Consider the following 144,179-nt stretch of genomic DNA (forward strand, 5'->3'; position numbering starts at 1 on the left):
CCAAACAGCTCAAGGTGGTCGACTTTCCGTATTTGCTTCCACACATCAGCTGGTAGACATAACCCGAAAAACAAGTCGATGTCAGCCAGGGTCATAATCGTTGAACCTGGGGCTGTACCCAATTCAGTATAGAAGGCAGTGGGGTTTTTACGTAGGTCAGGCAGAGATTTCCGGAATGTCAGAATCTCTTGCCGGTCCCATGGCTGGTAGACCCAGTTGTACACTACCCTTCCTTTTGCATCTTGGTGGTTTGCATCATCGTTAGTCCCTGCACCTCGTGGAGGAACCCAGTAAGGGGCAGCCTCTCGTATCGGCATCATGGTGTTAGATTGCTCAGTTTGTGGTTCGGTCGCTACGGATGTCGTGGGTTTAGTTCCCGATTCTCGTTCAGTGAGGTGGCGGAAAACCTCAAGCGTACGCGTAAGGAGGTCCGTCACATCACACTCGCCCTCATCCCCGATATCGACCTTCCGGTACAGAGTCGTTAGGCTCTCGGGACCTTTGTCTCGATATCGGTCCTCGTATGCGTTCAAGACATGGTAACACAGTCGTACGGTAAAATGTCGTCTGTGACTCCCTGTATACGAGTTAAACATATCCGTGATGTACTCTTCATCTTCCTTCCTTTCTACCAGTGTCCTTGCTATCTTGTCGATCCCTGTTCGCTCATCTTTGATTAGTCTGTTTGTTCTTGCAGAACCAGCCCTTCGGGTCTCAGGGTCGCCTAACGTTGTCGTTTGTGTAGTATTTAATACAAGGGGTTCGGCCGGCACAGAGGCCATGGGGGCCGAAGCTGTGGCGCTACCTTCGTTTGTACCTGGGGGTGGTGAGTGCTGTGCTAAGGGTTGGGAAGGGGCATATGGAGGGGGCATGTAGATGGTCGGAGGACCTAACAGCAGATCATCGTTAGCTCGTTGTTTCGAGGGTAAATCAGGGTAGAGCATGGAGGACGTTCTAACCGGACACTGGCTTGATGTTTCCATTTCTAGTTTCTGTTTGGCTTTCTCTCTTTCCTTTATCTCTCCTTCTAGTTTCTGAGGAGCTAGGTGGGCTGCTTTTCGCAGCTCTTTTCCCAACCTACTCTCAGTTTTCTTTTTACGTTGTTCAGTTTCTTTGCGCCACATGCCGAAACTATCAAGCATAGTGGGCGTTGTCTTGTTTTTACCGAGGGCTGTTTCTAGCGCGTTTATTTTGTCATCATCAAAGGATCCTATCAGTGGCCACTGACTTTCTCGATCCTTTTTCGTATATTTATGCCACAGCTGGTTATAGGCTATAGCGGTCAATCCATGCTTCATGAACATGTCCTTATTAGGGGTGCCTTCCAGTGGAGCCGGATGGTTCATTTCTAATAAGCGGTCCGGGCTAAACAGGCTACCAATCAGTGGGGAGAAGACAGACATGACGGATCACAATGGGGACAAAAGTCAGCACTGCCTATCTTATCACTGCGTGCAAAGACTAGACAGAAAATTCCTATTCTACGTTGTTTGCAGGCAGTGAATACCTCATGAACCAATATCAAATAGTCAACGTTCGGTCAATCAAAACAATTCAGTGGGGAGAGTAAGTAGGCCCGCAAAGGTCTGCGTTACCTACCCTTTCGCTATCTGCAAAAAAAAGGGGGGGGGGGTGGGTGCCTTCCAGTTTGCAGACAGAGAATCTCCAGAAAACAGTCTGGGAACAATAGTTCAGGTTCAAATAATTAATCAGTGGGGGAGAAAGATAGGCACGACGGCTGCGTTACCTATCCTTCACTGCTTGCAAAGAGAGAGCCTGTTGTTTCTCCGTTTGCAGACAGCGAATCTCCAAATAAATCAACAAAGAGTAATACTAGTATTTTCTAAACAATTGGACAATCATTTCGCAATTCGTCGTGTTTACACGACCTTACCCGGACCGCATGGACAGTTTCTTGTCTTCCGAATCCAGCGCCCGATGGTCCTCTTTTCTTCGTAATCCTCGCGGCACTCCTGATGGTTCCCAGTCAGGACCGTAGATCACTCGAGAGAGGTCTGTTCGGAACCAGTGAAGTTCGGATGATCGGCTGTCAGACGAGGGTCTATTGGACAGGTGCACTCCCGATCGTTGCAGTCATTCACTCTGTCGTCAGGACCTCTCCCACTGGATCCACGTGTCGCTGATGGGCCCCACGCTTGGGACGCCAATTGTAAAAAGGTCAGGCTACCAATCAGTATAAAAGATCCTTAAGTATTGCCCGGCGGTGTCGCCTCTTAAACCCACAAGATATTAACCAATGAAGAGGCAGGCGCTGGAGACTGGAAGGCAGGAAACAAGGGTTTATTCTCTCCGGAGGAGAACACATCAGTTCGGACAGCAAGTATCGTCACGAGGTGCTCTAACCGCATCTCTGAGGCCTGGCCTCTTATACACAAGTTTATGAACTTTATTGCAGGTAACACATTCTTGCAATGCTTTGAAGTATGAAAGGACGTCCTCGGAATCTCCCCTTCAGGCCCGTTCCCACACACATTTACAGTTGAAGTCCCCACCCCGGTCACAATAGGTGATGATTATCGCGCAGCTGGACATTCCGCCGATTCACGGAATGTGTGGGGTTGATCGGATATCATAGGGTGGGGGCTTTGATCAATTCGAGGTCCCTTTAATGGGGGGAGCTTCCTACTGTCCTACACGAAGGGATGAGAGACGTAGCCGAATGGATGACGACCAGCCGCCTGAAACTGAACTCAGACAAGACGGAGGTCCTCATCCTGGGCTCCACGCCCTCCGCCTGGGACGACTCCTGGTGGCCCCCCGCCCTGGGCACCGCACCCAAACCGACGGACCACGCACGCAACCTGGGCTTCATCCTGGACTCCTCCCTCTCCATGACCAGACAAGTCAACGCCGTCTCCTCGTCATGCTTCAACATCCTGCGCATGCTACGTAAGATCTTCCGGTGGATCCCCACCGAGACGAGGAAGACGGTCACCCAAGCCCTCGTCACCAGCCGACTGGACTACGGCAACGCCCTCTACGCCGGAACCACTGCCAAACTCCAGAAGAGACTCCAGCGGATCCAGAACGCCTCGGCGAGACTCATCCTCGACGTCCCCCGACGCAGCCACATCTCCGGACACCTGAGAGATCTGCACTGGCTCCCGGTCAACAAGAGAATCACCTTCCGGCTCCTCACCCACGCGCACAAAGCCCTACACGACCAAGGCCCGAGCTACCTCAACAACCGGATCAACTTCTACACTCCCAAGCGCCTCCTCAGATCAACCAACCACGCCCTCGCCGCCGTCCCCCGAATCCGAAGAGCGACAACAGGAGGAAGATCCTTCTCCTACCTGGCCGCCAAGACCTGGAACTCACTTCCGACCAATCTGCGCCTGACCCAAGACCACCTCTCCTTCAGGAAGAAGCTCAAGACCTGGCTGTTCGAGCAGTAGCGGCACCCCCCCCCTCCCAGCGCCTTGAGACCCTACGGGTGAGTAGTGCGCTCTACAAATGACCTGATTGATTGATTGACTGTACGGGGGGGCAATAAACAGTATCCGCAGGGCCAGGTGGCGGCCTGGGAACGAGGAAGACAAACGGGCGCGCAGGAAAGGGGGTTTGTATGAAAGGGCCTGGGACCATGAAATGAGTGAAGGGAGGTGTCGTGCTGGGAACAGGATGGGATTCCGGGACAGAGCTGCGCTGAAGAGGGGTTTACGACTCAAGGCATGTGAGAGCGGGGGGGGTGCCGGCGAGGTTGAGGGAGAGAGAGACGCGCTGGCTATCAGCGAGGGGCAGGGAGGCCATGGTGCTCAAAATGGCTGCCGCTTACGTGCACGAATGGGTTCAAGAAGAGCAAGATGGCGCCGATAATGTTGACGTTTGCACCTAACTTTTAACAGTGTCGCCATGAGAGGTTACAAAATGAGACAAGGTGGTTCTAAGGAGGGACTACTTAGCCTTTAGACCAATGAACAGCCACAGTTTACAGTGGACAATGACACAAGCCAATGAAAAACATGGGTGGAGAGTGGGCAGAGTTTCAAGTCCCTACCTCAATACAGCATGCCTCGCAGAGAAGCGCATGTGATGCCCAGGCTCGACCTAAACAGTGGCTAGTGTCAGCATTCTGACCGGGTGAGCACTTCATTCAGACTGATCATTTAAATGAAGGGGCATATTTCTCAAAGTTTAGTGTTGGCCTTGTGCCACGCTAGGTAGTGCAAAGTAATGCAATACCTACAATAGTATTTAGCAAGCCACACAAGGTGCTCCTTCTCTTGGTAAATCTGCAGTAAAGGTAGCGCAAGTCACTGCCTTGCTTTATTCTGCCCCAGCGATGCATTCCATGGCTAGGGAGGGGTATTCCCATGCACCCACACATTGATTTTGGTGCATTCCAGATTTATCAAGACTGGTGATCCTCCGAATGCATCAAACTGCTACATCTTCACAGGGCGAGGCTTAACAAGGAGAAATATCTTTATTTCTCCTAGATTTTCTCTGTGTCTGGGTGTTTTAGAAACATGTAGAAAGAGGAAAAAGCCTCAGAGGATTGTTTTTTTTGATGGAAGGTGTCTCATCCTGCACAAAAATAATCCTGACTGCAACACAGGCATCCTTGCACCATGGTGGAAGTGTGCATGTATGGGTGCTAGGCAGCAGTTAGTGTCCCAGTGCAAGCAGAGAGCAGGAACATGCCATTTCTTGATAGATACTACGTTCCTGCCCTCTCCCTTCCATACAGCGCAGCAAGATGTCTTACTGCGTTTCGTGAAACAATGATAAATATGGCCCTAAATATATACACATTAGAATATTCTGACTTGATATTGAATCGTAATGAAACTTGTACCAAACATAAACTGGATTTTGAGATCTGTGTGTTTCAAAGCCTGTTTATGGGCGAAGACTGGGCCATAAAAGGAGAGCATGTTTACAATGATCCAACTACATGTCTAGTAAAAACAACATATTTTTGGCATTAACAGATTACCTTTATCAACATATTACTCAAATACTTGCATACATCTGTTTAGTAAGGGGCTTGAGAGACTAATCACAAATCAGCAGCAAATCTCCACTAGGGGGGAGATCTTAATGGGATTTCGTTTTTTGCAAAATACCAGTGTTTGATCACATGTGCAAAACACGTTATCAAACACTGTATTTTGATCACCAAAATGGTGCGCAGGGTCTGCAACGATTGGGTGAAACTTCTGCAAATCGTGAGAGCAATCAGCGTAATTACGGTGTTTGTAGAAGTAGAAATGGAAAATAACATGCACTATTTGTGTGTTTTTTCCCATTCCAACATCATTAGGCACACACTGTGTACCTGCTGATTTGTGAACCCGCGCGACATCACAAATCTGCATGTTCACAAATCAGCAGATGTGTAATAATCACCCACAAAATATGTGACAATTGTGATCGTGCCCTTATTGCGCATAGGTTTAGAAATAATACTTCAATATATTTTTATTCTTGTATTCGCTAATTGAAAACCACTGCAGTACCTGTCCATTCCAAAATCAGATTTTACACTATCCGCTGTCAACATTTCTAAGAATTACTCGGTGATTTAAAAAAAAAAAAAAGCTGCACGTCCTGCTGTGTGGAAGTCAAGCTACGTTCAAACAGTGCCAAGTAAGATATAGTCCGAGAGACAGAAGGAGGAAGCAACATAACCCATAAAAGATACATCACAAGAGGACAAGTAGTGTCTGAATAGCCCAAAGATTCTGTTTTATTCTGTCTGCCCTTAACTTGAGTCTTCTCTTCTTGCCATTCCTTAACTGTATGTTATCTTGTTTATTTTACAAAGATTCTGGTGCCCTCTTGAGACAGGGTTTTAATGCAATCCTGCTGACTATAATGTTCTTTCATGATTTGCGTATTGTATGTTTGAAAATCAAATCATAAAGATATTGCCCAGATTAAAATAGAATTCTTCTACAGCTATACCTGTAGACTACAGGCCAGATGTACAACCATTTCATTTTGCAACAAAAAAATTGCGCTTTTTAGCATCTTGCAATTAGCGAGTCGCAGAATAAAGTGTACTAGTGTGTCTCAGACACATTTAATGATCCCCAATGGGGTCGCAAATGGCCTACCTCATGAATATTTATGAGGTATGTCGCTATTTGAAGGCCATTGGGAATGGCCTGTAATCACAGCAATGGTGGCCTGCTGGAGTCCTTTTCATATTTTTTAGAGTGGGACCACATGTTGTCACCCACATTCACAACCAGGGACCGCTTTCTGTTTTGAATGGGTTACCAACTCCTTCATGAAATTGGTAAAATATGAATGTTTTGTGTCCGCATTCCGGTCACAAAACATTCATGCATACCATTGCGAATCCCTATTAGGAAAGGACACCCTTGAAACATCCCTTCCTAATAGCAACTCTCAAACCCTATTTTGCAATTCGGTAATAGGTTGCCAACTTGTAAAATAGGGTAAGTACATTGCAAAAGCATTTTTTCAGTTGTAAACAGCCCAATTCTCTGTTTACGACTGCTAAAAACAGTTGTACATCTGGCCTTTAGTCCTCCTTGAGGATACAGATTTATTTTGTTTTTTGGGGTAATTCACATGCAGTCCTAGAAACACTTCTGGAAACTGTGTCACTCACAGTTTTCTGGGCTTTCAACAGGATGTTTTACTTACATCATTTAGTTGGTGTCTTCCCAGAAAAGCAGTGTAGGCACACTAAAACTCACATTGGGAATGGGAAATGGTAGCCGGCTGTGCAAATGCACATTTTTAAAATGTTCTTTTATTTCCACAGGGTTTTTCAAAATTCATTGAGCGAAATGGGCTCATTGCAACTCTTTTGATAGTGGATTTTCTTCTAATGTATAAGAAGCCAATTTCGTCACATCACTGTAATATTATTTTTTGTGTAAGTCAAACTTTATTAGAAAATGTAATTTCCTTAGCACGGTGAAATTGACAGCCTCACAATTTAATAAAAAAAAGGTTTGAAGGAAATGCGAAATACACAGATTGAAATACAGAATGGGGTAACGAGAAGAACTTTACAATGCCACAGATGCATGAAGGAGTTTGCATTGGCTCTTCCATAACACATGCATTTCTGATGTATGAAGTCGTTTAAGGAGTCACAGTGTTTATTGGAAATTGCAGGTTGGCAATGTTCTTTTTTATTTAGTGGCAGTGGTTAGCTTCTAAATGTAAGAGCATATCACAAACACATCATTTGGACCATACTTCAGTAATTGGCTGTGGAGAGTAAGCAGAAACTGATTAGATTAAAGAAGTGTGGAGGGCGTGGTCTGCTGGCAACCAAGATGGTAGCATGGTTCTGAAGGTCTGACAAATTCAGCCTTGCATATCGCAGAAATGGGTCAGAATCCACATACTTGAGCATCCTGGGTGTTCGCTCTCATTCGCTCGACATCCGTGGCCCGATTAGCAACAGTTTTGGGATGACTGAACACCTTCCTAATGCCCGATTTGAGCACCTGGTAGCTAAGCCCCAGCCTCTTAGGCCCTGCAGCAATAGAGGCCATGGTGAGCCTGAGGTACAAGGCCATCGGGCCTCGCCAGGCTACCGGGGCCACTCTGACTACCTACATGGGCCGGTGGCACATGATACCATGCCGGCTGGAGTAGGCTCTACACCGCACTGTGGGACCGTACTATCCCTTGGCGCTGGGCATGGAAGTACTGCTGCAACATGCGGGGCTGCCTTGCTCAGCTGAGATGCGCGACCTCGCTCTCCTGCTCACCCGGTTGAAGATCCTAGTGACAAGGTGGACTACGCCCAACAGTTGTTGGCAGGACATCAAGGCTTCTGCTGCTCCTGCTTTGCTCTGGGTGACCGCTGCCATACAATTGTAACCCAGGGCCTGCCCTGATGACCTACTGTCCCTGCCTCACCACCGTGAACTGGGCTTGTGGGACTTACCTTTCTTGGCTCACTTCCTCGTCACAGCAACTGCCGAATGGGCTCCTCATGTCTCATTGGGCCAGTATAAACCCTAACTTGCTCTCTGCTGCTGGCTTGATCTTCATGTCTCTTCCCTACTGTTGTTGACATGCATCTACTCACTGCACAGGGTTTATCAAGCACACAGCACACCAAGAGGAGACTCCTGGGAACCAACAACAAACCCCTCAAGATTTCACCTACCCCTACTGGCTGCTGGGCACTCCCCCTAGATATGGCGCACGGTGACCCCAATCAGTGCAAGTTACCATTCAAGATGTCCAAAGATACTAGCGTGCCTGTGACCGTGCCTGAGATGAAGGCAGGTGTGGTTGTGGGGCTCCGGTGCTAGGCAGTTGTCTTGCACTGACTCCATCATGGCGGAGGCTATGTCTGCTTATGCAACATGGATGCCAGGTTTGACACCCTCACTGCAGCCTTGATCATATAAGGGAACACTTGGACCACCTGAACAGCCAATTAGATGGTGTGGAGGGGAGCATATATGGCCTGGAAGATTGGGCCACGGAGACTTCTGAGCAACTGGAGAAATTGGAATGCCTCATCAAATCGGTGGCTATCAAAAATGAAGATTTGGAGGCATACAGCTGCTTCAACAATGTTCACATACTGGGTGTGGCGGAACTAAGCATGGGCGGATTTTGCGGATCCACGATTCGCGGATTAGAGGATTTGCGGATCGTGGATCCGCAAAATCGGCGGATTTTGCGGATTTGCGGATCCGCGGATTTGGGGCGGGGCTTCCATGCGAGTGCACATGCCTCTTGTGTGTCAAGGATGCAAAGGCCTCTATCCAGCATCACAGCTGATTTTCGACGGTAGATTTGGGAAGAAGGCACACCTGCCCAGCCTCGATGACGAGCACGATTGTTTTTGGGCTGATGAATGAGTCACTGCATTTGAGCTTCAACTAGTTCAAGCGACCATGTGTGTGGTACTATGCAATCGCCCCGAGGGGCGCAGGGGTCCCTTGGGTGAGCTGTCCATCGTAGTGGGTCAATGGCGGGAAGACGGTGCACACCGCGAGTGTGTGGGCGGGGCTTCCATGCGAGTGCACATGCCTCTTGTGTGTCAAGGATGCAAAGGCCTCTATCCAGCATCACAGCTGATTTTCGACGGTAGATTTGGGAAGAAGGCACACCTGCCCAGCCTCGATGACGAGCACGATTGTTTTTGGGCTGATGAATGAGTCACTGCATTTGAGCGATCAGAGCAGTAGATGAAGAGACAGACCCTCCTGGTCACAGGAACAGCAAAGGGATTGCGCTCGTGAAAGTCAAGGATACAAAGACCTCTATCCAGCAGAAAGCACACCAGCTGGCCTGTTGTAACTATTTTACGATGGCGCCGGCAAGCTGCCAGCGCCATCGTAAAATAGTTACTAAATTAGCTTCAACAGGAAGCTCTAATAGATAAAATCGAGCACCTGCTTTATTTTATCTATTAGAGCTTCCTGTTGAAGCTAACTTAGTAACTATTTTAGGATGGCGCTGGCAGCTTGCCGGCGCCATCGTAAAATAGTTACAACAGGCCAGGCTTCAACTTTTGCCCCCGGATCCGCCGCTCGCGGATTTGCGAATTCTCGGTAAATTCGCGGGAGTTCGCGGATCGCGAATTTACCGAAAATTCGCAAAATCCACGACCGGAACGGATTTTGCGCCCATGCTTAGGCGGAACATACTGACACAAGCCGCTTCGACCTATTTGTAGAAAACTTCCTCTCTGAACTCTTCGGCCGCCAGAACTTTACATCCACCTTTGATGTAGAAAGGACCCCTGCCCTCTCTGGCATGCAACCGCGGCCAATACTCACTAAGCTTCTAAACATTCGGTACCGTGATACAGCCCTAAGACAGGCATGTAAACATGGACTGCTCCAGAACCAGGGTTCTGCTATCACCCTATTCCAGATTTCATGATGGTGGTTCAGGAGGCACACCCCAAATTTTCCGACATACAGTCTGTGCTGCAGAAGCTGGGATTGTGCTATGGAATGCTCTATCTGGCCCGCTTTTTTGACACTTGCATTCGGTAAACATCACACCAAGGAATGATCTCCTCCTCGATGCAACACACCTGAGCGCTCCCCTCCAGATATACATACTATGGCAATTTATGACCTGTTCCCTAAAGATTGACGCCACCGACTTGTTATGGATCCTAGACTTTAGTCCCTCTGAGTTGACTCCTCTGCATATCGTACAAGGAACCCTGCTGCTGTTCATGATGCCATATCCCACATTGTACTACTGCCAATGCATCATTTCCTACACCTGGATTGCCGATGCACAGGAATTTTGAAGCATTTAAGGCTCTGCGCCATGCTTGCTGCCAATGCGTCACACATTGACAAAACCATGAATATCACTGCGTGGGAATTGAACTGGACTTTACAGGGTAACACCTACCTTTAATATATTAGTCACTACATGGCGGAGGTGGTTCTGGCACAGGTCATTTCTGATTCAGGCCTATGAAAACTGATGCATTTAGCCACATGTATCTATTTGTAAATATGGAGTACTGCCTGCACTGCCATCTGTAGGAAGCTGGCTCTGTATATACTATACCAACGTAAGGTATTGAGTGCACAGAGTCCTGGGGATCCCCAGAGGTATAGCAGAGGCTAAATTAGATAATCACTATCAGCTCTCTTTGTGGTAGTGTGGGTGAGCAGTTAGGCTTATAAAGAGGGTTTGTTAAGCATTTACTGTATTCCCTCAAACAAGGACTGGTTACACACACTCAGAGACAGAATACAGACCAATTGGGTAAGTATAAAAAAAGCAATACTATGTTTTATTTCTAGAACCAAGCAAGACTTGGAACAGGTAGATAAAATATACTTCAACTGTAAAACCTTGCAAATAAATGCAAGTGGGAATGGATTTCCAATTGTTACAGATTTCTATATGCTTTAAAACTGTTTAAATTATGTAGAAATTACTTTTGATTACTTTTGGATTCCATTGATTACTTGGGTTGGTATGCCTAGGATACTGCATCTTGGATCATACAATACAAAGGTAAGTAATGCTTTTACAGGTTTAAAATACAGTTACATTTCTTCCATACAAAACACAGGTCAACAGACATTTTTAGGAACAAAAACTTGTAGCATCTGTACCTATGGGAAAAAGAGTGTTAACAGTTTACAGGTATGTAAGCGATCTGCAAGTATGGCTTTTGAGGGTTAGGACCAAGGTCCAGTTAGGCACTCTGATTGCACAACCAACGACCCTGGGGCTGCTGTGTGCAGAGTGCAGGGGCCCAATGTTAGCCAGTGGGTGTAAGGGGGCCTTCAGTTGGGGACTACGTATTAGCAGGCCACTCAGTTATGGGAGCAAAGCTTCTGGGGTTAGGATCAGAACTACAGGGGCCAACAATCAGCACTAGAGCTGCACCAAACTGTGGCACGGAGGCGTCCGGGTGCAGAGGGCCAAGGAGACAGAGGAGGCTCTGTGGATTGTAATGGAGATCTCTGGTTTGGAAAAGATGCTGCAGGACCAGTCAGGGAAGCTTCTTAGAGACGATCACTAGCTGGAGAGGTAAGTTGGATTCTTGGGGAGTGCCTGGACACCATCGGTTGGGACACCCAAGTGTGTGGGGTGTCAGATGCAGGGTTGTCTTTTGGCATTGGGTCTTCTTGCCAGCTCTGGTTGCGGTCAGGGGGACCCTTCGGGTTGAGGCTGCAGGTGTAGGCTTCAAGCTTGAGGTAGGTCGGGGATCACCCGATTCCAGGTCAGGATCACTGGGGCAACCTCCTCGTGGTATTGGGCCACTCGAACTCGAGCCATGGGCCTCGGGTGCAGAGTGGTGCAGAACCGTGGAGCCCCCTGGATCCGGGTTCTGTGTTTGAAGTCTTTGCTGAGCAAATCGAGGGAGACAGAGTCTTTAAGGTGACTGCAGGGCAGGTCCTCCTTGCTCGGGAGGGACTGCAGGACATGCTGGGGTTTCCTCTGTAATCAGGTCAGAGTCAGGACAGGCCGGTAGGGCTAAGGCCAAAGCAGTTAGTGTCCTCTTCTTCCTGGGTCAACTCGGCTCTTCAGTCCTCTTTCTTTCTTCCTCGAATCTAAGGAGGCAAAGTTCAGGGTCGCCCGATAAATATCGAATGTAGGGGTGTTTACAGGAGTGTGCAGGCCAGGACCAATGGGTCCCTTCCTTGGGGGGCGGGGGGGGTACACCCCCTATTATGCCACTCTCCAGTTGGAGAGGCATGAGCATCTCCCTAATTGGCTGGATCTCCTCATCTTCAAATGGAGGGGACTGAGATGTGTGCTTTTCCTTGTCCCCCCCCCCCCATTGAGGGGTGGAGTTGGCCAAGGTGGGTACACCTCTCCTCCTAACTCGGCTTTCCCATCACATCTCCCACCCAAAGAGGGTGCCGGAACCGGTGGGAGTGAGTTGCTGGGGGCAGCAAAAGGGAGGGACAGTTCAGTTCAATAAACTTTATTTCGGTAGTCACACCATAAAAGTGCAAAATGCATCTATAAAATTCATTAAAATGTACATATACAAAAATTCATTGTTTTCACTTAAAAGAATTGTAACTAATAAGTTCATATAACTTAATACATAAAAATGCGAGCAATTTCAAAACTATACCAATAAAAAGTTCCCATTTAATTATGAAATAGAACTTCAACCTTCGCTAGGGACCTGACTTTCAGATCTAAAGGGATTGCTCTGTTAACTACTATTCATAAAAGCATACATACGTTTCCCCACTAGTAATGCCTAGTAGAAGGCATACTATTGGCTTGCTGGAAATTATAGTAAATTTGACTTTTGAGCCTTCCTTCTGATTCCCCACATATAGCCCATAAACGTTGCAAGTGCACAATCAAACAGAGGTCTTGTATCTGATATTAAAATGTGCAAAGCTACACCATGGTCTCTGGTTCCAAGCTGTTTGCAGATAGGGAATAACCATCTGGAGAAGCGTGGCTCAGTGGTTAGAGGCGGCAGACCCGGAAGCTGAGATCGGCCGTGGACCAGGGTTCAATTCCCTGCCTCGGCGGGTCTCGGGCTCAAAAATTCCACGGACTCGACAATTCTCGCTCCGGTGCCTACTCAACTCACGGGGTCACACTCTGCGACTCTGGGCAATAGCTTGCTTAATCTCCACTACGGCCCCTCGCGGCGGGATGCCTGGCTTTCACCTTGTGGATACCCTGCCGGGGTATCTCACAGGGGAATACCAGGACGGGTTCCCTAAGCAAGCGCCTTGATACCTTCGGGTGATACGTGCGCTATATAAGTCGCAATACATTTACATACATACATACATACATACATTTTCTTCTAGGCCCAGTGTATGCTTGGCAACCAAAAAGAGTATGGCCAACAGATTAAATTGGAGCAGAACAACAGGGACAGCCCTTGTTCTGAGCAGCATTACATACTCACGAGTTTGTAAATGAGTTCAAAGGTAGTGAGCCGTGCCTAAATTGAATATAAAGCTTTTTATCAGCCGGCAGCTGAATAAGATCGAGGTAGCCTTCCAGGGAACATGACAGTTTAAAGTCCAGAAATTCCTTGGTTAATATGCCCAGCTTACTACCCCTGATTTCATTCTCTGCTACCCAATCCCAGTACATAACCTTTAGTTTCTATTTTGTGTTCAGGTTTGGGCAAATAATGCTGTCCTATTGGCCTTTTACCCAATACTGAGTAAATTTTTTGGGGTTACTAATCCAGCCTACCTTCGTAGATGTATCTAGGGAACAAACTTTGACAAAAGCTAAGGCATATGAAGACTGCTCAGGGGGTGAGACTAATCTCTGCCAGAAGAGAAGCGGATGGAGTTATACTAAGTTTATGACAGATTTTAAACCCATATTCAATTTGAGAGGGTACAGTGGTGTGTTTAAAGGAAGTGATACTAGGTTCCTAAGGAAAGTGTTCTCCATCACAGTTAGATTAATCACTTTTTTGAAACCCCACAACTCAGCCCCATAAGAGATACAAGCCTTTGAAGCTTATATCACAATATATTTAAACAGGGGGTCCTAGGGACAATAGTTTAAAGACCAGACAGAATTCCATCCCCACTCTTAACCATAAATAACACCCTGGGTCTAGAGAAACTGAGCATTAACAGAAACAAAAACAGAACTGATTAAAGAAGTCCTCCTAAAGAGGACGGAATCCCATCACCCACCGAAGTGGCATGCTTCATCATCTGGGATCTCCTCTTAGTTGCAAAACCTAGTGCAACCAAGGGCTGCAACCTTCTCAACAGAGGAAGGGAGCTAACGGATGTTTTTGAGGTAATGTAAGATGGAATCAACTAAGATCCCCAAGGAAGTAGATCATGTATAGTTAATAAAGGGGATAGTTGCAGTGCATACAAAAGTAAGTGGCTAAAGTGTGATTTTAAAATTGGCTACCGGAACACGGAATGATTTTATTAGACTTTGTCCAGGTGTCAAAAGTAAAACAGTGCATATGCAGTTTGAACAAGTAACTGCAGTGGTCCAAATCGATGGCAGGTCTACATATGTCAGCCTTTTGAGCCTAATCTGATCAAGGCTTTCATCAGGACCTAGAAGTTATATCGCTACTGCAAATAGGGAAATGTGTTAAAGCAGGTACTGTCTCAATAAAGTGTTTGGTTTGATACAACTTACATTCACCTGTGATTCCAAGGTTTTTGACCAGATTTCACCGGAGTGTTAGATACAGTCGTGAATAAAAGAAAAATAATTTATATAAATTTTTCTAAAACCATTCAAGAATTGTGACTGTTGTAAATGCTCTATATATGCAACATCATAATTGCCCAAAATACTCATCAAAGTATCATGTACCAAAAAGTGTACGTTGGAACACCATTTTTAAAAAGGATATTCTGCGTTGAGAAGGTTGCAGCCCTTGGTTGCACTAGGTTTTGCAACCAAGAGGTGATCCCAGATGATGAAGCATGCCACTTCGGTGGGTGATGGGATTCCGTCCTCTTTAATAGGACTTCTTTAATCAATTCTGTTTTTGTTTCTGTTAATGCTAAGTTTCTCTAGGCATTTGAAGCTTCTCAGTCCTGGACCCAGCTCATCCTGGGGGAAGAGACATGTCACCTCTGCCCAGGATGTTCTTTGTTTCTGGACCTGGAGAGTGGAGGCCCTCTACCTAGCAGCAGCGGCTCATGGAGGGAGTGCCGTGGGGCGAGGCGGGGGAAGGACAGGGTGGAGGTAGTAAACTCCGACTCACAGCCGACTGGAGTAATGTAAATAAACAAATAAAACACATTTAATTGCGCCCGCTGAAACGCCAAATGTGCTACACCCACTCTGCCACTCCCCCTCCCCACCGCCCCATGGCACTCCCTCCAAGAGCTGCTACTGTTACCGTGGGATCCAGAAACCTGTCTGTTGGTGACAAATAACGGGTAGCTGTTCAGGAACCACACCAGGGATGGTCGTTTTTCATGAGGCATCTCTAAGATGCCCTTTGAGTGCATTGTGCATTAAATCCCACACTGGCATCAGTGTGGGGGTAATGTGCTGAGACGTTTTCTACCAAACTTCCCAGGTTTCAGCAAAGCTATTATAGAGATGTGGAGTTCGTAATATCCAACTCCTGGACCATATACTCTTTATGGCTTCTTCACTTACAATGTCTGAGAATGGACCTTGACATTGTAGGGGTACAATGATCATACAACTGTACCCTCACCTGGGGGCTAGTGCACCCTGCTAGAGGGGTGACTTACCTAGGCCCCAGGCAGTGGGTTGTAAGCATGGCACACAGGGATGTGTCATGAAGCAAAAGTGGCAGAATGAACACCAAATATGAATCCAGTTTGTTGCAAAGCTCCAAGGTTCTTTGGAGCAGCGTGTGACCCTAAATGTGCTCCGTCCGTGCACGTGATAATTCAGTAAAATAATATTTATTATTCTGCCACTTTTGCTTGATGACAAATTTACTTTCCGTCCAAAGGGTCGGTTTGCACCCCTAGATAAACTTGGTAAAAATGAGACATAAACCTAAATTCTACAAAGGAACAATGAAAAAAATAGCAGCACATCGGAGCCTCATCGTTCTTGTTGAACATATGGATTACAACAACAGGCTCGACTCATACATTCATTGATTTACATGGAAAATGTGGGCAGGATCTCGCTATGAAATGTATCTACTCACATTGATAAGTTTTTTAAAAAAAGATGGGAATATGAAGACGCTACTAGGGGTGATTTAATTACACACATATAGTTTCATGTTTCATTTTGTATTCATCATTCAAGATTTATTGTATAAGGTGGGCACACAGAGTGTTTTGTTTAGTTTAGTTTGGGGAGTCACGTGTTGTTCACGTGATAGGTTTAAAATTCACTCGAGGCATGGGTGGGAGGTTACTGAGCACATTCACTTAAGCGTTTTGCAAACAAGCAGAGGTATTTGGACGGAGGTAAATGAGAGTTACGTGAAACTTGTTTTAATTTAGTTTGGCAGGGAAATATTTTCCAGTGAGCACAGTGGTTGAAATTAAGGTTATGCTGGATGGGGGAAAATATGTTTGATTGATTCTGTTCACAATTAGGCACAAATTAATTGTTCACAACTGTCATGTTATTTTAGATTTTCAGCACAGATTAATTTATGGGAATGAGTTTGTTGTGATTTGTGGTTGTAAAGAGGGGAGATATAATTCGTAGATGGGAGGTATGAGAGATAAACACATCAAAGAATTTCAAAAGGGGACCTGCTAATGATATGTAACTATCTGTATCGTAGTTACCCTTGAGGAAGGGCCATCAAAGCCCAAAATGTATTGGCTTTTTAAAATGCGTCATGGAGTGAGGAATGGTGATATTCCAATGTGTATAGTGAAAAAGCCTGGATGGGCACATGTTGAACTTAATTGAAAAGCATATATAATTGAATGACAATGGAATAACTTAGGATTACTGATAAATATCAAAGAATATTAAAAGGAATAACCATGAGAAAATAGTTGGAATAGTTTATTCATACAATGGAAAAGCTGTGCATCTTAAAATAGACCTGATGAGGTTACATTATTTTACACAGGGATGTGTGCCATGTCGACTCTTCACTCTTCTCTGCACCAAAACACGCAGCCTGCAACGGCAGTGTGGCACAATAGGTGCTGCAGAGTGTGGCACAATAGGTGCTGCAGCCCTTCGACGCCTTCCCTGGTCACAGTGCCCTTGGTACCCACGGTACCTTTTACAAGGGGATTACCTGTGGCCAGATATGTGCCAATTGTGGGTACATATGTACAGTTTTGGGAAAGAACACTGGCGCTCCGAACCTGATTGGCAGGACCACAGGGCACATCAAGTCAAAATGCATCAGATGTCAGGCAAAAAGTGGGGGATAATCATGCAAAAATGGGCACTTTCCTACACTGTCTCGTCAAAATTAGAGACACAACAGCAGCGCTGGCATCTCATAAATAAGCCCCTTACTCTCCAGCACTGTTACCTCCATGCATTGTGCCACTACAGAAACCATACATTCAGCGTAGACTGATGCGTACTGGCGCTTTTCTGCCAAATGCCAGGGTCTGTTATTTTGCAAACATACACAGGCAGCACAATCACTCACCATGTGCACACTGCACAGCACTCCACCCTTCATGTATTGTACTTCACACAGGCACACATACACCCAGCACATCCTCCATTGTGCACACAGTGCACAGCACTACATTGCTCAAGTAATGTATTCCCAGCAGCCATACATACATTCAGCACATGCACTAATCCCACATGCAGTACATAGTACTGCTGTTTCTCTGTATTGTACCCTTTTCAGGCACACGTACATCCAGCGCAGAGTCACTACTCCGATGTAGGCCGACAGTGGGTTAAGCACACATCAGTGAAACTTTTGAATAGGTGACACAAGGTAAAAAGGTGAAACAAGATCTGTTAACTTCTACTGTACACTACACAGTATGCTGCCAACACTGTGCTTGTGCTGCTTAACTCATGGTGATGTCAGTAGCCTACCACCACTATGTGGGTAGCTCTTTGGGCACCCCTCCCGGTCCAACAAAACTGAAATCCGTGAGACAGGCCAATGTGATGGAACGCACTGATCCTTGTTTATCTATGACACAAAAATCTGTATTAGAGATCTAGACAACAATACAGTTGGGCACTCAGGGAAGATCAGTATGTATTTTTCATTGCATGTGTCTTTCCATGCCAAGAACCTTTCAACACCTTCATTGGTCTACTTCTCCCCAGGAACAGGCTCCTTATGCCAGATACCCAATGTATAGTTTTATGGCCTCATTTTTAAATCTCAAAACCAGCATGTATTTCTGCCTTCCTTGAACCAGCCATCACCAATAATAAATTCTGTCCCTAAATGTTGGCATGCCCTATTCTGATGATGTAGTCCCAGATTTTGAGCAACCCCTTAACTTCAACCAGTAATAACCTTTAGGCATGTATCAATTTGCATGCCTGCATTTTTCTATTGGTAGCTTCAATGTTAAAAGGAAAACTACTTGACATGGCTTCTTTTAAAGTGTCAAGAAGGGAAACATCACTTACAATGCAACTTTTACCGCGCGATGCTTTTACATCGCAACTTTTACAACGCAAACCATTACAACGCATTGCGCTGGGGGGCGCTCTAGGATAGGGAATAGGTTTAATGTACTATCCAACACCTTCCCTACTATCCACGGGGACTGGAGTTGGAATAGTAAATTAAACTATTCACTATCCAGCGCCCCAAAGCACTATGTGTTGTAATGGTATGCGTTGTAAAACTTGCGATGTAAAAGCATGCGTGGTAAAAGCATGTGTTGTAATGTCGTACATCCGTCAAGAAATATGTTAAATGTAGGCTAAAAGGGTTAAGCTAGTTTACTGATTTTATAGTACACCCTCTGCACATTTGGCTGTAGAATATAGTAAGCAAAAATATCTTGCCATTGAGTATAGATTTTCTATTGTTAACTATAAATGGGCATGGTTTTGTAAACAGCATGGCACAATGCTCCTGTTAGATGATATTTTGGTTTTGATATTGTGGTACTATACCTAACGCTTAGACCACTGTTTCCTTTGAGCAAGACAAATATTGAAAACTGGAGCATAAAGCCGTTCTTAGTGAGATTCCTGAGCTGGTAGTCTTAAACGAACAAAGAAAACAAAAACATATACATAACGTTATCTGCTGCGTCTCACCCAAAAGGAATCAAAACAACACTGCAGAAACGCGCTAAAGCGTGACATCCATAACAAACTACAAATCCGATGAGCCTCGGCGGTTCTGCCGTCAGCACGCCCCTGAGGCGTTCCCTTCAAAGAACTCGCGGGGTATCGGAGAGACCCCGATTACTTTACCGTTGGAGCCACTGTGAAGAAGGAGGCTGGTAAGGGTGCTTCGCGCACCAAAACCTTCTATTTACTCCTAGGTCATAGCTGTGGGCTCCTTTCCTTGTGGTGGCGACTGTGGGGGAATTAAAGCTGCTTTGGTTTGTTGCTCCGTTGGCGGAACCAGATACAAGTTCCTTGCAGAGCAACTTAGCAGTGAGGCCTCTTTTCAGGTGTTGCGCATTACAGAATATACCCGTTTGGACTCTTGAATGGTAGGGACTTTCTGTGTTATACTCTACTAACAGGCTACAAGGGATTTTGGGCAAATGAGTACAAAAACGTTTTCCCGCGTTGGCGAACCAGCATATGTTCATGCGGGGAAAAGGAAGCAAAGAGACCTGCCAGATTTGTCATTGGGTGAAATCACCCTTGTAGTGTGAGGCCTGGCAGCCCAGCCCCTTGAGCCTATTTTCTAAATCGACTGGACTGTATCAACTGAGGTCCTATGGGAAGAGACATTGTCTGACCCCCTTCTGCTTGAGGGTAATGTGTGTATGGATTTTTGTTTATTTCACTGAGTCTTGAAGACACTGCCACCCCAAGCCCACCCCAAGCCCAACCTGATGTGAGGCTAGTGGAGAGTCACTGGGTGGTCAGGACAGTCTTCAGGAACTAATGACTGCATGCAAATCTGTAGCAGTGTTGCAGGGACATAAACATTTGAACCTGCATGCAGCAAGGTCTGTCCTGTCCCAATCTCTATTGTCTCCCTGTGCAGGTAAAGTGGGAATGCTTGTACTGTAAAATTGCAACACTGACTGATGATTTTCAAGACATATTACTGCGAATATTTTTTGTGCCAAGTCCAGTGTTTGGCATCAAAGCATCTATAGCCCCGCTAGCTGCAGGGCTAGTGGACTTCATGGACTGTGTCCACGAACCAGGTAGCAGCCCAGCTTTATGACATTTAGGGTTTGGGTAGTTTTTTTTTGGTCACTTTTGAAAATGTCATTAATATTTCTTTGGGTGTCAGGGATTTCACAGCAGAAGCATTGCAACTTTAAAGAAACATTTCAACTTTGAATGGCAGCACCAACCTCAGCAGAGTAAATTCAGAGTTAGATTTCCATCTGAAGTTCAGCAAACCGACGGGAGGATGAGCTGTATCTAGCAGGAGGCTGAGAGTGTGTGTGTGCCTTGCGGTTTTATCTGAAGGGACCTCATAACCAGTCAGCAGAATGGTCAATAATTTAGTAGAGTAGACGGTGCGCAGAAAGTGAACTTTTTCTATCCTCAGAAAGTCAGGAAAGAATTGCAAACATCTCCATTTGGTAACATTGGCCAGAAATTTCAACGTTAAGGCAAATTGTAATTCTTTGCACGTAAATGTTATAATGACGTTTGTGGTCACGTCCCTGGCTAGGAAGCAACTCGAGAGCTTTTTTTGTGTTCTTGTTTTATGTGTAGTATTTTGTGAAATGTGTATTAAAGTACCTTTATAATGTACAGCAATGTAAAAAATGTAGCCATATGGAGTGACAGCACTATATGATGCCAAATCAGCAGCCATGCAATATTTACACAATATTACACAGGATTAGACCTGCTTGCTTTTACATGGCACCCAGTGCAGCTCTGCTGTGCTATCTGTACGGAGTTCTTGTGTGGTGTATACCATGGCCATAGTATATGTGCCTCACCCAGTCTGTGCCCAAAAGCACTGGTGGACCCTCTGCTTTCCTTGGAAAAACTTTGTCAGCCAAGGTGTTTCTACAATTAGCTCACTCATGAAATTGAATGCCACAGTATTAATGAGTATTGGCCTCTTATGTGGACTTCTGCAGTGCCTTCTGGGCCTTCACAGAACGTTAAAGCAGCTCCTGGTTTCCCACTTGATACTGATGAGTGTTTCAATTTGGTGATTTTCCACTTTGCATATGTATGTTGTGCTTTCCTTCTTAAAGGCAGTCTGTTGCGACATACATCTACCTGCCATAGTGTAATTGGTGAAATTCTGTGTAGACCTGTTCTGTGTGACACTGGTCACCTGGAGTTGAATCAGGACATATGTACCACTGTCATGTTTTGCAGCAGCCATTGCTTGAACTGCTTCTATCCGTCTCCTGTCAGTTCCGTTTTCCAACAAGCTCCAAACACTTGTCAGTTATACAGGTGCATTCTGAATCACGCACCATTCAGTATGTGGCATAAAATCGTTCCACAGGGAGCGTACCATGTAGTGTATTGTGCATTCAGATGTCGGATGGTGCATTAGGAAGTGGTATCCATTTTTCATTTTCCCGTCTGGCACAATGCATTGCAAGTCACTCCTGTCTACATGAAGAATGTCACCGTGATTATCTGTTCAGCTTGCAATTTTGGGATAAGAGAAGCAGGCATAACAGTGATTGATGGTGAGTTCTATGTGATGTGGGAATTGGAGTCCATTGTAGTACCCATATCCTATGGAAATTTAGTCTTTTGTCTGTGATGTGCATGTATTGTGCTAGGGTGATGAATGTTGACTTACATATTTGCTGACAAAAACCTATGTGTCAACTATGATTGCGCTGAAGGGCTGTTGTTTGCACGATCTGTGTACAGTTGTGATTGCACATATTGTGCGACATACCCTGGGATGGTTAGTTTGAACAAGCTTTGCTGCCTTTTCTTTGTGTAGCATGAATGCCAACTTAATTCCAGTCTTTGGTTCTGTATTGCCTTCTAATTTAGTCAGACTGTGGGTATTTCTGAACTAGTGTCTTTCAATGTGCCCTTTAACACTGTTCATTGTCCTTCCCAGCAACTGTACACATGTAGTCACTCATGGTTGGGTTTATGTGTGGAGCATTGGTTTTGTCCTAAATTCATTAAATATCTGCCTTCACTACTGTGGCTTAGTTGGTATTTTGCCAAAATGTGGAATTAAAAAAAGTGTGACACAAAACTATATATAGTTACAGTAATATTATGATGTCAAAATTATTGTCAACTTTAATATCACAAAATAAATATCACAACAAGAAGTAGAAGCACTCAAGAACAAATGTAAGACTAGAAGAATATTTTCATAGTGCCTAGTATCCCAGAGAGAGTCAAAACACAGAGTTACATAGAGTTTCAGTCGTGGAAACCAAGCAACAAGACAAGCATATATTCAGAATGCGCATTCTTTATTTTTTTACTTCCACTTTAAAACAAGGAGAAGGTCACAGACAATGCGTTTCATCCTGAAACCTTGGAACCTCTTCAGGGCACGTAAGTCAGAGGCATGTCGAAAGCCCATAAAATGTTTTTTTTTGTACAGAGTTCTTACCCATAGTTATTCAACGTATATTTTGTAAAGTATGTATTTTCGACCTATAGTCCTCAAGTTTCCAGGAGTAGGGGATCAGTTGTAAACAGTCAAAACATGAGTCCCTGCATCTATTTCTGATTGAAGTCTCGACTTCTCCAAAGTATACCTGATTTTGCGGGGACTGTAAAGAGTGCGGTGATATCGAACCACAACCTCTCTGGTGGTGTTCTTATAAAGCATAAAAGAATATAATTTTTAAATGTTTAGTTATTATTAATGTTAATAAAATTCTTGTTTAAAATTGTGTTCTAATTAATATTGTAGTCTTATGCTATGTCTTTGTGAATAGGTATTGTTCTTCTTTTTTAAATTAGTTTAACAACATTTTTCGGAGTGGGATGTATGTGTGTCACTTATAAGGGGAATAGGGTGGGGAGCAATTTTGTGTTTATAATGTTTTAAACCTGTATGCAGTTTGTTTGAAATGTTTGTTTTAATTTTTTGTAGTTTCAGTTTATGTAGTAATAAAATGTGTATATATTGATGGTATATTTTTTATTTATTAAAATGTATTAGGGAAAGGGTGTAAGGTTCATAGGACAATAGTGTGGGGAGTTTTGAAAATTTGATTTTTTTAATATTTCTATTTCTTAAATATTTTTTTGGGCGGTTTATATATAATTTTTTTCTTAGGTGTTAATTGTTATTTTACTACAAGTATTTAAATGTAATTCATAATTTGATTAAGGTATTGTTCAATTTTGTATAATGCTCAATTTGTTAAACAAATGTATATAAATACCGAATAAAATATTTATTATTCTTTTCATAACTTTTTTAATAAAGAAAAGAAAAGTAAATATATATTTTATTTTCTGTTTTTGTGCATATTTTGCAAGTTAACAAATGTTTTATTTTTATTTGTTTGATTTATTATTTTCTTAAAGTCATAATTTTGTTCCAATTTTGTATTTTAAATAAAGTAGTTTGGTTTTATCAACGGTTTACAATTTAAGTTATGTATTTTTATTTTTTGATCTTAAACATGTATTTTAATTGCTTTGGTTATACTCTGGTATTTGTATTTATAGTGGAGTACATTTATTAACATGGTTTGTATTGGATGGAAACTAATTTATATTTTATGAAATGTTGGTATTTCACAATTAAGGCCTAGACTAAAGTAAATCTATGCCTCTCAAAGTCCAATGCCAATGAGGCTTAGATTGGGGTGGGAATAATTTATCTGCACACCTTAATATTTAGACTTTGGTATACTATTTTAATTTGGAATTACAATATTTAATTTACACCCTAGTAGGATGAACATTTGCTTTACTGTGCTTGACAAGTGTTAGGAAGAAATATTGTTTTGAAAATGTGTTATATTTGTTTGTAGTCTAATAGGAGAAAACAGTACTTATATTTTAAAGCAACATTTGTAATAACATGTTTGCTTTACAATTTAGGTTATTAAGTGAAACTTTATGAATGACACACTGTTTTGGGAAGATAAGTTCTATGCATGACATGTAGTCATTTCAGTGACATATACAATTCTGGATTTCTGCTCTTTTCTTCCAAATTGTAAATTTCTTTGCATGTCAATACTTTTTCATACATTTTTCAACATCATTGCCATGTACACATATTTCTTAATCAACCTGAACATTTTTAAACATATTTTTTGTTTTTGATACATCGTTTTAACATATATAGAATATTTGTCTTTTGGACAAACAATTCATTGTATATTCGGAAGCATTTGTAACACATTAAAAAGTACTATGTATTTTTTTATTTATTGATCTTTTTAAAATATGATTACATGTTTGGTACATTGATATTTTTTTACTTCTTTTCATTTTTTAATGTTATAATATATTTATATAATAAAACATTAAAATAGGAAATATTATGTTTTTGTTTTGCATTGTTCTCTATGGTGTTTGAGTCCTTTTTATGTTTATTTAGCAGCCATTTTTTCAGTTGTATTAAGTTTACAATCTATCTTTGGTATTTTGGGGTGTTCTCTATTACAGATTCCCATGCCTGTTCTCTGGGTCAGGTAAGATTCTTTTTTGTTTCTTTTTTGTGTTTTAGTATTATGTGGATGTGTTTAGGATTAGTTTAGTTAGTGTGATTAAGTGCTGTTTGTATTTTATTTTGTTAGTGTTAGAAGTGTGTTGCAGTTATTTTAGTCAATGGTAGTAGGCCTTGTTAAATTGTAGTGATAGTTTTATTGTGTTTCTTATGTATTGATTGCATGTTTTTTTTTAAAGTGAATATTGCATTGACATTTTTATGGGGTTTATGTGTTGGAGGTTGGGTATCAGTGTTTCTTGTACAAGTTTCTCAATTGGGTCATCTGGGATATGGCTTCTTAGGATGCATTTAATTTGGTTATATTTTACCAAATGTAGTTTTACATTTCCTTCACTTTTCAGTTTTTGGGATGGTTCTTTGTACTGTTATTAACTCTCTGGAATGTTATTTGTGTACTTCATATTTCTGCAATGTTGGGGGGATTTAATTTTATTAATTAATTATTCATATGTTTTGAATTGTTATGCAGTTTTATTTCATTAGCTACAAAATTGTAAGTAATACCTTTTAAAATGTTTAAAGGATGAAATGTGTTATTCTATTGTTTGTGTACTATGTTATTATTGTTAAAAATGCTTTTGTGTCATTCCAAGTATCTTTTTGTTCATGTCTTTCATTGTAACATACTTCTACTAATAGGTTGTAATGTTTTGCTGCTTCAGCTGGAGGAAAATATGCTGTGAAAAAGTGTTTTTAAATTTCATAGGAAAATTCAGCATTTGTGGCCTGAGGACCCTCAGGCTCATGGTGGTGCAGAAGTGGCAGTCCAGCCACCGCCGCACCTGCAGTCTGACTGCCCCATTATGAGTTGAGCGGTCGGACCACCCTGGGACCACCTATGTTATCAGGGAACTGCCATTACCTGTCAGTGGTGCAGCAGGATAGAGGCAGCAATATGCTTGGCAGAACCACCACGGTCACTCTTCCAGGGTTAATATGTCTGCATTGGAGAAACATGTGAACATTTTTTACATGATCCCCAGCAACATATTTGATGAGCAACACAAACGTCATGGTTTGTGACAAATTGTATATGGGTTAATGCATATTTTGAAGCAACATTTGGTTGTTATCCTTTAACCATCACAAATGACATTTATGGCAATGATATGACTCTGAAAAATGAGGGGCATGTTTGCAAAGAAATGGCGTAGGGCAACGGCGCAACACATTTTTCTTTGCTGCCGTATACCAATTCAAAAGGGCAGGAATGTACAGTATTTTCAAGACATCATACATTCCTGTGTTTTCTGCCTGCGTTGGTATACAATTTGCAGCTGAGCACCAAGGCACGTGCCCTTGCACGAGGGTGTCTGTGTTGTTGACAGGATTGTGTTGGTGCAGGAAGGGACACCTTTCTAGAAAAAACCAATCACAAGAGGCATTTTTCTTGTTCCACATGTGCTGCAGAATGTAGCACATGCGGAAAGAGGAAAAAAGTAGGAGAATGTCAACATTGCTCCTCTTTACACATGCTCGCAGGCGATACAAGGTTTTGGCATTCTCCCAGGTTAACAAGATATTGTAAAACTAGGGCAGTATCAAAGTCCATGGTCTTTGCATGGGAACACCCATAGCAAAACCTATAGAGCCCTCTATGATGCAGAGTAAGCCAAGGCAGCGACTTGAGATGCTTTGCCATACTCCATATCTACAATGCCATGAAAAGCCACACATGGTTGTTTCCTGTGGCCTTGTAGATATGTCTAAGCCCTGTGTGCCACTGGAACATTACAAAAGTGACATTCTGGCAGCACACAGTGCTTACAAGCCCCTAAAGTGTACAAATTGATTCCAAATGTAATATTTACACATTTTATTTGTAATTTTTATTTATGCACAACACTGTGTTACTATAGCAATTCTGCACAGTAACACACTACACATAAATGTTTATTAAAAAAAATGTGTCCATCGAAGGTTGATTATTTGAAGAAACTATCCTCCATTTGGATTAGTGGTGATGTGCTTAACAGTCACTAACACAGTAGTTCAAATTCCTAAAATGGTGGGTGCCTGACCTTGCCGATAGGACATTTGGAATCAAGCAGCGGCTGCATCAGTCGACCGCGCAATGGGCGAGAAACTAAACAACAGACACAGCCATAGGCTAACATTGGTGAACATAATGGTAGAACTGTCCTTCTCCTTCAACAATTGCCTACATTGCGTACATGCAAGCGGCATTTGGAAAAAAGTTCACTTGCCTCATAACACTGCTGCTATCAAGACCTCCTCCACTTTTGCTGCTGTTTATGACCTCTGGGAGCAACCATACTAGGTCCAACAGGTGAGCGGGACCCTGCCTTTATGCCAGAGGAGATGGAGTTGCTGGCAAAGGAAGCCCTTTCCTTGTATGGTCAGGTGAGGCGTGCCTCGCACCCGGTGGCTGTATAGCCAATAGGAACATGAGTGTGTGTGTGTGTCGGGAGCTCCTTGCATGAAACCATCCTCAGAGTAACGGCCATATTAAAGTGTATTCGTAGTCATAAGAAATTGGTGGAATTACCTGGATTCAAAAGACCCACAACAATTGCAACACAAAAACACTGCACATACATCATCACTTGCCCATGTGACCTTCACTATGTGGGAATGACCATGAAGACAGCAAAAACAAGAATAATAGAACACCGAAACAGTATCCAACGTGGATATAACAACAGCAAAATGTATAGTCACTTCTTTGACTGTCAACATTCTCTAGGTGATCTCCGGTAGAGCATTCTGGAAGCAAACCCATCATGGAACAGTAATAACATGCTTAAAATGGTGGATTTTTTGCCTCTCCATCCATGATAAAGGTCTGAATGATGATATATTTTGGTGCAAACTGTAAAAAACACCCACCCTCTTTAAACACCACCACACCAGGCTTTACCATTCCCGACAAACCCCCTGAGGTACAAACCTTTGATCTTATATCAAGGTATACTAATGTAGTAGACATTAGCATATTTTTTTCGTGATCCTGACAAATCCCCAATACTGCTTAGATGTATGATCTAGCATCTAGGACAGTACAGGGATCCCCTCTACTGCATAACCTCCCTGATCTCCATGGAAGCCCGTGCAATCATACTGGGTTGATTGGTACACCTATTCACTTTTTCTTAAACGCCGCTGTGGAAAATGTAACACATCTCGACCATTTATATAGTTAATTTTGGCAACACAGCCTTCTCCCTCTCACACATTGAATTCATGAGCGATTTTTGGGGGCCTTTACAACACTTCTTCCTCATTTGACAACCCCCACTGTGATTCCACCAATTTCTTATGACCCAGAATACACTTCAATATGGTTTCCAGTCCGAGGACATTTTCATGCGAGGAGCTCCCAAAATCAACACACACACCCCGTGTTCCCAATGGCTGTATAGCCACCGGGGGTGAGACACGCCACACTTGACTACGGGAACAAGACACCTGGCAGAAATGTCCTGATTTACTACCTTCTTTTTCCCATTATTAATGTCATGAGCATTTTGGGAGTCTTTGACACCACTTCTTCCTCATTTGAAGTCCCCCACTCGGTTATTCTTCTAATTTCTTATGATCCGAAATACACTACAAAATGGCCACAAATGTGAGGCCGTTTTCATATGAGGAGCTCTGTTACCAACACGCACACACCCTTGTGTTTAATTTGGTTGTTCGGTCGCAGGGGGTAAAATTTACTACACCTGACTACTGGAACGCGCACCTGGCAGCAATTTCCCAATTTACTGATCCCTTAAAAACCAGCATCATCCTCTGCTCAGTCTCCTTCGAGGCAAGCAGAGGAGGGTAGGTTTGTTGCGCTTATCGCGGCAACCCCATGTAAGTAAAACTGCTTCCCCGGATCAGGTTTTTTTAACCTTTGGGTTACTTGTTCCCTACCTTATAATTTTTTACATTTAACATCTTGATTTATAGTTAGCAGCTGTGCTCTAACCTCTGCTTCTTTGACCTATAGGGCAATCTTGACCGATTCATTGAGTAAGACCCTTCACCTACACCTATGTATACACTATTATTTATTATGTGCTTTGCTAGATGACATCAACTCCAATTGCATCCATGTTGTGAGTCTCACATGTGTCCCATGTATGTCTATGTACCTGCCATAATCTTATGTTTACCAGCACGTTTTCATCACTTTGTCTCATTCTGTGGCCACTGATTAGCACCACAACGAGCATGAGCATAACTACTTTGGGAAACACCCCTATTGAACATGTCAGACAAGTGATCATGATGACGCTCCAGTCCATGCATCCAAATGAATTTATTTTGCTTATCTTGTATCTTATGTTTATCTTTCAGGTTGGATGGTTAGTTATTTACTCTCCTTGAACCAGGTACCTTCTAGGGGAATGCCTATGCTACACAGCATGTGTTAGGTGTAGAGTATGTCTACACATAGCCTTTCCAAACACATTGTTTTAGACTACTAGGGTATATCATCTGCCTGCAGTAGCCCAAATTGTATCATGTTTTTTTTAACCCTGCCAAGAGAGCCACCATATTAAATCTTTTTTGGTATCTCTTAACAAGTTTTAACCTTCCTTACGCATTATACACACCCACCCCACCTCACATACTCGGCGCCTTATACATTCGATTCATCATATGCCAAACCAATAGAAAATATCTCCACTAAAGCGACCCTTCGTGGGGTCCTCAGGGCATTGCAGTGCTAGCTCTTCAAGGAGCACACCTGATGATGAAGCATGACATCTACGCCCATCCTTTCATTCCTTGCCAGATAAGAAAAGCACCTCCTAGTTTGTTATATCAACGATTTCGGAGCCTGGATGCTAGACCGTCATTGGCTCTTAGTCCCCCCTTCCTTTTGTTTATACAACTCTGTGGCTCACCAGAGGAACAGGTACATGTCTGGCATACATATGTGAATCTGTCTAACTGCCTCTTTTCTATTTTGCAATGTCCCTTTGAGTTCCAGAGTGAAGTGTAGTGATTGATGTTAAGTGTCACATAATATGGTCCTTACATAGGACACTGATGTTAGGGATTTGTATGCACGCTCCAATGCCAAATATACAGTACCATCAATATGTGATGTGTGTTTAAAGCCCTAGATTGAAATCGGTGTGTATGTAGAGATTTATGCATGTATATGCTTGATGTACTTGTGATAACTTGCCAAATAACATCATAGTAAATGGTAAACACATTGTTAGACCTGGCACCATTGGCATGGTCTCCCTTTCAATTTTTGCTGTTGCCTCCTATGTTTTTGCTATGTTTGTGCCGGTCTAGATACTTTGGGCACTTTGCCACTGCGATTCATTGCCAAAGTGCAAGTGCTCCCTATTGTAAATTGTTGCAATGAATTAGTGACTCCATGCTTGGCTTATTTGATTCACTTGTCAGACCCTAGTACAGAACACCATGTGTGCCCAGGGCCTGTAAATCAAATGCTGCTGGTGGGCTTACAGCACTGATTGTGCCATCCATAGAAGCAGCTTGTAAAGTGTGGCTCAAAACTGGTAGCAGAGCCTGTGTGCAGTCTGGAACTGCCATGTCGACTTGGCAAGTGCACCCACTTTCCAGTCCCTAAACCTTCCCTTTTCTACATGGTATTCACCCCTATGCGCAGGGTACATTGTATGTGAAAAGTAGGACATGCCCTGGTGTGTGTGGCATGCCCTGATAGTGAACCACAGCCAATTTTGTTTTTCACTATTGCAAAGGCTATCTGTTCCCATAGGCCAGAATGGGCAGTTTGATTACAACATCTTATAATCCTTACTGACCCAGGGAAAAAGGTAGAAAAACTAGCTTAGTATGCCTGAACTCAGAATGTTAAAATACATCTTTTAGTGTGGATGATTTTTACATTCTGTGTTTGAAAATACCACTTTTAGAAAGTCTGTATTTTCTTGCCTAACCATCCAGTATGCCTCTGCTAGGTTTGTGTATTCCATGTCTGGTTTGTGAGTGACAGGGGGCTGTAGAGGGCTTTGGCTCCAGCAGTCCGATGAGGCAGGGCTGGGCTGAATATGACCTGGGTTGAATAGAGAGTAGGGGAGATTTTCTTTCACTTGCCAGAGCCTACATAGAATAGAGGGTAGGGGGCAGATTTCAGCTACCAGGGCCAGGTCTGCTTTCAACAATGCTGTCTCTACCTCCTGCCAGGAAGCTGCACCAGGGAGGACAGAACTGGTTTTGACTAGGTACAGACACTCTCTGCCTTTAGAGAACAAAGGATTTAGTAGTAAAAATAAAGGGGCCCAGACCCCAGAAATTTAGATCACTTCTGGGAATCAAGACAAACCTTTGACAAGGAGAGAAACCAAGAAAGCTGAAGGGGAGACTGCCCCTGTGCTGCGTGCTGTTTGGGGTTGGGTTGCAGTGGTTACTTATTGCTAAGGAAAGGAGAAAAGGAGCTTTGTGTGTACTTTGTCATCTTGAGGAAGATCTCCAAGGGCTTGAAGCTGAGCTTGCCTCCTGATCTGAAGTCTCAGAGACACAAAGGCTTCACCCCCAGCTCCCCTGAATTTCCTTGCTAGGAATTCTGCCTGCAAAGAGGTGCCTGCTGCTGTTTTTGGGACCTCTAGAGACTGCGTGTCGCTGGGAGCTGGAAGCGTGTTGCAACGAGGAAGAAGAGTGTCGCCGCTGCAGCTGTTGCCGTCACATCACAGAAGAAGCATGCCTCCGCAGCTGTTTTCCGATGCATCGGCGAAGAAGCGTGTCGCATCACCAGAGAAGCGTGTCGCCGGGCCTGTCGTGGCTCAAGGGTCCACCGGTTACTTCCCAAACTCCGCCGAGGCCAGACAATTGTTGAAATGCATAAAAGTGTACTATGTTGCAAATTGTGATTCACATTTCACTGGGGCCCTTTTACAGATTTATAGGGCTAAGTGTATCTCCAAGGTAATTTATGGGAGAGAGGTATGGGGTCACATTACCCAGAATGAGTTCCAAATTGTTGAAAATGCTTTTTTAAGATGGTTCCTGTGGATTCCGCAAGGTACCCACACATTTGTAGTTCATGAAGAAATGGGGCAGACTATTTATCCAATATCACAGCTTTTTGTCCCCTTTCACTTTTGTCGAAAATGTGTTCCAACCCGGATAATCATCTGAGCAAAGTTGGCCCTTGATTATTTCCATGACAGGTCCTGGTTTAAATATATCAGGGATTGCTTTTTGAACCTAGGCAGGAGTGACTTATTTAGTCATCCTGACAAGATTTGTAAGAAGGATCATAACTGGGTAAAAGATCTCTCTTTTAGAAGGTGACTGTTGGATAGGGAAGAAGGTGGTCTGATCAAGCCCAGTGTCCATCTCTAAACCATGTTGAAAACTGTGCTCAACACAGAGCCCTATCTTCTGTGGGTTTAAAAGCAGATACAATTGTTTTCTAATAAATAGGTTTTGCTGGATCAATTTGCCTTTCGTTTAGCCTTTATTAGTGATATGAATAGGGGCCACAACCTCTCGCCCTTTGGCTGCGACAGTAAGTCTTAACAGGACATGTTACATTTTGCAGTGTATTGTAGCTTTTACATGGTGCTCAGTAAGATGTATATGCTCCCCATTTAAAAAAAGTCTAACTTTTCTCAGGTCCGCCAGGCCTTTTTTTTTACAAATGTTCTTGAGAGATATTGTTCTTAATGTTCTTAGTTTTTTTTAAAAAACTGCTGTTAGGCTTAGAAAAAGCTGCAATTGAGAATGCTAGTTTTTGGGCATAGATCAACTGTTTTCTTGTGTAAGATCCCTTTTGAGGAATTATTTTTTGAACTTTGCATTGGTGGCTCTTTTTATAGGTTTTAATCAGTTGTATGTGATTTCCTAATTAATGTGTAAATTATGACTTGTACTTTCATGGTTTTTATTTCAAAAGCCCAATAAAGTCTATATTGATTGATTGAGTGATATTGATTCACATTTCAATCTTTGAAGTAAATATCATATTTGAATCGTTGTCTGTAATGATTAATGTGATGTTCTGCTACGTTTTGACTGTAGTGACAGCCAGCATATTTAGTGAAACCATTTCTCAAAGTTACAACAAGATTCAAATAACTATAGATATTTAGAAGTTAAATGTGAAGATTGTTTTGCTCAGTACTGAAGTACATTAGAAATATTACAAGGGCTATGTATTTCATTATGTTATAGTAGTAATTTGTCAATCCTATCCATGTATTAGTTTCAAATATTCTTTTACAGCATACTTATGTAGATAGTATATATACATTGCTAAGCTACTTCAGTACAGAATTCATGCATGAATGTTGACACTTGACATATGCTTTACTGACTAGAAGTGTGTGTTACCATAGTGAAATGTCCAAATAGTGTTAACCTGATTTTAGTTTATTCCAATATTGGTAACACATTGCAGTATATGGTGACAAACATTGAGTCATATTTGACTCATTGATGATGATAAGTATGCAGATTTTAGGACCTCGTGAACACACAGTACAAAGGTATTGGTGTATATCATTTTAGGTGACATCATTCACTAATCTGTACAACAAAAGCCAACCACTCTGAGGTGTGCAACAGTTCCTGAAATGATAATGGATAAGAGACAACCTCATACATGTTTAGGAGCTATTGTGGGGTATGACATAACTGTGATCAGTGTCTACTGAAAATGTTGCCTACATGCTTGTGCTTAAGGTAATGTTGAACCAAAGTTTGAAGCAGGTGAAATGTGACAACTTGGTAACTGTTTTGTGGTAAAAGTTATTGATTTGTTCAGTTTACACAGATACAATAATACCATTGTTTATGTCAGTCCAGCATCATCCACAGCAAGCAAAGGAGAAGGTGCCAACGTAGGCGGGGAAGCCTCTGGCCACAGTGGTTCTGGTACTGACACCAAGGGACACAATGGCCCGGAGCATGAGGGGAGTGCAACATCTTCTTCTGAGGCCTCCTCCAGTGAGCATTCCCTAGTGGTGGCAGACCCTACTATTAAAGTTACACCTGCATCTTTGTCTGCCACCCAGAGTAACATCTCCACCCTCCCTCTTGTCCCCCCCAGTTAGGCCACCCAGGTCTGCTAAAAGGCCTGGAATCTCTTTGCAGTAGGCACCTATCCCCCTGCCCCTGTCTCCCCGGCTGCATTGAATGAGGAGGCTATTGACCTTCTCTGGAGCATCACTGTAGGCCAGAATGCCCTGCTGAATGCCAACCAGGGGATAAGTTACCATAGGCAACAAATGGTAGCTTACCTGGAAGGCATTGACAGTGGTATGTCTGTCCTACAGCAGTCATTTTAAGCTCTGGTCTCCTCATTCAATACAGCCTCCTAGGCATCCCAAACTTCTGTCCCACCTCCCAACCCTTCTCCACCTTAATTCCCTATTCCCAGCCCTCTCCAAATCACACTCACACCTTTTGATGCACCATCTCAAACAACCACAAGCAGTACACACACAAACAGAAACACCACAAAAAACTATATCACTCATCCAAAACTTGCAGACAGCACACCCACCACACACACACACATGCATCACACCCACAGGTGGCACACCAACAGACAGCACACCCACCACACACCACATGCACCACACCCTCAGGCAGCATACAGACATGCCGCTCACACACCACCACACACACATGTACCACACCTACCACAGGCACACTGACAGACAGCACACCCACCAGCACACACACATGCATCACACCCACAGGCGGCACACCAACAGACAGCACACCCACCACCACACACACATGCACCACACTCACAAACAGCATACAGACAGGCAGCTCACACACCACCACACACACATGTACCACACCTACCACCGGCACACTGACAGACAGCACACCCCAACACACACACACATGCACCGCATGTTCCACAAGCATCCCCACACCCAGCACCTCATAGCACACACATATACAAACACAAGTACTTTAGAATTCACACCCAAATAACACAGATGCTCACAATCAAGGACACCTATAACACAAGACATATCCAAAAAAGCACAACACACACCAGACCCACAGGTACCTGCCCCCTCAACACACACACATGCACATCAGACATTGCCACTTCTCTAACCTCACAAACTCCACTCACTCTGCAACAGCCTCCCATATTTCCCATTGAGGATTTAAGTGTTTGCCTTGTCCTAACCCCTGTCATACCCCAGCCCACCTGTTCCACATCCCAGTCCACCCCTTCCAAAGGATCATCCACCACTTCAAAATCCCAACCTAACACTAAAAACACACAGAGGCACCCCTCCCAAAACCACAACCCCCTCCCAAAGCCAAAGGCACCCCTTCCAAACCCAAGGACACCCCTCCCAAACCCAAGGACACTCCTCCCAAACCCAACCACCCCCAACCCAGATCTCGAAGGTGCCTGCTCTGACCACTAGATGCAGTCAGGAGGTCCCCTTTGGCAGTTATGTAGGAGCCAAGCTGAGTGCCATGACACAATAGTCCCAGGACTGTTGTAACCAGGAATTGACTGCCATTTGGATTGCTTTCTTTTTTTTTAGACTACTTGGTAAGAATAAATACCTAATTTCTGTTTCTTCAAGTTTGTCCTGGCATTATTTTTCCTTAGCAACTGTTTTATTCCTCGCAATGTTTCTGAGTAAGATGTGAAGTACTTATTTATTTTCCCATGACGGCAGGTGATACAACTGATTTGTTTAATGTTTACTTTGTTCTGTACATACACTAGTTAACATTGTATGTGATAGTCATTTGAATTTACATGCAGGCATTCTTCATAGTAAAAGTCACTTGCACTAACTAATTGATATTTAAAGAAAGTTTGTGACGTGTTACTACAGGTGTGTTTGTTTCACCTTGATTACCAATCAGTATGAGCACATATGCATGAAACCTTTAAAATTCAATTATCCCTATGATGTATTTTGCATATGTTTTTAATGTTGGAATTGTCTAAATTGATTTATACACACCTGTATGGTGACTTTTATATTTTTATTTTGATATCCAATTTTTGTGCATGTATCCGTTTTTGGGAAGGCAGTTTGAACCAAATTCATACATACAATCAGTTTATATAGGTGTGTTTCTTTACATTTCTAAGACATCAACATTACAGACACATGCATTGCACATTGGTATGCTATTGCTTCTATGAAGATTTCTAAATGCACGAGTCCTGTGCAAATGCTGACAGACAAGTCAATGTGTAACAGGTAAGAATGTAGCTTACTGTAGATTGTGTCCACAACAGTGTTGGTTTTGTTCCTCATCAAGCAGCAGCAGCAAGTCTTGGCAGAATCAGCTCCATGGTGAAACATGAAGTATGAAAGTGAGAAAAGGTGAGTTTCAGCCTTATAACCCTTCCATTTTGCCAGCTAAGGTGACCACCACGTCAGTGGGAAGGCACATCGTGAATGGCCCGGCAGAGAAACTGGTGGGCCTCCCTCCGACAGCAGCTTCTGCCTATCCTGCTGTCAACGTGGTGGAGATTTCCTGGGAGTGATGGCACGACTGCAGCAGTCTTTTGTCTATGCATTAGCCAACATCTAAATAAGGCAGGGGGACCACCTAGTCAGGGGCCAGGAAGACTGCTGAAAAAACAACAGTTGGGTTGATTCCACAAAGATGAAAATCAGGCCCTTCGTGTTTCTCTATTTTTGGTGCTGGTATTTGGGCTTTTTACATTTTTTATGGTGATATTTTTGGTAATCGATATTATTGCTTTCTATATTTAAGTATAGGCTCACAATGTTGTGGCAATTGTTTTTTTGATGATATTTGTGAAGTTCAATATTGTTTTCCTCAATATTGTGAATACAATCATTAGATACACTGCACAGCATACAATCTGTTCAGTTGGTTGGCATGTATCCAAGCTCGTAGTCAAGAGCTGGGCTGTGAAGGGTATGAGCTACAAGCACTGTTTGTGTCTGTATGGTTCAGCAGCCTGACATCAATTGTGATTTGCTTGTTTGAATACACAGTATCTGGTGTGTGTAGCACTTTAGTTTTTACATTAAAATTTGCTTTTGGGTTCTTTGGTACTGAATGTTGCATAATTGGTGCACTAATGCTCATATTTGGTGTTGTGGTGAATGGTGTGGTTTTCAAAATGTACCCATTGGGTGTATTTGCCGGTATGTTTTTCATCAATAATCAATAGGACTTTCTTGTATGCATGGCGGTTCATTTGCACTCTACATAGACTTCTTCGTCTTTCTATTTGCTCAGTTGGCAAAGCCATATTTAAAACATTTTTGGGGTAAAGGGTGATCCTTTTGAAGATTGTATCTCAGCATTTAACACAGTGACTCCTTGCTCAATCAACTCCAAGACCTCCATGCATACTTTTAAACATAAAATACATTATGATGGCATTTGCAGGCTGAAAAATATTTTTAAAAGTCCCAGAAAAACTGTTTAAAAAGAAAAAAAACATGTATTTCTTTTTATATTTTTCAGCCCACAAAATTCAATTATAAAAACAACCACAAAAGATCCTTGCACTCCAGCTGAAGAGCATAGACAGCTGAGGGATGGTTCAGAAAATTATGGTAAGTTCTCCTGGGGTCATGGATTTAATGACCCAGGAGACTTACTGTTTTTCAAATGTTGCTGGGGTGCTGGTGCACTCCATGCAGTCCCCCACATCATTGAAAAGAAGACATCACAAAGCTAAAAAAAAATGTTAATCGCCCTCACAGGACATTATGGTGCGCTCATCAGTCATTAATGAGAGCAGCACTACTGAAAAATATTGTTGTGGGTATCCTGCTGTGCACCCATGACACCAACGGAATACATTTTGTTTGGGAACCGGGAGGGGAGTGCCAGGGACCCGTGGCCCAAGTCGGCACCTATAGTAGTATATGAGCCAGCATACTATTCTTAAGTGGGTGTCCTGGTGCCCACGTAGGGCACCCATAATTCAACTTTTTGGGGGCTGTAGGGGGGAGCCCCATGGCCCTGGAGGGGGCCATGTGCTCACCCGGGGAACCCACACTGCTGGAACCATTGGAGGAATTGGGAATCCATGCGGCCCTGGCACCCCAGCCATCACCATAGTGGGTGCTGGCAGGGGTCAGCACCTTTCCTTAGCTTCAGTCTGGGTGGAAGTAGCATTCTTTCACTGCTACTACAAAGCTGTGTTCCCTGCCTGGGAGAATGCAGTCAGAGAATCGCCATCGTCCACAGAAACACCCTCAGAATCTCGACCAACACCAAAGACACCCTCAGTTCCGCTGAACTCCTGCAGTTGCAGATCCACATCGATCCCAACACCACCCTCAGAGGAACCCTTATGTACAGACCCCCAGGAACCGGACACCTTTCAGTGACTCCATCACAGACGTCGTCAGCCTGCACAGCTTGGCCTCCACAGACTACATCCTCCTCGGCGACCTGAACTTCTACCTCGAGAATGCCGACAACAGCAATTCCACCACACTGCTGGACAACCTCGCCAACCTCGGTCTCAAATAAATCTTCACGACACCCACCCATTCTGCCGGACACACGCTCGACCCCATTTTCTCCTCCAGCAACCACGTCACCTTCAGCTACACCACCGAACTCCATTGGACCGACCACTGCTGCATCCACTTCTCCTTCGAGAAAACCACCATACACAACCACCAGTTCCCCAACGCAGCTGGAACAAGGTCACCGAAGACCAGCTAATCACCACCCTCGCCCGACACCCACCAACCGACCACACCAACACTGATGCAGCAGCCCGCAAACTCAGGCAATGGATCGACGACTGCGCCAACACCTTCGCCCGATCAAGAAACCCTCAACAGACACACCAATAGAAGGGCCATCTGGTTCACTGCCGACCTCCAGGCATCCAAGCAGACCTGCCGAAGACTAGAGAAGAAATAGCGCCACGAGCAAACACCGGACAACCATGCAGCCCTAAAGATGGCCATCCGCAGACACCACCAACTCATACGAACCGTAAAAAGGAAAGCATAGACAACAATGCACACAACAGCAAAGAGCTCTTCAACATCGTGAAGGAACTGGTCAAGCCCAGCTCCAGCTCCAACGACATCCCGCCATCACAAGACCTCTGCAACTCTCTAGCCACATTCTTCCACCGCAAGATCATAGACATCCACGGCAGCTTCAACATCCAGACCCCATGACAGCCGCCGACACCCTAGACTCACCGCCTCCCCAGCCATACCGGCCTCTTGATCTCCTGGAACCACATCAACGACAAAGACACCATCAGAACCATGAACACCATCCACTCCGGATCACCAGCAGACCCCTGCCCCATCACATCTTCAACAAAGCGAGCTCTATCATCGCACCCCAACTTCGAAAGATCTTCAACAGCTCATTTGAATCCACCACCTTCCTGGAAAGCTGGAAACACGCAGAGATCAACGCCCTACTCAAGAAGCAAAAGCCAGACTAAAAGGCCCCTCTCCCTGCTCCCGTTTCCGGCAAAAGTCATCAAGAAGAACGTCAACAGACAACTGACCTGCTTCCTCAAAGAGGACAACACCCTGGACTCGTCCCAATCTGGATTCCACAGCAACAACAACACCAAAACTGCCCTCATCGCCACCACCAACGACATCAGGTCCCTGCTGGACAATGGCAAAACAGCGGCCCTCATCCTCCTAGACCTCTCAGCTGCCTTTGACATCGTCTGCCACCACACCCTACGCACACACCTCTACAACGCAGGGATCTGTGACAAAGTCCTGGACTGGATAATCTCCTTCCTCACCGACAGAACTCAGAGAGTCCGCTTCCCGCCATTCCGAACCGAAGCCACCAAGACCACCTGCGATGTACCCCAAGGATCATCCCTCAGCCTGACCCTCTCCAACGTCTACATGACACCGCTCGCCAACATTGTCCAACCACACAACCTCAACATCATCTCATACGCCGACGACACCCAGCTGATCCTCTACCTCACCAAAGAACCTGCCACCCCCAAAACCAACTTCCACGATGGGATGAAAGCCGTCGCCGAATGGATGAAGAACAGTCGCCTGAAACTGAACTCGGACAAGACGGAGGTCCTCATCCCCGGCTTCACCCCCTCCACCTGGGATGACTCCTGGTGGCCGGCCTCGCTGGAAGCTGCGCCGACACCCACCACCCACGCACGCAACCTGGGGTTCATCCTGGACTCATCTCTGTCAGTGGCCCAGCAAGTCAATGCCGTCTCCTCCTCCTACTTCAACACCCTCCGCATGCTTCGCAAGATCTACCGATGGATCCCTACCGGAACCAGAAGGACGGTCACCCAGGCCCTTGTCACCAGCAGGCTGGACTACGGCAACGCCCTATACGTGGGAACCATGGCTAAACTCCAGAAGAGACTACAACACATACAGAACGCCTCTGCACGCCTCATCCTCGACATCCCCCGCCACAGCAACATCCCTGTCCACTTGAGGAACCTGCACTGGCTCCCCGTCAACAAGAGGATCACCTTCAAGCACCTCACCCACGCTCACAAAGCACTCCATGACACCTGACCAGCATACCTCAACAAACGACTCACCTTCTACACCCCGAACTGCCAGCTTCGCTCCGCTGACCTCACCCTCGCCACCGTTCCACGCATCCACCGAACGACCCCCAGCAGCAGATCCTTCTCTCACCTCGCTGCCAAGACATGGAACACCCTCCCCATCCACCTGCGACAGACCCAGGACCTGCTGACCTTCAGGAGACTTCTCAAGACCTGGTTGTTCGAACAGTAGCAGCCCCCTCAGCGCCGTGAGACCCTCACAGGTGAGTAGCGTGCTCTACAAATGACTGATTGATTGATTAAGAGAATGCCCACCCTCTCCCAGACACGGACGCACAATGTCCATTGGGTGGGCTTACTGGGACACTGTAATGTATCGGTCCTGGAGGATGGGTCCCCGAGGCTGATTTCAGCATAAGTGTGGAAGGCACAGTTTCCCTCCCCAACTGAAAACATTTCAGCCCCAGAGGATAAGGTCCCTAGGGCATGGGAAGGCTCAGAGAGGAGGGTCGCCCACTCCTTCAGATTTATATCAGTCCCGGAGGGACGGTGTCCACGGATCCTCCTGGGAGCCGTACTCCGCCCTCCTCTAACTTTTAATGGTGCCCCAGAGATGCCTGTGGAAAACCCAGGGGGGGCTGCATGCTCCCTTCCCATTTGCATTACATAGTGGGCCCCAGGATAGGGTCCCGGGACAATAATTGCTTCAGGGATGGGGCACTCATGCATACTCTTCTCCCCAAATGTTTATTGATCCCCTTGGCCATGGTCCACCGTGAGGCTCAAATTCATTTTTAAAAATGGCCTCCACCAATTTTTTTGCAATGCTCCCACAAGAGTACCACATGATCATGGCAAAGCACCCAATTTAAAAAAGAATTGAGGCCCCTGGGACCCTTGCACAAGGGATGGAGGCACCATATCCTTACCCTTCTCCCTTATATCTTTTTATTTAAGCCTTTTCACAACAGGAGACTAAGGGCCTATTTACAACTAAGGGAGTCCATTGGAACGCCACAGTCGTGGTGGCGGTCCGTGGACTGCCAGACTGGCAGTCCACCTGGCGTATTAAGAGTTCAGTGGTTGAACCACCACTGGACCGTTGCAGATACCGGGGATCCTTGATCCCACGGTGGTGGGATCCTAGATCCCAAGGCGGTGCACAGTGGTCTCAGGCAGCACTATGGTGACTGTGCTGCTGCTGCACCGCCAAGCATAGTATAAGTTGCCTCACTGTGACCCTTTCCATTGCGGAAATGGTGGTAGTGAGGCAACTCAGTGGGCCCTTACGCAGCAATGTTGTGCCCCTCTGCATTTCTGCAGTTCCGGCACAGAAAGAAATGCATGTCATGGTACAATTATTCCCTTGCAGGAGCTGATGTATAGCGTTTTAGGACCCTAGTGTAATTTACCGATTCATGCCCTTATATAGGTATAATTCATCTTGCCCTCATATAGGCATATAAATCATAACCATATTTAGACATAACCCATCCAGTCCAAATACAGGCATGGCTACTTCCACTAATTCCAAAAAGCCACAATGATTTCTTGGAAAACTCAGCTTCAGCAGTCAGGGACATCCCCTTCTTGAATATTGATTTGTCCATGAAATCATGGCATTTTTAAAGAACTACCATTCAGTTGGGGTTCTTTGGTGACGTTATTATGTCCGACTTAACATCAAACCAGTCTCCTTCAAGGTATAAATATGCCCACACTTGCCCTAGCCAACACACGGTGGTTTGGAGCAGTTCGACTATCTACTTGCCCGACGCAGCTCGCTACAGCAAGTGCTGAAGGAAGCCGACCCTCCAGCTGATGCACTGACAGAGAGGCTGCCTTTCTCTCACTGAGAATCCAGCTCCAGTGTTTCCAAGCTCCCCTTGCGGGGTGTTGGGAAATCGAATCCCGATACAAAGATACCAGACCTCCTTCATTCTAAAACCAAGGTATGGAGCTGACTAGACCCTAAGAGAAATCATGGATAGATTCTTGGCAAATAAACTAAATCTATGCTACACCTCACTTATTTCTTCCCTCGTACTAGACTTAGGTTAGGTACATCGGGGTAGGCATATTTTAGAAACACTAGTTGAGTACTTTTAGTCTTAGTTATTTATGTATGTATTTTATGGCTTAGAAACCATACCATGCTTTTACAGTATTATTTTATAATACTCTTCTTGCTGTACGCATTATACTTCACAGCCAGTATTACGATTGTAGCAGTTAATTTCTTTTGCATGAGAAAGAAGACTGTTCAATAAATACTTTTATTGAAAATGCCCGTCTCTCTATTTCTCTTCACCTCTGATGAAACAAGGCATGCATGGTTGACTGAGTGAAATATCTATCTATTGTTTCCACGACTCTGAAGATACATTTTATCTTGGGGAAACAAAGTTGTCATGTTTATGCGGTTGTCAGAAACAAATCCCTTCTTGTGTATTCGAGAAAGTTTCTAGTGACCTCTGAACTTGCTGACACTCACAATTAAGTCTAATATATTCGATAGAGACCTAGTCGACCTAAGTCCTATGTCACATCTATAGGATATATTAATCTAATGCGGAGAGCCTATTGGGAATATAGGAACTACAATACATGGCGCCCAACGTTTAGTAAGGCACTAATTTAACGCTAGATAGTAGAGTAACTCAGTTGTGCTTTTCACAGAGACCACTTTTTCCCATAACATATTACAATAGACGTCTGGAATGGGTAAAAGGATAAAATATCCCCCATAACTGAGTAGGACGAAAAATCCTATGTATTAGTTTTTGTTTTTTTCAATGTTGAAGGATACAGTGTTCCAAAATATTGTGCACCTTATCTTTGTTTCCTTGAAACTTGCTCTGAAAACTTTCAGTCAACAAAATGAGTGACCCCGAGAATGGTGGAGATGCAGTAAATGTAAACCAACCAGGTTTAGACGTTACAGGTTTCTAAGAAACCGATGCGGATGCTATAATCATTCCGGAAAACATACAGAAAACCATTACTATGAAGCTTATAGCAAATGGCCTATCACCAAGAGGTGGTAAGGTAATATTTGTCATAGAGGCACATGAATATTGGAAGACAGAGGTATTCATTTCATGGATTGTCTTCCCTGAAGCAATTCCAAGAACACATGTGTTTCACTTCTATAAAGAAGAGGAAACTCCAATGGAATACACTCCTTTAGAGGATATTGAAATTCCATTACATACCAAGAGCATGCGCTCTGGTGTAAAGGCGCCCTACAACATCAAAATCACATTACCAGGCTCGGTCCACTAGGTAGACCAGGAGCAACATGGCTGCTACTAGCCAGCTATACACCACATCCTGCCATTGAAAAAATGTCAGGTCCAGAACTATTAGTTCAACTAAAACAACTAATAAAAATACATAGACAATTGGTTCAATATGTCATGCGGACTCTAACAGTCCAAACTCCTATTAGGATTCCACAGCAAACCCCTTACCAGGGGAACACAAACAAAATTACACCACAGACTATACAGTCAGTTATTGGTAAATTACCTGCAAAAAGGGAACAAATTTCATTCTGGTTAGTTCAAAAGTTTACTCAAATAGAGGCAGTATTTCCAGACAGTACACCTCATGAGAAACACAGAATTTTAACAATCTGTTTACCATTAGGGATCGCACCACAACTGGAGGACTGCGACACTTGGGGTACAGTCCTTGCTGCAATCTACACAAAAACTCATGGTATTCCATCTATGGCGGTAATACCAGATGTCCTGAAATAAATTCAAAATGAATATGGGGCAGAGCTTGCTTTAAATCTGGGTATAAAATTACTTAAATATTTCAAACAGGTCTCAGCTATAATATTAGCTAATATTAAAGGTGAAGCTGCATCTGTGGCGATCCGCCAAAAATTAAAAGAACTTGATGTAACTGAGCAACCATATGAATTGGCCAGCATAATCGAAAAATCCTATGAAGAACTAGGTAGAGATAGTTTGGGTGGGAAACCAGGTAAGCCCCAACTAACAGAAAGTCCTGAAAAGGGTTTTATAAAACACACTCTCACAACTCCTAAAAAGAAGTGGGTAAGTACTAGACAGACACTTCCTAAAGAAAAGTGTTCTCAGTCCAGAGGTAGGTCTCCTCAAAAGGAGCCCTCTGAAAAGAGGTATAACCTCAGGAATAGGGATAATTTGAGAAAACCAGATAGACATCAAGATACTGATAGACGTTCCTCTCATACCTTTCAGACTTCCTCCCAGAAATCGGAAAGAAGAGAATGGTCAGAACACAAGGAAGAACGCATGAAGTCCAAAGACGATCAACACTTTCCAAAAAATAAGAAAACCAAATTCACCAAAGAAGGTAGCAAGTGTAAAAATCAGACATGCAGAGGATCTTGATGACACAACTCAAGAACGGGGAGTGGGCCCAGACAATTCTGGACAGCGCAGAAGAAATTACCATAGCTCACAAGATCCTGAAGGATCATCTGGAGACAGTGGACTTCAATGAGTACATTCAAGTTGAAACTGCTGATACCAGGGTTAGCGTACCCCATAAATTATATGAAGTAACACTCTGGATGGAGGGGGACATAACAAGGAAAATAAGAGCACTCTTTTGGGATAAGCTCTCTAAGGGTTATGACATTCTTCTAGCTGAAAAAGACTGGCCACCAAAATTTTTCAGGGAGTGCCCACATGGTGAAGACATCATTATGCCAGCCTTCTCTAATCATATTCCAATTCACTTCAAATACACCTATGCCAGAAAATGGGCAGTAGTCCAGGCTCCAGCATTATATAAAAATCATGTAGGATGGAATGAGGATTCTCCTCACCATAAAATCCAGTGAAAAAATCAACCAACTGCTCAGAGGCAGTATCCAGTTAAGCAATAAGCTAAAAACAGGTCAGGGAGATCTTAGATCAACTTGAATACCAAGGGGTGATTGAAACATGCACCTCATCAATGAACAATCCTTTGTTTCTTGTCTCCACACCAGACAATACATATCATCTAGTTTTGGACTACAGACATTTAAACTCTTGTTGCAAAACTTTTGCAGTACAAAATGCACACAGTGCAGCACTAATGAATAACATTGTGCGTAAAAAATATAAAACAACAATAGATATTTCAAACTATTTCTTCTGTCAAAATATCGCACCTGAAAGCAGGTACTTGACCGCTTTCTCAATTATGGGGACACAACGTCACTTCTGTCGTCTCCCCCAGGGAATCAAGAATAGTTCAGGGTTATTTTCAGCCAGAGTAACAGAGCTACTAGAAGCGTATGATGATAAGGCATTATCTTATGTCGATGACATCTATCTAACAGACGATAACTTGGACAGGCACTTGAACAGAGTGAACACCATAATACTTGGTTTCGCATCTGAAGGGTATAAATTCAACTTTAAAAAAACAAGAATTGCCCACCTCAACATCCTATTCTTAGGATACGAATTATCAAGTGAAGGCAAAAGCCTGGCAGCCAACTTTTTAGAAAAGTGTGCGCTGCTCCAACCTCCAAAAATGCTGAAAAACTTACAGTCAATTCTAGGTTTCCTGAATTTCGGAAGAACATACATTCTAAATTACGCAGAAAGGGTAAAACCTCTCTACGAATGGGGGGGGGGGGGCGCTAGGTGGCGCTAGGTGGCGCACGAGCGGAATGGCCGCGGACTTCTGAGGCTCCCGCTCGCCGGCTGATAATCCTGCACTTATCCTTGGCTAAATGTCCCCTATGGCGTGTAAAACAAGTTAAACCATCTGCTTAACGACTTGGAGATCGCGCCGGACTGCAGTGCGGTGGCGGAGTCCGCAGCATACGCTACATCTCACCCGCTAGGTAACCGGAGCAGGAGTGGCCTGCAGGGTCCGTGGAACTGGCCTCTGGCAGCTGTGTCAACGCAAGCAAGGGGACTGCACAGGGTTGTGTGGGCCACATCTCTGCGGTGGAATAAAGGAACGGGCAGCATGACCCGTCGACTGGCCGAGATTGCTGCGGGGGCCCCCTGCACCGCAAGACGTCAACCATCCAGTGCTAGAGACCGCCGGTAAGGAGAAGCGTCCCCTTGGCTGATGGGGGGCCGGGATGCCAAGATGGCGGCACTGTCCGGGACCGGGAGGCGGTGGATTACGGGTGGCTGGTGAAGTGCCCCTGTGGACAGATATATTTGGGAATCACCCGCGCCACTTACCTCGGTTGCCCGGAGCGCCTGGGGGGCTTGCCGTGCTGATCCACTGACACCTGAGGTCTGTGACTGTCCTGCCTGGGCTACTGATCTGTCCGTGATTGCCTCCTGAGTGCTGGCGGGGAACACTCTGCTGTGACTGTATTGCCGGAGGACAATATTACCCGGGGGTGGTGGGACCACCGTACCTCCTGCGTGTTCCCTTGATGTGTGTGATGCCGGGTGGCCATTAACACTGAGAGCGATGCAAAATGGCGGCGGAGGCCATTTTGGATGCATAGGATTGGTCACTCTGGGCTCACGAGGGCACGGGTCGCTCACTAGCTGCACCATATATTCTGCTCTCCCTTCGGCCCTGAACTGGTGGTTTGGGCGGCTGGCTGTGTTGGAAACAAGTGGTTTGTGCATACTGCTGAGGCTCCTTGTCCACGATCTACACGACTGGATCTGCATCCCTGAGACATAGGGAGGTGGGATTCTGGCGAGGGAACTGCCTTCAAGGAATATATGAACTTGTAGAACGCCTTACACTTTCACTGGTCGCCCCCCCAGCATACCTGCGGCAGATCTAGCCCCCCCCGTCGGCGCATAAGCAGGCCGCTCTGACATCTGCCTCGCCTTTGCTGGGCACTGAAATCTAGAGGACTCACGGATCAACGTGGGGGCAATATACGCACACATACTAAGCATTGGTGGATGCCAACTGGTTCAAGCGAAATGGGTAAACCAGACTCCAGGCAACCCTGTCTTACATTCGAGGCTAGACGGCCAGCCAAGGAAACACCTGAGTCTGAGGAGGAACGGCCTGCGGAGAGGGGGGGCGCCGCAGCTGCTAGGCCAGCAAACGAACTGCACACCATCCTTACGGAAATGCGACAGGGGTTCGCTACCATAGCGGACAAAGTTGATACGCTTAAGATGCGCATGGACAGCATAGCGCATAAATTGGATACTCATAATGTCCGACTCAAGAAGGCGGAACAGCGCATATCTGATTCGGAAGAAGTCACTGACCAACTAAAAAATGCAGTCACCCAAATGGACAAGTTAATGCGCGCCATTGATGCCAAAAATGAGGATATCGAAGCGGGCAGTCGACGTAATAACGTCCGGATCTTAGGTATTCCTGAAAGTACCAACACGGGACGACTAGAACACTACGTCAAGAAGCTGCTTATGGCGGTAACTGCTGAAGGAGCCCTATCTGCCCAATTCATAGTTGAAAGAGCGCATCGATCTTTGGGGCCGAGACCACCACCAGGGGCCACTCCAAGACCTATTATAGCACGGCTGCTTAACTATCGTGATCTAGAAGTCGTACTTCGAGCGGCACGGGAGGCGAAACAGCTCAAATATGATGGCATCTCATTCACCATTTTCCCAGACTTTACTGCTCGGGTGCAGGAGGAACGCCGCAAATTTAATATCGTAAAGCAGAAGCTACGCCAGGAACAGGTGGACTATGCTCTTTTGTACCCAGCACGCCTGCGTATCACACACCAAGGGACGCAAACCTTCCATACCACGCCGCAGTCGTTGAAAAGTTCCTGAAATCACTGAAGAAATGTAAAAATGTCCCTACTGATTCGGAAGAGGTCGACGAGGCGAATTTGTCAGGAGTGGAATGAGAGAGGGAGAACACGACACCACGAGCCGTCCTTCTGCGCTTCTTGCACCTCACTGCTGCGACGAAAACTGAGAGACTGATAGACACTCCAAGACTGTAAAGTATAATCGCTTTGATACATGATGGTTTATGCCAGTTATATTTTCTTACACATACAAATGGTTTATTAAGGGGTTCAAGGCTAATGCTCTTCTGGTATGCCGGACACCCCTGCTTGTGTTGGGACCCGCTAAGACCTGAGGTTTCCCTCACTATCGGCAGGGTCGACGTGTGCCATCTATATGAATACCCCAATGGGAGTACCCCTTTGGCTCTTTGGTTTGCTCTTGTTGTGGGGGGGGGGAGGGGGAATTGGTGCTTGCATGTTTGGGGTGCAGCAGTGGGAGGGGGGCGGTATGGTTTCAATGGGTGTTTTTTCTTACAGAGGGGGCGGGGACGATGTATGTTCCATCTAAGGGCCTGTTGCTCCGGCAGAGAGATAATTATTATGTTGCCTATCCGTCAATGCACACATACACATTGTATTTTGAGATATGGCAGATAAAGGGTATGAATCGCAATTGAAAATCATGTCCTGGAATATTAGGGGACCTAATGATGCTCGTAAGGGACGGAACGTTATTGCATATCTGGAACGGCATCAGGTTCATATTGCAATGCTGCAAGAAACGCATTTAGCTCCACAACCTCACACACACTTTGCCAGCAAATGGGCACATGCCCGCTTCTTCTCCTCGTACTCCTCTTATGCGAAAGGTACTGCTATCCTGATAAAGCGTTCAGTGCCATTTATAGTTCTGGGGGAAGCCTTGGATCCTGATGGACGTTATGTTATTGTATGGGGGCGGCTTGGTAAGGACACGGTTACACTGGTCAATTGTTACGCGCCCACTGTTGATACACCAATATTCTTTACGACGCTATGAGGTAAAATTGTGGATCTCGGATCACTACATGTCATATGGGGGGGTGATTTTAATGTTGCGCTAATTCCATCACGAGATAGGGCAGATGGGGCGGCGCTATATAAGATTCGATCCAGGGAGACTCTGCTGGGTATAATGGAAGAAGGAGATTTGACAGATGGCTGGCGATATCTCTATCTACATCGTAAGGAGGGCACTCATTTTACATCATCAACAGGTACATGGGCATGACTGGACTACTTTCTGCTAACCAGGGGTTTGCTTGCAGGTGTGGAACGAGCTGTGCATTTGCCCAGAACAATCTCTGACCACAGTCCGGTATTGATTTATTTACATATGCCGGGATGGAATTGCCCTAGGCCGCAATGGCGCTTGCAACCTACTGCTCTGCTGGATGAGGTCTTTAGGTCAGAACTGGGAGAGGAAATAGCTTCTTTTTTCCCTCGAAATAAGGGGTCGGTAGACAGTGTCGAGGTCATATGGGAAGCCTTCAAGGTAACGGTCAGTGGCTACTGTATATCTAAGAGCTTTGGCGTCCTGCGCGATATACAGAGAACAATACGTACTCTCGACCGCGAACTGAAGGAGCTAGAAAATAGGATGGTGGAGGGGGAGGCGACGCAGGCACACGTAGACTTTAGGGTCAAACTGACACAGTATGAAGAAGAAGCGGCGAGAGAAGCTAAATTCAGAGGTAGGCACGGGTCAGCGAGAAAGTACTGTGAGGGGGACAGGCCTGGTACGGCGCTTGCAGTCCTTACGCGCAACCCACACTTTAATAACACTGTGCTGGAAATCATTAACTCGGAGGGAGGGGCCTGTAGGGACACCAAGGGAATATTAAATGCATTTGTCTCACATTATACCACATTATACACCACAAAAAGCTCAAGGGACGTACGATTCGATAATTTCCTTGGGGATGTCGCCCTATGTTGGCTCAGCGACGTACATAGAGCCTTATTAAGTGCACCCTTCGAATTAGACGAGGTCAAGGAGGCAATAATGTTTCTGAAGAATGGTAAGGCCCCAGGGATGGATGGACTCCCTGCTGAGTTCTATAAGAATTACATAGATATAATGGCCCCCGTCCTTCGTGAAGTCTTCGAAGAGTCCTTGGGGGAGGGGATTTTGCCCCGTTCGATGCGGGAGGTAATGATCACGTCTTTATTAAAGCCAGATAAAAACCCCGCGTTCTGTGATTCATATCGCCCGCTATCCCTAATAAATTGCGATGCGAAAATTCTTGCCAAGGTATTGGCCACTCGCTTGTCCCTCTTGATGACCCCTATTATACTACCGGATCAATCGGGGTTTGTCCCTGGACGCTCCACCACCCATAATTTGCGGACCCTGTTCTCCCTGATCCAGACAATTGCCCCAGACTTCCCGGTAGCTGCCATAATTCTCGACGCTTCAATGGCGTTCGATTCGGTTGAGTGGAATTACCTCTTCGCCGTGCTGCACAATATGGGTTTCCCTAAGCTTTTTATATCCTGGGTGCAGCTGTTATATACTCACCCTTCTGCGAGAATTCCTATTAATGGTTATCTTTCCCCCTCGATTGCTATTACACGTGGCACTAGGCAGGTATGTCCACTCTCGCCCCTCCTTTTTACCATAGCCATAGAACCTCTTGCTTGTCGTCTCGGTCAGTTACATCCTGTCGGCGCGTTTCGATGTTTCCAGCGTCGGATCGCTGTTTCATTGTATGCAGACGACATGACGCTGTTTGTCACTGAGCCGCTTCACAACTTAAATCCCCTATTGAGAGAGTTTGTCACTTTTGGGGGATTATCTGGGGTGCAGATAAACTGGAGTAAATCGCAATTCTACCCCCTTACTGACGCTGTGTCAGAATTCCCATTAGACTTCCCGCTAGAATGGTGACACTCAGATCTCCGATATTTGGGCATACAGGTTTCAAGAGATAGGAATGAGACGCTTCGGCTCAACTATGGCGTCGCTATCACCAAACTGACCACTTCTGTTGATCATTGGATCTCATTGCCTTTATCCATGGCGGGGAGAGCTTCCCTCATGAAAATGGTGGTACCATCCCGGTTTTTATATCTTTTTTTGAATATTCCTTACTATCCGGGAGCTTTCTTTTTCAAAACATTAAGAACCGAACTGAGTCAGCTGTGCTGGGGGGTAAACTACCGAGGCTTAAGTGGACGGTACTGACACAACCGTATGACAAGGGGGGCTTTGACCTTCCTGATTTTGAAGTTTACTATTTGAGCGCCCAAGCACATTACGCCTACCATTGGATGGTACCCAAACCCTTTATGCCTCAAATGGTAGTTGAGGATTGGGTGGGGAATCCTCTTCCCTTGAGTGGCCTTATACAAGAGGATTCCCCACCCAATCCTCAACTACCAGCTGAGGCATAAAGGGTTTGGAGTATAGGAAGGTACAACATAAAAATTTAGCTATGCGTTGCCACGCGTCTATCGTGCATGTGACAGTCCATTTACGACTGTCACATGCACGATAGACGCGTGGCAACGCATAGCTAAATTTTTATGTTGTACCTTGCTATACTCGAAACAAATGCCCTTGACTTATCATCCCAAGCTGATTTATTAGAAAACACTTTTGGAAATGTATCCAAAATTTGTTTAATATCAGACTTGTGATCATTGATAACTAGACATTCAGATACAAAAGGTGGAGCAGGAGAATAATCCTGAGGAGGTTCACCTGCTCTTATCGGGTTATCAGAACGAGGCATCAAATATAGACCCATTTTCGCAAGATCTTGCCAGTCAATTATATTGCGACCTTTGACAGCAACATAGATTTTTGTAACAATAGACCTTCCCAAGCACTCTAATCTGTAGTTAAAATACCCAAGCACGTCAATGTCAAATTCTCCAAATGCCTTGGGATTGACATCAGACTTAAATAAAGAAATGGAGTTGTTCCATTTTTCATGAAATACCACATCTGACAATATAGTTATTGGAGATCCAGAATCTGCCATTATGGGAATTTCAATGTCACCAAAAAGTGCAGTGCCCAATGGACCTTTAACTAATTTCGGAGTGTGAATATAATTGCATTGGATAGAAACAACCATGTCTTGGAACTCATCCACGCAATCATCAATTTCAGCGCATGTAATGCTGCTAACAGATGGTCTAAAGGGTTTTTTAACGATCTACAAAAACCTTAGAAATGCCCTATTTTTTACACAAAAATCATCTTTTGCCAAGTGCCGGACAAGCTGGACTGTGACCAAGATGGGACTTTGAACCACACCTGTAACAAAAGGGGTTAGACTTCCTGGGCATTTGTTTAAAAGACCTGTTAACATTTACTACATTTACGGAATTAGAATTATCATGTGAGACAGACTGAAAAGGAGTGCGAGGTTGATCCTTTTAAAGAGCATTAGATGTAGTGATAGACCTCTCAATCCTCTTTGCAATGTCAATGGTCTCCTGAAGTGTTGGTTTTTTACAACTCAATAAGCGTTGCTGAATTTTCTTTGAATAGCAAGAAAAAACAAATTGATCCCGGATATAGATATCAGGATTTGACTCAAATTCACATGTTGATGCCAAAATTCTCAATTGTGCAATATATTCTTCAACAGTTTCGTCTTCACGTTGTTTCCTTTTAAAGAAATTATGCCTTTCAAGCATCTCATTTGGTTCCTCACCATAATACCTTGCTAGGTGAGATAAAGCTTCTTTATAATCATCCCAATGATCACCTGCTTCACCTGTAGGAGCAAGAGACCTTGGAAGATTTTCAAATACATTCTGTGCAGCAACACCCAAACAGCCATATAAGATAGCAACTTTTCTCTCAGGGCTAAATTTTACAGCATCAATAGCAACAATATGGTTAGCAAATGCTCTAACCCATTGACGTCATGGTATAGTTGGTTTGCCAGGAAGTTGAAGAAAGGGTGGAGGCTGAGCAAACTGCTGTGAAGAAGCCATTTAAAATCAAGTATGAAGTTAAACTGTTTTTCTCTAGCTTCAAAATATTAAATGGTGGGTGTCTTGATGAGGTTCTGGACCCGCTCTTCACCAAATGGTATAAAGGAATGATGGTAGAAGAAGTTCTTATTCTTGAAAATCTTCTTTATTTAGTTTCTGAAGAGACACCCACAGGTGAAGGCTTCCGCTCAACTCCAGGACTCCAGGCAACTGACTTTCGTTGTCTAGAGTACTGGAACAGAACGGAGCGACAAGAACGTAGAACACCATTGAAAGAAATACAACATGAAATGTACCCTCGCACTGTGTGCAGCACGAGGATACAATTGCAGTATACCACAATGATCATCGACCCACTCCACTCGATCTTTTTTATTACATACGATTGCGTCAAGGAATGAAGGAGATTCTGCCAGACTACCCCCGAGAACCCGACAACCTAGCCCCACTACATTTTATGCTAGGCTCGCAAGATGGCTCGCACATTGTGTCGGGCATTTATGGGTATCTTAGGGCACAGCGACAGGGATTTGAGAGCTCTGCCCGGTCTCACTGGGGAGACGATTTAGCCCTCGAGATCACTGACGAGCAATGGTCTTACTGTTGTAACATTACAACCCGAATCTCTGCTAGCTGCAGGCTCAAGATAATTCATTACAGATTTTTGCAGCGATTGTACTATACTCCGGCAAAGAAATTTAGATTCCAATTGTCCGATAACAATAGATGCGAGCGCTGCCATGGGTAAGGTGCTGGATTTCTCCATTTGTCTTGGTAGTGCCCTACTGTCAGGGATTATTGGACGCAAGTACACGGTGCCCTGGAGGCCATGGTGGGAGAGCCTTTGGATGCCAGTCCCCTGTTCATGTTGGTGGGGTATACATTGCCGGTGCCTAAGTCTTACAGAAAATTCCTTGATATTAGTCTTTTACTAGCTAAGAGTAGAGTGGCCTGTCGCTGAGGACGGGGACGGGCTCCGAAATTTAAGGAATGGCTCAATGATGTAATTTATTGTCAGGAACAAACTGCCATTTTTGCTGAAACATTGCCTGTATCGAGTAGACCTAAAGACATATGGGGGCCATTGACCACCTATCTTATTTCGCAAGGTGCGACAGATGGGGATTCAACGTGCGATGTGATACCTGGCACTAGCGGTGAGGTTTTAGACAATTGAATACTCTGCTAAAATGTGCTATCTGCTATTTGACACCCTTTTACAGTTCGATTTTTGACTAGCATGCTTCAATGTTTCCTTCCCTGAAGCATATCTCTCTATGATACTTGACCATTTCAAATTTTCTCTGGATGTAACTGTATGTTTTTCTGCACTGACCTACGTTTTTTGTAATCAGAACTGCCTTGATGTGACTTACTGCTATTATACCCTTTTTCTCTCTGGTGTATGTTACCCGATGTGCCTCTTGCTATTGAACTGCATTATGTTATGCTTACTCATGCTCTTGATGAAACATAAGCCGCAATGTCCCTGTACGCTTGTTTTTCTTACTGAAATACTGAAAAATAAAGTTAAAAAAAAAAAAATCTCTACGAATTAATCAAACCTGATTTTAAAACAACAAATTGCACTCAAAAACACACAGGAATTTTGCGTTCAGTGCAAACAGACCTGTTAGCAACATCACATTTACAGACACGCATAAACGTACGCAACCTTGTAATCCAAATATCCCAGTGAGATGCGGATTTATGTACTTAACATTTAATAAAGGTGAAAAAGTACCAATTGCTTACAAATCACACTTGTGCACACAAGCTGAAATGAAATTCATTTCAACAGAAAAAAATCTGAGAGCGGTTCAAATTGCAGTAGCAAAAGAGAGAGCTTTTGCACAGGGAAAACCCATAATGGTTGTTACTCCTGTACCTGCCTTAGAGGCAGTGACAAAAGCTAGCATTCCTAATGCAAAGGCTTTTAGCCAAGATGGATACAATGGGTTAACTCTCTTGCTGCAACAGTTGTTGAATATGTTTTTGACCTCTACTTGAAAACTCAATAATTTTTACAATACAAACAAAAATGTCCTCTGCTGACTGAAATTCTGCCTCTAGAACAGTACAAATGTATAATTTATACGGATGGATCAGCACAGCCCGCAATTGGGGGTAAACAAGCTTATAGTGCTGTGTGCGCGATTGTTAAAGGTCGCTGGCACGATGGTAAATTCAGACCCATGGTCACAAAAACTCAATCTCTAGGAGATTGTACAGTTCAGCGAGCTGAACTACAGCCTTTCAAGATGGCGCTTGGAAATACAGATCGCAAATTCTCCACACTCATACTGTGCGATTTGTGTTACTGCGTCCAATCTTACAATGAATACTTACAGAACTGGGTTCAAAACGGTTTCAAAGATGCAAAAGGTGGCACAATTAAGCATAAGTTGCTTTGGGAACAAGTAGCTCAATTACAGAAAGAACTACAAAAGACTCACGTGATTCATACACTGAGTCATCAACGTGATGGCGTTCACGTTGAAGGGAATTCATTGGCTGATCAAGCCGCGAAGGCAGCTGTGCAAACGGCTTCCGTAGCTGCAATCACTCGTTCAAAAACAAAAATAGACGGTGAAACAATGTTAGTTGTCAATGCCACAAGCAAAGGCAGCGGTGCAGCCTTACCTCTAAACTATCCCCTCGAATATGCATACATAATTGATGCCAACTCAATCCCTTTTGCTCGAATCCCTGGAGTGGGGGATAGAGTAATACCAAACAGGAGACGTAGCTTTGATACAACAAGCACATATGGGAGAGGGTCTGATACATCAAGGGATCTCTAAATACATTATGGAATTAAAAGAGATGTACTGGTGGCCAGGGATGAATGCCCACATTCACGAGTTTGCAATTAATTGCCATGACTGCAATAGAGATCGCAGCAAGGAACGCCACCAGATACCTGACTACAGTTTAGCCAGCCCAGTACAGACACAATTGTTAGACAGCATTAGGCTTTCTACACGCAGATGTTGCTATGGACGAAAGCGGTCCAACAACTATTAGGACGGATTCATTTGGATGTGGCCTCAGCGCTCGGCTGACGCCCGAACTGTTATAAAAAATTTGCGAGTCTTTATCGGCAGATACGCAATCGGCACGCTACATTCTGACCAGGGTCCTGCGTTTAGCTCTCGAGCTTACAAAGAGGCCATGGCCAATCTGGGCGTTGCATTGCGGTACTCAAGTCCATTCCATCCTGAGGTAAATTTTGTAGTGGAAAGAAAACAATGGGACATAAAGCAATCTATACCAGCTAGGGTATTAGGCTCGGGTGATGGGTGGGTGAAACATCTAATAAGTGTCCAACATAGTTTAAACATTCTGCCAAGAAATTTTCTGGGTGGAATCACTCCATATGATGTTCTTTTTGGTACTAGAATGATTGTCGAAGACCTCGATCATCATACTTCAGTGCTAGAACAAAAACCGCTTGGCTGTTTTACAGGACTTAAATGAAACAAGAAGAAGTCTAAGCAACACATTACAGAAACCAATGACCACTGAAGAAAAACCACCTGTCCCAGCAAGGCCTGTCTGGATTCCAAAGATTGGGGATCTAGTCAGAGAAAAGATTGCGGATAAGAAGGAATTTGGGCCTTCATACAGAAAACCAGTGTCTGTGCTAGAAATCCACAGATCAAGAACAGTGTTACTGCCGCCCCTTGCTGGAAGAAAGGAGAACCGGTTCGTATCAATCGACCTGGTAAAACCACATCATGTGGCCGATAATAAGTAGTAGGTCCAGTGTACTCCAAAGATGTAGTAGACGACCAAATCTTGCTACTATCCAAGAGGTTCAAACTGAGAGACTCATCACCTTTGAAGAATCTGCAGTAAGAAAAGATGGACTATGCAACAAAGCAATGGAAATTGTGCCTCTTGAAAACCAAATAACAGTTCATCAAGACACTCCTGTCTATAATGATATAGCCTCGGACTATACTAATATGACAAGGGACCAAGCAGCTTCAGCGATTTCGGGTAATCCGGATGCAATACCAACAATTGACAGAACTGCCTCTGGCTATTTCATCAACTTTGATATGTTTTTTGAGGATCCCAGTAAACCCGAAACAACGCTAGCAAATACAACTTTCTAAGACCAAGTAACAGAACTTTTTCAGCAACTAGAAAAGACTTATCTGGTTTCACCATGGGTTGAATTTTGGATTGTGTTAGGCGCACTTTTTCAGCAAATAAAACTTTCTAAGACCAAGTAACAGAACTTTTTCAACAACTAGAAAAGACTTATCTGGTTTCACCATGGGTTGAATTTTGGATTGTGTTAGGTATACTTTTTCTCCTATTTTGGCTCATTCTTGTATTAAGTTTGGGAAAGCTGATAGATGGAAAATACAGTAAAATGGACACAGCATGTAAGAACATCAACTTGCTCCTAAAACCACACAAATCATCTCATCGTGAACAAAGAGACCTGTCATCAGAGAACATCACAGCCGTTCCTATACCTGGTATTTTCCTTGAGCGACTTCGTTTCACCCAGCACATTTTCTGATGATTGAGACTTTGAGACTGTTAATAATATGATGTAGGATTTAGCGATGTCTGCAAAATTTACAAACCATGAATATTTAGAAGATTCATCAGATTATGAACAAATGTATTGTTACAATCAATATGGTCATCAATACTTGCACAAATCTGCAAACCCTAGAAATGTTTATACTTATAATCAATGGGAACATTGTCTAACGCCACCACAGGGTAGCTCAAAAACATTTTATGAAAAATTTCAATACTTCCCAGGTTTTAATACCACAAATCCGGAAACATTTTAATTTAAAAATGTTAATAAGACAGGAATTAAAAGTATGTTATGAAATACAAAGCAAATTTATTCAGCAGCCTTTTATGCCCAGCTGTCCTCGTTAGGTTTCGACTTCTGGAGTGACAACATAGAAACAAAAACTGTCTGGGGCTCAAAAGACTGGCAAGTACAGGGAATAGAAGCTTTATTTCGAGCCTCTATTATTCCTGAACAAATAATGTTTTGAATGAATGACATTGTTCAACACACATCCTGTCTTGGCCTAGCCAAGATAAAAGATTTAAACAAACCGTCCATACCTGCACCTATAGCTGATAGTAAAAACACTTCAGAGGGAGGGGTCGACGTAACATCAATTTTACTCAAAAACAGAACTGTCCTGATTGGCAAAAATGGTTAATCTGACCCACGGACACGAATAACTGTCAAGATAGATTCCTGAACATGACACAAGGGTTTACAGCAACTAGGCCAGACCCAAGATGTGTCCAGAGATAACATCCAGGGATAGTAACAACATACAGTGTAGGAAAACTATGCCTCGAATGGCTACAAAAATCTACACTTACAGAGGTTAAACAACACTTAACGTTACTTAAAGATGGCATTGATTTGAGAGACTTCTTACTGGGCCTCATAAACCACGTCATAAACATTTCATATACGCCGGTATTTATGCTACTTATAATGAAGCATGGAAAGTCGCGCAACTGGAAACTGCAGAACAAATACGAGAAATTGATTGTATTAATTTTGAGAAAGCTCTCTCTGTAGTTGATAATGGGTTAACAACTCTGCCATCCAGAATTTTTTCTTTGGACAGCATTGTATCCTCTGCCATAGACATAATGGAACAGGACTTGCTCATGTTACAACATGGACAGTCTCAATTGCGTTCTATAATGCTGCTAGGCTGGACGTTACAAAATCTTTTTTCAGGCTTTGTGCTTTGGTGTTGATTAGACACCATGTCATTGTTTACAGGATTTCACCTTACAGATAAACAAATCTCTTTGGCACAAAGGGGAGCAGACTATATGGTGCTGAGCATTGAAAAACTGGAATGATTACCATTGACTGTTTCTGAGAAACCAGCAATAGAATGGATAATAATTGGCACCATTACGTTGCGAGTGACGATTTTGCAGTTTCAGTATTGCTTGAAACACATACCAGCAGGCCTGTATGAAAGGTTGAGTAAAGAATACATAAAGTCAACCTGAGATTTACCATACACACACAAATGTTGGAGTGGGGGAAAAGAAGTATTTCTTAGTGATACACAATGTAACAACGCACTAATCGGTATACTTTAATGTCAGGGTATTAATTTACATGGAGCCTGTGATGGTTCTTCGACCAACTTATCCTGCCACCTGCAAGGTTCTCCGGCAGCAGTGATAGATCCAATGTTTAGGCAGCTTTCCAATGGGAGCTACATAATGTTGAATGATCACAGATGTGGAATGATGCCAAGAATTGCCTATCTCGTAATTGTGTCAGCCAGGGTCCCTTGTTGTATTCAAGTATGGTTTCCTAAAGCTAAGACAGACGGGGAGTCGCCATTATAGCCTTCACTGAACATCTCTTCTATTCAAATTGATACTTTAAGCAGAATGAAAGCCATTCTTTTACAAAAAAACATGCCACTGACCTCGTCCAAAGAGACGTATGATCTACAAGTTGCAAGGTCCTCTGCAGAGATACATGCCCTTTTATCCACAAACTGTCCAATACATTTCATAGAAATGTTAGGTCGTATCTTAAACATGTCTGATACCAGTGGTATTGTACATGTATTTAAGACAATTTTTCGGGACTGTTAGCAACTTTTGAAGCAGTCATCTGCATTTTTCCAAACTTCGTGCACTCTGTGTTTGGCGGCCTGCCTCTCATTTTGGGACTCATAGCAGGAATACTATTCTTGTTCCTTCTGCTCCGATATGGCAAGTCCGGTCAGCAATGACACCCAGATTACCATTGAGAACACTCTCCAGGCAATGAAGTGTGGTGAGCGCATGATACAGATCCTGGGCCTGGCTCGTTTAAGAGATCTGAATACCACATGGTTCCTATCATTCAGACCAATCTGGCAAGATTGCATCTTACCTGTTCTACGATGCCTGCTATGTGGAGAAGAATGCGTGCTAGACATTTGTCTAACACTTCCATCAGCACATCAACGGATGTTGGCGCTTTGCTTGGTTTGGTAACGGCTCATGCATTGTGTTGTCCCCAGCGGCTACCAATCCTGATGACGGCATTCATGGAGGTCTCACCAGCACAACCAGCTGGCGGTGAGATACGTGGACCAGCAGGCACACAGGTACCATCTACTACAAACATTGCTAATGCGACTGATGCTGACGGTGATGCTTCTCATCTGTGTGCATTTTATCTGCTTTACGAGGTAGTCTAACTTTCACCTACTATGGTAGACGATTTCTTTACTAGCTTAGAGGATTTAATGTTTTCTCCTAACAACGAGAATGACTTTTGAAATTAGCACACAGCGTTCTATGGGACTCTGTATTCGACCTTCACTTTTCAAAACAAAACTTACAACTTTAGAACTCTATTTTTTCTACGATTTGACTTTTTCCAAAATTAAAGTCTTTTTTTTGGCACAAAGTAATCTGCTTGAAGGAGAACTATTCTTAGAGAACAAGAATTCTTTGAACACTTCCAAGAGACAATATTTGACCTCGTTCACAACCAAAACAGTTTATATATTCTGTCATGGAATGGTCTTGACCTTTCTTCTGTATTTCAGAGCCATTTCATACATGTTATTTAATGACTCATTCTGATAATCATTTTTCCAATGTCACACTACATGCTTTGAATGAAAATATAGCTTTTTTTTAAAATGCGTTCAGCACAAATGCTCATTTTTGTGTGCAACCTTTTTTAAACCATTTTATGTATTTTGGGTGATATTGTAAACACATGCTTTAGATATGTTTTTTATTAGTATTTAGTAATATCGAACATCATAAAGTGGAGTAGGTGTTGTATAGCCTTTAGGACCCTAGTGTAATTTACGGATTCATGCCCTTATATAGGTATAATTCACCTTGCCATTATATAGGCATAGAAATCATAACCATATTTAGACATAACCCATCCAGTCCAAATACAGGCATGGCTACTTCCACTAGTTCCAAAAAACCACAACGATCTCTTTGAAAACTCGGCTTCAGCAGTCAGGGACATCCCCTTTCTTGAATATTGATTTGTCCTAGAAATCATGGCATTTTCAAAGAACTACCATACCCTTGGGGTTCTCTGGTGATGTTATTATGTCCAACTTTACGTCAAACCAGGCACCTTCAAGGTATAAATATGCCCACACTTACCCTATCAAACACACAGTGGTTTGGAGCAGTCCGACTAACTACTTGCCCGACGCAACTCGCTACAGCAAGTGCCAAAGAAAGCCGACCCTCCAGCTGACGCACTGACAGAGAGGCTGCCTTTCTCTCACTGAGAATCCAGCTCCAGTGTTTCCAAGCTCCCCTTGCGGGGTGTTGGGAAATTGAGTCCCGAGACAGAGATACCAGACCTCCTTCATTCTAAAACCAAGGTACGGAGCTGATTAGACCCTGAGAGAAATCTTGGATAGATTCCTGGCAAAGAAACTAAACCTATGCTACACCTCACTTACTTCTTCCCTCGTACTAGACTTAGATTAGGTACATCGGGTTAGGCGTATTTTAGAAACACCAGTTTAGTACTTTTTGTCTTAGTTATTTATGTAGGGATTTTATGGCTTAGAAACCATACCATGCTTTTACAGTATTATTTTAGAATACTCTTCTTGCTGTACGCATTATACTTTACAGCCAGTATTACGATTGTAGCAGTTCATTTCATTTGCATGAGAAAGAAGACTGTTCAATAAATACTTTTATTGAAAACGCCCGTCTCTCTATTTCTCTGCAGCTCTCATGAAACGAAGCATGCACGATTGACTGAGTGAAATATCTATCTATTGTTTCCACGACTTTGAAGATACGTTTTATCTTGGGGAACAAAGTTGTCATGTTTATGCGGTTGTCAGAAACTAATCCCTTCTTGTGTTTTCGAGAAAGTTTCTAGTGACCTCTGAGCTAGCTGGCACTCACAATTAAGTCGAATATATTTGATAGAGACCTAGTTGACCTAAGTCCTACGTCACATCTATAGGATATATTATTCCAATGCGCAGAGCCTATTGAGAATATAGGAACTACACTACAGAACGTTCGTCAGCTGTCCCACGGCGCTGCCTGTCTATGGCTCTCCTTTGAGCCTTAGAAAGGCACTGCTGTGGAACTGCCACAGCAGACACTGCCCGCCTGGATCAAACTCGCAATCCGGCGGGTGGTCTGACTATGGGTTTGGCGGTCATCCCCTGGAGCGTTGACAAGGTGCTCCGGGAGAGGACCGCCAAACTCGTAATCAGGTCCCAAGTCTCTGAGTCCAGTAATGGCCACCACAACATTTTAGTTTATGTTGCTGCGAGCCAATCAGAGGAGGAACCCTCACTCCAGTGGGAGCAAAGTGGCCTAAGGGGAAAAGCACCCTTACCCAATCAGAAAGCTCTGCTTTTTTAAGTTGTGCATGCAGGAATCATGTGGGAGTCCCTTGACCCAACTGTCCAGATATACTAATCATTTTGAACCTTCATTTCTAAAAAACTACAGAACGGATTTACACCAAATCACAAACTGAACACTTTCTGGACCCAGATCCAGCTTCCTGCTAAATTTGATGTCATTCCGTTTAGGAGTTTCCTTGCACCCAATGCCCTCAGGCAACAAACCCCCTAACCAGTCTTTGGCTATGTGTGACATGGCATTGGCTGAAGGGACGGGCCTGAAGCCAGCTCTGCACTCAACACCCCTTGGGTAACCACCTACAGTAACGTACAGCCAAGGCTAAAAGCCTGTACGCAGCCAACCCACCACAGACACTCACACCCTTTTTTATGGTTTTCTCATCCCATAGGACTCCTGTGGGAGCTAGTGTGGCTCCTGTGCCTTTGTGGTACCTTGCGATACAAAAGGGGACCTTCACATGAGCAGGGGAGTCCTGCTGGATCCTGCACACTAATCCAATTTTTATTTTTTTTACAATGTGGCCACTGAGGTGGTTCATCTGGGATCACCTTCTACAAGCTCCAGCGGTTTAGAGTACCCCTACTCTGACAGCTTATGCCTTAGTTTTTTTAATTTTCATGACAAAGGGACCATATCCTGAAATGGCAGCCGCATCATTTCTATACATATTTCAGCTATTCAACCAGAGTGTGATTTCCTGCAGGACTCACCAGCGCTTCTCAAACCCATGGTAGCAAAATGAATGAGGAGAAAAGAGGCAGTTGGAACCAATCACACTGCTCTGTTATTTACAATTGCGCGCTCACAGGACTCCCAAGAGAGTCCATAAAATCAAACAACCCAGATATACAGAAAAACTTCTCAAAATCTATTAAATGGATTTACACTAAATCACAAAAAGTAGACTTTCTGGGTAAAGATCTAGCTTTCCATCAAATTTGGTGTAATTCCATTCAGCTATTTGAACTGACTCGCTGTTCAAAATACCCTATGGAAATTGCATGGGGAAATTGTGTTTTGGGACCTCCTTTTTTTCTCAGCCTCCGCTTGACATATCACCCTCAAAGTTTCAAGGAAGGAACTGAGGTGGAAGGACTTTTTTGTAAAGTTTTGTGAAGATTCATCAGATGATGCCAAAGATAATAACGCACCAAAAGATCCTCTTGCTATGGTAACTAGGTCCTAAATATAACTACAAAGTGGTGATCTGAAACATGAGTTCGAAAATTTGTGGTGATGGTTCTTCCCGACAACATTCCACGATTTATACCCCATAACAAAAAATCTATATACACTACATTGATGTAATGCCAAAACAAATAAATATATACTTACCAGGCCAATATTGTGGTAGACAATGTTGTGGATGTGATATTTTGTAGTTTGAAAAAAACAATTACTCAAATTCCATGAAAACAGACAAGATGGGGATCATGATATAGAAATCAAGAAAAGAGTCCACTAGCTTGGACTCTTCAAGATGTATTTATAACACTCTAAGAGTAAGTAAGGTTTGGGAGAATTACAGAATGAAAATAATTTCAAGGATGTGGGTGCCACTGGAAAGACTCTAAATCTAAGAGAGGATGGGTAAAGATTGAAAATTGGTTGACAGGGAGTTATATGCCAAAATGTACCACGTCTAGTTTGCACAGAAATCTGTGAAATGCAATTTTGCTAGACTTGCCCTTCCCCTGTTATTCGATATGCCAGCTGTAACCTTTGTGCTGCCAGGCAGACACCTCTGAGTGGCTTGCCTCCTTATCTGGGCTCTTGGACTGTTCTTTCATCACAGCTTTAACATCAGCTCTGGAACTTGTTTAGTGGTGAACAGATCTTAACTTCAGAATGATTGATTGCTATTTACCACACCACCTTATATGCTCCCACTTCAAGGGTGCCTTGAGGCCACGGTTAGGTGGTTTCTAGAATTGCACAAAACTCCACAATAAAATACATAAATATTCTGAATAAAGATAAATCATAAGCATGGTTTAATAATCATATTGCTTACCATCCACGACAACCACAATATATTGCAAATTAGTACATACATAACATTTTCAAAAAGATCCCACGACAAGCTTGCACTAGGATGAAAAAGAATGAAAACCATAAAAAAAGAAAGCTCTTAAAATATCTCACTATAAAATCAACCTGGTTTGTTCAATTATAGATCCTGCATTTTCTTTCTAGACATTTCAGAATAATATTGATTACTTTCTGTACAGCTGCGAGAAGTACAATAAATGAATTAAAATATTGAGAAGCGAAATTATTCATAATGGAAAGCCTAATTTACCATTTTAATAATCTATGCCTAGCAGTTGACAAGCATCAATTTTAGATTATTATAAATGTAATTTGTTAAGTGTTTAATTGCACCCTTTTGTTCACTTTACTGAGAATGTTTGTTCAATCTTAGAGCCACCATGCTTTCAAGCGAGTTTATGCGAATATGAAAGAAACAGGTCTACATAAAAAAGAACAAGAACTGGCTTATTCTTAATATCTGGAAGGTTTCTTCCAGAATGATATTCATTTAATATTCAGTTTTTTAGATTTTGCCTACTAGACAATGCATATGTTGTCTGTTGCAAGACATACTGTGGGCTTACCAAGAAAGGACAGGAACTTGGAGTCCGCCTGGTGCTCACCAACGGTTGGCTTTCCTGTCACTTTCATTTAGCTGTTTCTTAGTCATGCCCCAACTGGTCAGTCTTGTGTTTGTCCCTCTCATTGAGCATTGGCTCTTTGACATCACTTTTAATTGGCTGACTATGATTCTTTCACTGCTTGTTTTTTTTGCACTTTTTTCTTTTTGGTTAAGCACTCCATGAGAGTATCTTTTCTCCAGTTGTCTCCCTCGTATACTTCCCTCCCCCTGCATTTCATGTTGCTTTATTATTATTATCAAATCTTATGTAGCGCGTAGCTATCCAAATAGGGTTTCCCAGCACTTTAACAACAGGTAGGACAGCATAGACAAGGGCAGATTAAAACCACCAGGTTTCAAGTTTTTGTGAAAGATGGTTAGTGGTGTACAACTTCTCAGGTACTCTGGGAGGGTATTTCATAGCTTGGGGTCCAAATAGGAAAAGGAGCGACCACCCATCCGAGCGCATTAGACTCTGGGGACTGTCCATCGAGATCGATTACTTGAGTACAATGTGTAGGAAGACTGGTACGGAACCCCCAGCTCTTGCAGCTACTGCGGACCTGTGCACAAGATGGCTATATGCATGAAGCATACTGCTTTAAACTGGATTCGCTTGTCTGCTGCGAGCCAATGAAAGTTGCGAAGGAGACCAGACGCGGATGCTTGCTTCAGAAGTCAGAGCAGAAGTCTGATAGCAGGAATCTGGACCACTTGAAGGCATCTGATAGTGGCCTTATCTGGCCAAAAATGCAGAATGTTGCCATAGTCCAGCCTTGATAGGATGAGGGCTTGAATAACTTTCCTTTGGGAAAGAAAGGAAGCATCCACATGATGTTTTTCAGCCATTTCATGACAGAAAAACAAGTTGAGGCTACTATGCCCACATGCGTTTTTATTAACAGATCGGAGTCAAGCCGGAAACCTAGGTTCTTTACCTTGTAAGCTGTTTCAGGATGTGTACCTAAAGTTGCTGGACAGTGCTGAGGTCGCCAGAGCAGGTTTTTTTTCCCCAGCACCATTACCTCAGTCTTATCACAATTTAGTTTTAGAGAGTTGATATTCATACAGGTGGAGACAAGACCGAGGCAGGAGTTCAGATCCCCAGAGTTGTAATCCTGGGAAGATGACAGGGAAAAAGTGACTTGAGCATTCACTGCATAGGAGACCAGGGTGTGGCCACAACTTTTCACCAGGTCTGCTAAAGGGCAGATATATATTTAGATAATATAGGACAGAGGGCAGATCCCAGCAGGAATCCCGAAGTCAGAGCATGTGGGCTGGATGCTGCACTAGCCAAGGAGACCTGGAAGGTGCGATTGGCCAGAAAGTAGACCGGCCTTGCCAGAGCTGTCCCTTGGAGACCCAGATGAGACATTCTTTCTAAGAGGATGGCATGTGAGAGAGTATCAATTGCTGCACTGACTTTGAGTAAAATCAGTGCAGCCCTACCACCCTTATCCAAGAGCCATCTCAGATGTTTTGTGACTCCTAGAAGGGTGGATTCTGTACTTTGTCCCGCTCCAAAGCCTGGCTGTGATGGATATAGAGCATCTTTGCACTCCACGAATGCGGTCTATTGAACGTTGATGATGTTTCTTTAAGACCTTGGAGAGAATAGACAACATTGAAATTGGTCTAAAATTGGACCAGTTGGAAGGACCAGGGTAGGTTTTTTAGTGTGTCCATTTTGTAAGGAAGAGTTTAAGATACCAACCAGAAGTTGTATAAGGTATGGGCTCAAGGTAATCAGCTTAGCCGGGGGACAGGGTCTCTTGGTGATCACAACTTATTGATCGCAGTAGAGTCAGAAAGAGGAGAGTCCATAGGAGCCAGTGACTTCATTATGATGGCAGAATGACCTGTATCCGAAGGTTCTCCTTTACTGTTTGGAAGTTGTGTTTATAGGCTGATGTTCGGGCTGTTATGCCCCATCTAGGATTTTCCTGCTCAAACTGTCATTAGGGAGTGTTAGATGCATAATACCTTTTTGATGAAAACACATGGACGTTCTTTGCACTGTGATTGTGACAGTGAAGTGGGTGGAGCTATATTACTGGGGACTGAAAGTTCTTGGACTACTTTAAATACTGTTTTGGAGCACTTTTGTGCCGCAGACATTTTGTCAAAGTAAAAGGTTGCTCGGGCATTTCTGCACTGGCCAAGTTAGTGATTTAGAGCTGTTTTATATTTTAATTTTATGATTCCATCATACGACTTCCTTCAGGGCCTTTCCAGTCTCTTACAAAATGTTTCTCTTTGCGTAAGGCCTCGTTAAACCACAGGGCAGGGAGGGGTGACGCCTAGATGAGGATATGAGTTTGGCTGGCAGAATTGCACTCAAAGAGTCGTGAATCCAGTCCTCAGCCATGGGATTGGTCTGAATCAACCTTCTGTACCAGATTTGGTGATGTGTTCAATAATCAGCTCTTAAGACAGGGGATGTCTAATTTGGACCAATTTCTGGACATGACTTGGGGGCCCTGCAAAATGGTCTGACCAGAATAATGGTAAGGGAGGGTTTTTGGTGAGATCTGTTATTTTTGAAAAAATGGGGTTATAAAAATGGCCCGCCTTGTGTGTGTGGGTGCAGGATCAATTAAATCAAGGTCCAGCATGTGCAGGTCCTCTGTAGAATAATAGCCTGGTTAAACTTGCAGATGGAATCTTCAAAGTGAATATGTAAGTCTCCCAGCAGAGTAAAGGCTATTAAACTAACTCATTTTACTTGGAGTTTCTGTGGGAGCAGAAGGCTCATGTGTTATTGTTGTGATGAGGAAGATCTGGACTTGAAGTAATGAACATTACCGGTAAGTAACCAGGGCATTATACCTTCACAAACGCACGGTGCAGTAGATAAGCAGGACATGTGGGAGAAGTCCATTGACATGAATTTGCCATTTGGTGTAGAGATAAAATGGCAAGACTACAAGAGGTGAGTGAAAGACAACTACACCAAGATGCATGCTTTAGCTTCTATGCATGATGAAGGACCTGGATCATGTCTCAGACGTAACGCCCTAGGGTGGTGTGTCATCAATATCATGCACCTTGCATTCTGCTTTTCCTTCTGTTCAGGAGACCATAACAATTACCTCTATTAAAAGTCCTATTTGGCTAATTGTATCTTACGCACCTTGAAATAATGTGAAACCCTTAAACCGTATTTGTATATATTTATTGAAAGTTCATATCCAGACACACATACATCACATGTGGTATGCTCATAAATTGTAAATCTTAAGTTTGTAAACCCATTGGAAACACACCTACCCTTGCCCCGACAAACAACTAGGATGTCATTCATGATCTTGTAAACTGGATTAGGTTTGTGTTCTGTTACAGTGACACAGCCAGACAGCACGTCACTTCATTACATTCTCATGCGGTCTGCACACAGGGCTATACTGACTACTGGGTGTTTTGGAATTCTGCTGAGCTGGGGGCTGATTTCGTTCATAGAGACCTGCGTGTACTTCGAAATAATTAAAGCAAAACGAATTTCGTTCAGTACATGCAGGTCCGCATCAACGGAATCAGCACCCAGCTCAGCAGCATTCCATAATGCCCGGTAGCCAGTCCGGCCTTGTCTGCACAATTCAGTACTTTCCTGTCTCCACATGTGAATTTGCACCATATGTTTCTGAAGCCTGCAACCTTGACTCAACTGTATTCAATCGCAAATTGCCCACATGCCCTAATCTTTCTTATATTTGAGCTCCAGTGTTGCCACTTTGATTGCAGCCCACCACCACTAACACCATTGTTGTTGTAGAGCCATTGGACAGGCCATACTGGCAACCTCACAGTTGGATCCGGGTAGGTGCCAACCATCATGCCTCGACATACACTCTCTCCCCTTCAGAATTTTCTTTCCTTCCTCCACTACTTGAATATTACCAAAAGGCTTTCCTTCCCCTTCCTGAACCAATGAGTATTTCCTGATTCAGTCTGATATTTGTAGTGTGATATTAATAATGAAATACATCCATTGTTAATAAAACAATTCTTGCCTGTTCCTTCAAATTTCCCATCAAACAACAACCATCATTCAATCAACCCCCACCATTGTAGGTGTTATGATGATGAAATTGAAACACGGCACACAGTTTACAATTCGGGCAGAGACAGGTGTTATTGCAAAGTAAATCTTGATGAACACTCCCATGAAAAACATTTTCCTCCGGAGTGCCACATATTTCACTCAAACAACCCCTGTCAAGCTTATAAACCATATTTGCTGATTATAAAAGTAACGTCTGTGGGGTATGTGTTGTATGCCCTCCATCTTAGAACCACGTCAGCGTGAATATGGCATGTTCCTTTAGTTGTCTTTTAGTAACACCCTTGAAACCTTCTCTGCCGACAGAACCACCTGTGTCCGTATCTCATTGCTTACCATCGTATCCAAACCAAAACCCTGTGTAAGACTTGTCAGCCTTAGGGTGGTCTTCCTCCAAACTTTTTTTCCTCTGTTCTCCATTTTTGCTGATATTGTTTTTGCCTGACTTAGTACTCTGTGCACGTTACCACTGCTAACCACTGCTTAAGTGAATGTGCTCACTCCTTAAAAAATGGTGACATTGCCTTATACCAAATTGTCATATTTAATTTACTCATAAGTCCCTAGTAAAGTGATACTATATGGACCTAGGGAATGTAAATTACATGCTACCAGTGGGCCTGCTGCACTGAATGTGCCACCCAATTAGGTTGGTTTCTCAAACCTGCCACTGCAGCTTGTTCTGTGCAGTTTTAAACTGCCAATTGTACCTGGAAAAATATTTTAATACATATAAGTCACCCCTAAGGTAGGCCTTGAACAGCCCAGAGACCAGGGTGCAGTGCATTTAAAAAGTAGGATGCGTACTTTTAAATTTTGTATGTCTTGGTACTGAAAACTCTTACATTTGTGTTTTTCACTACAGCAAGGCCTACCTTGGTTTAATAGGATAACATTGGAGTTAGATTATTACTTTAAATAAGCTGTAACTTACAAATGGGAACAGGTGACCAGTTCATGATTGGTGTCTTTGGAATTGTAATAAAAAATCCTCTCTTATAGTGCAGTCGAATTTTTAATAAAAATTTCGAAAATGCAGCTTTTAGAAATATGCCATTTTCCTGCCTTAGCCATTTGGTGTCTGCAGCTGTCTCTGGGTCACATGAATGGGCGTAGTTGACAGTTGGGCTTTGTGCATTCCTCCTTGATAGCCATGCTCCATAGGGAGCTTAGGTGTGCCTAGATGCACCCTCCTGGCAGAATGGGAGGGAGGAGGTGTGCACAGCCCTACTTACCCTTGAATAGGCTGTGTCCTGCCTCCACACAAAGGGCTGCATACCCCCAGTGGTTAGTTTGGAGCCAAGGCCAATAAGGCAGATAACCTGTGCATTTCAAAGGGGAACCTCCAGAAGCTTCTCCCACTTAAAAGGCAGAACTGGTTATAAATATTGGTTTCAGACACCAACTCTACAGTACACTTCTGGACCTGTGGATACTCTGCCAGGAAGAAGGACTGTTGTGCTGCTGAAAGGACTGCATCTCTGCTGGACTTCTGCTGAACGACTGCTGCTATGAAGGACTGCTGCCCTGCTCTGCTCCTCTGCCCTGCTCTGCTGCCCTGCTGCTTGCTTCCTCCTGCCTGGGTGAGAAGGAGTAGACATTCATCTGTTAAACCCAGGATCCTCAGAGTGACTCTAAGAGCTAGTTGACTGACCTCCTGACTTGAGCCTCAGGGATAGAAGGCTACAACAACATTGGCTTCAGCAGCTGGACCCTGCAGTCTGCGAGTCTACTCTGCCAAGTGATGCCACCCAAGTCCTGGATCCCTAGAAGTTGGCATAAGGTGGTCTGCCAGCTCTGTGAACTCATCCCCTCTGCTGCATAGTGCAAACCTAAGCAGTACTTATACATTGCCACTGCCACGCAGATCAGCTCCATCGTAAAGACAGACATCGAATCATAACCCGTTGCCTCATTGGAACCCTTACTGCTTGACACATCCTTGTTGCAGGCCTTCACATCCCTTGTCAATGGCAGACTCAATGACGATGCCAGACTCTGCTTCTCAGCCTCACAGCTCCTGAGAGCCGACGCATCACCCCAACTGTGCTGTGCATCCTTGACGCTGGACTGTGCATCGCAAGCTCTTGTGGACAGAATCCTTGACAACTATGTAGGACCTTGCACCTCAGCCTTGCCACATCTTGGAACTGGCGCATCACATCACTTTGGCTGTGTAGAGCACCTTCGACATGGACCCTTGCAATGCTCCGCAAACCAGGATTTGTTCAGAACGCCTAACTGAGTCACTGTAGCCAGCCTGCACTTCATCGCTATTGGCCTAAACTTGTACCTTTGTTGTGGTTCAGCGTAGCCAGATATCCATAGTAGGCGCTTTCTGGTACTAATTTTCCTTAAATGTTTAAAGTTGAATATCTCCAGTTCTACTGATTGGATTGTTGTGATTTTGGTCTTGTTGTATATTTTAAAATGTATGCTATTTGTCTAAACTGGTGTGAAATCCTTGTGCCAGTGTTTTCACTGTGTTACCCTTTGAAGGTTTGCCCAAATACTTTACACATTGCCTCTGAGTTAAGCCTGGCTGCTCTGTGCCAAACTACCCGAGGGTTGAGCACAGGTTAATTTAGGGTATGCTTGTGACTACACCCAGAAAGGGATTGGGGTTCCTGCTTGAGTGTGGTTCCTTCCTCAAACAGTAGCCCAATTTCATACACCCTGTCTCCCACAGTTCCCACACCATCCAGCAAACATAGTCATTTATGCCACTCAATATCACTATCACTGTCCTGCTTGACCCTTACCTCATCCATATTTTGTACCCTGTAGTTCTGTGTAACATGCAGTGATGTGTAGTGGAGTATGCTCTAACCTCTTGATTAAACTCGTGACTGAAACCATTTAAAGCACTAACAATACTACCTATGCCACCAAACTGAGTGGCAGGCTCCTGGGATTGTGCTGAAGCTTAAACTCAGAGCTAGGGCCAGGTAAGCAATTTAAAACCATGATATCAGTCACTTTAGGGCAATTATGACCTACACAACATCTACCCTGCATACAAAGTTAAAGCTCGAACCATGTTCACCATGACTAATTTTGGAATTCAAGATGTATATCATATATGAACGACCACATTTCTCTGTGGACACCAATGACAGTTGAATTAAAATCACATGTATACACAATCTTTTTCCCACCGTTTTGGATCTTACTCTAGCGTGTATAATACACCATAATCAGTGAGAATCCACATGTCTGACAAGTAGTCAATCCTGTAAGCCAAGATGATGAGGAGATTGAGGGGCATGATTTACAGAAGACCTCCATACTCGTGATGGAGGCCCGCAGTCATGGGGTAGTCCCCGCACTCTGGGTGGAATCCCTGCAATGAGAACTCTCATTGCAGAGATACCCCCGAGTGCAGAGACTCCCCCACAACTGCATGTCCTCGCAAAATGTGCAGAGGCCCTTTCTAAATCAGGCCCTTTGCCTCTGAAAGAAGCAACCACTGAGGGTCTTAACACTACCCAGCAATTGTCCATCAGCCAAGGCTTCCTGGCACATTGAGATTAATCATGTTGCCTCATGTGGAACTCTTTGCCAGGTCCTTGGACCTTGTTGACACTTGTGGACCATGTGAGGAGGTAGTACTAGTTGACAATGAACGAGCAAGTATGTTTAGGAAGCATAATCACCTAATTTTACAGGTAATGTAATATCACATTGATGGGCATAGGCAACATTCCATTTCTGCACAAAGGAGCAGTGTGAGATGTTGGTATATTTGTGAGCAGCATGAGGGCTGCGCACATTTGGACAGTGTAAGGAGATGGCACTGATTGAAGGTGTGATAACTTGATATGGTTAGGAAGTATTAAGACGCGTTAGTGGTGGGAAACGTGAATTTCTGACACTACTGAACAGTGTGAGGAAAAATCACTTTTGGCAGTTCAGTAAAGTTGCACTATTGGAAAGTGTGAGGAGGTGGCATTACTTGGTGTTGTCTGGAGCTTTACTGGTGGACAGTGATAGAATTTGGTAGTAATGTGGAACATTAGGAGCTAGCACTGATAGTGGAGGAAGAAGACCAACTTGATAAAAACTATACTACATAGTACTTGGTAGGAGATGTGGGGATATGGCCCAGGCGGTGAGCATGGGAATCTGTCACTCAGGCAGTTTGAAGGGTAGGCATGGGTGGACAGTAGAAAGAGAAGGAACTGCCAGTCAGTGTGAGAATCAGGAAACAGTGCTTAGTGTGAGGAGCTGACGCTCAAGGATTGTACAGAAATGACACTGGTGGGAAATGTGCAGACTGGCACCTATTTCAGGAATTGGAATGGTAAGCCGGAAACTCATACACATCCTAATCGCACACATTCTATGCATACACAGAACCAGGTCAGGAGCATGTGCTCTCTTATATCACTCCTAAGTTTTGGAATGACCTCCCGCTCCACAACAGAGCCTCCACCTCTCTTCTTTAATTCCGCAAGAAGTTGAAGACCTTGCATTTCCATTAACCAACCTACCATAGGCAGGGCTAGACACACCCACCTGCTCAGCATCAGGATACCCTTGTAGGTGATAATGCGCTTTACAAATACACATAATGTAAGAGTGTTGCAAGTTGGCAAGGGTAGGTCGTGCAATGAGCCAACCCTGGTGCTGTGTTTAATTTGTACTGGTGTTTGCCATTGCTCAGCACCAGCATTTAATTGGTAATACCGGCACTTACTTATGATAGTCCACCACATAGTGGTGCTGTCCGTCCATTTTACAATTTAGTTTAAGGATTCAATATGCATTAAAAAACAAATCTAGAGCTTCCAGGTCATTTTTAGTGTTTTGTATGGGCTGAAATTGCGCAAACTGTCACATTTAATGGAGTGTGATATTTAGTAGGGAGCTGTTATGCAGGCATGTTGCCACAATGGCAGGTCCAGTTGGGAGTTCAAGCTGCAATGACATCCTGAGGAGTACCTTGGGCCCTGACCCTTATTTATTTGCAAATTAAACACTGCTTTGGTGAGCAGCGTCTAAAAAGGGCACTGGTGAGCCTTATGAACCTGTCATTGGGGAACTATAAATAGAGGATAGTGATGGACTGCTTAAGGAGCGGTCACTGTTAGGCAGTGATGGAAACTTACATCAATGAACAGTGGAATAACCGGAAACTGGTGAATATTTGATTCGCTTATATTGGTGGGCAGTGTGAGGAGAATGCACTGTTTGGCAGCATTGGAAGCTAACACAGATGGACAGAATACATGTCAAGAGCTTTTACTGATTAGTAGTATGAGAAGATTCTTATGATGGTCAATATGAGGAGATTATAGCGGTGCTTAGTGTAAGCTTATTTCATTAACTCACACTATAAGGAAGTAGAACTGACTGGCAGGTTGATGAGATTTCATTAGCTGAAAAGATGAGAAGGAGTAACTGGTGTGTATTGTGACTGTGTAGTGCAACTAGACAGCGTAAGGAATGGGCATTAGTGGGGGAACTTAAAAACGAGTACTATTGACCACTATTAGGAAATAGTGGTTGATGGCAGCATGAAAAGCTGGTCCTGGTATGGAGTGTGACATTCAAGCTTTGATTTGCACTAGAAGAGGGAGCAATGATGGGAATTATAAAGAGCTACATTGTAATTGACCTGAAGCACACCCTTCTTTCGAATTCAGTCTTTTGTGTTCATTTTTCTCAAATTTGGCTTGCAGTCACTCATTAATATATAAATTATAAAGAGCTGCCATTGGTGCACAACGGAGAGCTGGAATTGGTAGGCAGTGTAAGAATGAGACATTCAGGTCCAGTGTAAGTATGGATGATTGGTAAGCTTTGTGGAAAGCTGATACTGTCTTGAAGTAATTGTTCAGTGGAGCAACTGCGAACCACTTGTTGCGCACCTCACGCTAGTTCCAATAAGTAAGTTTGCTACTCAATAACTCTAATGACAGCCGTTGCATGACGTCACTGTGCTCCAGATCAAACAAATGCTTTTTAAGAGGGGTTTAAGACCTCGCAAGAGGCCGAAACACGTGCCGGCAACTTTTTTGGTATGGATTTGAAAGCTAAGAGAAGAATCCATCCACACCCCCAGGTTCTTAACCTCCTCCTTCGGTTCAGGAGTCTTGCCCAGAGCATTCGGCCACCACTGCTCACCCCACAAGCTTGCATTCTTTCCAAATAGCAGAACCTCAAATTTATTTGCATTTAGCTGCAAATAGTTAGTGGTCATCCAATCAGCAACGGCCGTCAGGCCATCTCTGAATATGCAGTGCAATATGAAACTTACAAAGTTCTTATTAAACAATGATTTGTATAAAACATGAATAGTGTGCCATGATTACACTGATGTCCATTTCATCCTGATGTACAGCAGGAAAAACACTCTTCTGTAGAGACAGGATATGTGATGCAGTTTGTCACGCCAAGACCCAACCATTTCATAGTCAAATTAATGCATGCGTTTTCACCTAATGTGGCTGAAACTAAAAAGAGAAAATAGCAATCCATTTTTGTGTATTATTTGCAAATTAGCCTGAATATATGACCTCATAAGTCTTTACTTTTCCTTAATATCCTCTTAGCTTTAGCAGTCAATGAGTTTGAACAGTTTTTCAGAAAATCTAATTGCCAGAGTTTATGTTCAAAATGATTTCTGCAGTTTCTCCGGTGTATATAGTGAGGCCTGGCCTCAAATCCTCTTTGCATTCTTTAGTCACTATTGTAATGTGAAAACAAATGTGTGTTTATTCCATTGAAAGCAAGTGGTTTTTACAGACTAGGCAGCACTGAACGAACCTGAATCTCGGATAATGCTGCTCAGCCGTAGAGCGAAATAAAAAGGGCTTATTTTGAATTTACATACATAAGTACCTTTTAAAGGATACAGGACTAAAGTGCTAATGAGGTAGGTCTTATCATTCTACATTTGAACACTCATCTGAACAGTATGATAGGGTACATGTACGGACCAAAAAAAGACGCACAGATAAGGGAGGTCAGATGTACACTATTGTGGTTTACAGCACGAATTTTCAACTTAATCCAGCAATATCAATATTTTCATAAAACAATCAAGTCAATGGTTTGACCATGTGGGCTATTTTCTTTAGCACATATGTCTTTCCTTAACTAGATAGGCCGAGACACAGTGACACAATGGATTTTTCAACAAAATCAAATATCATTCCTTCCCTTACTGCAATACCCCCTCTAGGTGATACTGACACAAGAACCATAGTTCATAGGGTTCAAAGGCTACAATGACAGGATTTCCAAGGTGGAGAGAGTTATCCTGTGCGGTAAAAAGCGGGGTGCTGCCCAAAAAGTAATTATTTTTAATAGTGACCTCCTTGAAGAGACCTGGCCAGCCATAAAAGACTAGCTTTAGGATAGAATTAGATCAGTGGAGGGCGGAGCTCACTGTTGCCTGCCGCCTTCATTCCAGGGTAATGCATTCTGGTAGATGCAACCCTCAATATTATTTATTAAGTTAATCGAGTACTTGCCACACAGTGTTGGCACACCAAGTGCTAGATAATCTTGGGCATGTGTTTCGTGCTAGTTGACAGTCATCAGCAAAGATCAATATAGGTGTGTACCCTGAATATTGACCCAGAATATTGATGGGACCCAACGCCGAGGACAAAATATTTAAACAAGCAACTCTAGATAGATAGGTAAGGAAGTCTCTATTTTCTATACCTCACTTAACATATATGTACGGATGTATGACGTTACAACGCATACTTTTACCACGCATACCTTTACAACGCGGTTTTTACCACGCATACCTTTACAACGCATAGCGTTTAGAGGTGCTGGATAGTGGTAAGTATAATTTTCTATTCCAACTCCGGTCCCCGTGGACACTAGGGAAGGTGTTGGATAGAAAATTAAACTTATTCCCTATCCTAGAGCACCCCCCAGCGCAATGCGTTGTAATGGTTTGCGTTGTAATGCCTGCGTTGTAATGATATTGCGTGGTAAAAAATGCGTGGTAAAGGTTGTATACCTATATGTACCTATGCTGAACATATATCTTCAAGGTAAATAGATATCGAGTTAGGAATAAGAAATCTATACTCCCCATATGCACTTACCTGTTGATATTTTGTCCCTCGATATTTAGTCCTTGATGGTACTTGCCCTTTTTGTAGGGTTATCCCAGAACTTTTTCCTTCCTCCTGTATTTTTCTGACCTATTTTTTTGGTTTTATGACTTTGGGCACTTTACCACTGCGATCAGTGCTAAGTGCATATGCTCTTCTTTGTAAACTTGTTATGATTGGTCTACACCTGTTTGTCATATTTGATTTACCTGCAAGTCACTTGTACAGTAGTATCTCATATACCCAGGGCCTGGAGAGTAAATGCAACTAGTGGGCCTGCAGCACTGCTTGTGCCACCCACCGAAATAGCCTTTCAAACCTGTCTCAGGCATCTGCCGTGGCTGGGACTGTGTAAGCAATTTACTGCTGCAGTGAAGTGACACACACAGTGTTTGCCATGTCTGAAACTCCCCTCTTTCTACATATCGGTCACCCCTAAGGTAGGCATAAGGTGGCCCTATGGGCAGGGTGCTGTCAGAGTTAAAGGTACGACATGTGCCTTTGATGTGTGGCATGCCCTGGTAGAGACAAAGAGCGTATTTGGGTTCTCACTGCTGTGAGGCTGCTCCTCTCATAGGTTTGCATTGGGAATTCCCTGATATGTGTTTCAGTGGTAATTTCCTGCATGAAAAGGGTAGAGTATGCCATGTTTGGTATTTTTGGATTAGTAGTAATAAATCCTGCTTATTGGTAAACGTGGATTTGTTATTACTATTTTAGTAATGCCACTTTTAGAAGTGGCCATTTATGTGTACTTATTATTCTTTGTGCCCGGCAGGGTTGTGTATTCACGATTTAGTTATGAGTGACAGGGGCTGGGGATGTGCATTCACAGTAGAAAGTCACAAGGGGAGTTGAGGGGTGTCCTGCTTTTCCTGGGTGACTCATATTCTGGAAACGGGTTGAAAGCGATCACTACCCGCAGATATTCACATTATCAACCAAACCAATTAAGTCCGAGGAAGCGCATCCTCTTACACTGAACACCCAAGTCTTCAACTTGCAAAGATTAAATTGGAATCAAGACAACATTTCAAATACTGCTTTCACCATCAGAAGAACTAAAAGACATAGTAACGACTTGGGAGTCCTTTGTAGCTAACATCAATAAAAAATACAAAATCGATTACAGAGGACGCAAAATAACAAGAAATGGAGGAGGGAAATGGTACACGCCAAAATTGCGATTATTAAAAAAGCAACTCAATTCATATCTGAGGTCTGCACGAAAAAAGGATCTCCAACTATCACAACAATCTCTTATAACAATAGAAAATTTGAAAAGGGAGCTAAAACGTGAGACCACAGCTGCCAGGCAAAAGTACAAGGAAAAACTGGAGTGCACCATACTCTATGCCAGCAAACAGCGGAACTCTAAAGATTTCTGGGCCAAAATTAATTTTATGCTAAATGGCAAACATCGTCAGTTCAACTCGGACATAACAGACCAGATTTGGGGCGAACATATAGATTCAACATACAACTTCACACAAAAAACATCTGCCGACAATTTATCCGCATCCCCAATAGAGTCTATTTCAACCCCAAGTCCGAAAACAAAGGTAGAAGTGGGGAAACCCTCCTGCAAGCCACCTGTTTCGGACCATATAGGAGAATTATATCAGATTACACCAAAGCAGGTTTTAAGGATTATAAACCATCTGAGAGCAGATGGGGCCCCCGGTCCAAACGGCCTACCCAATGCCCTTTTCAGGCAAGACCCTACATTTTGGACCAGTCACCTATCCCCTTTGTTCTGTAACTGCTTAAGGGCAGGGAATATTTCAGATTCTTGGAGGGGCAGTATTCTACAGCCAATCTTTAAATCAGGTACTCGTTCAGACCCCAACAACTACAGGCTGATAGCCCTAACCGATGTTGAGGCCAAGATTTATGCATCCAATCTATTGGCAGACCTGGAGTCTTGGGTCGCGAGTAAAAACTTAATTCCATTGACACAAACAGGCTTCGGGGCCGGTATGGGCACCTTAACAAATCTATCAGCGTTAACTCTCCTTGCGAAAAAAGCAATTGATAACTCCACCACTTTATACACATGTTTTTTAGACCTGAAAGCGGCTTCCGACAAAGTGCCAAGATCTAAACTTTGGGCAAAAATGAAAGTTTAGGGTGCCCCTCCACATTTATTGGGAGCAATCATAAATTTGTATTCGCATACCTGGGTTCAAATAAAAAAAGGAGATGGACGATGCCTAACAAAGAAATTTCAAACATTCAATGGGCTAAAGCAAGGATGCGTTTTGGCCCCTAGCCTATTTAACATATACACCGCTGACCTAGAGCGAGAATTACGCACAACCCAGGGAGATCCACCAACATTGGGACAAACACCCATAGCGAGTCGGCAATATGCAGACGACATTGTGCTCTTCTCACAAACCCTGCGTGGCTTACAACGGTTGATTTCTACACTTGCGCTGTACATTTCCAATGCACAACTAACAATACATTTCAAAAAATCAAACATTCTATGTTTCTCCAGCTCCAGAAATAAACAACCTAAATTTGTTTGGAGGTTAAATTCTTGCCCCTTAACCCAGGTAGATAGATACAAATACTTGGGGATACTACTAGATCATCATCTAAAGTACAAATACCAGTTAGATCTCGAGAAATCAAAAGCCAAACAACTTCAATTTGCTTTCAAAACAGTACAAAAACATTTAAGTTAAAACTCAACGGGTCACGTGTTAAAGGTCGTAGCAGCTACATTTCTGCCCTCGCTCACATATGGCTCGGAATTGATGGCTACCACGGACTCCACAATGCTAAATCTTGCCCAATCAAGATTGTTCAAAAATCTCTTCTCGATTCCGCGACATATTTCACAAGCCTCAATACGTCTGAATACGGGTTAACAAATCAGATTCCGGCAAGACAAGGGGCCCTGGCCAAATACTACTGGTGTATGAGGGATGCCGAAGAAAACACACTTGCCCACCTTTGTTGGGAAGAAGTCGAAAAACAGGCTAGGCATTCCAACTCCACATGTATGTCCCTTAGGCAAGCGCTTCTATCACTAAACCTGGAAGAAGCTTGGCGTTCGCCAATGTCTTACAACGCTTTTAAACAGATCACTAAGATGGCTGTTAAACAAGCATCGCTGCAAATGGACAAAGGCTTAGTGGCAGGCAAAAGCCACACCTGGATTGTGATGCCAACATATAACCAACTGAAGCAACAACCTTACTTGCAAGAATGTTTTAGGGACCACTACAAGAGGAAATTAAGCCTCCTGAGGCTGGGTTGTTTCATGAGCAAAGACCTTACCCCTAGATGGTTACAGACCTGGCCTACCCCAGTCTGCCGCCTTTGCGAGAAGGGTGATGAGTCGCTACTGCACCTACTATGTATTTGCCCGGCATTACTGAACTTAAGGAAGACCTTGTTGAAACCACACTTAAGAGAAGCTCAAGTCAGGACCTGCAGGGCGGCGGTGATAAAATGCCTTAGCGGGTCTTCGATACAACTTTCCTGCAAAACGATAAAATTCCTGGCTTTTGCTGCCCAAGAGGTAGAAAAAATACAGCAATGAAAGATGATCTGGGCTTCATGGCTTCGCCGTGGCTGGTTTTGGACTCTCTTTTATTCTCTTAATAGTCAATTTTTTCCCCATTCCCTCTGTAAATGCACTTTATCAGTCCGACCATGTGACAGTTATACTTAGTTAAATACAACCTTCTAAGTACATTGCACCCTCTGCCACAGCATTCACTTGATGGTCTAGATGTTTTAATGAGACAGTAACTCCATCATAGAGGCATATCAGTGCGTTTTTAATACTATTTTATATTTTGATGCTTATTCGTGCAATGTAGCTAATGATCTGAGTCATTCTATTATGCCATTTTATGTTGTTTTTACGTTGATTCAAAGATGTTGATGTTCATTGCATGGTGGTAAGATCCACCCTTTTATGATTTTTACGAATCAAATAAAGTAATATTAATCATAGTTGGGAGGAATATGCTTGATCTGCATTTAGAGTGCTGGGAGGAGCTGTCAGCCGCAGCTGAATATGGCTGGGCCTGCCTTTCACAATGCTGTCTCGGCCACCCGTAGTGTGCCTGGAGCCAGAGCTGGGGATTGAAAGGGAGTTTTGTACACTTTTAAATGTTGTTTTAAGTGCCCCTAGAACAAAAGCTTTAGGAGTATAAGTACAGGGGCTTTGACCCCACATTTGGTAGTACACTACTGGACCTGCAAGAAACTCTAGAGGAGTAAAGGCTGCTGTGCTAGGAGGATTGCCACTTTGCTGTGCCTGACTATTCCTACAAGCTGCTGCCCGCTTTGCTGAGCTGCCTTTCTGCCTGCTGCCTGCTGACCTCTTCCCTGCAAGCAAGGAACTAAGGACTGCCTCCAGAGTGACTCCAGGGGCTTGCCATCTGCCCCTGTTTGACTTCAGGCCTCAGGATTATCAAAGACCTCGACGGAGCAAGATCTACCTCGCTGCTGCAACTTCAGCACTGCCAGAGTGCCAGGGACCCAGCGCACTATGAATTGCCCTGTGTTGGTTGGGTGGTGACCCAAAGCTGAGTCCTTAACTCTGTGACTGAATCGACTGGCACTGAGAAACTGAGTTCCACCCTGGTCACGCCCATCAGTCTTGCATCCCTACACCATTCAATATGTACTTGCTCTCCGTGCCATGAGAGCCCTTTTTCCAGCCATAAAGAACCCTGGCTGTACGTGGTTAGCACCGATGGTTGCTCCCAGGAGTACTTTTCTTGGTATGTGGTGAGCACTGGCATTTGCTTGCAGGATTGCTTCCCTAAGCACGGGGTGAGTGGTTTCACCTGAAAGGAGTTAAAGACTGCTGTAACTCTTAATGAAGAAGGGAACTTCTTTAATAATATTTCGATGCCACTATCAAATCAGTTTTTCAAGACCCTACGTTCCCACCTCATTTGATTGACATGGGGGGGGCAGACGGCTCAGGGTCCACTGGAAAGTAATGACCTTACCGTATAATAGAAGAGGATTTGGTGTCCCTAATTTTCAGCTATACTACTTAGTAGCGCAGCACAGTTATGCACACTCCTAATTTTACTCAGATGCTAGGATCCCGTACTTGCATCCAGAAGCAGATTTGGTTCTATCTGATACACTAAGCTCAGTACTACCATTGGGTTTCCCATGAGACCCCAATAACATTCAAACCATTTCTACAACAAGTTGGGCCTGGCAGAAACTAAAAAGAGTTTTATAGTCCCCAACGCTATATTCTCCTGGACTACCAATTCCTAATAACCTTTGGATACCCATCACAGGGGAAAAGATTGTTCAATGCACGCTTTCCAAATACGATTTACACACAATTGAGGACTTATACATTGGTGGGCAAATATTCTCTGTTTCAGGAAGGGGTTAAGTTTAGTGACGCCTCCTTTATAGATAAATTTGTCCTCAGTCGTGTACAGTCCGCAGTGAGAGCTTTGGACCCTGGTTTCCCTGCAGAGCCTGCATCATTTGCTCCCCTATCCATTGTTTTAGATAGTTCAAGTGGGGAACACTCTATCTCCAAAATGTACAGAACATGTATAGACATAATCCCGATAAATGACTCCAAACTATGGGCTTCCTGGGAGACAGATCTAGGGTATCCCATTTTGGACGATCAGTGTGTAGTATGCTGCAGTCAAACCAAAGAGGTATCTCTGAACAACCGCCACAAGCTGGTTCACTTTAAATTTCTACGGAGAGCGTACATTACCCCCAAGATGACACACAGATTAAACCCATATAAACCCCATTGTTGCTTAAAGTATAAATCCCTGCACGCCGACTTTGCCCATCTCTCCTGGAACTGTGGCAAAATAAGAACCTATTGGGCTGCAATTTTTCAAGTACTTGGGGACATGATAGATTTAGACATTGTTCCTACTCCAGAGGTTGCACTACTGGGTTTTGTGACAAACATTCCTAAAGCAATTAGCAAATTTACCGCTATAGGATTACTTTTGGCTAAAAGAGAAATGGCAATTAAATGGGGCCACAAAACCGCTCCGACACTAAAGGAATGGCTCAACAGTCTAGCCTATTGCATGGAGAGGCAGCATGTCTGGCCCTAGGCCCGGTCGTAGCGTGGACGGTCGCAGACGGGCTTGCCTTTGGCGCACCAGCGGCGCGCCCGCTTCGCGCGACCGCTGTGTGTCGGCGCTATCTGCGCTTCGAATCGGAGGCTGAGATCGGTCCTAGTCAGAAGACTAGCCCGTCACCTTAGCCAAAATGGCCCCCTCTAATGTGCCACAGGAAGTGAGTATTACTCCCAGTGGGTCGCGCTTTGAACCTCCCTACACACAAACAGCACAAGCTGCGGTGGATCGGGGAGAGAAAAGAGGCGCCCAACACTGTAAGAATTTAAAATGTAGTTATGTGACATACTATAGGCACTCATCAGCAAGGAGCAATCAGTTTGTTTGGGGATGCTAGGCAAGGTGCTCTTAGTTTAATAGTCTCTGCTGATGAAAGTAAGCGAAAGAGAATGCAATCATGCACTGCATTTACCATAATGCATTTGGGAGAAAACATGTGCTGGTATACCAGGTAGTGTGCTCACCTCGCCCAGCAAAATTAATAATGTTGGTGGTGGACAATATAAATCTTTCCTGAACCTTCCCCTATTCGTAATATATACGTGTGGTTGCGATATGGGGCAGAAGTTCATGAAGGCACATTTTATCCCACTGAAGCCTGGAGTTAAAGCAGTGTGGAAGCTCGACAACATGGATGAACTCCTCATTCGTGACCAGAAACTCAAGGGTTAGTGAGCCATGACAGTTCTGTGTGAATTACCGTCTTTAAACTAGATATCTCATTTAACATAAACATAAATTGTCATGGGCTGAAAAGGGTGATTAAGGTGATCAGGAATTGTCTTTAACAAATGTTTTGCCTCCCATTCACTTTAGCATTTTATTAAGACATAAAATTACAAGGTCCTTGCGATATTATGCTTCAGTGCATCGGTATGGTGACAAGAGAAGTCAAAACCTACTGATGGCTCAGATGCTCCACTGTAGATAAAGCTGTTGAGTGTTAGTGCAGTACAGCATCTGACTGGGACAGAAAATCGTCCTGGACACCAAAATAAAAGTGGATCAATAGTGAATGGGAGAGCTATGCCTCATGCTTGCAAATTGGGGTGGTTTTTAACTTATAAAGACACACTGCATAAGTGCAAGGAAAATAAGACTGGATGAATCTGAGCTTGCTGCAGGGAATGTTTGATTTACTATCAGGGAAATCAAGAGTAAAAACCAGTCCTTCATATCTTAATACGAGCCTAAACAGCCAAATGACTGACACACACACACAAGCTGCTGCCCATTGTTGAAGGCAGAGGGACCACTCTCCTCAACATTTTTTCACACAGGAAGAGTGTCTGTCAGGCTGAGCAAAGGTCAATCTGACAGACACTCTTTATAGAGTTTGCTGGGCTGAGTATTTCACAGCACAGTGGGCATGACTTCCTCAGCCTGGCAAAGTCTTCGGTGTTTCACTCTACTTGGAGCCCAGGGGGGAAAAAAGGAGGAGGCCGCCCCCCATTCAAATCCTATATAAACAACACAGGACTCCTCCTTGAGGACACATGTATCCTTATAAACGTGACATATTGGGATATCCAATTTTCTTTAATTCCATTTTTATATGAATTTCATTTATTCATATATGTCACAGTGTCACATTTATAGACAAAAAACCACACGTCCACTACCACTTACAAACCCCACTTTCCATGCAATGAACAAATCTGAGGAAAGAGAGAGAGCACCTCACGGTAGAACCACCACAAGGGGTTGCTGGCTAGCAATTACCAGTTTACCCACTTGTCATCATTGGTAAGTCTCTCTCAATCGTGAAAGGAGGAGAAAAGGAAAGAAAGTGAAATCAACAGATAATTTCACTATTAGGGAGACGCAAATAATAACTCCCACTCGTGCACAAGTCAACACACACACCCCTCATGAAAAATCAAAAGTGTAATTTTCACAATTTAAATTGAGAAGCTTGCTAGCCACTCCGACCTTATTCAGGGCTGCAAACCTTTCAAACTAAAGGCTACACTCTTGTATATATGCATTCATTTAGAACAATTTGCCGGGTTCTTCTGTATCGGATTCCTAATTAATTGAACCGGATCATGCATTCATTATCGACATACTTGACAAAATCATGGCGCCACATGAAGTGACCAGCAGTAATCTCATGTTGAATTTCAAGGACACCAGAGTGGGCTTGGGGATATTCCTTCTTGCCTCTCGGTTTGTACCACTCCTCTTCACAGGACTATTCCCTCATGCTGTGAGACCAATTTTGTCATGACTGGCAATGATCTTTGAGGAACTAATCCGCTTAACAATGGCTGCCGGTATTAAAATATGATTTGGAGGGTGCAGACATAGTATGCTTTGAATTCTGTTAAGTTCACCAACTTTTCCTGTCTCTTGGGATCTTCACGCGGTGTTGGCAATTATGGAATTGTATCATTTCCGTTATTATCACCACTTTTGAAAATTATGGCTGATAAATACTGAGGGCTTGAAAAGTAGTATGAAATCTGTCCGATACTGATAAGACCCCACATCACACTATAGATGCTGGCATTATAATTGGGCTAACTACAGTTTTACGTCCTAAGATCCCCTCTCCTTCGCGTGCTGTGCAGCATGGGACGCGATTGGAGGGCGTGACGAGAGGAGGTGTGTAAATCATTGCAGAATGCAGCGTTCGGATTCGGAGCTCCTAAACGCCGGTGGGACTCGGCAGCGGTAAGGATCACGATACAGGCTGACTGACGCTGATTTGAGATGGGATATCCTTATGGAAATAGCGAGTGGATAGAGGTGGTGCTGTACGAGGGCACCCTCTTCTGTCACAATCGAGACCTGGATGCGAGAGAGTTGTATTACTGATGTGGCGCCAAGATTTTGTCAATTATGTCGATAATGAATGCATGATCCGGTTCAATTAATTAGGAATCCGATACAGAAGAACCCAGCAAATTGTTCTAAATGTATGCATATATACAAGAGTGTAGCTTACCATAACACGCTATAGGACACTCTCTATATATATATGAGCAATTTCTTTTATATACCCCAATAGAATCCCAGAAGTACGGTGGGTTTCGCAGGGACACGTGATCAGCTGACACGGATACCCTGACAGGAGGTGTGCGGGTATGTTGTAACTTCGCCACCCCGAGGTAATTGTGTTTTAAATTATCCAAGTGCCACCACAGTTATCTGCTATCACTGTGTCTGGTCTGTACAGCGAATTTTAATGGTATTCACATGCCATTGTCTACCACTACAGGTGTTGAAATGAAAAACACTGTGAAATGAGTGAAAGGATGAACCCCTGTAAGCCCTGATGAAGTTGCGATACAAGTTAGCAACGAAACATGTTGGCAATTCAACATTAGGTTTGGTACAATAGAAACCAATTTTACTTTGAAAGGTTTGCAGCCCAGAATAAAGTCGGAGAGGCTAGCAAGCTTCTCAATTTTAATGGTGAAAATTACACTTTTGATTTTTCACGAGGGGTGTGTGTGTTGACTTGTGCACGAGTGGGAGTTATTATTTGCATCTCCCTAATAGTGAAATTATCTGTTGATTTCACTTTCTTTCCTTTTCTCTTCCTTTCACGATTGAGAGAGAGTTACCAATGATGATACGCGGGTAAACTGGTAATTGCTAGCCAGCAACCCCTTGTGGCGGTTCTACCGTGAGGTGCTCTCTCTCTTTCCTCACATTTTTTCATTGCATGGAAAGTGGGGTTTGTAGGTGGTAGTGGACGTGTGTTTTTTTGTCAATAAATGTGACACTGTGACATATATGAATAAATGAAATTCATATAAAAAGGGAATTAAAGAAAATTGGATATCCCAATATGTCACGTTTATAAGGATACGTGTGTCCTCAAGGAGGAGTCCTGTGTTGTTTATATAAAAAGTCTTCGGTGTGCCTCTGCTTCATGTTGAGGGGGAGAGTCACTGATTGACTTGGACCTGGGCGCTTCAGATTTAAGCCCTGAAGTGCCCAGGGCCGAGTGTCAGTCAGTGTAGCTCGTCACGGAGTGGGGTGGTGTCAGCAACTCTCAAAGACCCGATCCTACTCGGTGACGAGATAATGAAACAATAGAGGGGCATATTATCAAGAACGGCGTTAAAATCATCGCCGGTTTAGCGGCAGAAAACTGCTGCTAAAGCGGTGATAATGGGCTTGATATATGCCCTGGAGAATTCCAATAGAAGCCCATGTTCACTCCAGAACATGGACTTCTATTGGAATTCTCAAGGGCATATTATCAAGCCCATTATCGTTGCTTTAGCGACAGTTTTTGGCCGCTAAACCGGCGATAATAATTAACTCCATTCTTGATAATATGCCCCAGAGTCTTCCCTCTCACCACCCGAGATTACCGCTGCGGGACAGTATATATGTTTTTAAATGTTGGGTGTATGCGTACGTGTGTGTATGTATGAATGTTTGATTATTTGTGCATGCACACATGCTGTGAATAGGTGTGGTTATGTGTATGTGCAGGGTGTATGTGTGTGCAGGCGTGAAAGTATGTGTGTGTGTGCCCTTCCTCCCCTGCTGCACATTACGGGTTGCCATTGCCACACACTGACCTTTCAGATCAGCCGATTTGGGGGATGTCTGAATTCAATATAGACCAGTCCGAAATTGTCATAACTATTACTAACATCAAATGATAACTTGCAGTTTGTATCACATTCTCATGTATAGCTGCGAAGTGTGCATTTACATAATTTATGTACAGAAAGTCTTCTGCACAACCTTTGCAAATTCTTACCTTTTCACCATTTGACTATATTTGTTCGATCAGAGACATGCTTAGATATAAAAGAACATTTTCTTTTCTTTTGCGTTCTTTCTTTTACAGCAGTACCAGAATAACAATACAACAAAAACAAATGCTGAATCATACAACCCTGAAATAGGAATTCATAATTAAAATCATGTAAGCAAACGTTCATTGTAAACTAAGCAATTAGTAAGATAACATTTAGGCAAAACAAGCATTTATATTACCACTGTTCTAGCATTCTTATTGAATGTTAAGGGAGCTGCTGCCTATTAAATAGGTCCCTGCTATTGAGACTGGGCAGCTCCAATAAAAATATATTTTACCCGGTCGGAATCCACCCTAAGTCTACACTCTCAAAAAAGAGCTTTAATGGAATGAAATGCCTCAAAAAGTGTGAATTCAGTAGTGTGACCATTTGGTGTTAAGACAAAATTTGTCAGAATAGCATGTACAGAAATATTGTCAGAGATAACTATTATGTCTTAAATAATGTTTACAAAAATATTGTCCCATTGGGTGTAGATTTTCTATAATTAATTGCAATAGAGAGATTTTTTGTGGATGATATTTTGAACGCTATGGGACAAATTTATAATTTCTAGTGCAATAAATACAGCGAACCAAAGCTGCTGTGCTGCAAAGCGCTAGGGGTGGGACAGTCGTATAGCTAAATCCACTGAGATATGTTTTTTCTATCCCAGTGCTGGAGTATAATTAGTCTGCCTTGCACCACACAATCACCATAGTGAAAAGGTGTGCACATGCTTTCTAGCATAGGATTTTTACTGGAATTATACCATTCCAGTACAAAATGTAATGCCTAGCCAAAGTTTATAATGTTTCACATGTTGGATGTATGCAGTTTAGTGCAGCACACATACAATATTTTAAAACATCAAAAGAAAAGAAAAGATTTCTTTGACTTAACACCTGCTTCGAGATGGTGATTTTGTTTAGCAAAGCCCTGCCTACCATTGCTAGTAGAGAGGGCTTTGCATTAAAAACTGTGGGTGTAATCATGTACGATATCTGGGTTCCTCGTTTGAGGAAGGACACACAATTCAATCTAGTTGCATCTGATTCACTCCTCACATTATCTAAGCAAGCAAATTACCTTCCAGAACTGATCACACACTAGAAGCTTTTGCATTGGTCTCTACCTTTAAAGTCAATAATGGGAAACCACACAAGGTTAACCTGATCACTCCCCTTCAGGACCTCCCACAGGTACAATCACTGGTCCCATTTAGATGAGCATTACCGTCAATCGGATACTTCTCGAAGGATGGACTAAAGATAACTGGTTGGAATACCCTTGAAACATCCTTGAAGAAGTTAGAAACTAGTGTCCCACAAAAGTATCATGGCTAGGGTGAATCAACAAAGCGAAAACAAATATTCTCTCTGAAATCCTTTATCTTTTCCAATCCCACCCAACTCTCATTCCCATAAAGACATCAGTCTTCTATAGAACAAACTCCACACATTCATATGGAAGTGTAAACCCCCCCATACCTCTAATAGACTTCTCATGCTGCCGAGAGACAAAGGCAGACTAGCCTGTCCTAAACTAATGGAATGCTGTTGAGTGGCACACTTCCATTATCTATTGGCCTGAGTGATTCAGGAAAGCGAGGAACATTGGTTCCACATCGACAGTGCAGTGGTATGCGAACACTATGGGACTTAGTTTTGCTTTCCTGCTGTCACATTCTTAAAAGTGCATATTGTAATGATGAGAAGTCCACAAGTAAAGTAGTATTTTAGAGATGCTTTACTCCAAGTTGTATAGAGAGACCCCACCAGGAGCATCCAGCATGGTGCTCAGCCCAGCCAACTGTAAACTCACAGGTAGGGAATACCAAGATACTACACATATGTAGCCACAAACAACAGAATGGTGCTTGAGATCAGGGATCAGGTGGCAATTAGAAAGAGATTCAAGACCTTTCCCTCTCCCAACACATACATAGCAAAGAACCTCGACTTTACCCCTGTGGCCACTTACTACTCATTTGAGAAATAGAAGCAAGGAGAGTGCACTCTTTTGAGCTATCTATTTCATGAAGGACAGATTAAAACATTTGAGCAGTGTAAAAAAAGAACCCCAAATTTCTGAAATCTTATAGCTTCAATATTACCAACTGAGACATTGGGCACTACACCACGTAAACATCCTTGCAGCCACAGCACCCCTCACAAAATTTGAGAAATGAATCTGCTAATTCGAGGGCAGGAAACATCTCATCTCCAAAACACCTACTGTGCCAAACAAGATTCAAAACCACACATTACATACCCTTCTCATACACAATGAGAGGCAGTCCAAGCGACACCTACCTCCAGAAAACAATGGAAAGATGCCAGGTGTGATATCCCTAAGATACTCAAGAGTATCCCCCACACAGAGTCCTCCTACAAGATAATGTATCAATGGTACTTTACCCCGGTATGCTTAAGTAGAATATATCCTTCGACCTCCATGCTATACTGGCATTGTAGACAGTCACTTGGTTATTTAGATGGGGGTTGATGATGCCATCCACTGGAGACTACAACACCGCACAACCTTTTTAAAGTGACACTGAGTTTCCTCTGGATAGACTGAATCCCAGTGAAGTGTAAGATGTCAACACTAGATAACATACCATGCCAACCAGTAACGCCCTACTGACATTCACAGGTCCATTCTCTCCTTTAGAGGTTCTTCCTGCCTCTTTATTAGCCTTCTTCTTTTTGCTGATTCTTTTTGTTGATTTGTATGCATGTTAGTGTAACAGGGTTGCTATTTACTATATGTTGGCACCCTTTTTAATCTTTAAAATTGTTTGTAGAGGCTGGACTGCAATGACATATTGTGCATAATTTCAATGGCAGCTTGGATACTATTTGCTGCTCCATTTCCATGCTGTTGCCTCTGTACAGCAATGTGTTAAATGTACCTCTTTATGTTAACTGAATATAGCGTAGGAACACCCATATGTCAACTATGGGATGCTCCCTCAATGCAAAGTAGGGTAAGGAATGGTAAAGATTAATTTGTGTTGCTTTACAGGCTAATTTCATGTGCAAATAAAGTTTGTGCTATAAAATAAATACTTTAGTAACAGTTTTTGCTGTTTTTTTGCCACACTTTTCGTGACTTTGCACCGGCACAAAGTGTTGATAAATCTGTCCCATCATATCAGGCGATATTCAGACAATAATCAGATAACAAACCCTTGAGGAGTGATACGGTGGCACACTAACAGTAAAAATTATTGATAAGATACTTAGAATTTGTCCAATTCGACTGATCTGAAAAGATCAGAGGGTGTGAAAAATGTATTATGCGATTCTGCAAATTATTTACAAAATAATTGATGTACGAACTGTAAGGGGGCATTCACCTATGGAGTATGTGTTCTGATATCAGAGACATTCAGAAACATTTGATTGCTCCAGATAGATTATTCTAGGGCCTTCTGCTGCCTGAATATGTCCGACCACATATAGTACGTCAGCCAAGACTATTTCACAGGCTTAGAGTTAAACCGCTAGCAATCAGAAAAATGTTTGCTGTCAGATTAGAAAAAAGAGCGTAACTGGGGACTTTGGTTTGGAAAATTAAACACAAAAATTAACCCTTGGGTCTCAGAAATGTATGCCTAGCTGAAAAACAGCACACCTTCTGAGGAGACATCCTTTTATAGGATGGTTTTCCTCACCCACCACAGGTTTCATGCTTCATCTTTGGGGAATCTCCTCATATCAGGATGCCTAGTCATGATACGAGCTACCAGCCTCTCACTGTGAGGGAGGAGCTCAGGGATGTTTTTGTGCTAAAGGAGGTATATACTAATTACACAATGGAGGAGCTGGGGTGGTGAAGGGTGCAGTGCAAAATGGAACAGGGTGATTAAAACTAACTACAGTGTTCGCTGCAAGCCTTTATTCGGGCGACCCTGCGATACCGTTAAAAACTGTATGACACAGCAGGAAATATTAGACCTGCTATTGTGTCACAAAAGGTCGACATGTTTCAGACAATGACCCCGAAGATATTGTGGCTTTCTTCAGGGCCAAAGAGTGCTATTGCTAAGAAAACAAAACAAAGATAGATATAATCATATATACAATACCATCCAGTGACCCCAAGGAATGTTCAGGGGTGAAGGATTCACTGGTGGTGCCTACTGTCGCCAGTATCACACCTGAGTTGTCCTTGAAATGGGGCTCAAGAGGCTTAGGGATCTCCATCCTTATGTCCGAAGTGCCAAGAAGCTGCTCGCCACGCCAAGGAAATGTGATGACTAGGCATCATGATATGAGGTAGTTCCCCAATGACAAAGCATTCCACCTTTAGTGGGTGAAGAAAACCGTCCTATAAAAGCACGTCTCCTAGGTAAGAGTGCTGTTTTTCAGCTAAATGCAAAAACAACAGTTGATGGATAGAATTCAGAACAATGTCATACATTCATTGCAGTACAAAGATCTGGGCCTAAATCCATAGTTTTTTTGCTCACCACACCACCCCAGGTCAGACATGGCCATATACAAATCAGCCTTGACCCTGTGCCTCATGGGAACAGTCCAGCCCGAACTGCCAAGCCATGACTTCCATGGACCGGAATCAAGCATCCTAGCACCGGTTTCTGGCTATCAGCCGTCTTCAGCCAGGATAGCTTGACTCCAGTGGCGTGGAGAGCACGGGACTCACGTCTGAGCATACCCGTCCCACTCGGGGTGACAAATGCAAAAACAACAGTTGATGGACAGAATGCAGAACAATGTCATACATTCACCCAGTACAGAGATCTGGGCCTAAATCCATCGTTTTTTTGCTCACCACACCACCCCAGTTCAGACATGGCCATATGCAAATCAGCCTTGACCCTGTGCCTCATGGGAACAGTCCAGCCCGAACTGCCAAGCCATGTCTTCCCTGGACCGGAATCAAGATTCTTAGGACCGGTTTCTTGCTATCAGCCGTCTTCAGCCAGGATAGCTTGACTCCAGTGGCGTGGAGAGCACGGGACTCACGTCTGAGCATACCCGTCCCACTCGGGGTGACAAATGCAAAAACAACAGTTGATGGACAGAATGCAGAACAATGTCATACATTCACCCCAGTACAGAGATCTGGGCCCAAATCCATCGTTTTTTTGCTCACCACACCACCCCAGTTCAGACATGGCCATATGCAAATCAGCCTTGACCCTGTGCCTCATGGGAACAGTCCAGCCCGAACTGCCAAGCCATGAATTCCCTGGACCGGATTCAAGCATCCTAGGACCGTTTTTTGGCTATCAGCCGTCTTCAGCCAGGATAGCTTGACTCCAGTGGCGTGGAGAGCACGGGACTCATGTCTGAGCATACCTCTCCCACTCAGGGTGACAAATGCAAAAACAACAGTTGATGGACAGAATGCAGAACAATGTCATACATTCACCCCAGTACAGAGATCTGGGCCTAAATCCATCGTTTTTTTGCTCACCACACCACCCCAGTTCAGACATGGCCATATGCAAACCAGACTTGGGTCCTGGCCCACTACGCCACTGGAGTCAAGCTATCCTGGCTGATGAAGGCTGATAGCCAGAAAACGGTTCTAGGATGCTTGATTCCGGTCCAAGGAAGACATGGCTTGGCAGTTCGGTCTGGACTGTTCCCATGATGCACAGGGTCAAGACTGATTTGCATATGGCCATGTCTGGACTGGGGTGGCTTGGTGAGCAAATAACGATGGATTAAACCCAGATCTGTGACTGGGGGTGAATGTTTTGCCATGGTGCAACATTCCATCCATCATCTTGTGTGTTTTGCTGTTTTTCAGCGAAGGACACACAATAGAACGACGAAATGCAGAATAAATCAAAACATTCACCCCCAGTCAAGAGATCTGTGTTAAATCCATCATTCTTTTGCTCACAATCCCACCCCAGTTTAGACCTGACCATATGAAAATCAGTCTTGACCCTGTGCCTCATGGGAACAGTGCAGCCCGAACTGCCAAGCCAGGTCCTCCCTGGACCGGGAAAAAAGCATCCTAGGACCGGTTTCGAGGTTTCACCCCTCTTCAGCCTGGATAGCTTGATTCCAGTGGCACCTTCTCGTCTTTCAGCCTAGGGCCTACAATGCAGTCAACCTAAACTAAATACGAATTACATTACACAAGTATAATTTCATCCTGAACATTACATATACAGGAATTACAAGTTCTTTTAATACATACAAAGCCTTCTTAAACGTGCACAATGCATTTTCAGCCTAGTATAACTCGAGTAAATGCACCTTAATAATCATGAAACACTGCAAATGATAAAAATACATGTGAGTGCATCTGAACCATGAGTATAGTGCACCCATACACATTAGAGTGCTGTAAGTGCTCGATCAGTTCCCCCTTCTTATGACTAGTGTCATAGCACCAATACTTTACCCTCCCACAGTTTTCTTCGACGACCGACCTAAACAGAAGTTGTAGCTTGCCATCCCTTTCTAAATCCTTCTAACGTCTTAAGGTGCAGATATTGACTATCCTGCAGTCGTTCCATCTGCTGCTCTCGTTTTTTCAAAGAATTTTCATTATGTCGTGCCCTATGCCATTTGTAAGCGTTGACGGCTCCCAGTAATACAATTATACAAATGACAGCTATTATCATTGGTCTCAAGATGTATCCCATTATTCCTTGCCCCAGACTTCCAAACCAGCTCCCAACCTTTCCAAATCCCTTACCAATTTGCTCCCAAAGTCCTTCAGCAGCCAGATCACGTAAATATTGATGTATCTCTGAAATGTTACTAATGTACTTCCTTATATCCCGACTATGGTCAGGAATATAAGTACAGTACTGTTGAACTTTCAATCATTTACAGACTCCTCTAGCTTTTGCTTATAACACATCTAAGACGATGTTGAAGCACCATAGCTCTTACTGAAACCATCTGCCCATCAACAAGTTATAATATTTGGGCCATGTTCACAGAGAGCTTATCCACCAGCATTGCCAACTTTCTAATTTTCACATCATTCAAAATCAAACCCGAACTAGGTATCATGGTGCCAAATACATCCCCAACAATTTCTCCAGCACTTACACCACGTTTTCCTCTGTGAGATCTTTTTCCTTCCAAAGGCCATAATTCATCTACATAAAAGATTTTGGAAAATACCACAGCCAAATAACACATACCATACCAATTCTTAGGCAATTTCGCATAAGTACTTTTTCCACACACAAAATCCACATTTGGCACTATGGTTAATTTATCCAATAGCACCTTCCTTATTGAGTCCTCAATCAAGAAAATATGTTAACAATCACTCTCACCCACAAACATCGTGTCATATTATGTTGACGGGTGCCTAATACACAGTTTCCCTTTTTTCTGGAAACCTAAAGCTATTGGACCAGAACTTCCCTTTGCCTTATGATCTAATTCTTCCTGGGTCCATGGAATAACTTTAAGATTCAGATTGGGTCTAAATAAAGTCTGCCTATGCCGATCTATCTGATTTATAAACTTATTTTCAACATCAGATAACATGCATGTCAGATTGTGTCTATGGGCATAAGATATATATCTAAAGTAATAGTGGGCACAACATACGTAGACATCCTCTCTACATCCTTGTAGTAATCATATTTATTCATGTACTTGAGAACTGGAACTTCTGAGAGTACCACATCATAAATAGAAAAGTAGAACTCAAAAGATGCCTTACTATAGAACATGCTCAACAACACACTACATGTGATACCATATGTCAAAGGTAAATGATGGTATCAAATGCCTTCTTGTACTGATGCTGGCAGTTGCATAAACACATAGCAGTCTTTCGCTTCTATTGTATCAACATATTCATACAATAAACAAGCATATGCATTCAACATGAAATTACCTTTTGACAAATCTACGTGTAACATCCAACTAGTTTCCATGATCATTTCTCTATCCTTTGCGGATGCACCCTCTTTTAAATTTGAGGCAGGTGGGGTAAGTGTTGCCTGTCCCCCATTATCTTCAGCATTGTGTGATCCAACCAAAGATGTAACAATCACCACAGTTATGACAATAAGCACCACAACTATAAGGGTACCGATTATGCACTTCTGCCTGTGTCCTGAATTTCCAGAATCCATTTTGGACCACTGTTTGTTTTTGAGGTGCAAACGAAATCAACAAGGTCACTTTTTCTTCATTTCTTTGCCTTGTCCTGTGATTTACAATGTCCTTTCATTTTATTTTTCCCATTCAATTTTTTTTTCAGTAGTCAGCCCAATAGTACTAACCTATAGTAGAGATGTAGTCAACCTTAGCCCTCAATTCTTCTTCTATTGAAAGTCCCTGAATTAAAATGTTCTTCCACTTGGGCCTAGGTTATTTTCTAAAGGCTAATAAGTTCTTCTTTCACAGTTCAAGCTTCATCATTAATGATATTAATCCAAGCATGGTAAGAACAAGCTGCAGAATTCATGCACGAATCTCTCCCATTTCCTGTGCGGTGAGTTGTTGACCAAAAGTAGGGAAAGCAACTTGGTTAAGGATCAAAAATCGCAAACCACTCAGTCTTGGTGGATCGAGGCCTGTCAGAGTCATGATTCCAAAAGCATCAACTCCAGGGACCAGCAACTGAATATCAATTGTCAGAGTGTTCTCTCCGTGATTCACTGTACCAGTCCCCAGCCTCCGAGATCTCCCCGGTCTCTGCATCTGCAACCAAGTATGTCCACTCAGGAGACGTGTATTTTTGAGACAGTACTCTCTCTCTTCTGGATCGACTTAGACCATCCGGTCTCTATTCGGTTTCACTTTGATTGGATTCAAATGTTTCAGGAATAGGAGCGAGATTCTTCTCAGATGCAAGCCTTGTATTCAGCCTCTCTTTTCTTTCTGGCCACATCTCGGCTACAGCACCTACTCTCCTCTCTTCCTCTCGATCTGATCCTATTCACTAGGTTGTTCACTCTGATCTGGTTCAAAGTTTACTTCAGCAATCTCATCTATTTCAGAATCTAAAATCAACTCTGAAGCAGCTAGATCTCCTCTTCCTTGCTCTGTTGATTGTCCAGCCTCACCAAGAGTTCTCACAGCTTGAGCTGTTCCTTCATTTACTGTTGTATTTTCAGTTGTACTTCTCAGAACAAGGGGAGTCGTTTCCTCCACTGGCTCTGGAACTCAGCGGGTATGCGAAGCATGAATCCAGTTTGGCAATCCTCCACACTTCACAGCTGTATTTGTGACCAAAATGACCTGGTATGGTCCTTGCCAGCGAGAATCAAGGCAGCTCTTCCTCACGTGATTTCAGACATGCACCCAGTCACCAGGGTTAAGGTCATGCAGCAGCTCTCTCGCGGTAGGTGCAGTCGCGGCCTCGACCTGGTAGGACACAGAATTAACCACATCAGCCAGTCCCCTACAATAATCTAAAACCAAGGGCCATATGTATCAAGCAAATTCGCATTCACAAACGCCGAAATATTTCGGCGTTTGCAAATGCAAATTTGCCAAATGGTATGTGTTAAGGAAAATCTGGTGTAAAACAAGGAATCGCAAAATTTGCGATTCCTTATTTTGCAATTGCATTTACGGAATCGCAAATTTAGCGATTCCTTAAATGCAATGTATGAAGCAAAAAAAAGCAAATTGTCCTTAAGGAATCGCAAATTACCACCAACTTCAAGTTGGTGGTAATTTGCGAATTCCTTGAACAATGCACATATTTGCGTTTTTCTAAGTGCCATGTGACGCACATACATGCCTTTAGGGCATGTATGTGTGCCACATGTGCACCCATGCTTATTTCAGGGGTGCAACAGAGTGTCCTTTGGACACCCCTGCACCCTTGAAATTATTCTCAATTTGCGATTCTCAAATTGCGAATGGCAAATTGAGAATAACTTCCTATTCATTCCTATGGGCCTCCTGACCCATAGAAATGAATGGGAAAGTATTCCTTAATTGCGATTCGCAATTTGCTAATCGCAATTAAGGAATACTAAGAATTCGCCAAAAAATTGCGAATTTGTACATACATCCCTATTTGCGATTCTGAAATAGCGATTTCTAAAAAATCGCTATTTCAGAATCGCAAATCAGGTTGATGATACATATGGCTCCAAATCATCTGTGATGTTTACCAATGCTGTAGCTGGCACTGTAGGCAATCACATAGCTCTTCCCATCAATATCTCATGGGAGAGAGCCCTGTCTTCCTATCAGGAGTACTACCCAGACTCATCAATACCAATGGCAGTGCATCTGGCCAGTTCAAGGAAGTTGATGAACAAACCTTTGATACCCTCATCTTGATCATGCCATTTATCTACTCCACAAGACCAGATGCCTCAGGCCTGTAGCTACAGTGCAATCTCTGATCAATTTTCAAAGCTGTACACAACAACTTCATGATTTCGCTATGGAAATGGGTTCCTCTGTCTGTCTCCACTGAGGTTGGAAATCCGAATCATGGAATCTGCTCCCTTAATAGCAGTTTTGCCACTGTGAGACTGTCACATCGTATAGTCGGATATGCCTCAACCCAATGTGAAAAGATACAATTCAACACCAAAACATATCTCAGCCTATTGCACCTCGGCATCTCGATAAAGTCCAACTGTATCCTATTGAAAGGACCTCCTGATCTTCCAATATGACTCATTGCAACCACAGTTCTCTTTCCAACATTCATTTGTTGACAGGTAAAGCACCTGGGACACACTGCTTCAGCATACACACGAAATCGTGGGTTAAATCAGGTTTGCCTAAACACTCTCACCAAGGCATCTCTTCCAAGATGAACTGCTCCGTGAATCTGTCTTGCCATTGGGCTCAATAGACAGTTAGGTAGCGCTGCTCTTTCATCTGTTGACACCCAAATGCCATCTTCTCTCTTTTCACAGCCTGCTCTAACCCATGATGCAGTTTCCTCCTCTGAGACCTCATCCTGCAGCCGCTTCACCTCATCCCAAGTATCGGCTAAAGCTAACATCATGCTGAGCTCGGTCTCTTCTGTGCTCTCTCCTACATATTCTCCATTGAAAACACAAGTATGTATAGCAAACAAAATGAGCTACTTCATCAGCATAGTTATTTCCTTTTGTAACAAAGTCCTCTCCCATCCCATGGGCTGCACATTTTCCTACTGCATTCTCCTTAGGTTTCTGCAAAGCGTCCAACAATTGGCGCACATATTCTACATTTCTAATCGGTGATCCTGAGGACATCAAGAATCCCCTCTATGACCATAACTTCCCAAAATGATGAACAACTCCAAATTCATATTGGCGTTCTGTATAGATAGTCACTCGGACTCAATTCGAGATGGTACAGGCACGTATCAGAGCAATTATCTCGTCCACCTGAGCAGAGTATACTCTTCTCAAACAGGCAGCTTCCACCACCCCCAAGATGGTGCACAAAGCAAACGCTGCTCTCAAACACCCTTCATTGTCTCTTAAGCATGGACCATCAACAAAAAGGACCAAATCAGATTCAGGCAAAGGTTCAACAACAATGTCAGGTCTGGGTTTGGTTGATAGCTCAGTAGCTTCTAGGCAGTCATGCTCTTCACAATCATCTTCCTCTTGCGGAAGTGGCAACAATGTCACAGGATTCAACGTGGTACAACGTTTCAAAGTGAAATTTTCAGAAGCCAATATAACTTGCTCATACTTTGTAAGTCTGTTATTCGTTAAATACTGTGTCTTGGTTATTGTCATTAACAGCTCTACTGAATGTGGCACATAAACAGTAAATGGATGACCCATCAATATACTTTCACATCTCTCAACGCTAACACCTGTTGCAGTAATGGATTTAAGACAACCGGGCAACGCAGAAGCTAGCGGATCTAATGTAGCTGAAAAGTAAGCCACTGGTCCACGGGCACCGCCAAGTGTCTGTTCAAGGACCAATAACGCACACCCCTCCTTTTCACAGCAGAAAAGCAAAAACGCTTTGTTATAGTCTGGCATTCCCAGAGCTGGAGCGCAACTTAGGCTCTCTCTCAGCTCGTGGAAGGCTCTCAAGCTGTCTTCATCCTGTGGTACTGGATCACTGATGTCATTTTTAGTCAACCTCAATAGTGGTTTTGGTTGCAAGGAAAAATTTGGGATCCACTGTCGACAATAGCCAACCATTCCCCAACTCTTTGTTTACCCTTTTCAATCCGATATCCTAGATACTGAACTTCAGTCTGACAATACTGAAGTTTGTTTGTGGAGACTTTGTGTCCATTTTCTGCCAAATGATTCTGCAAAGCTACAGTATCGATCCTGCAAGCATCCTTAGTCTCTGAAGCGACCAAAAGGTCATCTATGTACTGAACCAGAACCAAGCTCTGGGGCATCACCAGCCCTTCAAGAATCTTTTTCAAAATCTGATTAAAGATCGAGGGAATTTCTATATACCCTTGAGGAATATAACACCATGTTAACACACGGCCTTCCATCCTAAATGCAAATAAAAATTGGCTGTCTTCATACACCGGTATTGAGAATAATGTCCGACATAAATCTATGACTGTAAACCATTCTGCCTCACATGGTATCTGGAATAATATAACAGCTGGATTCGGTACCACAGGCTAATATGGAATCACGATTTCAATAACCCTGCGCAAATCCTGCACTATTCTGTACTTGCCACTAGGCTTCTGGAGTCCCATAATAGGTGAGTTGCAGGGACTTCCTCTTATCTCCTTGGGAATGCCTTGTGCAATCATAGATTTGATTACAGGTCTCATTCCAGCCACAGTTTCTGGAGTCAATTTATAATGTGGAGTTCGTTGAAATGCAGCATTTGGTTTGACCTGTACTTTAACAGGTTCAACCCCTCAAATCAACCCTATCTCCTCACCCATGAAATCCCACACTATCGGAGTATCCTAATCTCTCAAATCATGTGGTAACTCCTCTGTTGTGAGAACCACGAACATTTCTTCACAAAAGTTCATGGTTGCCATTTTAAAATCTGCATCGTTATTACAGGTTTGCACTCCACACCACTTGGAGTGCAAGATATGGTACAGTTTAGCTTACACAAAAGGTCTCGTCCCAACAGACAGGCCAGACTCAAATCGCACGCAACAAATTGATGTATGTCTCGGAACATTCTTTTTCTCACAGGTAACTCGTCTGTTAATGGGTTAGTCATTCTCTGATTGGTAACTCCTACCACTTGAATTGATTGTCCTGAAAGGGATATATTTAGAATCACTTATGTCCTTACTGTGGAGCGCGCAGCTCCAGTGTCTAACAAGAGGTAACAGGATGACCATTAACCTCTGCATCTACAAACGGTCCATTCTGATCTACTACCAAGGCTGCACCCAAAGGGCATTCCTCCTGCACCTCCCTCTGACACTCATGAGGATCTTGAGTTTGATCAAACCTGTCTTGTATTTCAAAATAGGGCATCTGATGGTACACCTGATTATTTGTCGGTGTTCTCGAAGGCTGAGGTATCGTCATCTGTGGCTCATAACTTCTCCCATACATGGACCTAGGTCTAGTCACAATGTTCAAACCCTCGGACATCTGTCCCTGTCCCTCATTCTGTATTTGATTTGCCAGATTTAATCGGCACTCGCGCTTCCAATGGCTGGTTTTGTGACAATAATGACAAACAGTGACCTTCTTTTGATTCACTACACATTCACCTCCTGTACTTGCATCCATTCCCCTTCCTCTTCTCTGTCCAGGTTGGGATACCATATTTTGACCCATTCCCCTATCACTTCCTCTTCCTCGACCCATCACTCCTCCAACCCCTTGCATCAGATCAGGCCTTTTGGCACTCCTCAACTGCACCAACATCAACTTATCTTTCATTTTCTTTGCAGTATTTTGCATAACGCAGAATTTCGTCCACCGGCTTATTCTGCCAACATATTAAGTGCTGCTGTATCATCAAACTAATCTCAGATTTCAATCTCAATACAAACTTCGAGACAAATCGTCCCATATCTTTCTGCTCAATAGTGTCCAATCCACGATGCTGTTCAAAAGCCAATAAAAGTCTTTCATAATAGTCATGTACCAACTCCTTAGACTCTTGAGTAGTATGGCCGATTTTAAGCCAATCAACAGTCTGAGGAGCTACTTTGGATTGTAACCATGTAATCACTTGCTCATATTTCTTCATTACTTCAGGTGAAGGACCATGATTCACTGAATCCCTAGCTGGTTCTGCAGTGGGCTAATCAAATGCAACTTTACATGCTGCCCACAAATCACCTGGGACCACTATATCAAAAAAGCATTCAAATCAATCCATAACACCTTTGAAATCTTGACAAATTGGTTCATTTGTTTGTACCACTCGGCAGGTTTCGCCCTCAGCCGAGGAACATCATTAATGAATGCTGCCAGATCACCCCTGCTCCATGGCACATGTACATACCGCCCATTTTGTACTTCTTTCAGAGGGAAATTTCCTACTTGTCCCGTCCCTCCACCCGGAGGTGGAGTATCTCCTATCACTTTCTTGGCACTTTTCTTTTTAGATCACCTCTCTTTCCATTTGTCTAATTCCCATCCATGCTCGAATCTCTATCACCAATTCTCTAATTTGCGCCTTTAATCCAATCGTTCGCTTCTCTTCCAATTCCTTATCAGTATAATTTAATCTGCAGATTCCCTGCATCTTTTTTGTCTTTGTCAAATCCACCTCATACCTTTGAGCCAACTGTGACAATTCTTCATGAGCTTGATTTGCCTTTCTAGTAACATCTTTGGCTACAAATAGCAACTCGCTTGGGTCATATGTCTCAAGTTTGTCCCATGGTAGATTCCCTTCTATCACCTCATCCTTTTCTGCTTTTAATCTTGCCACATCTAACAATGGTGCCATCATTGCAACTTGTAAAATACTCTGACCTCTTTCACTTCCTAATTCCTCCCCGTTGCAAATGTGTGTTCTCCTTTGACCCCCACTTTCCCCCATTCTCAGAACTGGGTGACTTTCTCCCTCAGGTCATGGTGGTGGGAGATTTTAGCAGGAAGAAGAAATGTAAATTTTTTGTTTTGTAGGGGGGAGGAAGTAAAGAGGGTCCCTATCTTTTCCTACTTGGGTGTCATCTTTGATGATAAAGGAACTTGGGGTCCCCAACAGAAGGCCAAAAGCAATGCAGTAGCCAGGTCATCTGTGGCCCTGTTGGAATTTGCCAAAAGGATGGGAACGAGACCAATGGAAGCCATACTTAAAGTTTATAAAGCTAAATGACTGGCAATAGCCACTTATGGCTCTGCTATTTGGGGATATTCTAATCAGGATGGCATCCAGAAGGCGGAGAACAAATTCTTAAGATCCCTTCTTTCCGTACCACAGTCCACCCCGACATTTTCAACTCATTCAGAGCTGGGGCTGGGGCTGGGGTTTATTACAGACCTATTGAAATCTGCCACTGTAATCTGCTGGATTAAAACCTGGCTTAATCAGGAAATCTCCCTAAACCATTTGTTTCTTAAGGACTGCCTCGCTCTGGATAGAGCTCATAAGATCCCATGGCTGGTCTATATTAAGGATATGTTGATGAAATTAGGAAGAGCAGAGCTCTTTCATTCCCCTGGGTGTATAAAAAGAGAAGATGTAGGGGAGATTAAAACTGCTTTGTTAAATCTGTTTACAGCTGAGCGGGAGGCAACGGAGATTGAAAAACCGTTTGTAAGAAGAAACTATGCATTAATAACTGCCCCGGGCCTTGAACCTTATCTTACCCTGGTAACGAGACCGTATCATCGGTTCGTTTTAATCGAATACATTTTACGTTAGGCTCCTTTTCTACCTAGGACACACCAGATAAGGCTAAACCCTGTGACTGTGACAACTTTTCAATACAGGACACGCAACATTTTATGATGTTTTGTGATCACTATGCAGAAACTAGGAAAAAATATTTGTTGCCGATCCTGAGGGAGACGGGCTTTCTCCAGGTGAGGCCCGCTCTCCTGTTTCTGCAACTCCTATCTAGCGCACGTGTCACTTTCCATGTAGCGAGTTATTTGGTAGCGGGTGCCCGTATCAATTAGAAGCGATGTAGGTCACCGGGTATCCCTATTAGTACATGAATCAACTGCACATTGGTTATTGCTGTTTTTAAATGAAATACTGAGAAAGTTTTAATTATGCTAATTTTAATTTCTGTGTAATTTATATTTATGCTGTATTTGTATTTGATGGTCTGCTGCTGTTTTACCTTGTGATGTATTTGTAACCATGTCTTTTTTTGATTTCTAATAATCAAATAAAAGTATTTTGACTGACTGACTGACTTTCTCTCTCACAACTTCGACTTCTCCAATGGTTACCTTCACACAAATTATGTGGTTTGAACAGTTTCCTAGGTGCTTCTCATCTCATCCCTAGTTCCGCTCTCCGTATCATTGACTCCCTCACCGGTAGAACCCACGTTCTGATATCTGATCTAGAATTTGCCAAAGCTCCTGTTCATCTTAGTTCTGACTGACTGTCCATTCTTGAAGGATCAGCCATAGCTGGCAATGGAGTGCTATCTTCCACTGATATCTGAGCCATGCCCGTTCCACTCATTTTATGACTTCCTCTAGATATAGTCTTTTCCCCTTCTCCTGTTTGCTGTTGACTTCCACCTGTTCTCTCTCTAGGGTTATATATCGAAACTACATGTCCAATAGTAACTGGTACCATAAGAGCTTCTGGTAACTGCATGGTACATGCAGTTCCTCCTTACTCAGGATCTGCGTATCCTGTCCCTTCAGACCCTCTAGCAATTCTTGATCCCACTGAAATCATCCCTCTTAATCCTGTTGTCTGAACCTCTGAACCCATTCATCCTACTCCTAAAGTTTACTCTGTTTGTTGCGTCCTCTCCGTCACCAATATAGAGACACCAGGTGGAGGAAGGGCTGCTAATAATCTATTAAGAAAACTATCATCTTTATCACTTTCCTCTTCTGCCTTACTCTTTCCTCCAGACCCTTCTTCTAGCAAATAAAATGGATAAAATTGTTCTCCCTCTATAGTGTCTATTTTCCAATTCTTCAGCTGAGCATCCAACCGGGCATCTTGAGATGCCTTGATTGCTTTCTTCATTCTTCCCTGTGAATCTTCTCTTTTCTTCGCTATTGCTGCTCTCATCCATGCATCTAATGCCTCAAATTGTGTTGGTCTGGACGGAGGTTTCAGAGAAGACATCACTCCCCTCAGATGGTACAGCTCCTCCATACGAAATGACCCATAAAGAGGAAAAGCCAATTCTCCCTCTTTCTCTGTAATTGTGTGCCACTTCTGAAGCCACACTAAAGATTGGAGTCCTACATTTGTCGCCATATAATATGTTGGGATATTCTCTGGTGGAGCTTCTTCTCCTACCTGAGTCATCACCCCTGTGTCGCCTCTGCACAAATCTCGCAACACCTTAAAACATTTCATTGTTAAAATCTATTATTTGCAACCCAAGTTTCACTATTCAACTTCCGACGAACTTCCACCAATCCCAGCGTGGTGTTACACCAACCGAGACTTTCTACCCGCGATGTACTCCTGCATTCGCACAAAGTTTCCTGTCACTAGTGGATCGTCGATAGCGCTTCATGACACCCACAGTATTGATCAGACAATTACAAATACAAAACTATCCTGGGTTCTTGGACTTCTTTTGAGTCCGCTCACCAAACTTCCTGATCCGCACGTGTAAGGACCAGTAAATCGATAAACCCACTCTCACTCAACTTGCATCCCAACTTCGCAAGACATCACACAATTAACTCATCACGGCGACCTAACACACCACACAGTTTTATACTCATGCTACCACTGTTTTGCCACACCATCAATGTCTGCCGACCTCCATCATCCTTCGCCGTCGTCTACTCCATGTCCAAAGCCCTATTGTTCTTCCGGAGGGGAGTAAAACAATTCAAGATTATACTTTCAATTTAGACATGCTTTAAAGGACCACGGACTCCAATTTCCAGTTTTGTGGATTTATTATAAGGCCAAAAATAATTGAATATGAACACCCCTCAGTATCAGAGTATAGAGGTACATAAAAATCAATACAGAGCCGATTCTATGTATATAATTCATTCGGCATAAAAGGCATAATATAATGAACTCCAAAATCGAAATGCAACAAAGGATAGAAGCAGAGTCCAATTGTCTTTTCATTTGAGAGAAAACCAAAAGTATCTTTCCATAATCTACTCTAAATGAAAGTCCTACTTACTTCCCCAATATCCTATCCCATAGGTGCCAGCACATGTTGACTTCCTAAGAAGTGCTCACGTCAAATGGGTCTGATAGCTTAAAGCTATGGAGCTCCTTCTCCTCCAAAAAAACAGAAGTCTCCCGAATCTGTTCCTGCGCATTATACAAAAAGACAATATTCAACCCACCATACGTCACATGGTGAACTTTTCCATTAACACCGTCTTTCAGTAAGTTTCCACAGAAACTTTAATTAATTCAACTCTTCTTCCAGTGTCCTTGGTTCCCACATAGGCCAGACACGAAAGGCGTCCTCCCTTCTTGCCTTTCAGACTTCTTCAAAGACATTCTGGGTATCTCCTTCAATCTAAGAATAATGAGGTCAAATTCTTGCACTTGCAGTAGGATGAGAACATACTGTCTTCAAGCACAAGGATTCATTTAATTATAAATATTGAGCAAGCAAGGAAAAACTAAACTCAAAATAATCTACAATTTGGGACTACAATTCAGTCAACTTAAACTGAATACGAATTACATAACACAAGTATAATTCCATCCTGCACATTACATATACAGCAATTATAAGTTCCTTTAAAACATGCAAAGTCCTACTTAAATGTGCACACTGCATCTTAAGGCTAGTAGAACTCAAATAAATGCAACTAAATAATCATGAAACACTGCATACAATAAAAATACATGTGTGTGCATTCGACAATGAGCATAGTGCACCCATACAAATTAGAGAGCTATAAGCGCTCTATCAGTAGCAAAATTAAAATGATCAAATGTATATTTTGCAACACATGACAAAATATGGTTTGTTACAATATATTCATATCCCATTGTAGTAAGAAGAAATGTAAAATCTGAAAGCTCAAAGCTTGCAGCAATGAATATGAAATCTATAAAAACCCTTGTCCACGTGCTTGCACCTTTGAGGGATACCCACAAAAAAGAAGAACCTTCTATTAGAGTGCAACGTTTTTCCAAAGTTAGGAATCAATCTAGCGCCTTGAAAGTTCAAGGAAAAAAGCAAATTGTGTCAATCCTCAAATAAAGAAAGCAAAACCACAGAATAATAATGTTGGGAAAATGTTGTCTCAATGGCCATGTATTGTATTTTGACCCTAGTGACGTGATGGCCAAACATGTTATTCAAGGAATTGGCTCCTGGCCCCTAGGCAAAAGACCACCCACAATATTTAGAGATCCTCTATGTTGGTAGGGACCTCAGTGCAAAAAATGCATATACCTCTGAGGCAAATGCACTCTCCGAACTGAAAGCTAAAGAATTGCATTTTTGGTGTTTGCTCAGCATTCTTTTTTGTTTTTCCTAAATACACTCAAGAAAAACATCTAGTGGGAGTACTACCCTTAATAGGGTAAGCTTCCCTAAATATGAAAGGGCATTACCCTGCGTTTGATGCATCACCTTTGATTGGCTGATGGCTCCATGAGTGGTAGCTCCATTGACTGTGGCTCCAGCAGTTGTCGGTCAACAGTTTTCTTTTTATAAATGAGATGAAGTAACTGTAAGTTTGGCAAAGTGGGAAAATCTATAATATCTTTAAACCTGCCAAACTCTAAATGATCTCTGTAGTTACTCAAAATGATTATTTAAATCATACCACTGGAATACCTGCATGTATGTACTCTCATTTATCAATTGTGGAGACTACTGCTTCTTTTTTCATGCCTTCAAATGTTAGTTTGCATTATTTGTCCCAGATTGTAGGAAACAACACCCTGTGACATACGCAAGGCCGCAAAGAGGAACAATTCATCAGAAAACCTGATTCCCTCAAAGTACTGTAATGATCACAAATGTTTCTGTTGTAGTCGATTGGTTCCATACTGCAAGTGAACACCTTTCAAAGAGAATTGCCATAAAACGTAGATTGCAAGATGTCAGCAAGTAAAAACATGCATTAGCATCATGAAGTTGAGTGGGCTAGCATACTGTATTTTTTAACTTACATATTTTTGATGGCATACTAAAGTATTGATCCTTCATTCACCATACTTAAAAGGGACAATTTTTCCAATACCATTGTCTCCTCTTCATGAGAAAAATATTTGTGGGTACATAGATTCACAAGGGTTGAAGACCTCCGTAATACTGCCACTGTGTTTTTTCTGTAAATTAAGGATTAATTAATCTCCTGGGTCAATAATGTCACCTTCTTTTTCTATCCATTTGTATTAACAGACGCTTTGCATGATTTTAGTTCCAGTGTGTCTTTCATACTAACTGTACTAGTATCACCAGGCATGGTAGATTCATCTCTACTGCAAGATATTGACCACGTTAATTGAGTTGGTTAGCTATTTGTTTTATTTTTACATAACAGTCTGGTGCCCTTGCAAGTTATGCCCTATTACATTTTGTACATTTTAATATACATGATGTATATGTATTATTCAATTCTTTATTAGCAGGTAAAGGTTGTGGTTATCTAGCAATAAGATGACACTGCCCAGTAATGCATTGAGCAATGTCAGAAACATCCGTCCAGAGTTTCACTGAAAGTCCCCCTTATTTGCTAGCCTATTGTTGTGACTTAGTTGTAGTCCTGATGGACCCAAACATTGAGGCAAAGACTTAGAAATCAGCTATATCTTTTGCACCACTTACATCCCTTCTCCTATTGAGATACAAGGCACGAACAAACACAAGAACTGATAGTGTTTTCTATTGCTCGTTCTATTGATAAGCGTTATTACAATTGAATACAGTTGATCACTGTGAAATTCACCATTTAAAGGTGACACAATAAAAATATTCTAATTCATTCGCAGTGATCGTCATTTCTATATGTCACTCGGAATACTCACTAAACCTGGCTCTTCTGGAGGCAATCTTCACTAGGGAGATACTTTTGGATGTGCTGTTAAACCAGTATTTCTGAACAACCAAAGTGGGATCTCTCTGTTTTCGTTGCAACATATTTTCTATTCATAAACATCTTTTTTCTCCAACTTTTTCATTTATTAAGTGCTGCAATTTTCTCGTTACACCTGGGATCTAATTCTCTGATTGGTCTGCCTTCACTCTAGTAGATTTATCACCTACTTCCTCACAACATGGAGGCATCTTTCAGTGGACAGTATAGGCGCTCATATCATAGCCTCGGACCCATCATTTTGATAAAGCAATGGGATCCTCAACAACTGCCATCAGCTCCTTAGCTTCGATGAAGAGATCTAGCCCCTTAGGTTTGAGGACAGGTGCTAGCTGTTTGGCTTGGATTATAGAATCTAGCTGCTTAATTTCAACACCAGGATATAGCTCCTTAGTTTGAATGAAGTGTTCCAACTACCTATTTTGGAGAAGGGGATCTAGCTCTTTAGCTTGGACTATAAAATAAAATCATCCATAAAGAGGAAATGTTTATAGGAAGTAAAGTGAAAGGATCATGCTCTGGGACACATTTGGATCTCTGCTTGTTTACATCACAAATGTAAAGACGTTCTGGCCTTCATTTGTAATCCAATAGTGCCACAGAGAACTTCTTTAATGAATAATTTCGGCATGATCCTGGTTTGTGCAGTTGACAAGCACACTACAGACCTGTAAGAGTAGCAATATTCTTCACCATGTCACTTTTTCAACGCTTTTTCACAATATTTCCTCAATGTCTCATTGATACAAACTGCAATAACCTCACTCAGCAACTTGTCAATTGGTCTACTTTAATGATTGGGGCTGAATCCGCACTGTCTCATTGTGCAATAAAAAAAGTCTACTTACGGGCTGTTATGTTTCTGTTTTCAGAGCAAATCTGCATTTCATTCGTCCTTGAACCAATCTTTCATATCCATTGTAGCCCCACATTTTTGTTGTGTGATTATGTGAGCATGTATACTTTTCCTTGCTTGTGAATCTATTCTTTGAGCATAATGTCTCATGTTGCTATGCAGATTCTTCACACCATTGAGATCACCACAAGAATGTCAGACATCATCCTACGTTTTCTTCGATTGTGTTTTCTACTTGTACATTGATGTTGTACATTGCTTCTGAATTCATGCAAAATTTTCATAAAAACCATAGTCATCAGTGCCTGTGCACTCTACACTTCAACTACACTGACCCAACTTACATTTTATGTATGTGACTTAATTCCAAATCATGCTAAACCAATTTGAAGTAAGATGATTTGAAGGAATTACAATTCAATTGAAAATTAAAGGAAATATTTTAAAGGAAAGATAGTTATAAGAAAAAACACTCAACATCAGATATTTTGGGGTAGTGAGGTTTTTTGGGTTCAGGAATGGGTAAAGTTTAGGGGTGATGAGGGTTTTTAGGGATCATGCATGTGCAGAGTTTGGGGTGGTGAGGGTTTTTTTAGTTATCAGGCACAAGTGGAGTATTTAGAGTTCAGGGGTGGGTGGCGTGTAGAGTTTTTTTTTTAGCTTTAATAAGTGGGTGGAGTTTAGGATTAGTGAATATTTTTAAGTTTTAGTGAGGGGTAGAGTTATCGAGTGGTGAAAGGTTCTTTGTGTTTGGGAATAGATGGAGTTTTAAGGGTTCAGCGATAGGTGAAGTTTATTTGTAGAAAGGGCTTTCGGAGTTCAGGGATGGGAGAGGTTAGGGGTCATGAAAGGGTGGTTTTCAGGGGTGGTGAGAGTTTTTGTTTAGGATTCAGGGATTAGTGGAGTTTAGAGGATGTGCTGGATTAGAAGGGATCCAGGATGGCAATGATTTAGGCTTAAAAAGCGTTTTTTAAGGTTCAGGAATGGATGGAGTTTAGTAGCATTGAGAGGGGTTTAGGTTAAGAGATGGTTAGACTTTAGTAGTAAAAAGGGCTCTAAGGATTCGGAGATGGGTAGAGTTTAGGTGTGGTGAGTGGTTTTTAGGGCTCAGGGATTGATGGAGTATAGGGTTAGAAAGGGCTTTTAGGGTTCAGGGATTGGTGGATTTTCGAGGTCAGGGATGGGTACAGTTTATCTGTACAGAGGCCTTTTTAGGGGGCAGAGATGGATGGTGCTTATTGGAAGTGCGGTTTCAGCAAATTAAACACATTCAAAGTAATTAATTGAGGAGGGCATGGCCAATCGGTCCGCAAGATGGCTGCAGGTCTTTGAGTCTCCGCTCAGCACCGGAGGCATGTCTTAGTGTTGTATAGACCAATCTGGCAAGAATGCATCTTACCTGTTCTACGATGCCTGCTCTGCAGAGAAGAATGCATTTTAGACATCTGTCTTACACTTCCATCAGCACTCCCAACAGATGTTGACGCTTTGCTAGGTCCAGTAACGACTCATGCATCATGTTGCCCCCAACGGCTGCTAATCCTTATGACGCCATTCATTGAGATCTCACCAGAAAATCCAGCTCTTGGTGAGGTACGTGGAACAACAGGCACACAGGTACCATCTACATCGAACATTGCCAATGCGACCGATGCTTCACATCTATGCATATTTGATCCAGTTGATGAAGTAGTTGCACTTTCACCAACTATGGTAGACTGTTTCTTTGCCAGCTTAGATGATTTGATGTTTTCTCCCGACACCGAGAAAAACTTTTGAAAGTGCACACAGCGTTCCATGAACTCTGAAATTCAGCCTTCGGTTTTTTCAAAATAGCCCCTCCAACTTGGAAACTCTATGTTTCTACAATCTACATTTGAAAACTTTTTTCTCTTCATCCCAGAATAGACCCTTTTCACTTGGCACAACGTAATCTGCTTAAAGTATAACTATTCTTGGAGAACAAAAGATTAATTTGATACTTCCTATAGAAAAATATTTGGCATTATGTCATAAAAACTTTAACCGTTTAAATATTATGCTATGGAATGGTCCCAACCATTTTTCTTCTGTAAATTTAGAGCCATTTCATAACTGTCATTTCATGTTTCATTTAGATAGCATTTTTTAATGACAGCCATTGCTTGTAAAATGCGTACAAGACAAATACTCATGTATGTGTATGGACCATGTTTGATGCATTTCATGTATTTTGGGTGGGACTATGAACACATGCTTTAGTTATGTTTCTTATGCTTATAGATTTAGTAATATTAGACATAATACGTGGAGTGGGTGTTGTATAGCGTTTTAGGACCCTAGTGTAATTTTCCCGATTCATGCCCTTATATACATATAAAATACTGTATCCTTATATAGGCATAGAAATTATAACCATATTAAGACATAGCTTAAGTAGTCCTAATACGGCTTGGCTACTTCCACCAGTTCCGAATATCTACAACGATTTCTTGGAAAAATCTGCCTTCTGCAGTCAGGGACTTCCCCCTGCATGAATATTAAGTTATCCAAGAAATCATGGAGTTTTCAGAGAATTAAGTCTCTGATGATGTTATTATGTCCAATCTTCCGTCAAACTCGGCACCTTTAAGGTATAAATATGCCCACACTTGTCCACACAAACACACAGTGGTTTGGAGCAGTTCGAATATATACTTGCCCGACCCGCCCTGCTGCAGCAAGTGCCGAAGGAAGCCGACCCTCCAGCTGACACACTGAGAGACGCTGTACTTTCTCCTGCCGAGAAATCCAGCTCCAGTGTTTCCAGGCTACCCTTGCGGGTTGCTGGGAAATCGAGTCCTGAGAGAGAGATACAAGACCTCCTACATTCTAAAACCAAGGTACGTAGCTGATTAGACCCTAAGAGAATTCTTGTAATAGATTTTTGGCAACTAATATTAAAACTAGGCAATACCTCAATTACTTCTTCCCTTGTACTAGACCTAGATTAGGTACACCAGGGTAGGCGTATTTTAGAAGTACCAGTTGAGCACTTTTAGTCATTATTTATCACTGTATGTATTTTATGCATTTTAGGTATCTTATGGCTTAGAAACCATATCATGTTTTTACAGTACTATTTTATAATACTCTTTGTATTATATACTCTGTACTTTACAGCCAGTATTAAGATTGCAGCATTTCATTTCTTATGCTTGAGAAAGAAGACTGCTCAATAAATACCCTTTTTATTGAAAATGCCCGTCTCTCTATTTCTCTGCACCTCTGGTGAAACGAAGCATGCACGATTGACTGAGTGAAATAACTATCTATTGTTTCCGCGACTCTAGAGATATATTTCTTATTCTTGGGGAACAAAGTTGCCATGTTTTAAGCGGTTGTCAGAAACGAATCCCTTTTTGTTCATTCGAGAAAGTTTCTAGTGACCTCTGAGCTAGCTGGCACACACACAATTAAGTTTAGTATATTCGGTAGAGACCTAGTTGACTTCAGTCCTACGTCTAAACTACAGGATACACAATTCCAATGCGCACAGCCTATTGGGAATATAGGAACTACACTACATTAGCTACGGGCAGTGGTGTTCGGTGTTCCTGTGTCTACTTCAATAGAATTGGTGTACCAACGCGGGGAAACAAGGTATTTTTCTTTTTTTGGCTATTTTCAAGCCATTTGCCCTGTCATTGCTCCCCCGCATCGCGCACCTCAGAATCGGTGGTGGCGGCTGCCTATTTGTCTAATCGAATCGAAAAGCTGACCTGCGGCGTGGAGGACGCCCGGGCTTGGCTCCGCTGTCTGTTTTGCTGCCCTTGTGCCCTTCCTTGGTATTCTGCAGCCGGGCTTTGCTCCGCTCAGGGTCCGGCCGGGCTTGGCTCCGCCGGGACCCTGGTTCCTACAGTCCCCAGCAGCCCTAGCGCGGCAAGGACGCCGCTGACGTGACTCCGAGGGCGCCAGGAGGCGCATAAAGGCTCCCTTGGTCCCTCGTTCCGCGGGACGCGCGCGGGCGCGCCCGGGAGAAGCCCGGGACAAGGGTGGGCCCTCTACGGCCCTCATAGGCCAGAGGAGGCCGGGCTGGGCCACAGCCCTGACATCCACGACAAGAGGTGAGCTGGGCCAAAGACATTATGGGAAAGCGTAATAACAACACGTCTATAACATCTGCCCCTGCCAGCCCCCCCTTTCCACCACCCTCCTTTGAATGTTTACTAGACAATACCTTAACATTGGTGCAGGAGGAAATTGCTAATACTGAAAGAAGGATGTCACTGGGCTGCAGCGCCATTGATTTACAGTCATCACAAAGCAGTCCCTCAAACATTTGCCCTCTATCTCCAACTATTACCATCACAAAACCATCTATCCTGGCACCATCGTTGAAAATGCCGTTTGGGGACACCAGTCAGGCTATAACCATTGCCTCTCAGCCTGACTGTACTATACAGTCTGTAACATCACCCCTGTCATTTGGCAATCAAACCGGAGAAGGCAAAAGGAAAAGAGGCCCCCTGAAAATGACTGTTAATAAAAGGAAGCAACCGGTGTGCAATAAAAATCAACCTACCCCTCAGAGCATGTGGACTAGAGGGAAACAACAACAATCTGAGGCTAACATCGCTATTACTGAACAGCCCCTGATTATCGATTCAGTCGTCCCTATAGTTACCCCTATAACTCTTTCCACTGATGACGCTAACTCTTTGGGTACCCAGACAGAGTTCTTGACTGAGAGCATTATTCAACCCAAACCCAATGGGAATTTTATTGAGACAATTGTGGACTCTATTTTTAAACAACTAGAATGTCAAATGATCAAACAATTTAATGCTGTATTTAAAAGATTAGATAAACTAGAAAACTTAGTAAAAAAGGAAGAGGTAAAAAGGAAAGGGGCAATCATTCTTGATTAGCGGAGGGGTGAGCGCCTTCTGAAAGACCTGGAGTCAGCGGGAAAGGTTTTCTTGTGTGGCGCGCCTAGCCCTAGTAGTAGCACGACGGGAGTCCCTATACTTGTCAGCAGTACCCCCATGGCTGACAATACACATAGTCACATCAATACAGGGCAAACTAAACCTGTCCCTAAACCCAAGCCTACTCCTGTCGCTGTTGCCGCTTCTTCCATCACCACCACTACATCGAATGGCACACGACAGGAGGGCTCTAACACAATTCCGGTGAAATCTGTGACCCAAAGCAGCAATAACGTTAGGAAGGAACAACCAGCAGTCAGTAGACCCAGACAACCTCATGAATCTGCCCTCCACTTACCACCTGACGCCTGCCCATACCTCTTAGTACTGGCAGGCGTCCCACCTCTTAAGGAGGGACAAGGGGAGTCATGGGTCCAGTTAAACAACAAGTGTATTGACTGGCTAACTAAACATAAGGGGGTCAACCATGATATTTCACGTGAAATTTTGTCTGCCCGCCGTGTTAGCTGGGTTGGGCCCTTACGCAAAGATTTCAACGGTGACTGCATCGTCCTAAATTTCAGGTATCCTGGCACTGCCAAACACATACTTAACCGTAATTGCAGTTACCCTGCTCCATCCACTGTTGTTACCCCCTTGCCTTTGGCCTATTTTTATAGGCCTCCACCTAGGCAACTCCTCTCCGCCCCACCCTTTTCAATCTTCCCAGCACCACCCCTTTTCCACTTTTCAACAGATTCAGTGCACTTGCAGATACATGTAGTTTGGACTGACCATCAGTGAACTCATCCCACATTTCAGCCGTTAACTGCACTAGTAAGGTAACTCCGGCTGATGTTCCATCCATCTGTCCTATTGTAACATCGCCTAACTCTTTAGGTAGGCATAGGTCGCCATCGGTTTCTCCCAGTGGTGCTAAGGGCCATGGACCCACTTCACCCCTTGATGAATTCTCAATCCTGAGTTGGAACATCGCTGGCCTTAATGCCAAAATGAACATCAAGTCTTGGACGGACTGGGTCACTAGCTTTGATGTTTTATTGTTGCAGGAAACCTGGTGCACAAGACCCTTACTTCTTGAGGGCTATAGCTGTCATAATCTGATCGTTCCCTCCCCTCCCATTGGTCGCCCCAGTGGGGGTTCATCAATCTGGGTTAAAATTACAGATGGAGTCAACTTGGAACTATTGCCAACTAACAACAATAGTTTCATGGCGTTGAAATACATGGGCCGGTTAAAGCTATGTTTTATCAACTTTTATAACAATGACTTCACAACCCACCCTAATGTTAACTTTTTGAATTTGTTTAACTTCATTGACGAAGTTGAGGAGGGTCAAAAACACGGCAAATTCGACGGCATATGTCTGGGTGGTGATTTTAATGCTCATATCCATCCTAGATTCCCACCATGTAGGAGAGGGGATGAATTACGTGATCTGTTGGCATCTCGTGATCTAGTTAATGTAATGGAGAATCTAGACACAGTTGCAATTAATTTACCTGTACCCACCTACATAGGGCGAGGGAGCTCCACAACTATTGATTATGTGTTTATTTCATCTCTTCTTGAGGGTCTCTTACTAAAATCTAAGGTTATCAGGTCAACATACAGCGACCATTATCCCATTTATATTTGCTTTAAAACAATTAAAACCCAGAGGAAGAAAACCGAAATTGGGGCTAAAAATTTAACAGCATCAACGGACAGGTTAAGGGTAGCTTGGAAGGGGATTGACAACCAGGATGTTTTGGCCAGAGTCATCAAAAAACATCCTATTCCTGTTTCAGTTTGTCTATCTACCACCAGCCCGGGGCTTGACATCGTAAATTCATTCTGCGAGCTCTGTAAGGCCATAAAAACTGAAATCTCTAAACCTGTTCCCGTTCTAAAAAATATTAACCCCAGGTGGTTTGACACCTCATGTTCCAAAGCCAACCCGGATTTAAGGGCAGCCTTAATTGCTGCCCCCCGTGATCTGTCCTTAGTAAGGACTTTGAGATCCAGATATAAACTCTGTCTGAAAGTGAGATCGGAAGAGCTTGTAAAAGAACATTAGGAATCGCTTGTTCGCACAGCCACCCTACGAGATACCGCAGGGTTTTGGAGGGAAGTCAGGAATCTTAGATCACTGGGCTCCAACATCTCCCCCATTAATTGTAACATAACTGGGGATGTGTGGACTGAGCACTTCTCTAAGATTTACGATGCCCCAGCGGCGGGTGAGCTGTTTGAGCTGTTTGAACCTACCCCAGCCATTAAGCCCTTAAACATCTTGCTGACGGAGGTGGAGGACGCTATTGCAGATAGTGCGGGGAACAAAGCCCCTGGCCCTGATGGCCTATCTATTGACCAAATTAAATCCTTACCGGATTTTTGGGCTCCCCAGCTATGCAACGTCTTTAATAACTTATCTGCCACCACTGTCCCGGAAACTTGGTCATGCAGCACCATCGTCCCTATATTTAAAAAAGGCGATAGACTCGATCCCGGATGCTATCGACCTATATCACTAATTGACAACACACTAAAAGTCTTAGGTAGGGTCCTTTTTAACAGAATCAGCACTTGGGCGGAAGAAAACTCCATCTTACACCCTTGCCAACTAGGCTTTAGAAGTAAAGTTGGCACGGTGGAGCAATGTTTGAACTTAAATTTACTCATGGCCAAATACACGATTGCTAAAAGATCCCCTATATATTTTGGTTCCATGGATTTGAGTTCTGCTTTTGATTTTGTTAATCGTTCCCGCTTATGGTCTGTCTTGCTGAATTATGGTTTAGACGAAACTTTAGTTTATTTTCTGGCACATCTTCATAGCAACTTGAAAGCCCGAGTCCGCATTAACAATGATGGTGAAGTTTCTAACTATATTTTAATTGTCAGGGGGGTCAGACAGGGTTGTGTCTTGGCCCCCCTGCTTTTTATTTTGTATATAAATGATTTGAGTGTTTCCCTGGCCAAAATACCTAATGATGTTCCGCAAGTCCAAGGTAAACCTGTCCCTGCACTTCTTTATGCGGACGATGCGGTCCTTATGGGCCGCACACCTAATGCTCTGCGAATTTTAATTTTGGGTTTTGTCAAATACATGGCAGATTTGGGATTATGTACCAATTTAAAAAATCTTTTATAATGTCCTGTGGGCCTAAAAGCTATAAAATAAGCCATATCCAATCAGGGAACAACACCCTAAAAAGCACTTGCACTTTTCCCTACCTGGGGTTGCTATTTTCGAATACTGGCTCCTGGCAACCACATGTAGCGCTAGGAAGGAACAAGATGAGCAAGGCCATAAATTCTTTAGTTTCCCTTTGCCAACCCCATCAGGCAGACGTGATCATGTCACTGTTGCAAATTTACAAAACACAATGCCTTCCGGTCGGCTCATATGGGGCCGAGGTATGGGGGTATTCCAACTGTACCCAACTACAGTCTGAAGAGAATAGATTCTGTTGGAAGATTCTGGGGGGGGGGTAATTAGTGCACCAACCCAAATTTGCCATAGAGAACTTAACCTCCATTACATTGAGGACTTTATAAGATCCCGACCCCCACTATTTTGGACAAAAATCTGGTGTAACCCAGCTGCCTCCTTGTCACGTGACATTATCAATGACTGCTTAAATTGTGAAAGGGCTAAACTCATACCCTGGCTTAAGGCTGTGGATAGTAGCTTATCAAGTGTGGGGCTGGGCCATCTTTTTACATCACCACAATTGATTAACCATACACATAAGAACATATTAAAAAAGGCCCTTTACGATCATTATCGCAAGGAGAGGTTAATGTGTGATCGGGCCAAGCCGTCCACAGTTAGATATATTTCCCTTATGGAGCAATTTGATAAACCATCTGCTTTGCCCCAGGGCTATCTTCGTTTAAAGCTTGGCAGGTGGAATAGGAGCTTATTATTCTGGTTTAGGGATGGAAGCATCATAAACTTACTCAGCTTTCCCGTAGGTTTTAACAAAAATGTGGAAAAATTAAATTGCCCTTGCAACACAGGCGGCAAACAAAGTCTGCTTCATTTTGTCTTTTTCTGTGGTTTTTACAGAACGCTCACTTTGCACTTTATAATGCCGCACTGCCGAAAATATGCTTTGATGGATTTTAAATTAGCTTTTAAAGAACTGTCATTGTTGAAAACGGACGAGGCCATCTTTAGAATGAGCTGCTTTTTTAAAGCTGCTGTTCGGTCCCGTGCCTCTATGCTAACTGACTGAGTAATTGATATCATGCACATTTTGCACTTTGCTTTTGCACATTGCATATTTTGCACAAATGACTGCATTTTTGCACAAGAAAAATGATGTATTGCTATGAATTTGTAACCAAATGTTATACATGCACTTTATTCTGTTGGTTTTTATGTGTACTTTTATGGATGTTTTACAATCCGAATAAAGATCATTTGACTTGACTTGACTTATCTATTGCAGAGTGCAATGGAGCCGGCTTCATGTGCCGGGTCATGCTAGGTATCATACGGCTCCCAATGTCAAACAAAAGCAGGGAAGTCTTCCACAATAATTTAGTCTGCTCAGCCTTTAAGTATTAGGTGCCACACTTGATACTTTGGAACAAAGCTTACTCTTTAGATATTTCTCTGTGTGTGGCATTAGGTCTTCTTCACTGCCTTTATTTGTACTATTTTTTGCACGCTTATGGAGTCCTCTCCCCTCTCCAGTCTGAATGCTATTACCTCATCTACCATCATGCCCATTGCTTGCAAAGACTCAAACGCTCCGACCAAGAGGCAGAAAAAATACCCCGGTTCCCCTACCAAGTCTCATCTACCTTTGACTTTGAAAGACCTTATGCAGGAGATCAAACATCAGAAACCCTTTGTCATGAAGACTAACATTACACTTCAACATATTGAGGAAAAGTGTTCTACACTAGAGTCCAGTGTGTCAAGTGTCGAACAACGGATTAGTGAAGTGCAGGATGCAGCTGTCAAAATTGAGGGTATGACAGAGGAGCTAGCGCTCTTGAAGCAACAGACAGAAGATTTAGAAAACCAGAACAGGCTTAACAATCTTCAAATTCATGGTATTCCAGAAGGAATGGAGGGGTCAGACATGCTTGCTTTTCCTAGGGTACAAATTCCCAAGCTGGAGGGCCCTTAAAGAAGAAGCTCATCTCAATTAACAACGTGCTCACCGTATTGGCCCCAAATCTGTAAGTGCTTCAAGCTCTGGCCGTCCTAGAGAAATGATTGTTCTTTTTCTAGAGTATACTGAGCTGCTTATGGTGTTAACAGCAGCTAAGCAAAGGAAGCAAATTGTGTGGTCTGGTCAGAGAGTTTTTATTTCCAAAGATGCAGCATGTGCAACTGCCGCTCATCTAAAGGAATTTTTTTCTTTCCGGCCAACTCTACAATCTTTGAATGCAAGATATGGACTTGTGCACCTATGCTTCTTTAAAGACACATATAAGGACTAAACTTTTTCATTTGACTGTCCTGAAGACCTGACATAAGGGCAAAGCAATGGATCTCTGAAAAGTTAGAACTTATTGTTTGAATGTCGCCTCACCTGTAATAGGCTTTTGCCTTTGACCCTTGTCTCTGAATTGAATACATATTTTATTTTGTAAAACTAATTATACCATCATTAGTGATCATTGTTCAATTGTTATGGTGTCTGATTATGGTTGTTAACTTACCCAATTGGTCTATTTGTTTAACTTTCTTATTTATTTATTCCTCCTTGCAGCTGTCTGTTGTCTAATCTGGACTCCCTCCTTTGATGTGTTGTTCCCCAAGTACCCTCCTCCTAGACTTACTGTTTCCATACTACCCTTGTTTTTGGTAAGTTGTATTCATATGCCATCTATGTACAGTTCTTTCCTATAGTTGACTTATTCGTCCTATTTTCTCACTGGTCATAGTTACGTGGATAGTTGCAGCTCTTTTATCTCCTTTTTCCTTTTATTTTTTCCTACTCATTCCAAATTCTTTGTTTCTTCTCCATTATAACGAGTCCCCATCGCTATTGCATATACAATTTAATTGGACTTTTGCTGCTATTCATCTTTGGTTTTGTGCTTTTCTACCCCTCCATCAAATTCTTCTTACACTGGATGTGTCTTTATAGATGCATTGGTTCGATGTATATGTTAAAGTATCACAATGGTAAACTCCCTTAAGGCCATTCCTAGGAATGTCAAGGGCTTGCGTAATCCCATTAAAAATCAGCGAGTTTTGACCCATTTAGCTTGGAATAACTGTAATATTGCTCTATTACAGGAAATGCACCTACTTGATTTAAACTCACTGCTCAAAAACTGGAGTTGTCAAACTTTTTGTTCTCCAGCTCTTGATCATAAAATTTGGGTTTTTATTCTTGTTCACAAATCCCTTCCCTTGGTAATAGAGAAAGAGGAAAAGGAAAAGAGATGCAGAAGGCCAATGGGGCCTAATACATGCCACTATTCATCACATGCCTATGTTTAAACTGAATATTTACGGCCGCACTGGTATAGATGTACGATTTTGGGAACAAATGTCAGTTGTTATACGCTCTTGTTCCAATGCAAATTTAATAGTTCACCGTGACCTTAATCAGATTCCTAGATAGAAAGTCTCAAGTTAAACTTGTCTCTAACAAGATGCAGAAATCATTTATACGATTTATTCACTCCATAGGATTAGTTGATGCCTGGAGGCTATACTCTCCGGACACGCTGGAATACACATTTTACTCACCAACCCATGAGTCCCAATCCAGAATTGACTACCTATTTCTTTCACCCTCCCATTCGTCTCACTCACTCATGCTCAAATTGGGTCAATATTAATTTCAGATAATGCACTGGTTATGATAGATTTGGATTTGATACCTGAGGCTTCTAAATCTAATAGATGGCGCTTCAACAATAGCCTATTGAAAGATAAAGACTTTGTACAGAATTTTGAATGCTTTATATAAGAATATTTTTTACATAATATCACATCTGATATTCCATTTCCTACTGTTTGAGATGCTTTCAAAGCCTCTGCCCGAGGACATATAATTATTTTTGTTCTGGCTAAAAAGATAAAAGATAATAAAGAATCCTCATTACAGCTTCAGTCCATCAAACAATTAGAACACCAATTTTTTTTTACCAACAATGATATTCTGCTTCAACGTTTAATGAGAACTAAGTATGAATTCAATAAAAGGTGAACAGAGGAAACTGCTAGATCACTCTTGCAAATTAATACCAAGTTTTATGGCGGACATAATAAGGCAGGCAAATTACTTGTCAACTATCTGAAAGTTAAATCTAAATAACCTAAAGTAGTAAAGAATATGGATGATAATGGGGATCCTCATGTCAAAAATGATGAAACTTTGAAATGTTTTACTGATTTCTATACAGATCTTTACACACCAGACCAATTCCCCACTGACGAAACACTAGATTCCTACTTTCACTCTCTCCCACCAAGACAGCAACAGATGCAGGATCTTTATTTTCTAGAAGAGCCGATTTCAATTTCTGAACTAAAATCTGCTCTTTGTGCACTACCCAAGAATAAAGCACCGGGTCTGTATATTTTTCTCTTGAATTTTACTTCTGTTTTACACATCTTTTACTTCCGCACTTACTTACTTTATATCAATATTTTTTCTCACTAGATGAAGCTAAGTGGACTTTTTTGAAGGCTATGATTTGTTTGATCCTTATGAAGGATAACGACCCCTCCTTATGCACCAATTATAGGCCCACCTCCCTTATTAATCTAGATTGCAAACTTTTCACCAAGATTTTGTCAATTATGACCTCTCCCTTAATTCCTGATATAGTTGGATTTGAGCAGACAGGATTTGTTAAGGGTAGACACATGACTGACAAACCTAGGTTGTTTCTGGATATTATATATATTGTCTCCTTTGACATTACACCTCTGGCTGTTGTAACTTTGGATGCCGAAAAGGCTTTTGACCTTGTCAACTGGAAGTTCATGATGCAGGTTCTATAATGGCATGGTTTTAGTCCAGCTATTCTCAAATATATAGCTAAATTATATTCCTCCCCGATGACGTCTGTTTTTTTAAATGGCTCTCGGTCTTCATATTTTCTACTTGTACCAGACAGGGATGTCCTTTATCTCCTTTGCTTTTTATTTGATCCCTTGAACCCTTTTTGCACACACTACAAAAAGCCTCATCATTTCGTGGCTTTTCACACAAAGACACTGAGATTAAGTTCTCGGCATTCGCTGATGATGGGATCCTTTATGTCTCTGAACCGGAAACATCAATCCCACTGTTACTAATCTATTATCATCTTATTCGGGATTATCTGGATATAAATTTAATTTTTCAAATTCCGAGGTACTCCTTTTTAATAAGTATTGTCTGAAGGTTATGATTGGACTTAAATGGTCTCCACAATTTATCAGGTGTTTGGGAATTAAATATTCTACTCAGATAAATTTAGAGGATGTTCATCATAAGATCCTTCACTATGGTCCCCACTATATTTGTCTTGGTGGGGCAGGTTGGCTACTATAAAGATTATCTTTATTCCCAGTCATTCATTTTTACCTGTCCATGTTGCCTATTAAATTGCCTATAAAAAATGTTAAACTACTGAATAAATCGATTGCTACGTTTTGATGGAATGGTAAAAAGGCGCGCATCTCTTTAGCATTTCTATGTAAACCCAAAGAGTTGGGGGGGTGTACGTTTTCTAAATTTTCAGAAATACCATATCACGTTTGTCTTAAAACAGGTTCTACAATGTATGAGAGACACTGATTCTCCGGCCAATAATATTTGGATCAAACAGGAGGATTCACTTGTGTCAACTTTTCATTTTTATTCTTTGCCTTATTTTTTTAAACCTCCTTGAGCCTTCTCTGCTCCGCCTATTAAGTATTCCAATATGATATCTTGTATTCTCACAAGACCCTTGTCCCCAATACAAGAATATTTGGAATCCCCTATATAGCATAATAAATGTCTAAAAATCTCGAATCAAACTATTTTCTGGAAATAATTGGTTCTGAATGGTATAATCCACATAAAACAACTATTATGTGATATGACTCCTCTTCATTTTCTGTCTGTAATTCAAACCAAATTTGCTCTTCTTTCTACTTATGCCACTAAGTATGAGCCTCTCAAGGATCCTCTTTTGCAAGCTGTCTCCACACTCACTCAATCGCAACCTCAGATAAGTTCCTCACCTCCTGATCCAATTGCACTTTTGTCATCAAAAATAATGCAGGCAGAGCCGTGCAGAAGCGTGGGGAGCGACCTCTGACCCTCCTTGCAGGCAGGTCGCTCCCCACACTGCTGCACGGCTCTGCCTGCATAGTTTTTGCCTAATCTTGTATTTTTCCCCTGTGCCTAACTTGCTTTCTTGCCCAGACTTGTTTTTATTCCTCTGTGCCTGTACTTGCTTTCTTGCCCAGACTTGTTTTTATTCCTCTGTGCCTGTACTTGTTTTCTTGCCTAAACTTGTTTTTCCTTCCTGTGCCCAGATCGCCCGCGGCCCGCCCGTTTCTCCCGCCGCTGCGTCCCTGCGGCCCCGCCCCCCTGCAATCCCATTTACCGCCCGCTCCCGCCTTCCAGCTGCTCCTCCCTCCCAAATCCCCTCATATGGAGGCTGCGGGTGCGCCTCTGACACGCCAAAGGCGCACCTAAGGAAAGCCCGTCTGTGCCCATCCGTGCCAGGACCACACCCAGCACCAGAACCCCTGGACCCCACGTACGGTACCAAGCCTGACACCGCTACGATGCCAGAACCCTCCACACTCAACAACGGACGTTCACACACCTGCTTCCTGGCCTCCCCAGAGCACACCCATGGAGATTTCACCTGCCGGAACTGCAGCTTCACAAGCATCCGCCCCACCATACTGCCGACCAGGTAAGAACCAAACCAGCTCAGATGCATCCTTCTCAACACCCACTCCGCCCACAAACACGCCGTTGAACTCTGGGACCTACTCGACTAAACCTCCCCAGACGTAGCCTTTCTGACGGAGACCTGACTGAACTCTGCCTCGGCACCCGATATAGCCGTAGCCGTCCCGGAAGGCTACAAGATCACCCACAGGGACCGCACCAACGGAGGAAGAGGAGGAATCACCATCGTCCACAGGAACACTCTCAGAGTCTCGACCAACAACGATGACACCCTCAGCACCGCCGAACACCTGCACTTCCAGATCCACACCAACCCCAACACCACCCTCAGAGGAACCCTCATCTACAGATCCCCGGACCACAGTTCAGCAACTCCATCTCCGGCTACATCAGCACACAAGCCCTCGCCTCCACGGACTACATCCTCCTCGGGGACCTGAACTTCCACCTCGAGAATGCCATCAACTCCACCACCCTGATTGACAACCTAGCTAACCTCAGACTCAGACAACTTGTCACAACACCCACCCACTCCACCGGTCACACGCTTGACCCCATCTTCTCCGCAAGCCTCAACGTCTCCTTCAACCATACCACCAAACTCCACTGGACTGACCAGCGCTGCATCCACTTCACCTTCAAGAAACCTACCACGCACCACAGCACCCAACAGATGCCTCGCTGCTGGAGCAAAGTCACCGAAGACCAGATAACCACCACCCTTGCCTAGAGCCCACCCGCCGACCCCCCTGACCCCAACACCGCCGCCCGCAACCTCAGACAGTGGATCAACGACTGCGCCAACACCCTCGCCCCGATCAAGAAACCCTCCAACAGTCACATCAACAAGAAAGCCAGCTGGTTCACTGAAGACCTCCGGGCCTCCAAGCAAACCTGCCGAAAGCTGGAGAAGATTTGGCTCCATGAACGAACATCAGACAGCCACGCAGCCCATAAGAAAGCCACCCGCAGACACCATCACCTCATCAGATCCGCCAAAAAGGCCTCCTTCAAAGACTGCCTAGACAACAACGCGCACAACAGAAAAGAGCTCTTCAACATCGTGAAGGAACTCTCCAACCCCAGCTCCAACACCAACGACGTCCCACCCTTGCAAGACCTGTGCAACTTGCTGGCCACCTTCTTCCACCGCAAGATCGCAGACATCCATGACAGCTTCAACACCACGACCGCCCGACAACCACTGAGACCTCTGCCTCCACGACCGCCATCCGCACCAACCGCCTGCTCTCCTGGACCAACATCAACCACGACGACACCATCAAGATCATGAACACCATCCACTCGGATCTCCGTCAGACCCATGCCCACATCACATCTTCAACAAAGCCAGCACAGCCATCGTATCCCATTTCCGGAAAGTCATCAACACCTCCTTTGAGACAGCAACCTTCCCGGAGAGCTGGAAGCACCCCGAGATCAACACCTTACTCAAGGAACCCAAGGGAGACCCCATGGACCTCAAGAACAACTGACCCGCTACCTTGAGGGGAACAATATTCTGGACCCTTCCCAGTCTGGGTTCCACAGTAACCACAGCACCGAAACTGCCTTCATCGCCGCCACCGATGACATCAAGTCCCTGCTGGACAACGGAGAAATGGCGGCCCTCATCCTCCTGGACCTGTCAGCCGCCTTCAACATGATCTGCCACCACACACTATGAACACGCCTCCACAATGCCTGGATCCAAGAGAAGGCACTGGACTGGACCACCTCCTTCCTCTCTGGCAGAACACAGAGCGTCTGCCTTCCCCCTTCCGCTCCGAAGCCACCGAGATCATCTGCGGCGTACCCCAGGGCTCATCCCTCAGCCCAACTCTGTTTAACATCAACTTGGCACCGCTCGCCCATGTCGCCCGTCAGCACAACCTCAACATCATCTCCTACACCGCCGATGACACCCAGCTGATCATCTCCCTCACCAAGGACCCCCACACCACCAAAACCAACCTTCACGGAGGAATGAAGGCCGTTGCTGAATGGATGAGGAACATTCGACTTAAGCTGAACTCGGACAAGACAGAGGTCCTCATCCCCGGATCCACCCCTTCGGCCTGGGGCAACTCCTGGTAGCCAACCGCACTGGGAACCGCCCCAACACCCACCGACCACGCACGCAACCTAGGGGTCATCCTCGACTCCACCCTCTTCATGACTAAACAGGTCAACACTGTCTCCTCCTCCTGCTTCAACACCCTCTGCATGCGCTGCAGGATCTACAAGTGGATCCCCACAAAAACGAGAAGAACGGTCCCCCAGGCTCTCGTCAGTAGCAGGTTGGACTTTGGAAACGCTCTCTACGCAGGAGCCTCGGCCGAACTCCTGAGATGGCTCTAATGCATCCAGAACGCCTCTGCACACCTGATCCTCGACATCCCTTGCCGCAGCCACATCACACCTCCACCTGAGAGACCTGCACTGGCTCCCGGTCAACAAGAGGATAACCTTCAAGCTCCTCACCCACCCACACAAGGCACACCACAACACCGGACCAACATACCTCAACAGACGACTCAGCTTCTACACCCCCACCCGCCAGCTCCGCTCCGCCGACCTCACCCTCGCCACAGTCCCCCGCTTCCGAAGAGCGACCTCCGGTGGCAGATCATTCTCCCACCTCGCCGCCAAGACCTAGAACACCCTCCCCATCCACCTAAGGCAGACCCAAGTCCTGCTGACCTTCAGAGAACTCCTCAAGACCTGGCTTTTCGAGCAATAGCAGCATTCCCCTCCCCAGCGCCTTGAGACCCTCACGGGTGAGTAGTGCGCATTACAAACAATATGATATGATCACTTAAAGCATCACATATATATAAATATTTGCATTACATTACTCTTTCCCGTCCCAAATCTAAACTTGAAGCATTGTGGGAATCTGATCTTTAACATTCCTTATCTTTAAGGTTTTGTGGTTCAACTTGGACCAAAATACACCACACTTGATCCAATGCCAGCACTACACAAACCTTTTATTATTTTTATAATAGGTTATATATTACCCCACTTTCTTTGCAAAAATATAACCCACATCTTTGAAATATGTGTTGGTCTTGTAGTACCCTCCCTGGCACATATCTAGATGTTTTTCATTGTCCGCCAACCACTGCTTTTTGGTCGCAGGTCTGTAGAACTATTTCCAATATTTGCACTATTAATTTCTCCTATGATATCAACTATATTTTTTCTGGGAAGTTCTTCACTCTCTTGGCCAGTACGCTCTAAATTAGGAGATTTTTTGATCTTTCACTTGCTATTGCTTTTCAAGTCATTACATCAAACTGGAAGAATGCCAAAAATATCCATGTTACTGGTGGGTGGAATCTTCTTTGTTCTCATCATAGGCGTGTTACAGCATCAGCTGCATCTACATTAGAGATGATAAATAAAGACCTATTTTGGTCTCTGCTTATTGGTTACTTAAAAAAACACCTAAATATTCCAAGGATTCTATGGTTTTTCAACCCCCATGATTGATTGTCCCTTCTAGTTTAATATCATACATACTTATTTTGCCATTGTTATTATATGTAATAAGTTGTTATATGAAATGAAGCTATTGTATGGAATAAGTTATAATATGGTATAAGGTTTATTATGTGATATATGTACAGATATGCAATACATATGGTTTTATTCTTTCATTCTGCTTCTTCTTTTTTCTTTCTTCTATTCTTTAGCATTTTTCTATTTTCTTCTTTTTTCTTCCTTTCTCTCAAATTCAAAATACAAACATTGCAATATCATAAGTGCAGAGTTATGATATTATCATAATAGGTTTATTGCACAACTTCTTCGAATGTATTTTAGATATTATTTATTGTTGCCTTTTCTGTTAAATATTCTATTTCATAACTTGATTTTCCACTCTAAGTAACAGATAATTATGTACATTCACATTTCAATTTAATAAAGCTTTTATTGAACAAACGGTATCCCAATAAGTGTCTGTTTTTTACTATCAGCCCAGTGAATGGGTGGATCTGTTTTCTTGCTTGCATTGGTGCTCATTGCACCCATGCTACAGGAGTCACAAGGAAATAATAGCCAACAGGTTCCCTAGAGTTCAAGGGTCTTGTGAAAAGTGGTCATCCAAAGTATTACCTTCCTTGGTGTATGAACTCACCCATGATAAAAGACAAGTCTTAAGGATTTGCTTACTTACACCATGCATATGTGTGTTACACACAGAAAACACACTGAGCACAGTGCATGCATGCACTGTTGGCAAGGGAATCCCAGCATTCTTCTTTAGGCAGGATGTCTACATGGTCACCAATGAACTCAATACTTAGTCTACCTTTATTAATGGTTTTTAGGGTGATGAGAGCCATCAACCACTGCCCATGGTTGAGAGAAACCTCTGATTGTTCTCCGGTCTATCGCTCATGTGTAGCATGCTGTTAGGGTATCTATGGAGATTTCCTAAGCCTTTGGAGAGAGAGATGTGTGGATACGGATGTATGACGTTACAACGCAACTTTTACAACGCACTACCATTACAACGAAACTTTTACAACGCAAAATCTATTACAACGCATACATTTACAACGCAAGTTTTTACAACGCATATACCTTTACAACGCATACCATTACAACGTAAGTATTGGTAAGTATATAATAATTTTTTGATGTAAATTAATTACAATTAATATAATATAATTTAATTTAATTTCATTTCATTAATTTAATTTAAATTTAATTTTACTTTATTTTTACACTGTACCCCTGTACCCCAAAAACCCAAAACTGACCCTGAACCCTAAAAAAAACCCTTTACCCAAAAACTAAAAACTGACCCTGAACCCTAAAAATACCCCTTTACCCAAAAACCCCAAACTGACCCTGAACCCTAAAAATACCCCTTTACCCAAAAACCCAAAACTGACCCTGAACCCTAAAAATACCCCTTTACCCAAAAACTAAAAACTGACCCTGAACCCTAAAAATACCCCTTTACGCAAAAACTAAAAACTGACCCTGAACCCTAAAAATACCCCTTTACCCAAAAACTAAAAACTGACCCTGAACCCTAAAAATACCCCTTTACCCAAAAACCCAAAACTGACCCTGAACCCTAAAAATACCCCTTTACCCAAAAACTAAAAACTGACCCTGAACCCTAAAAATACCCCTTTACCCAAAAACCAAAAACTGACCCTGAACCCTAAAAATACCCCTTTACCCAAAAACCAAAAACTGACCCTGAACCCTAAAAATACCCCTTTACCCAAACACCCAAAACTGACCCTGAACCCTATAAATACCCCTTTACCCAAAAACCCAAAACTGTAACATTTTAAATATAATTATATACTTACCAATACTTACGTTGTAATGGTATGCGTTGTAAAGGTATCTGCGTTGTAAAAACATACGTTGTAAATGTATGCGTTGTAATAGTTTTTGTGTTGTAAAAGTTTCGTTGTAATGGTAGTGTGTTGTAAAAGTTGCGTTGTAAACGTTGTTTCCCGTGGATACCACTAGCTATGACCCAGACAGGCCCACCTGTACCCCAGTACTATCCTCCCCCACTAAACCATGTCAGAATCATGGAAAGGAATCAACCACTCTCCATGGCTAAGAGAATCCTCTGATATTCCTCCTGTCTATCGCTAATGTTTAGCATGGTATCTCTGGAGATTTCCTCTGCCTTTGGAGAGGGAGATGGGTGGCTACCACTAGCTATGACCCAGACAGGCCCACATGTACCCGAGTACTATCCCCCCACCAAACCATGTCAGAATCATGGAAAGGAATTCACCACCCACTCCTGACATGGTGAAGGTTTGATAGGTCATTAGTAGTAGCAGAAGCTGGGATGGAACTAACTGGTAAAAATTGTCTTAACCTGTGCTTCTGCCATAAAATTTGCAGGTGGGTAGTGGGACCTTGGTGGGGGTAGGCTCTCGCTCTCTCCTTTAAGCTTTAAATCAGGTCCCAATACACTAGGGGGCATATTAACAAGCTGAAGTATCGCCGCTTTCTCGGCACAATTCGCCGAGAAAGCGGAGATACTTCCAGCACCCTATTAACAAGGGCATTGCAACGCCTGCCTCAAGCCCACTTTGCATGTCAGCGAGAAACATCGCTAATGACATGCAAAGTGGGCGTTCCCACGTCCAACCTCATGTAAAATGTGGTTGGAGGTGGGAACACCCTATCACCAAGGCAGGCGTTGGGAGGAAAAGAGCTGCGATAAACTAGTTTATCGCAGGTCTCCCAACGCCTGCTCTGACCAGGCGTTAGGCATTGTTAACATGGGGGTGTGGATCATAAAGCTGAATCCACCCCCCCATATTATCAAGGCACACATTAGCGCATGAAAACAACGCTTGTTTTCACATGCTAATGTTCACTATCACAGGATTTACTATCGCCTACGTGTTGCGCGTTGATAATAACGTGCTAAAACGGCGGAAAAAATCCGGGGATATCCGGCGATAGTGAAATGTGCGATGTGTGTTTTTTAACGCACATCTTGTTAATAGGCCCCCAAGTTCCATATTAAGTAATCACAAAAAGAATTTAACTGTATTTATTGAAGTTTAATATAACAGAGTAGTGGATCCTAAGAGCAATCAGTGACAATTCAATATGACTCAAAGAAAATTAACATTGTTCCAATTGTACCGTGGCGGGAGCCAATAAAATATGCATCAAATAATTCACCACAGGATGGTGCTAGATTTTAACTAGCAGCACTGGAATTATGTGCCTGATTGGGCAAAATCAACCAACTCGGGAGTAGAGAGAACATGCATCAGGGCAGCTGCAGGCCAGGCTGTCCGGAAAGGTGGTGGTGTGGGTATACTGGGCGTGCTGAGGTAGTGGGTAGGTTATGTTGGGGGGTGATTGCTTGCTGCTCCTGCTGTACAAAAGGACGGGTTATGGGGAGGGAGAGGTGTGGCTAGGGGCCCCAGTGGGAGAAGGATGGGGTGGAACTGGGGACACTAGAGGGATCATTGGTAGGGGTCTCGCTCCCTGGGGATACTATGAAAAGATCAACTGAGACCAGTCGTGCTTATGGGGTAAGATCAGCATTGAATGAATGCTGCAGAAAGTGGGTTAGGAGAGTGTCTCATTCTGCAGAGACTAGACACTCCCATAGGTGACACACTTCTTCATAACGCATGGCCTCACCGTCTGCTTTCCCTCACTTATGCACTGCTCCATACCATGCCTCCACTGGTTATGCTGAAGGGGCTCTCCACTGGAGTGTGAGTGCTCTCATTGCCAATATTAGTGGCCTGTCCAATGACACATGTCCTCACTTTTTAAAGATTTTTTTGCTTAAATATGCCTCGAGCATATGCCTCCTAAGTGGAAATGTTGTTGAGTGCAGTGACATTAAAGCAATGTTTCATGTATTGTTTCCTAGAATGTTTCAAGGGCTCGACAGGACCTAAGCATATGACGAAGGTCCGTGTTCATTGATTGACACCGGGGTCAGTGAAGATCTGCAGTAGGAAAAAATTGATTAAGCTGCACGGGGGTCATATAAGCTTGTTCAAGGGTGGAGAATTGTATGCTCTTAAAGGGGGCATTTCTTATAACCTGTTGGGGGAAATCCAGGGCTTGCTCCCATTAGAGTCATTTTACGCCCTCACCAGATCATCCTCCCAGTTGTTCCGCAAAGTTGGTAGGGATATGCTAGTGTGGTCTCTCAATACTTTGTAGATCAAAATGAACAGGTGATGCCCGCTACCAACAGTGAATGGTGTCTGGGGAACAGTGTGAGTCCCTGGTTCCTCATCCTGTTTGGACCAGAGAACCTGACAAGTATGACGGGATTATAGGTAGGTGAGGAACCGTCCCAAGGGGACGTCATAGTCTGCTTGGAGTTGCTCAAAGGTGGGGAGGGACAGTCAGAGAACAGATCGCTGAGCAGCCAGCCTCGAATGTCTGCAGCCAGGAACATTCCTGGAAAACTGGGAGGTCTAGTAGGGGTAATGTTTCCCTGTGGCATATGGGGAGACCTGCCATGTAAGGTGGTGTCCCAGGGCAAAACACTTACAGGCCACCTGAACTTGCAAGAACTGATGGGAATTGGACACTACTCGGAGAGCAAGAAGGCCCTAATCATGGTCGGTGTTAGGGGGGCAATCTCATAACTTGCTTCTTCCAGATTACTTCACAACAGCCACCTGCCCATCCATTGCAGCTGGACTGGCTGGTAATAGGCTTCAAAGGACGAGGAGCCTAAGCTGCCTCCCACACCAGGCAGCTGCAGTTTCTTCAAGGAAATGGCGTGGATTTGTTGCCCCAGATGAGATCCAGTAGCAACATCTCTAGATTACAGAAGAATTCCTGGGTGGAAACCACTGGTAGATTAATAAAATAATAAATGATGCTGGGCAGGATTACAATTTTTGACAGTGCTGTGTTTCTCATGGTGGCCAGTGGCAGATTTTTCTAAAATTGCACTTGTGTTTTTTTCCCACTAAACCAGTCCTCAAGGTGCCATCCATGAGGTCCATCAGGGAGTGATATAGGGAGGTAGCCATCTAACGAACAGTGGCTTCCCGACATTGAAGCAGTGCCACCCAGGGGTTATCTTCCATGGGGTCAAGGCAGGGCTAAGTGGATGGACAGAACTTCACCCAGTTGACCTGGAGTCCTGCCACATGGGTAAAGGCAAAAAGTGTATTGTGTATAGAGGAGAGGTTGGCGCAGACATCTCAGAGGTATAGGAGTAACATCAACATAAAGGGATATTGCATGTTGCCTGTCTTCCAGGGGAATCCCTCAGTCACATCCCACCCCCTGCAACTGGATGGCAAGTGGCTCCATTGTCATCACGACCCACAGGGACAGTCGGCAAGATGACCTGGCCCAGACAGACCCGGGAGACAGGTTTTGTATTTAATCCATTTGAGCAAGCACATGGAAGAGGTAGTCTCAGGCCAATGTGTCAAACGCCTTTTCCAGGTCTAGTATGAAACACACCTCATTGGGGAACCCCTGCCAAACTCGATCTTGTTTGTGGTACAGGTGCTGATGTTATGTGAGGTACTCCTTCCGGGGACAAAGCCGTTTTGATCTGAGTGGATATGCTTGGTTAAAATCTGTGCGTACTGTGTGGACAGAATTTTTGAATGCACACAAAAGGGGGCTGAGAGGAGGTTTAGGCGACCTCCCCACTCGTAATATCTATCACAGAAACAGAATTTTCCCCAGGATTTTATAATGTGTCTCCAGTATGGCAATAGGCCGGTACGAGGACTAGAGTGTGGCGTCCCTGTCAGGCTTGGGAATAGATACCAAGAGGGACTCACAAAGAGCTGGTGGGAGTTTTTCAGATGAAAGTGCATCACTAAACAGATCTGCTAGACTGGGTTCTAGGCTTGTGGCAAAAGTGAAACAGTATTTGATTGGTAAGCCATCGAGGCACGGAGATTTGTTTGTCGACATATCTCGAATGCCTTGCTTGACCTCTGCAGCTGTAATCGCATCATCTAGATTGTCTCTCAGACCCTCAGGGTCCCTTGGGCCGGAGATACTGGAGAAGAATCACCCCACCTCATATGTCACCAATGGCGGAGGAGCCTCATATAGGGAAGAATAGTATTCCTGGAATGCATGTAAAAGGACTTGCTGTGCGTATAGGGGGATCCCATATTGTGAGTTGAGTTCCATAGTGGGGCGCAGGTGTGGGACACCAGATCAGCCAGGGCAGGATTTTTTAATGGGTCTTAGCGGTAATCAGCTCCACTGCATTGGTTGAGTCACACTCAGCTGCCCTTTCAGTATAGGAAGACACCGCTCTGCCTACAATATTTCTCTATCCAGCCTTCTATGTACCAACACTATCTCCTGCACCCAGACTCCTTTTGTGGCCGCTTTGAAGGTATCCCATTCCACTGCTCTAGAAGAAGTGGTGTTGTTGTTCTCAGTAAAATAATTCTGTATGTGAAATTCCTGTGCATCTCAGAAGACAGAGTCTTCCTGGAAATCTCTGGGAAGTTGCCATGTGGGTTTTGGTGGGTGCAGGGCATTGCATTGTAAATTCACAATGTGAGTGGTGTGTTCTGAGACATTGCAACCAAGCTAGTCAATGTGGCAAACGGTAGCTGATAGGGCCAGGGATCATAGGATGCTATCCAGGCATACATACAGTGTAGCACAGAGCAACAAGTGTAGATACAGGAGGTGGGATGCATGGTTCTCCAAGCATCTGCCAAAGCTCATTGTCAGATCCCTCCTGCAAAGAGCGCTGCCTGTATTTAAAGGGAGGGGCGTGGTATTATGGGTGGGAAAGGTCAAGATGGAAATCAAGGAAACAGTTGTAATTCCTGCCCAGCACACACAGCATTTGTGTCCTGTGTGCTAGCTCCCAAGAGAGAGTTTCCAAGAACATTCCTTCATCTGTATTTGGCACGTAGACACTGCCTACTAGGATCAGTAACGCAAATCAAGACGGCCTTCGATCAGTATGTATTGCCCTTCTCTGTCTATTGTTGTGTCGAACACTTGAAAAGGAACCCCAGGGTGTATCCAGACCATGGCTCTTTGTGCGTATGTTTCACCTCTTGGGAAGCCGCTATGCCTCCCCATCGGTGGTATGCATTTCTTGTAGGAATACAATTTGTGCATGCTGTTTATTAATGTAGGAATAGACTGCATATAATGTCTTCACTGTGTGTGTACCTAAAATGTTTAAGATGAGGTATCTAGTGTCTGCAAGAAGGGCCATATTAGTATTGCGGGGAAAGTCAATCCCTGGAGCATGTATCTGCAGGTGGTCATCCCAGCACACCCATGTACACCTGTCTTACTGATATAGGGGCCACATAAAGAAGAAACAACAACATTTGAACGCTCCTTAGCACTCGTTATAGAATTTTACATTGATTTGTACATGTGTATTTCAATCATACATTAGTCATGCAATAATTAAGAATTGAGGTCCTCGTTATTCAGGGTGTTCCGCAGGTGTTGCTTTATTTCAGAAGATGTTACAGCCAACACGTGTTTCGTCAGTAGGGAATGTAACCCTTGACTTTTTCAAGGCTGTTAAGTGAAGAAAGTGACATTTGTAACATTCAGGATTTAGTCTAAGCATGTTGTTGTTAAAAATCATTGTACATTGCGTAAATAGGTGGTGGTAGGGGTTGCTTGTAGTGCACATATACATTTGTGGGTATTATCTTAACAGAAAATTATGTTCAGATGTAATCATCAGGTATACATGATTTGTCTCCAGGATATTAGGAGTTAGATGGACCCATTGAGATATGGAGATACCAGTGATTCATTGTGTCATGCTTTCCTATAGTAATTGTGCATAGTGAGACTATTTTGTGAAGTTTTAGGTCAGGTAGTTAAGAGTTGAACCATAGTGGCATGCATAATATATAGTAAGTGCTCGGGGTACCTATTTTCCGCGAGTATTCTCCCTTTCTGTATAAAAAATGGATCGAGAGGATATGTTTTAAATACATTTGCAACATATTTCAGGGGTGTTCGCATTACTACATTTTATTGGGACCGTTCGTTCATGATTACTCACCTTCCTTGAGGTGATAATTCCAACCCTCAAAGGGGTTTCCGTTTGGGGACTTTGGTTCGTGACGGTATATTCCGCAGCTATTAACCACAGTGTCGGTTAGCGATATGGCAGCTGTAAATTAATATGAAGCTTATTAAGATTCCATATCTATGGATTGCATTGTCGTTATTCAAAATGCATCTCTTAAATTAGTTATCCCTTTTCCTTAAAATAGGGAAAAACCTAGTTTTGTTATTATAATGTCCTATTTGCCCGTGATAAATTCACATTTAGTTGGGCCCAAGTAATAATCAGACAGGATTCAGAATAGGTTCACAGGAAACTATCGTTTTCTATTTGTTGGTGCGTCCGTTAATACTGTAGTCCAACATGTGCCATTATTTATGTTAGACTCCCTTAAGTGAAATAAACGGGCCGAGTACAATATGTATATTTGGTTGCCTACTCAGAATTCGTTGTGCCTCTCCAGTAAAAGAAGGGCCACGATAGCGTAGTTAAGCTGCAGGTTGCCTCGTGACTGCTATCACTATCCTTTCTCTTTGCTTACCTCTCACCGCTGGTCTTCGGGCTTCTCCTACCATCCCCGCTGCTCCGCGTTTGATGCAGTGATGATTCTCCTGGTTTTGGCGCTAGTTATTTTCAACCGTGATTGGTCCGTGTCACGTGATCCGTGACCTTTTCCGGTTTGCCAGTGTTGTTACGGTCCGTGTTTGTAGGTAGTTCACCAGTAAACACGGCGGCCATCTTGCCCTTACTATATCGACAGGTATAGACTAGCCATATAGTGTATATTTCATCTGGGTTGCCACTATGTTACCTCGGTGGATCATGGTTAGAGATTCTTTATCATTTTATTTTTTATTTTTTGATTATTCAATTTTTACGAACCTTCAGGTGCGCGTCCCTTATTGTTTAGGGGAGTGTTCCTATGTGCTCTATATTGTGCATTACTGCTATTATATCAGAAAATCATTTTTGTGTTCACGGTGATTGTGACAATTGTGTGTCTATTTATCGGTGAATATCATTTGGGTTTAGTATCATCGCGTTTTTTAGTATATAGTGCCCCTAAACATGGGTTGTGAATACTATGGTGGTATGGTTCTTGTTCTCCATCCAAAATGGGTACAGTACATGTTTTTTTGCCATTAAGTGGTCTTACCGTTGTTGCAATAATAATACTAGTTGTACAGGTATAATACGTATTTTTAAAACAGTCCATACATATTTGAAACCTATATAAAATTACAATGTAATCTCAACGAGTGGTCATTCTTATTTGCATATGCATTCCAGTAATACAGGCATCAGCTTACTCTGAAGAGAAAGGTTCACATTCGCATAATAAGTATTTTGCATAAATATACAGAATTCAGTCATTGGTGAACCTGTCTCTGTTTGGTTATGGTGTTGTCAGTCAGGTCCCTAGAAAGTAATGATATTCAGAGTCAATGTTAAGACCGTGTTCCACAGTTTTAAGAGTCATGATCCAGGTCGCTTCCCTCCTACGTAGTGTCAATTCCCTATTACCACCTCTTGGATGACAGGGTGTGTGTTCAAATCCAAAGTATTTGAAGGAGTGGTTGGTAGTTTGTGCTGGGCATATGGACATGTGTGCTGCAACAGGGTATCGCATGTCGCCTTGTTTTACTGCCCTGATGTGTTCCTTTATCCTGTCCCTCAGTGGTCTTATTGCCTGCAAAGTTGATTTTTTATATTGCCTGCTTGTGCCCAGTTGCTTTTGGACTCATTGGCGCTGTGTTCTTAGTTTCTGCTGTTGTTTACGTGGTTTGCGCGTTGTGCTCCGCTCTGTTCCCCCCCTCCGCCTCCATTTTGTTTATTTGTTGTGCTCGCCGTCCTCGTGTGCCCGCCCCGCCTCCCAGCTGAGACGCCCTCCCACTGTCCAGAAGTAGCGCTCCTCACCCTTCGCTCACCGTGACTCGCTCCTCTCTAACGAGCCGAGTGGTCGCTCCCAGTGCCTCTGCTGAGACCTGGTATCGTAGCGCTGCATTGCATTGCTCACAAGCTGCCTCTCGCTGCATTGCCTCATAAGCTGCTTCTCACCTGCCTGCCTGTGCCCAGCTAGCGCTAAAAAGCATTGTCGCTGTATATCATTTTGACTGCACTGTATTTTAACGTGTTTAGCGCATCAGCCTTCAGCGCTCCGCTTATTGCCTGCAAAGTTGATTTTTTATATTGCCTGCTTGTGCCCAGTTGCTTTTGGACTCATTGGCGCTGTGTTCTTAGTTTCTGCTGTTGTTTACGTGGTTTGCGCGTTGTGCTCCGCTCTGTTCCCCCCCTCCGCCTCCATTTTGTTTATTTGTTGTGCTCGCCGTCCTCGTGTGCCCGCCCCGCCTCCCAGCTGAGACGCCCTCGCCCCTCCCCCTCCACCATCCATATATGACAGTTCTTCCCGCGCGCAGCGTCCACGCGCAGCGACCGCGCCCAACCCGCGCCGAAGGTGCGCCAAAGGTAAGCCCGTCTACGCCCGTCCGCGCCGAGCCCGCGCCCAGCGCCAGTCCCCCTGCCCCTCGCGCTGCCCAGCCCCCCCGCGTTACCTACGATGCCGCCTCCCTCCTAGCCCTTAACCCCGGTCGCGCCCCCTATTGCGTCCATGCCGCTCCTGGACGCACCCATGGACCGTTCTCCTGCCTCTCCTGCAAATTTAGCGGCACCGACAACATCTCCGCTACGACCACAACACAGATTCCCGACCCCAACCACCTAGAATGCATCCTTCTCAACACCCGCTCGGTCCACAGGCACGCCATTGACCTTTGGAACCTACTAGACACCATCTCTCCTGACGTCGCCTTCCTAACGGAAACATGGATGAACGCTTCCTCCGCCCCTGACATCGCCATCGCTATCCCTGATGACTATAAGATCACACGCAAGGACCGCACCGACCATACAGGAGGAGGAATCGCTATCGTCCATAAGAAATCAATCCGCATCTCAACCAGCTCTGACGCCAACCTCGCTAACTCCGAACACCTTCACTTCCAGATCCACATCGACCCCAAAACCACACTCCGAGGCACCCTCCTCTACAGACCACCAGGACCCCGCGCAAAATTCAGTGAAGACATCACGGACTTCATCACCCCACACGCGCTCCCCTCCAAAGACTACATCCTTCTGGGAGACCTCAACTTCCACCTTGAAAAGATCAACGACCGCAACACCGCCACCCTCTTGGACAACCTCGCCAACCTCGGACTTAAACAACTGGTCACTTCCCCCACCCACATCGCAGGTCACACACTCGACCCCATCTTCACCTCCAGCAACCATGTCTCCTTCAGCCACACTACGGATCTCCTCTGGACTGACCACAGCTGCGTTCACTTCACCTACAACAAGCCGAAACCCATCATCCACCTCCAACCAACTCTACAAAGAAACTGGAACAAAATCACCACGGAGCAGATCTCCACATCGCTCCTTCAAACCTCCCCAGCCCTCTCTTCTAACGCCAACGAAGCCGCCTCCAACCTCACCCTTTGGTTATCCAACACCGCCGACACCTTAGCACCACTGAAAAAACGTCAACACAAACTTGGCATCAAGAAAGCCTCATGGTTCAACGATGACCTCAAGAAGTCCAAGAAACTGTGCCGCTCCCTTGAAAAGGCCTGGAAAAAAGACCCATCCACCAGCACCAAGGACGCCTTCAAAAGCGCCATCCGTACTCACCACCAACTGATCCGAAAAGCCAAGAAAACAGCATTCAAGGATCGACTTGACAACAACGCCCACAACAGCAAGGAACTTTTCAACATCGTCAAGGAATTTTCCAACCCCTCGGCCAACTCCAACGACATCACCCCCTCTCAAACCCTCTGCGATTCCCTAGCCTCTTTTTTCCACAACAAGATTGCTGACATCCACAACAGCTTTGACAACCAACCCGGAAGCCAACCCACCCTACCATCAGCTGACCATCTTCCCCCTGTTAACACCCTTAACGCCTGGAACCCAATCTCCACTGAGGACACCATCCGCCTGATGAATTCCATCCACTCTGGATCCCCCACAGACCCATGCCCTCACCACATCTTCAACAAAGCAGACTCCATCATAGCTCCGCACCTCCGAGACGTCATCAACTGCTCCTTCAACTCCGCTACCTTCCCAGAAGACTGGAAACACGCTGAACTCACCGCCCTTCTGAAAAAACCAACAGCAGACCCCACCGAACTCAAAAACTACCGCCCCATCTCGCTTCTTCCATTCCCGGCCAAAGTCATCGAGAAAGCTGTCAACAACCAGCTCGCCGCCTTCCTCGAAGCCAACAAATCCCTCGACTCCTCACAATCTGGCTTCCGAGCCAAACACAGCACTGAGACCGCCCTCATCGCAGCAACAGACGACATTCGAACTCTACTGGACAATGGAGACACAGTCGCCCTCATCCTCCTCGACCTCTCTGCAGCCTTCGACACAGTCTGCCACAGCACCCTTTTACAACGCCTCAGAAACATCGGAATCCAAGGAAAGGCACTGGAATGGATCACCTCGTTCCTCACCGGAAGAACCCAGAGAGTCCGCCTCCCACCATTCAAGTCCGAGGCCTCTGAAATCATCTGCGGCGTACCACAAGGATCCTCACTCAGTCCCACCCTCTTCAACGTATACATGAGCCCCCTCGCGGCCATCGCCTGCCAACACAACCTCAACATCATCTCTTAAGCGGATGACACTCAACTGATCCTATCTCTCACCAAGGACCCCAGCACCGCCAAAACTAACCTACACGAAGGAATGAAAGAAGTTGCCGAATGGATGAAACAAAGTCGTCTGAAATTGAACTCAGACAAAACAGAAGTCCTCATCTTAGGTACATCCCCCTCTGCATGGGACGACTCTTGGTGGCCGGAAGCCCTCGGAAATGCACCCATCCCAACAGACCACGCACGGAACCTTGGCGTCATCCTGGATTCTTCACTCTCAATGAACAGACAAATCAGCGCCGTATCCTCTTCCTGCTTTAACATTCTTCGCATGCTCAGAAAAACATTTCGCTGGATCCCCTACGAAACAAGGAAAACAGTCACCCACGCTCTAGTCACGAGCCGACTGGACTACGGAAACACCCTCTACGCAGGTACCACCGCTAAACTCCAGAAGAAACTACAACGAATCCAAAATGCCTCAGCCAGGCTCATATTAGACATCCCACGCAACGAACACATCTCTGGTCACCTTAAAGACCTCCACTGGCTACCCGTCAATAAGAGGATTACTTTCCGTCTGCTTACCCACGCACACAAATCACTCTACGACATCGGACCAGATTGCCTCAACTCTCGACTGTCCTTCTACACCCCCTCCCGCCAACTTCGCTCTTCCAGCCAAGCCTTCGCCACTGTACCTCGCATCAACAAGACCACCATGGGAGGCAGATCCTTCTCATACCTGGCTGCCAAAACATGGAACTCACTCCCCGCTTACCTTCGCCTCACCCAGAATCACCTAGCGTTCAGAAAGCAGCTTAAAACGTGGATATTTGACAAATAATCCTCCTCCCCTTCCTAAGCGCCTTGAAACCCTCTGGGTATGTAGTGCGCTATATAAATCTTATGACTTGACTTGAGTGGTCTCTTGGTACTTCCTACGTATCTTTTGCCGCATTTGCAGTCTAGAGCGTAAACTACATATTTACTTAGACAGTTTATGGTGCTTAAGATACGATATTTTTTGGTGTCGTTAGCTCCTTGGAATTCTTTCCTCTTTTTATATGCCCACTTGCAGGCTGCACAACCTCCACAACTATAGAACCCTGGTTCTGTTAACCATGTGTTCTTTTTGTTTGTTTGGGGGTAACTCGGGCTCAGTATATTTCTCAGAGTTCTTCCTCTTCTAAAGGTTATTGTTGGTCTTTCTGTTATGTAGTTTTTAAGCGTAGTGTCTGACCTCAGTAGGTGCCAGTGTCTGTTTAGACTCTTTCTTAAGATTGTCGCCCAGTTATTGTAACCTGTTATGAGTCTAATTTTATCATCCTTTCCTTTCTGGCTCTGTTGTTTATCCCTTAGTGTGTCAGCTCTGACTACTTTGTCTATTCTTCCAGCTGCTTTTAGCAGTTGGTTTCTTTTGTACCCTCTGTTTTCAAATCTTTTTATCACCCCTCTCTTTTGAGTTTGAAATTCAGTATCATTGCTGCAATTGTGGCGAGTCCTGATTAGTTCTCCATAAGGGATTGCTCTTTTTTGATGTTCTGGGTGTGCACTGGTAGCATGTAATAGGGAATTGCACGCTGTACTTTTCCTGTATAGTCTGCTTTGAATTGTTTCATTTTCTATGTAGAATTCTACATCTAGAAATGCGAGTTTTTTGTTACTATACTCCATTGTGAATTTTATGTTTTGGTCATTATGGTTTAGATACTCGTGGAATTGATGTAGTTTCTCAGATGTGCCTGTCCATATCATGATACAGTCATCAATGTATCTGCCCCAAAACAGTATGTCATTGTTCCATTCTGATGCCGGTGCACCCCAGATTCTCGTTTCTTCAAATCTCCCCATTACTAGGTTAGCGTATGAGGGCGAGAATCTGGAGCCCATGGCCACCCCTTGTTTTTGCCTGTACCATTGATCTTTGTATAGGAATACATTGTTGTCCAAAATGGTTTCTACCATTTCTAGGATCATCTCTGTGTGTGACCATGCACTTGCTGGTCTCTTATTCATCATTCTTTTAATTGCAGTGAGTCCCGTTTCCCTTTTTATGCATGTGTATAAGGAAACGACGTCCCCTGAGGCGCCTTATCCTAGTATAATACCACCAACTCAGCCCTAATAAGAAACAACAACATGTAGGAAGAATAATTCAAAGAGTGTACCACAAATAGCGGTATGCTCAAACCGGGTACAGTACTTAACCATCATCTTAGGAGGCATGGTAGCTTATTGTCAAGTGCAAAGGTCCAAGGGCTGCATCTCCCTGCTCATCTGCATCTGTGTCATGCGGGCCTGATCATACTACAGTAGGGGGAGAAGGGAAGGGGGGCGGAAACCACCTCCCCAACAGGGCAGTCTGGGAAGGCAATGCCTCAATGTGTCCCAGGGTGAAAAAAATTAAGACTGGTCAAATGGCTGGCAAGGGTGATAGTAGAGACACAATCCACTGGTTCTGCAACCCAAGAATCTCAGCTCAAATTACACTGCCGGCAATTTGTGGGGTCATCAGCAGGGGGACTAGGAATATCGATTAGGAGGTTGAGAGGAGTCGGAGTCTCCATCTGAGGAAAAATTTGCAGGCCAGTGTCACTGTCCACAGGGTCATCCCCAGCCCCCAGGCTAACCACGCCCAGAATGCCTGTTGGCAATTTGCTCCAGAGAAAGGGACTTTGGTGGCGGTGGACCTGGGAAGGTTTCTTGTTGTGTGCGACTCCTCTTTTTCCATCTCACTTATGGAGGCGCAAAGGGTTCCCCTGTATCTCAAGGAGGGAGGCTGTGAGGTACTTGTCATCTCAGTCCCAGGCATCCTTGGGGGGGGGGGGGTCAGTGAAGAAGATAGATTTATCCCAAATGATGATTTTTAAGGTGGGCCAGGAACACAAGGAGTATTGCATTTGCTGCCATTGGAGTCACTTTTTTACTTCAAGGAAGGAGGTGTGCTGCCGCTGGACTGCTTGAGTATAATGAATCAGGATAGAGCATTTCAACTTTGTCCCCCATCTTTCAGGGACCAGTGACTCTGGCGCCTCGGAGGATTGTGTCCCGGTCTCGCCAGCATGGGTCTCAGTTGGGCTCCTGGGGTCAGACGGCGTGCCGGCACTCAATGGGCCTGTTCCTGGGAGTAGAAAGAGGATGTCTGCAGCCAGAAGGAAGGACCTAAACCAGGTGTCCAAAAAAGTCAAGGGGTTGCATCCCTCCAACCCTTTGGTAGGTCCAGGATCCGGGTGTCACTTCTGGGGGAGCACTCCTTGGCATCCTCAACTCTCCCCTCCAGCGTTTGCATCCAATTGCATAAATCTTGATGGGTATGCTGATTGTCGGTGACAAGTGGGTGCAGTGAGGTCAGC

Source organism: Lissotriton helveticus, chromosome 2_1 (assembly GCF_964261635.1).
Source record: "Lissotriton helveticus chromosome 2_1, aLisHel1.1, whole genome shotgun sequence".
Taxonomy (NCBI): Eukaryota; Metazoa; Chordata; class Amphibia; order Caudata; family Salamandridae; genus Lissotriton; species Lissotriton helveticus.